Source organism: Bombus pyrosoma, linkage group LG13 (genome assembly GCF_014825855.1).
Source record: "Bombus pyrosoma isolate SC7728 linkage group LG13, ASM1482585v1, whole genome shotgun sequence".
In the NCBI taxonomy this organism is placed as follows: domain Eukaryota; kingdom Metazoa; phylum Arthropoda; class Insecta; order Hymenoptera; family Apidae; genus Bombus; species Bombus pyrosoma.
This window is the reverse complement of record NC_057782.1, coordinates 4088646-4218125: the sequence shown is the minus strand read 5'-3', so window position 1 is coordinate 4218125 and position 129480 is coordinate 4088646. Positions and strand designations below refer to the sequence as shown.

At 40.9% G+C, this 129480-nt stretch overlaps 2 protein-coding genes across 12 annotated transcripts; one reads left to right on the top strand and one right to left on the bottom strand.

The window, feature by feature from the left end:
• The first annotated feature begins 8251 nt into the window (after window positions 1–8251).
• On the top strand, window positions 8252–120617 carry LOC122574402 (homeotic protein distal-less). 7 transcript variants are annotated; one of them, XM_043741957.1, is made up of 5 exons: window positions 8252–10074; window positions 18550–18773; window positions 94361–94532; window positions 95774–96086; window positions 118296–120617. In XM_043741957.1, the coding sequence occupies exons 1-5, from the start codon at window positions 9591–9593 to the stop codon at window positions 118459–118461; spliced, it is 1359 nt and encodes a 452-aa protein (XP_043597892.1). In that variant the 5' UTR covers window positions 8252–9590; the 3' UTR covers window positions 118462–120617. The 7 variants fall into 7 exon arrangements, with proteins under 7 accessions (XP_043597892.1, XP_043597890.1, XP_043597889.1 ...); XM_043741955.1 differs by having other exon boundaries at window positions 18532–18773; XM_043741954.1 differs by having other exon boundaries at window positions 8252–10089; window positions 18532–18773.
• On the bottom strand, window positions 51071–113797 carry LOC122574403. Of its 5 annotated transcripts, none has more exons than XM_043741963.1 (3): window positions 107905–113797; window positions 89871–89964; window positions 51071–51634 (listed from the first exon to the last, which is right to left on the bottom strand). In XM_043741963.1, exons 1-3 carry the CDS (start codon window positions 107927–107929, stop codon window positions 51313–51315), a joined length of 441 nt encoding a protein of 146 aa, XP_043597898.1. In that variant the 5' UTR covers window positions 107930–113797; the 3' UTR covers window positions 51071–51312. The 5 variants fall into 5 exon arrangements, 2 of the variants coding, with proteins under 2 accessions (XP_043597898.1, XP_043597897.1); XM_043741962.1 differs by lacking the exon at window positions 107905–113797 and adding an exon at window positions 90493–93820; XR_006319025.1 differs by lacking the exons at window positions 51071–51634; window positions 89871–89964 and adding exons at window positions 94438–94563; window positions 101810–102171.
• Window positions 120618–129480: the final 8863 nt, after the last annotated feature.

Genomic DNA, 129480 nt, shown 5'->3' with positions numbered 1-129480 from the left:
TTAATATGTTTAATTAATTTATAGTTTCACTTGCCTTTTATGCTCATAAAACCACCCTTCCTTCGCTGAATATAAAGAAACTTATTGAAATTTTCTTACCAACTACTCGAGTGAGTAATCCCTCAAAATTCCATTATCTGGTTGTTTATTCAAAGTTATTATACCAAAGGACAATAAACGTTGCCAAACGTTACAAAGGACTCTGTACGTCTGTAACTGACGTCCGTAACTACAATAAATCATATTACAGAGAAGCACTATTATTTTCGGGTTAATTTTAGAATGTCACTTACTCTACGGAAGGGCCGCTAGATTGAGAAAGACGATCTCCACTGTCACTCATCCAGCTTATCCAAGATCATCCCTGTAATTATACTGGCCCGTTTCCTACTCTGTCTCCTACCCTTCCATTCCATTTGTCCTTTTTTTCTTGAGTCTTGCCTTCGATACCGCCGCGTTATTTTATTTTTCTCCTTTTTTCCTCTTCTTCTTCCAGATACGTGGAAAAAGGAGAGAATAAACGGCGATCCCCGAGGTGGTTGCCAGTTTAGGTGAATGGACGGTAGAAACAAAAGGATGCCGCGTTTCATCGGCTACGTCAGAGAAAGTGACGATCGCCTAGAATGGGGATGAAGGGACGCCACTGTAAAGGGTGTGGTTCTTGGCTCAGCCAAGAAACATCCTTTCAATGAGAGGTTACAGGTGCCGGCGGATGTTGCTTCTTTTTCCTTGATCGAATCTAACGTGGGAAATGTCGGTTAATCTCCAATCGAATCGATTTTCTAGGCTGATCATTAAAAACCTGTATAGCGAGGTGAACGAGAAACATTCGCTTTTCTGCGTCGGCCTGACGACGTTACTCATCAGATTCTACATTATTTTAATCCCAAGATGTTTATCGACATGTTGTAAATTACAAATTATTCCGCAAATTCGAGCTTGTTAAATAATTTTCTTGCAATAAATCCCTCGTATATATAAATAACATTCTTATATTTTCTATAAATAAAGTAGAACATATATATACATATATATTCATCCATCGATTGACGCGTTCTCTAGAGGTTCTACGAGCTCAATGAATCTTCATTCTCATCGACATTCTCGTCACAAGTGCGCCATTCATTTCTCCAAGACGGATCCACGTTTTCATCCCTTCCCTTGGCTAACATCCCTCCACGAGCTCGTTATTTCCTCCCCCTTTCCCTTCCTCTCAGTAGACTCGCCCAAACATCCCTTTGTTCCATCCCCTTTCTGATTCCGCAAATCTGCAAGCAGCCTTTTAACCCCGAGCCACCGTGGAAATGAATTTCAATCGGCGAGTTTTGAGTTCATTCGCGTGACGACGGTTCGGTTCATCGAATATCGTTCGACATCGACAGTGGAGTTCACCCCGCGGCGTGCGTGCTCCTTAAAAGCGCGGCTTTTTTTTTGTATTTCTCGCCCCGAGATCCACAAAGCTGCGTACACCTCGTCGACTTAAACGAAACTGAAATTCTAATGAGCCGGATGTTCCAGCGATCTGGTGCACCTGATCTATAATTTCATACCCGCATACGTCTGTACGCCTGCATGCACCAGGTAGCCGCGTTCGGGAAAAAATAATACACGCGCGCACGAACGTGTGTGTAAATATTTTTCTGTGCGATTCGAAGTAGGATAAACTTGTTTTAACGAGAGATTGTACCGCGAGATAGATTTGGTTTGTCGATGTTTGAGGTAGTTTTATAAGTGGCACCGTGGAAGTGAGAATTCTTCGGTCGTCTGACTGAGGATCGAGCGGTTTGGAGCACCGATTGCGAGCGAAGAGCGACTTACTTAGATGAATCATGAAATATAGATGAACATAAATGAATTAGAGACAGTGGATTTTGGAAAATTTTTAACATGCCTTAACTTTGAGGCAGAAAATTTGTTAAAGAGTAGACAGAAATAAGAATGACGTATAATATAAAAGACACTGCGTTCCAAAATAGAATGAATTTATTTCACAGCGATCTCATGAGATAGATTCGATAGCGTGTTATTTGAATGGAGAAAAGAGTTTTTCAATGGTTTAATAAATTTCAACGATAGTTTCATAAGCGTGGAACGGTGTTTGAAGTGTCTGGAAAGTGGGGGTGGGACATGGTCCGTGGCTAAATATAGGAAACGATTTTGGACGGGGTAATACCGCGTAGAATACGGTCAAACGCAATGTTTGCGGGCAACGCCCACCCATACTCGTCCGGGTTTTTACTGCCTGGCAGTAAAGAACGAAAATTATGATCGGAGCTTGTCACTGCTTCGGGCGTCGAGGAGTGCTCCGAGATCTGCCATCGGATGGAAGTTTGCTCGTACCCTTGTAATCGCGATTGCAGAAAGATCTTGTTCCGAGTCGAGACTAGAGAATTTGGAAATTTTTCATATTTATTTATGCATTCGAGTAAAAGATGTTAAAGATTCTTACATTATATCTATATTCATTTAATTTCTTATTCCTCCATTTTTATTTATCAATCTAATTTTTCTTCTTTCTTCGTTGTATTTTACGATTTAAAACCAGTCTGATTTATTTTTCGAAACGGCAGAACAATTTTTTCCCATTCCTTTAAGATAGTTCTTGTTCACTCGAGTCCTTAAACTCATTAAAACTTCATTTTCTTTAATATCCTATAATTAGTATCCTTCATACTTAATTTTATGCACGAATCTTTTGTGATGTTCTTTCAAAATCTGCTTTTCTAGCGAGAACGCCGGTGGAAAAATCGCAAAGTATAAAAAAATTGCTTCCCTGAAATTCTTCGGATTATTATTCCTGATCATCCTTTTAGGATTAATACATTATCCTCTACATCGTACTTCCTACTAACGTAGCAATAATAAGGGGATGATTTCACCTGGTTAGCTCGACGACGTCTAAAGACACGCTATAAAATTTGTTTTTGCACGATCGGGGGACAGGATCGTTGTATCATCGGCAGGAATGGAAATGAGAAGGAATGGAAAAGTGGCGATCGCGGAAACTGCGAAAGTAGAGGCAAGAGAAAGTTCTCGTTTTGCGAGATGCGAGCGCAATTACACCGGGGCGATAAAAGTGTTACTTCGCGCTGTAATTTAGAAATATTTTTACGTCGTTTTGATTTGGCCGGGGAAACGAGAACCGTGAGTAGAATAAAACCGCCACTTCGCCGTGTAATTTTCGTGCACGAGTTTCCACGCCGCCACTGTTTATATTCTACTTTCCACTCGGAGAACGGCTCCGTGCTTCTCTGTTTTCCCCTCTCGTAGCATAGAATCGCGAAATTGGTCCATAAAAAAAGGAAGGTGTGTTAAGAAATCGCTGAATGGAGCATCGTCTATCCAGCCGTCGATTTTTTTCGCTCCATCCCTCGGTCGTTCCATTTAAGCAAGTAGAAATTTTGAAACGTTTCACGCGGAAATTCGTCGAAGCATTCAGATACCTTTCTCTCCACTGAAACTTGGAATTGAAATTAAAAGCTTGGAAAATTCCTTGAACGAAAGATTTTAAAGATCTTCATGTTCGACTTTATTCATGTACCTCGATGTAGTTTCAAGTTCTGTCAACGTTCTCTTGCACGATAATTTACTAATTGTAATAGCATTAATCGATTCAGAGATGATAAATTCGAAGTCGTAGATTTGACTCGCACAAACGGTTCCTGTAATCTTGCAATTTTACGCCGAATATAACAATTAATTATCGCAGCTTGTAATTTGTAAAATTCGCCTGCAAACTTTATCCGCGTCGAACTTGCTACTGTTATACGAGAAAATCTACTGATACTGAAAGTTTCTAGAACTACGCTATTGCTTCAGTTTCGCAACGAGAACCAGACGTTTCAAAGACAAAATTTTCTAAATAAATCTGCCTGATTATTCACCATAATCAACATACCTTTCGTCATCACGAATCTTCGTCCCTCTTATCGATAATCATCGAAACGTCTCGCAGGAAAATTTATCGGAGCACTGAAAATCCTTTCCCTCTACTTAAACAAATAAGAATCTACCAATTCACCGAACGAAACTGCACCTGACCTACCATATTCGACTTTGCCCACATATTTCAACATTCTACGACAACCGACGATCCTAAGGTTCGCCGATATATTCGAAAGAGAAGCAACAAGACGTGCTGATTACGTCTGCCCAATTATCCGTCGATTCTTACTATCGCTGGATCCTTTTAAAGTAGAAAGTTTCGGTTGGAGAATCTATCGGCTTTAGGAAAGTTGCGCGGTGGCTCGTCACAGTCGCAGGCAGTCAACGCTGAAGCAGGAACGTCGACACGGGTCCTCTCGTCGCCTAATTGAATGGCATTTTATTTAGCACAGTTCCCCGCACTCTGGATAGCCGCCATTTACCTCAATTACGTAATTCACCGTACACAACCGACCGCGCAGCTACCCGCCATGGGTATTGCATGGTGATGGCCATGCCGAACCATGATAGTGTGTGGCGGTTCGTTGTGTTGTTGGCGTTGGTGTTGTTGGTGGTGGTGGTGGTCAACTGATGACACGTGTTTGCGCTACCGCCGCCGTGCAATTAGCCCCCCAATGTAATTTCGCGCTGTAAGAGCGTGCCACGCTCTTTTGGCCTAGTACCGTACCTGAGGGCGCATCGGTACCCCTGAATTACCAAGAGGGAAGTGATTTTCTTCGGGAGACGTAGAAAAATTCGATTTTAAGTACTTCACCGCCGGCACTTCGATGGTTATTTTTGCATCCGGTTATAACCATCGATGGGTGAAACGGATCCTTTAAACGAACACTGGTTATCCTCGAGCCTTTGACCTACTGTTTAAAAATCCTCCTCCAACGTCGTTTACTCTGTTTCGCTTGGATCGGAAAGAACGGCTGAGAGTTTCAGACTGGTCATTTTCGGCGATGCTCGGAATTGGAAAATGTTCTTAATCCGCTTGTAGTAATAAATATCAAGCTTCACGAATACCTGGAAAATTATTAAAATTATAATTACATGCTAGAACTGGAACTACGCATTTATCCTTTATGAACTGTTCTTTTATCTCCTTTTAATTGCTTATTAAAGGCAGTATGTGTATTATTAAAGTCAACGTGTGGTTGCCATTCTGATGTTGTACGATCTTGCGACAGTTGTTTTGCTTTTCTTCGATTCCGCAATTTGTCCACGCGCAGAGTTTCTTTGAATTATTTTGAGGACGGATCGCTATCTCGAGAACACGAATTTGCGGATTTCCATTGAATGAACATAACATATTTCTTGACTAAAAGCTTGATATTTTTACGTTCTCTATGAGTTTTCTAAGCGAGGCGAAAAACATCCAATTTCCACCGCTCCGCCAAGTATTCGTTCTTCTTACTGCATTATCGTCGTACAATTTACACGGCGCTGTTTACGCGGAAATTAGTTCTTCCATAGTTTTCTATCTCGATAGGTTATTGTGTAATTAATCTCACGTCGTCCAGGCAATCGCACGAAGAATAAATATTCGTGTAATTGAAGCATCGAGTAGGTGTGCGCCGCTGGAACGTGATGCAATGTTAATGAACGGGATATTATCCGGCAACTGGTATCATTGCAGACGATACACGCTGTATAGTCGGTAATTGTGCCCAGCGATGCTGATTAGGTGTAATTATCATTCGATCGAAGAAATGTCCTCGTGTTAGCTGTCATGGCGGCATTACCTATCGAATACTCTATTTTAGTTTAGCTCCCGATTCTAATTCTTCCTTTCTCCTTCTTTCGTCCTTATAATATCGCTGTAGCTGCACATGATGATGATATATACTTGTGCATAATTAAAATTATCACCAGTCGATTACGTGGTCGGGTAAATTTACCAGAGTCGTTCATAGTTGAAGCTTATGTAGGAAACAATGGTTTGCTGGAAACGTGAGGATGAAAAAGAAAAAAAAAAAATTGCCGTCGGGGGCGGATGAAAAAAATAACGTCAATTCTGGGAAGACGATTAGGAACGATCAGATAAGGGACTGGCTGGCGTGGAACGTGTCGTTTCCCAGCCGCTCGAAGACTTTCGACTTAATTAGACGTTTGCTGTCGTCCTGATTTTGTCAGCTTTAATCCTGTCCCGTAACGGGGGCCAATAACGCGCATCCCATTCGTAACACTGTGGTCGTCCACTAGATATTTCAAGACCACACGAACACGTTTGATAAGATATCGGGATTTCACTGATAAAACGTGACCTGATGATTTATGGTAGTATTTTTGATGCGTGAGAAGGTTGCGAAATACAGTAAAACCTTGATTGTTCAAACAGTAAAACATCGACTGAATGAGATGCATCAAATGGAATCGCTTTGTTTCCATACGAGAAACGATCATTCATTCTAGACTGTTTTAGAAATATTAATATCAAACAAGAACAAGAACAAAAATATGAGCTATTTTACGATAATTACATTTTCGAATAAGAATATGCAAAAAAAAAAAAAAAGAAAAAGAAGAAAAATATCAACCAAATCTCGTTACGTTTCTGTTCCTGTTTTCCAATCTTTCTTACGAGAAATCATTTCCAAATTTACCACTGTTGAACGTTGTAGTTCATCGATCATTCTCTTAATCGATGTTCCGATAGCCAAAGTTCTACCGTATCAACCCTTTGATCAATTTCGACAAGACTCGTGTCGATTCTCGAATATGGTGGCGAAATTGCAGGTGCGCGAAGATTATTCGCATACTAATTAATTGCATGGACAGAAGAAAGAGACAAAGGTTGTTCGTGGGCGAGCAACCACGCTTCGGATTATCCACGAATGGGATCTGATCCTTTTCCGCGCCTTCACCTGTCGACCGTGCTGCATTCGCGCAGATACGATCAGCAAAAAGACCAAGCGCGTTACGAAATTTGCTCACTGGCTGAATTTTTTTCTACACCGCGTCCGTGCTACCAACTCCTGTATAGCCGGCGAGAAATTGTTCCGATAAAAAATTCTATTACCTATAATGCGACCACCGCAGCCAGATTAGCATCTTTTGAGGAAAATTTAGGTCACACGGCTCGACGCGTTGTTCCCGTGCCTTTACGCGGCGCGCGGTCTTCGGCGTTCCAACGTTCCGACTGTAAAATTTTCTGAAATTTAAAAGACAAGCGAAAGAAGCGGGGAAAAATTATTTTGAGTAGATAGAAAAATTTCGTAGAATATCATCCTGGGCCTGCGACGTACTGGATGACGATCCGAGGAAACTTCGTACGAAACTGTGTACGACCTTAATGAAAAATTACAGTGTCGAATGTGTTCAGTGGAAGGCTTCACTGGAAAAATGGAACCGAGTAATTAGCGATCGAGTTGCGTGTACACGAGAACGGAAAAACGTGTCGTCCTAGGTATTCCACCTCCGTCAACGGTCCACTCTTTTCGTGGTGGGCTAATGGGCGGGGCCAAGGACGTCTGTTGCCAAACTGTCGCGTTGACGTGCGACTATTTTTTGTTGCATCTTCGGGAGTTTTTCGCCTCGATGTAATCTCAAAAGCCGTGAAATTATAAGAAAACAATCTGCATGATCCGAAATAGACGATATTGCAATTTTTATGGCGAATATCAATAACGAATAACCTGCTCGATTACTTGGAAAAGTCAAATCGTATGATTTTCGAATTATTCTAAGATGGATAGCGGAAAAGTGGCGAAAGAAGTTCACTAGATACTGCAATTGGAAGCAGCGAAACAGAAACTACGTCCGATCTTTCGGCAAGGGAAATTCACTCGCGTCCCAGATGTCAGCGTCACCCTCAACCCTCGATTCCCATCGAATTGGCGGTAGATAGGGGAACGGGGGAGTCTCTCGTCGTCGTCAGCGGCGGCGGCGGCGGCGGCCCGAAACTCGGCGCTCCATGCATACAAGCGTCGCTGGTCGAGCGTGGTCTCTGGCTTTCTTTACCGGAGCTATACCCCCGACAGAGTCTGTCAGGAGTAGTGGCAGCGTCGTACGCGCACTACGAACGAAAAGGGTCCCCGGACAGGTAGAGAAAACACCTCCACGAGCGAAGGTGCCCCGAGGGTGTCGGTAAACCGTGGGCATGAGCCGATTTCGTCAACACCCAGAAGGACACCATAATGGCCTCCGTACAGCCAATCGATCGTCTAGACGTCACAGACACAAAGTGGGGGAATGGTGGAACGTCCAATCGCGTGTCGTGCTAACGGCCAACGTGGGTGTGGCCTTGAGTGGCGCCACCGCGGCGACTTTCGGAAACTATGCACCGGGCTCCGGGGAGAGGCTTCGGCTTCATTATGTATCATTATACCGGTCCGCGCCGCGCGGTGTGCACTGCAGTTACTGGGCCAGGCGCGCGTGTGTGCTTTTCTCTCTTCTTCGTCGGTCGTCGTCGTCGTCTTCTTCTTCTTCTTCTTCTTCTTCTTCCCTACGGTGATCGGCGAATCGTCGTGACCGTTTTCTCTCGTCGACAACCACGTCGGCCGAGCCACGATGCTCATCGGCGTCGAATAATCACGGCATACGCGCGTGTGGAAAAAGCACTTGCTGGTTGCCGCTGAACGAGAGCGAGCGTGCGCGCGCGCGCACGCCTCTGTGTCATCGGCGACGTACAATTAAATCACGCAGTTCGCGCGAGTGTACTGTCGCACTAGGACCACAGTTTCGACCGACAGATTACCGGATCTCCGTCGGAGAAGCTAGACGAAATTTTCAAAGCGTCGATCGTGCGATATCCCAAGTGTGGCCCCCGAATACCCAGGACGATCGTATACCGCGGATTTCGCCCCGGTATCGTGACTATCCTCGCGGTGGTGCACGATCGTCGAACGTGATTAACAGTGACGATTGTTGGAACAGTGATCGACGGGACCAAGAACGTGAAGCGCCCGCTCCGTCGCAGTGCGAAGAACCATTACTCCGATGGGCAGTTTATTCGATCGCTGGGAACGTTGCCGTAGATCGAGCTGACCCGTGCAAAGCTACTTGTGCATGACTTTGGTGCATTTTCTCAAATACACGATCCATGAAATTGGATTCAGTTCCGTAAAGGCTACGCGGGTGAAGTGCTTAGTGATCTAACTGTAACCGAGCTAACTCAGACTACTTGGCGGAGAGTTACGAAACTAGTGCATTGGTGAACACGTGAGAGGAACGATCAACTAAATCCAGTGACAATTCGAACATCTACAGTTCGTTGTAAAGTGGCAGCGAAGAGATCAGCACAATCAACTGCTCTGAACAATCCTCATCGATCACCGCCTCATAAATCTATCGAATATAGCAACGCCATATAAAGCCATTAAAACGATCCTGAAACGAAGTAAATGAGGAATATCCAAATGTCGCCTGTTTATAGGGAATTAACATCGTTCCCATAAGCGATCCATTAATCGATAGTGACCAGTCGTGAAACGTGGAACAGAGGCCCCAAGATTCGGGCCCCGTACGGCGTTCGCGCGACGGCGGCGGCGACGACGTCGTCGGCGAGTTTGTCCGCGAGAACCGTAGGCTGTGGCGGCGGCATCGACGTCGCGACTAAGGTGGAGCGTCCGGGCAGCACGACGACGCTCAACTTCACGGACCTGGGGAGCCCATTCGGGGCGGGCGACCCCTGTCCGTCTAGTACCCCGACCCCGAATAGCATGTCGGGAGGCGGTGGACCGTCTGGAGGCGGCGGTGGTGGCGGTGGCGGTGGTGCAGGTGCCGGAGGCGGTGGTTCCGACATGGAACAGCATCTTCATCACACGGGATTGGGCTCGGTGACGCCTGGACCACCCGGTGGAAATGGTGGTGACAGCACAACGTCGAGCACGCCCGTCTCACAAAGTGGAAAATCGGCATTCATCGAATTGCAACATAATAATCTGTACAATCCCGCCAGTCTACGTGGTGGTTATCCCGGAGGACACAATGTGCCTGGTGCTCATCAATTCCCGCATCAAGTCGGCGCGCTAAGTCACCAAACGTCCGGACCAGGCAGCGGGAATCAACAACACGCGGATGCAGGATTCCCCAGTCCTAGGTCCGCGCTAGCCGGATATCCGTTCGCGCCCATGCACCAGCACAACGCCTACGGATATCACCTGGGATCGTACGCGCCCCAGTGCCCCTCACCGCCCAAGGACGGTGAGTACCCTAACTGTATGTATTGGCAGCCTCTTTTATTCCTACTATTAGAATAGAGATAGTTAACTTAATTCCGTGCTCCTCGTTCCTTGGAAATCGGCGCCGATCGATGACGAAGAAAGGCGATGATTGTACGTTGACGATTCAGCGAATCCTTTCTCTGATCTTGTTTGCAACTGATCTTAAAAGTTGCCAAACTAGCTGACTTAAAAGCTCAAAGTTTGCACAAGAGGGATTTTCTATGAGCAATTTCTTGGAACGGAGAGCTGTTGGAAGGTTTGCAGCGAAACTTGCTATACTATTTTCTAATAATCATACGGTCGAATAGTTTAAATTGATAGATTCGCTGCGAGTCTTTCAAAGTAAGTAGCAATTAGCATAGATTAGAATACGAAGTTTTTTTTAAATAATAATAATTCTCATAAACCATATCAACTAGAAATACCCCGAAGAATCGTTATCAGACGTCAAATTATAGCTATTACTATATTCGATTGTGATACTTTTTCTGATAACGATACTTTTAAATTTCCCCAGAGTCGGATGTCTGATCCCGGCGGTAGAATTCCACTTGAAACGCGTTACACTCCTAAGGTATTTCAACCGAATACTCGTTACAATTCCACGCATAATTCGTCGATAACTATATAGAAGCGATGTTGCGATATTTTTAACACAAATTGGTAGTTGCATTATCTAATCCTGAAACGTTTCACATGTGGGAGGTCAGATCGTTGGAAATACATTATGGTTGCGCGTTCGCGTGGCGATCGGACGCCAAGTCAAAATCGTAAACTTCTTTCGTTGATTTCGCATCTGGCGAGGTAGGCGCTCGACGAAAAAAGAAACGAAAACGGAAGAGAGAATCTAGAGTAGCAGGTAGTGGTTCGGTCGACGGCCTGGGCAGGCACAATAATGCCGAGAAACGGAATAAGATATACGACTAGGAAAGAGAATCCTCTTGGGATCCGAAAAAGTCCCGCAAAGCGGCTAACGAACGAAACAAAAAGCCCCTCGGCTGAATGAGAATAGTGTGTCCTCGAAAAGCGTCGCTAGATATCCAAGCAGTCAGATACGCAACTGTTCATCGTTTCTCTCCACATTTCCCTCGCCTTCTTCTTCGTGTGTTTTTTCCTCGCCAGCTTCTTTTAAGTTCGCGCGACTTTTTACTGTATATTTCAATACAGTTAACTAAATTTCGATATATGCAATTGTGCATCGTGCAATTGTGCAATTCGATATATGCAATTGTCCTCTTTTTCTAGTTTATATTCACATATTGGCTAACGCCAAGCAATTAGGTATACAAAGCTGGTTGTTATTTCGCTAAACATCTTTGTATTTCTCATCTTTGTCTTTTCTTCCTGATAAGGTTTTACTTCCGTGAAACTGCAATTTGTTTCTCTCATAAATCAACTTGACACTCTAAAAAATTCACAGAAATTTTTATTCAATATGTAAATGCAGGCAGTTGGAATAGAAACAGTTAGATGCACGTACGTATTTTCATCTTCGTCCAATGTATGAAATTATTCATACAGCAACGTGCTCAGAAAGAAGAAATATTCGCAGAATGTCGATCAATAATTACAAAGTCCTTTGTAATCAATTATTTTTAAATTCACACAATTGTAAAACTATTTAGCCACGTGCAAACAGTCTCCGAATTGTAAGATTAGCTTTAGGGTACTCGAAATATCCTCAATCAGCAATTGCAAAATTCCATCAGCCTCTTTCAAATCTTGCAAATTTCGTTATTTATAAAGGGAAACTTTCTATGAATTTCTCACTGTGCGCTGTGAAAGAAAAATCAGCATCGATTCCTCGCTAAGTAAGCTCGTCGTTGCAACGATTGAAAAGAAACGATCAACAAGATGCGTCAGTTTTAGAATTATCGCTCGAAATACCAGTGGTATATCGTATCGCTTTGTTGATGAAGCTGTCAGCCGCGAATCGACGAACACGAGCGACGATATCGTCGTTGCCGTCGATAGAAACGTGCAATATTTAGTTCTTTAGACGCGACGGTATTCCCGACACGGAAGACACTCGATAAAATCCTAAATTAATTGAAGAGGAATTTACACGAGTTTTTCCTTCTCTACGGGAACTCGCTATAGGCTTGTGTCTTTTCTGAAGGGGACAATCGGCAACCTCCCCTGCGAACCCTATCTATCGCGTAAATTAATAATGACCGATGGTTCTTCTTCCTTTCCACCTGTCTTTTACCGCCGCAAACGTTCACGTTCTAACGTTCCTGCATTATGAAAAGCACGAGAGGTTCTCGCCTGTTTGGAACCACCCCTTCCGTAATTCGAAGCACTGGGATATCGGTTATAGGTAATCTTGAATCGGTGAGTTTGTCGAAAATTGCTAGGAGAGTAGGGAAAAAATAGATAAATATGGATAGAAAGGAAACGGTGAATCCCTCCGATGGTGAAGCATATGAAAAAAGGGTTCGTCCCTTGAGATATTCGCACGTTACACGATACGTTTACCCATCGTTGCATAGAAGAATCCAGTAAAACGATCGAGGGCTCTGACTCTCGGCAATTTCTTCTCCCTTCCTTCCTTTCCTCTCGATTTGGAAAATTGCAAATACTTGACCATCGATGGGAACGAAGAAACGAACGTATTTTCCGAGGGTCCGTGATCGGTAATGGGCAAATGTTCTACGATGCGTTCTTTCGAATGGGTTCCACGATTCCACGGAATCGTTCAGATTATAGGTCATTTTCTCTCATTAGGATGACAATTTCTTCGTGCTCGGTTTTCATAAACCATTAGAACGGACCCCAGCAGGATAGAACTATGACGAGTTCGCGTAAGAACCGGATTAGCGTGGTAGAAAATTCTGCTCGAGGAGAGAGTTCGTCGTTGTGTTTCCGACGAATGGCGACAAATCGCGATTGCCCTGTCGTAACGTTATGTCTGCCTCCATTAACAGCGTTCTCAGAGAGCGGTTACGATAATGTAGAATTGATCTATCGAACGATAGCCACGTGTTGCTACGTCGATTATTGATTGCTCCGCCGATCCTCGTAGATCACTCGGTCATCGTAATGCTTTTTTTTTTCTTTCTTAAGCGTTTTCTATTTTCCTTTTTGCTTCTTATTGTTATCTTTTACGATTAAAGAAAGTTACACGCGTTCTTCCGCGTGGTAACGCGCGATTTGTCGTAATTGTACGGCGATAATTGGTTAATTCGAACATATCGTGTGCCGATCGTTTGCGATTAATCATTACGAGATGCTCGTTTACACGTGTGACAAATTGCGAGGAAAGAATTTGCCCGTTGCTCTTTGCTGCTCGTAATCCTCCGTGAATCAGGCACGGAGCCTGATGAAAGCGATTGAATTAATTAAATAATAAATATCGTTTTAGAATCGCGATCGCGAGTTAATTACAAAGGAGCACGCTATTGTTTGCACATCCTCCTCGGGCTCTGGCCACCTGCCGCGTGTCGTTCCTTTCAACTACCTTTCTGGCAAAATACTTGACACCTCCAATTTAATACCCTTGTTAGAGAAGAGGCAAATATATAAAATATTTGAATACCATTCCATCAACATCATGCTACGAGTCACGTGTAACGTTTCGTAATTCACATTTAATAAACTATTTTTAAAAGCTGTTCGTAATTTAGCTGCATTTATATATTTCCATATGGAATGGAAATATAAAATCTATCCATGTCTGTTCTAAAATTGATCTCAATCTTTAATTCAACTACCGACATTGTGGATTATTCTCTTTTGACTTCTGTCATTGCATAAACTACGTTCACTGGCGTTGCAGTTTTTCTTTTAATGTATTCAGCCTATACGTAGCAATATAAATTTTCAAGACGTACTTTTACAACATTAAGTTCGTAACTCCTTCCACCACTGTCTCCTTTCGTTGACCATAACTGTTAACTTTTCAATGTTATTTTATACTTCTTCCGATCTTCTTCTCCCAATTCCATTCCACTCCCACTTCCACATAAAACATATATGACCAAGGAAGATTAATGAAGTCGTCCGAAACTTTACTTGCGACGACTTCTCAGAATGAGGAGAGTACGAAAGAAGGGATGATCTCGTACCGTGTACACAATCGTGTACCGTACCGAGCTTACACTCGACAATGCGTAAACAGTTCACTGTTAGGTAGTAGCCGTATATCAACTAGCAATCTCATCGGTTGCGACAAATGAACCGTCCATTAACATCGTCCCTGGCCGAGCCTTTTTCTCCGTTTGACCGTTGCTTTGTTATCGACGTTGAGCCCATCCATGTCGAGTCGCAAAGAAGCAAACGATCCCAGGAACCAGAATCCAATTAGCGTGGCTACCTTTACCGAACTGCACATTAGTCACTGGGCCTGGTAACAACCAACCACCGGCAAAATTAATCCGGAACGGTTCAAAGACAATGCACCCTTCGGATAGAGAGTTCTGGGGTCTGTAGCCAGGGTGATGGATTAGGTATTAAACGGTTGTTTTCACAAGGATTAGGAACACCGGCCTGGAGCACTATTGGATCACCCGACAGGTCTTCGAAGATGGGAATTCCAAATTGCTTTATGGATGATGATGGCCGCGACGATGGATTTTCTTTTTCTTCCTTCTCTTCTTTTTCTCTTCTCGTAGGTTAGAAGATTTTGCACGGAAGTCGTGTTTTCTCTGGCTTAGATACATCCGTAGATATCGTGTGGCTGCCACTCAACCGGATCCTGGTTCGTCCCCCCAGCTGACAATGAGAAAAGTGGGGTTCGAATGGTCGTCACGCAAAGTGCACCGGTCGCGGCTAGCTGTTGCGATCGACGATAAACTATTCGTCTCTAACTCTGCTGTTTTTCCACTCGGACTTGACTTCGTATTCCATTGACAGGGCTAGAGCTGGACGCAGAGAGACGTTGCGATTTTTTAGTGGCGATGGTGTGAGATTTGACAGATTTATTCGTCGAATAGCTGGATTGCATGGTCATGTGCATTGTGTTATTAGAAATACGAGGCTCGATACGGAGGAGTGGTTTTTTTGCTCGTGAGAGTTTTTTTTTTTACCAGGCATGCAACGTTAGCGAACAGAAAACAATGCACATATAGCGATATAATAACGCTCATTGTCGGACATGTGATAATATGTATGAGGATTCTTATTTCTTTTTCATTTTTCAACGAATATTTTTATCTTCGCAGATAATTCTAAAATTGGGAATTTTTTTTTTCATATATGATTTTCCTTTTCTGACCGTTGTCTGTCAGTATTACTGATAATTATTTAAGGAACGCATTTGTTACATTTTATTTTATCCTTTCTATAGAAGTTAGGTAAAGGCTTTTTGTTACACTTACACAAATATTATTTTAAGTTTATCAGTGATTAGAAGTTATATATATTTTAGAATCAAAGTGTTCAGGCAATATCTATCAAATTTCGAAGTCACTGGAATTATTACAGACATCAATATACATAAACGCAAGTTCTTTCGTATTCAGCGAATTATACGTAAATCGCTAAAAATAGCAAAAATTCGCACGTTACAGTCGAATATATCTAGGCATATAGTAAATACAAATATGTTGAACTGCGCGCTCCTCGATTTTTATGCATCGCAAATTCGCGCGAAATTATTGCGAATTCGCTCACTCACATATATTTCCCTACGTAATTCAACACACTGCGTTCACGCGACGAAACTCGCTCGTCTGTATCAAATCTTAGAAGCACAAACCCATCGAATTACACATCGTCGCCTGAGCGAAATCGCAACTGCGCCGCTCATCTGCATCGAGGCTTAGCACAGTTCTTTTCGATCCGTGACCAAACGATTTTTCACAGAAACTCGCGTAGAATCGTTGATCACTCGCGAAACGTTAACCTCTTGGTTCTGATGAATGGTGTATTAATTATATTTTACGGTATCGTGGTTGCTTTTATATCTGCATCGAGGATATATAGGACGATAAATTGCCTCTTCGAGAACGGTTATTCCCGGTGAAATAACAGGCAACCGCGGATCGATCGATCGCGTACACGCGAAAATCGGGAAGGGAACGCGCGCGTAAAGGAAACGGGGAACGCACGACCGCTCGCAAATGAGCCGCGCGAATTATGCTAAAGTAGTAGTTTCACCGCGACCGGAGCGGTTTTCAGCGACCGCTTTGCATACACCGTCGCGCTAATGACTCCGCGAGCTCTTGCAACGCACAAGCACTCCCGAGAAAAATGTATCGTAAAACCGTGCCTCTCCTTCGTTTCCCGATTTTTCTTACAGTTTTCACTGAACTTTATGCTTTTATGCACTTCTGTGCCACGATGTTGCATCATAGGTTGTGATTATCGCGGTGATTCATTCATAATCAATGGAATGATTGGCAATGTGTTCGGTATATGCATTATAGCGTAATTCACGATGTTTGTGCTTAGACGGATACTTATGTAAATTTGTGTTTTTACGAAGATTCCATATAGAAATGTGTCCTAATTGGAGATTCTACACTGGACATTTTAAATATTTTTGCATATTTGATGCATTTTGAACTGTCTATAAATGTACAAAAATTGGAAATCCAATGGTAAAAATGGTAATTCGTATCGGTTTGGTGTGTCCTAGTTTTATGTTTCTTGGGATTTATGGATAATCGATGATGAAACAGAAATTCTTTCCAGCACCGTTCCTTTTATACATTTTCCCTGATTTTCAAACGAAAGAGGAAAGTATGAAAAAACTTTTGCAGATTTTTTTGAGTTCATATCAAGATTGTTAATAGGAAAGGAAAATAATTGCTTAGGTTCAAAAAATATACTCCTTTTCAGAAGCAGGTAATAAATCCATCGGAATAAAAGAAGCGCATATCTAATTCCGAAATCAGATAGAATGAAAGCTTGATTACTATCATTCAAACAAAATATGCTACATTATAAATGTACCATGAACTTGCTTACCAGTAGTGGTTAACACGTTGAATTTAAAAATTGAAAATTTTAATTAATCGCAGCAAAAAGACAGTTTTTTTTTTTTGGTATTTAATTAAGCTACGATATTTTCCACAGAAACATAGCGCGTCCTATCAATAGAGCGTCGCTACATGTCAAAGACATTGGCATAAAAATGCGTAAAGATAACGGGACGGCTATTATTCCTTTCGAAATGACACGTTATATTTGGCGACATCATGGCTCCACTGACCTGCCACGATAAAACACCGAATAAGCATTATCGCGTTCAACCTGACATAAAATCGTGTAGGTTAATGTATTCGACGATACCGGTCACGACAGCGCAAAAACGTCTCGTTAAACGAAGGACACCGCCTTCTGGAAGAATCCTTGCCGATGGAAAGACCCCGTAACTCCTCCTAACACGCGATTGCGTATCGTAAATATCCCGCCAAGTATGGTGTACGTACATATATAACCTGGCAAGAAAAGATCAGGTATAGCAGGGGTTGCTTGTTAATATCTGCCATTTTACGCGTAATCAAAATCTCCGTGTCGTTCCGCGATCGATCTTGAAACTCGTTGATCCACGGGTCAGTCTTCCACGCCCCCGTTACTGGTGACACGGCCAGCAATAAATCATAAAAATCATATCGTACGTATGTGTACACGCGTCGTATGCATATCCGACTGATCGCTATAGATTTCATAAAGGTAGAAGATCGCGCGCGAGTAGTTAGAAATTTCGAATTACTAATTCAAAAGTTGGTAATTACAAGTTTTGTTATCAACCATGCTACGTTCGAGAATTTTCTGTTACGCCTGTTTGATGGAGGCCATGTTGATGTATGTTACACTATGCCGATTTTCAAAGCATGCACACACAGATACGCGCGTATGCTGAATTTTCCAGGATGACATTTCCTTGAACGCGCCGCATTAGGTGGAAAATGACAAGGCTGGCCTGTTTGGATTTCTAAATGACTGTGTTACGTTCAAGGATTCACACCGCGCGCCGTATTACGCTACATTGTAATTAGGGTATAAACATAATGGCGTGATCGTACGTACGATAGCGTTCGCCGGGCTGGCACGATGCGTTTATTTAGTCGGTGCGTAATTATTCGATGATTAATTTATAACAATTTTTTTTAATTAATTACACTATGGTTAGCACTCCGATATTGTTCGCCACGATAGCGATCACACGTGGCAAATTACACGAGATTAATCATGATTTATCGCGGCTACCTACGCCCGAACCTTTGTCGCGATCTTCGACAAGCCTTTCATCCTTTTCTTTCGATGCTACAATGCGTTCAACTAATTTCTCTTTCCATTCCTTTCGTTCTTTTCTCTTCCCACAAACGTCAACGAATCGTTTCGAATTTGGATCAGTTAATTAAATCGTTCTATCGTTCTAAATGTGCCGTGAATCAAGTATCTGTCGAATAGTTTTGTTTAGGTTTTCGTTAAATTTCTCTTTAGTTCGTACACAATCGGTGATGAGGATTCTGAAAGTTGATGTTAGGGTGGTGCATGTTCGCAGACCTCTCGCCATTGGGTGACAAGGGTGGCAGTCTCGTCGACGAGCTCGGCGGTGGTGGCGGTGGTTCCTTGAGAAACGGTAAAGGCAAGAAGATGAGGAAACCACGAACAATCTATAGCAGCCTTCAGTTGCAACAGCTTAACAGGCGGTTCCAGAGAACGCAATATCTCGCGCTACCAGAAAGAGCGGAGCTCGCGGCGAGTCTTGGACTGACGCAAACCCAGGTAAGTGTTATATTTCTTTTTATTTTTCTGTCGTGCTTGTTTCTTTAATTCTTCTTTCTTTTCGCGATCAATTTTCTCTCACGGAAGTACTAATACGACGTACGTTGTTCTCACGTGCAACGAAATTCACGTGCACTACATCGTCGGTGGGATGATGAACGCTGCACTCGTCACGCGAATCAACACGGGGCTTACGTTGTTCCGTGACTCTTAGGCCTGGAATCCAGTGCGTTTTCACGTTATCTCCCGGCAATTAAGCGCGGTTTCCATGAAAATTTCATTCGGTACGCGTTCAGCTTCGTATGGCAAGAAAATTCCTCCAAGAACGCTCGTAATATCCTCGGATGTTGCATTAAGATAGAGGAAGGCGCGGAAAATTTCTGGTATAATCCCTGAGAATCACTGCAAATGTTGGTTTAGATTAATTTAATTTGTATAAGATATTCTTCTTCAGTGGATTTTTACCGCGTGTATTTACCGAACAGATAGATTGTCCTGGCTTGTCTTCTGCATTCTTCGAATTGTACAATTGTGCATTCTGAATCGCTGAAATAAATTGCATTCCACGAAGGAAACTGACCAGCTTTGAATTCTTAAAGTATGATTAGTTCACGAGTCGTGCAGATTTAATTTAATCCACGTGCTAAAGACACTTCTTTGGAATATTCGCGGAAGACGATCACGTTCCCGTATTCTCCCCCTGAATCTTCTCACACTGAAACTTTTCCACAGTCTTACAATTCTATATAATTCAACAATTTTTCTATCTGGAAAATATTTCGCTCCCAAATATTCGCGAGAGACGATCTTTCACGTTTCACATTTTCCGACCTGACTCTTCCGAAATTGCATTCGGTATCAGAAGCTACAATCTGATTAATTTATAATCTTCAAGCGCAGCTCAAATTTTTCCAATAATACTCCACTAATAGAATTCTTGTACTTTTTAATCAATCCATATACGCTGTCTTTTTTTTTAAATCTACCGTGCAATATTCACAAGTGATACCTTTTAATCTTCCAAAATTGCATTCTAAATTCGAAGCTATAGTTATCTTCGAACGCGGTACGATTTTTTCCGTGAAACTTTACTAGTAAAATTCTTCTATTTTTATAATTAACCCACGTGTGCAATTTTTCTTCAAATTTCCGCGCGGTATCCACGAAACATAGTCATGTTTCGCGTCCACCCCTCGAAACCACGAGAAGATCCTGTTGCACGGAGAGTCCAGGGTAACAGGACTCTCGATGGACGGCATCTGTCAGCATTATCGGCACAAATGACTTTACTAAATCACCGATCCGCCACGCCCTGGACACCGGGAGGATAGGGTTGCCGGTACTAGCGTGCAGCGTATCGGCAACGGGGAGAAAATCAGCCGCGAGACACTAACGAGAAGACCATAAATAATTCCAGTAGCCGGACGATCGTGAAGTTTTTTAGTTTTTCACGGTGGACATCGGTACTGGCTTTCCGCTAATTATCCGGTTTGGTTTCCAATTAACGATTTATTAGGCTGAACCTATGGTCAAAAGCTAATTGACGCTGGTATCCTCCAAGTCATGAATTTCTTGCGGATAATCCCACGACTCCCAATTAACGATTTATTAGACCGCGATCGCGCCTTCGAGCTAATTGAAACGAACCGTACCCGCTTGCGAAATCTTAATTTCGATATATCTCTGACCACGATTTATGCGCTATGTCGGCAATGTATTCGATTAAAGCCGCATTCGTGATTTTGCGAAATCCTTCAAGTTTTGTCAGTTTTACGACTCTTCGATTGAATCCGGTTACCCTAATTAAGTTTTGACTACTTTCGACTGGAAAAAGAAGCGAACCGAGGGAAAATTCCTTCAACCGCGTTTATCAATGCCATATAGATGGTGCGAGATTATAGTGATCAGCTGCGCAGTGATTGATTGTTACGATTAATTCACGTGGAAGGTTTGAGTTATCGTAAAAATCATGGAAGAATCTTTTTCTCGTTATTCAATTATTTATACGACTATTATTTCTCCCCTGTTTCAATTACCAGATTTTTTGTATTATTACGCATAATATTTTCTTAGAATTATTCTCAAAAATTTCTCTGTGAAATATGGATTAAATCGGATGTATCGGTATTGCTCGTTGATTTACACATTCCCTGCCAGTGACGTATACGTTGCGTCCTCTCAATTATCTAGAATTAATCTGCTAGATTCTAAAAAATAACCACTAATTCAATCATTGGATTTTTTGAGGCTGGATATTAATGAAGATTTTTAACACAAAAGTTAACAGAGAAAGAAGCAAAACACTAAACCGTGCAATTGAAGCAAATACAATTAATTACATCAAACATACCAGAGATAACTAAGGAAAGACGTTTGATAAAAAGCGTGTGTAGCTTCCGCAGAGAAATAGCAATATGTACGTTAGACACAGTCAGTGAGTTAAATCATGATTTATTGGTCGTAGATATTAAGTACGTCAAATAATAGCCCTGATTTCACAATGGAAATTGACCCCAAATTGATTTATTTGTATTTAGCCTCCCCCCTTCCTTCCCCGGGGGTTCAATAGATGTCAAAAGACTAGTGGTTTTCTCATAGGTACACACATAGTGATACGTAACTGCGTATCGCGTAATCACGGGATAACTGGCTGTCGTAGGTTGCTGATGTCGTTGCAGGGGGTCCCGGACCGGATAATTTCATTAGTCTGAGCTCCGCGGGAGTTATTCCCCTTTCTCCTTCTGCCAGAGAATCGAGCTCGACGCAGCCTGATGAGTAATCGCGGCACCGTGTCAGGTTGTTTGCAAAATAACACGGAACAGAGCATCCCGACTGGTTGACTTTCAACAGAAGACTCTAGAATCGGAATTTTCCATTCCTGAATTCAATTTGTTACTTTGAGGGAGAACTAGAAAGTCTTGAGTTATCCATAATTCGTTTGCACTGTTACAAAATTTGACGCGTAAAGAAAAATGTCAACATATTTTTCTCTTCTAAGAAATATTAAAAGTGTAATTCGAAGGAGGAAACCGCTGGCAAAAATGATTAATCGTCACCGTATCTAAATTCACGGAATTCTTAAGTTTCTTCAATATTATTCACGTTTCATTTCTTCTGTTTGTACGAGGGTAGCTTCTAATACAAAGCTTCCGCATCTTCAAGCGTAATTCGAGGTGCGAAATTTGTGAAGGAAATTAATACAGTGACTTCTTTATCGAATCGAAATTCATAGAATTATTCAATTTTACATAGCTTTCCCTAGCATTTCTTCGGTATTGCCCATATTTCGCCCCTTTCTTTTATCATAAGAGTACATTCCACTACAAAGCTCCTGATTCTTGAACTGTACTTTAAGGAGAGAAATTCCTGAAAAAAATGATCGATCGATAAAATTATTGTATTAAATAACGATCTATCCTCATGAATCTAAATTCTCAGAATTCTCAAGTTTAACGAAGTTACGTATCTATTTCTAAAGCTTCTTCAATATCTTTCTCTATTTTCTACTATTTCTTTTCCACACAAGGGTAGTTTCCATTGCGATGCTTCCAAATCTCCGTGAATCATACTCGATGCAACATCCTCGACCAAGTCTCCGCAGCACCGCGGTAGCTGATTCCGACGAAGCTTGCGGCCGATGCATCTCTTCAGGGTGTACCGTGTATAATCTGTAATCGGCCAATCAAGGCGTTCGAGCAAGCGCCTGTGCCTGCTCCGTTGGCCCTGCTACCGTCGCATCGGGTTTCTTGTCATCGCCAGCAACATGGCGCCTACAGAGCCTTCAGAGACTCTTCCATCTTCCCTTCGTTGCTGGTCTCCTCCTCCTCGCTTCGAAACCGCTTCGTCTCTTTGTATCTCTTTCGCTCTGTGTCGTCCCTTCTTCGACATCTTCTTATCCGCGCCTCTCCCTCCCTCTCCCTTCCTTCCTTCTTCTCGGTTGCCCTTTGGTTTGCTCGTGGTGTTCAACTTCGCCACGGAAAACGACGAAGACGATACGAAAAGAAGAAGAAGAAAGAACGGTGGAGGAGATCTGAACCAGAGAAGTGAGGCCACGCATCTCTTTTTCTTCGAGACTTCAATTTGAGGACGTGGTAGCGCGTTCGTGCCGCTGTGCTGCTACACCGACAGGAAGAAAGAGAAAGAAAGAAAGCGGGCAATAAGGATAGAGAGTACTTGTACACGCGAAGTACACATCGTCGCGAGCAGAAACGTGTACGTGCAAAGGGGATAGACACGTAGACGCGGCTACATAGGTACCAACACGACCGTCTGCGTTCCTGCCACGTACCTTGGGCGTGGTGGTTCCTTTTTCTTCGTCTTCGCCGACCAACGTGGTCGATCTCTCCTCATTGGCCCTGGGAATGCCAACGCGTCGAAACGAGATTCGAAAGTCGCGCACACCAAGGGAAGAACTGCACGCCGAGTGAATTCGAAATCTGAATGTTCCGAAGTACGTTTACCCCCGAAGATTCGAGGTATCCAGGGTACACCCAACCTTCGCTCGATATTCGTCCGAAATTCACTCAACAGTCATTCAAAGATTCGCTCAATGTGCTCATTTAATGTGTACGAATTTCACCTAAGAATTTCATCCACGGTTTGTCTAATGTTCACTTGTTTACAATACTTATCCAAGATTTACTTAAAATTCACTCAGAGGTTTATTCGATGATCTGAAACTAACGCTGCTGAAAAAGTTTTCGGCTTTCAAAACATTTCAAAATTCACTCCAAAATTCCGTCGAAACTCGTGCAAAGCTTTGTCCAATATTCATCAAAAATTCAGCCAAAGTTTTATTCAACGTTCATTTAAATGCATGTCATATGTTTAGCCGATATTCTGAAAATATTCTATCAAGGTTTACGTAAGGTTGCCTTAAGGGTGTCTAACACGCTTCGCAAGTTCCAGCACCTCTCTAAGTGGCCATCGAAAGCTACGCACCGGTGGATCATCCTCTATACTTCCTGTTATTTATTATTGAAAGGGGCATGAAAGACGTAGATAGTACTCGATATCGATATTACGGCGACCGGTGAACGATCGAGCCGAACTACCCCTCTATATCGATCACTTTGTACGCTCCGGGAATAAGATAATGCTGTCACTCAAAGGGCGATATATAAAACCAACGATCGATCGACAGTGTAACGCCTTTCGCTGCATTTATCCGCGCGCCATTGCGTGGAACTTCGAGAATTCAAACGAGATTTTTCCATTCTCTCCAACGAAACTTTCTATAACAGGAACGGTTTGCAATGCAAGATTTATTCTTCAATTCGTGTGCCAACATTCTTCGATAGGAATGAACCGGGATTAACTAGAGTTTCATGTAACGAATTCTTCTTGCCTTTACCCACATATCCTCAACACCTTTGGACGATGATTAATAAATAACTGACTGGTACCGTTCGTGCATCAGGATCAAGGTCGCAGAAAATTTTGATGCAACACGCGATGCATTTGCAGAAAATCCGAGAGCTGTGGGAATTAAGGTGAAAATTAACGTGCAAATAATTATTATCCATGCATGAGCGGGTATATATCCATACGTGAATCGTAAATGTGTATGTAGTTTGAGATGTTGGTATGTGCAGGAGATGGAACTAAGAGGATGAAAAATGAATGATCGCGTTACACGATCTTTTGCTCGTGGAAGAAAAAGTGATTCGGGCTTCTCGATTCGATTGATCGATCGACGTGATCTTCGAATGGAAAAAGAGAGAAAGATTTCGAAGTGAAGGAAAAGGGGCCTTTCAAATAGACAAGCGAAACCTCGTTTATCTTTCTTTTTTATAATTTTCATTCTACTAGCGAGATACTATAGAGAAGTGAAAGACAAGTTAAAGTTAAATTTCTTGGTTATTCAAGATGTTAGATTAATTTTCTCTCTTTAGAAATATTACTTTACTCTGGTTCGATATTGCAAGGTTTGATATACAACAATTATGGGATTGCTACTATCATATTATCGCAACGCCCAAGCAAATAAAAACAAAAAGGTCTCACAACTCGAGTGATTGACATGTTATTCACACAATATTGTAAGAAAAACTGATGTTAAAACGATCATTAAAATACAATGTACAGGCACACGCGTGATAGGTATGTAAATCAATGTAACGCGGAAAACCATGTTTTAAGTAGTGCGTTAATTATCTACGTCTTTTCCGTTACCACAGACTTATATAGTATTTCAGATTATTTAATAATTCTATTTACTGTAATAAATTGTGTACGACTATTTTTGATATTAAAATTAACACGGAATATGACAAATCTATTTGCTTATTTGTTCTTTTACTTATTGAATGCACTTATGCGCAGAAATTTCTAAAACTTCCTATGAGACCGAAGCAGTAAAACAAAATTAAGTATTCTTTAGAGACGATTGGTTTCTAATCAAAAGGTAAAGATACTAAAAAAAAGAAAATGTAAAAAAAAAAAAACACATTATCTTTTCCTAGCTACCGGAACACTACGTAACACCGGATCACTTTCGAAACGTGGTCGCAGCAGACGTCGATTCGCGAATAACCGCTCGTACATGTGTCTTTCCGCCCCGTATCTCCAACCTTTCCCTCGCTTTCCGCTCGTTTATCTGCGTCCATTTATCTGACTATCACTGGCGTCGTACACATGCCTCCGGTGCTACTTTGGCGAGCCTTTCGTCTGTACTTATCAATACCGATCGACTACAGATAACGAACTCAGTTTCTCGCCAAGGAACAATGAAACGATTAATTAATGACTCTTATTATATTTCGATCAGCCGTTATAAATCAAACGTAAAATTCAAATGAAGATTCTTATGAATCGATTCACAATCAGATAAATTTTGTCTGTGAGTTTTTTTTTTTTTTTTTTTTTTATTTGATTTAGAAACCTTATACAGCTACAGAATATTTCTCTTCCTTTCTGTTCAATGCTTATTACCATCAATTAATTAATAACTACCATCCCGATCGCCTGCTATAAATCAAACATGAAAATCAGATGAAAATTCTTATAAGTCGATTTGCAAGCAGTAGAACTTTGTCCCTGAATTTTTTACTTGATTTAGGAGTTTTATATAACCAGTTGTAGAATATTACCGTTTCTCTCTCTTTCTGTTCGACGTTTATTATCAGATTCAAAGGTGGACTCGTGGCAGAACTCGACTATGGCGGAGTATGGCTCGACGTAGCTACGAGTTTTGTAGGTTAGATGTATTAGATAATGGGGGCCCGGTCTCCAGTCGTGGAACAATGGCTCGAATATAATTGATGATTCTGCTGGACGGACTCGCGTATGAATCATTAGGCGAATACCGTTTGTTCAGCCCCGGTGTTTGGCGACGGCCGCGTGAAAGTGGTGCGCCAGCTTGGACGCGAATGTCAGCCGCATTGTCTTTCACGGCATTAGGCGGTTCGTATGGTAATAGTAATTAATATTTACTCGTTTGTCTCATGAAAGAAACTACCTGGTACAACTTTGGCGTTTTTTGACAATTCTTTTGAATCTCGTATTTACAATTTATTCTTCTATTTTCATAGTTTGGTATTTTAGTGCGTATTGCGATCGCAAGTATATCTTGACAAATTGTCAATATTTCGTTAACAAAAAGAGACAAAAATGCGTCTGATAAACGTGTGATAGTTTCATATGAAGGAAAGAATGAAGGGATTAAATTTAGAATTTATGCTGCATTCGCTATACTCGTTTGATCTGTTGTTGGCACTACGTGATTAAAATTGTTGCAAAATTATTTGAACAGGGAAAATTCAAATTCCACGAAGCAATCCAATAACGAAGTTTTTATAAAAGAGGTAATGCAAACTCGATGAAAAATGCGACAACATGGTAAAGACTAATAGACCTTATATTTCTCAGTAACTATTAACACATCAATTCTGTGAATATAATATAGTAGTATGTATCAGATTGTAACATAATTCGGTGTATATATAACCATACTAATTTCTTATATATTACTACCTTAATAATATGATAAAAAGAAGAATTAAGAATTAAGAATTTCTTGTTCAACATTCAACAAATTAAAATTTCAAATATGTAATATAATTTCTTTAAAGATAAGGCATCTCAGTATCCTGAAATCCTAATAAATCCGTACGACGAACAGAAATCGAAGTTTAGCTATTATACCCTTAAAAGGCAACCAATTCATCTGAAAACCGTATTGAATCGTACTGGACATAAAGCAGCTACCATCGTAGCTGCAAGGAAACCGATTAACCGATTCATTGCTTTTCTTTCCTTCGATCTAAGCAGCTTTCCTCCTCATCGCTCTAATCTTCCTCTCCATCCTCCCGGTCTCGTGCTTCTTCCTATTTTCTATCAAAGTAACTGATATCGACGCAGCTTATCGCGTTATTATCTGATCGACGTGGTAGTTACGTACGTGCGTGTCAAAATAAGGATATGTTCGACGGATAAAACTTCTTGTCTCCGCGTTACGTTCCGCCATCCCCGTTTGCCAGCCTCTCGGTGTAGCGTTATCGGTGTATTCTCGCAATAAAACTAATAGAGGCTGCAGACCGACGCGACGTGTCTCGCTATCGGCTTGTATCTGTCGACCACCGGCTACAAATGGGAAAGTTTCGCGGCGTGGCACGCGATCCGCGGCATGGCACGACTTATTATTCCGCGGAACGTTCGTGTGCGACTACACGCGCGCCCTTGTGTATTTTCGTACATCCACCCGTGATCCACGTGAATCGTGCACGACATTGTTTAATTCAATTTTATTCCAGCCTGGCCTTGTTATCTAACATGGCTCGTTAACCCGTTGCATTATCTATTTTTTGTTTTCCTCCTGCATTCGTTAAAGCATCACTGTTGAAAGAAGTATTTCCGAATTACATTTTCTGCTTGGAAACTAGAGAATTATAACGGAACTGGAGATTTTAACAGTGATGAAATTTCTAAAATTGCAAAAATAATAGCAGTGAAAATTGCGTATAATTCTGAAAAAACTGAAATGCAATCAATAAATTATGACTCATGTCTAATTCGTGTCAGTTATTAACAGTTAATTTTTCATTATTGAAAAAGGAAACAATCTTCGCTGGTTCATCTGAATATCCTAAATCAGAGAAATTAAAGGAAACGAAGATTCTTCGTGCGACGAATTCCTCTGGTATGAATCTCTTTTATAAGAGTCTTCAAGGTATTCTATGGTTAAGTAAAAACACTTGTTTTCCTTTGATTTGGCGTACAGAAGCCGAAATAACGCTCGCATTATCTTATAAAATATTAGTACAGAAATAATTAGTAGAATTTTCAGACACGGAAGAGATATTTTGAAAATACTTTTCAGCCTATAATTCTTCGATAACAATCCTTCGAATAGGACATCGATGAGAGGAAACGAGTAATTTGTTCCTCCAAACGAGGCTCGCAACGAATCACTATAGTCACTGTTGGTACGTTTGAATCGCTTTATGCGTGTGCGCATCCCTTTATTCGTGTCCAGGCTGTTTTATTGTACGATGTCCGGCGACAGCATCGTCGTCGGCAACGACACGGTTTAAACTTTCCCTCGGATTCGACGAAAGTTGTCGTACACGATGCAACGCGCTACAGGATTGATGTTTCCGTTGTCTAATGGCCTGCGTTGTCGCTATAATCATACGTCTTCGGGCTTGCTGTGTACTTTCCTTCACCCAGATATACCCGACAGTTTTTACTCGATCAACGTTCCACATAAATATTGCTTTAATAGTCGAGTTTTCTTTCGCATACGTTTCATACGTTTATAAATCGTGCATCTTGTCAACCTTGGTACGATATCACAGTGATACCAGCTAGAAATGAATTTATACTTGAAATAATACTTTACTCGATGAAATTTCTTGATTTTTTCCTTCGAAGCACCAGGAGTCTGTTCCTTTTTCACGAAAGACAAATTTCACGCTCGTTATCAGCCACTGCCGTTCGACGTTCTTGTTAATATTTGATGCCTTCAATCGCGCGTTACTTTTTGTCTTCGTCAGGGAAACACATTTAACCGTTCTCGGTTAATAAAAAAGCGAATCTAGTAATACTAGTTTTTCTGTCCAGGCTACGAAACTCGTGCACTGTTTCGCCTGGCGTTTCACGCGTGTCATACACGCTTGACGTAATCATGTCGCGCTACTCCGTTCCCCGTGATGGAAAATATCGAAGGTAATTAATAGTGTTCAATGGGCCGAAAAATAAAAATAAGATAAATCCGCCGCGGTGATTTGCGATTACGCCTGTAAAACCCGAGCAAATCTTTATCCTTGAAGTAATTGCCTACTTTTTTTCCACCTCCCGTTTAACCACCGGCTCTTGTTAATCTTTCTCTTTCGAACGTTTTACGGTTCTGTCGAATATCGCGACCACAACTCTTTTTTCCCGCGGCCGAGCAAATATTAACACGAACGGTGGAATTTCTGCTAACTGTCTCTCACTGATAAAGAAACTTCCACTAACTGTAAACGAATTATTCGATTCTGTGGCTCTGTGGATCACAATGGAGAGTTTAAGGTTCGTGACGACCGTCGTTTCGGTTGAATTGGATGGATACAACACGACATTTCAATCTTCTTGTTATTGCGGGGATAGAAAAGCCTTTTAGTAATTGGTGTTTTCAATCGTAAGAAAATCTATCCATTTGTAGTACTTACGCGATTATCCATCTACGATTACAAATCTACAATTATTGAACGGGATTTTATGAAAATATTAATATAAATTCCCCACAATATTCTCGCTCCGAATATTCCATATCCAAACGTGTAATTTTTGCATTCTGTGAATTCCTGTACCTTTCAATTTCTCATAAATGCATCAAATAAAAATCTAGCAAAATCATTTCCTATCATGTTCGAATTTTAAAGCGCCAAAAATAAAATACAAGCATAGTGCAGAAAAGAAACAAAAGGCGATCGCATTTTTCCAATCGGGAGAAAGGAAAAGGAAGGTAAAAGAGCAGCGGAAACTCGTCTTTCCTTTATCGATGGCTGCCAAGGTGTCCCCCTTCCCCTTGGCGTGGTTCTTTCTCTCTTCACCGATGGCAGGTCCGGACTCTTGAAGAACCGGAGAAGGCCGATAATTATTTTCACGCAGCGGCGTGTTCATGTACGTGGATCGAAAGAGCTGGCGTGCCTCGCGGGACCTCCCACAGTGCCTCAAATACCAATAATTACCGGCAGACGAGTTCGATGTTTGCAGAAACGCCAGTCCGCCACGATTTTTTTAGTGCACCACGCGAAAATTAGCGCCACCGTGTCGACGAGTTATGAGGGGCGCCACGAATAAGGGACGCCTTTTATTTCGCCCAATACTCTGGTCGCGTGTACACCGTGATTTCTTCAAGCTTTTCAAAGATTCTCTTTTTTTCCGCTATAATAACGATATCGAAGATCTCTTGTCTAAATATGTGTGATCAGACTTGCAACAGTTCGATAGAATTTAAATTATTATTTTTTTCCGTTAGAGTTCTAGGATTAGATCGTTGATAGGTTCGCTAGAAAAGTGGTGTGACTAAGAAACGCGAAGTCTTCAGGGAATTGAAGTTGGTTCGAAGCAAAGAATTATTGATTGCTCAACTATTCAGCAGTGAAAAAATATTTTACAATTCAGCCAACAGTCTTTGGATTTTGCAAGCTTCTAATAAAATATAAAATTAAATATTCATGCCTGTTGCTTAATATCAAAAGAAGAGTCAAATGTTCTTCTTATTAAACGATATAATTTTATCGAGTGATTGTGATATTTTAAAACAAACTCAGCTACAGGATTAATTTTTTTACATGCTGAAAATTGTTGATATTTCAGATATATTACTCTCATAGTGGAGAAGTCATGACTCAAGAAGACACACTGACATAATAAAATAATAGACATGATTTCTGACAAGTTACATTAGACAAATTCGAAACAGTTGCATAGAATTTTGATATTTTTCTATTCTTTCTTCAACACAGAAACTAATAGCAAGTTATAGAACAGACATTAACACGAGCACAATAGTATGGCCGGCTAGATAAAGCGTACGTTTAACCTACTTCTTTTATCACATTGACACTACCCCACTGGTTACGTAAGCAGCATTTCACCATACCAATTGAAGGTTAATGAGTGTAATCATAAAGAAGGTTCAATTCAGGGATGATGAATAAACACGCCTTCTACGTAATTAAGCAAGAATCACAGCGTCGCCTTTTATTAACCTCTGAAATTATGCTTCTGTATCTTCCACGCGATTCTATATTTCTTTTTTAACTTCATAATTCCTCAAATGGTAAACTTTTCACCCCGGGCTTGATAAAAAGCGTGAACGAGGGGGTGAAAGAAAGCGCGTTCGACTTTCTGAGAAATTATTACGATGCCGAAACTAAAAATATCTGGACGTAGGAGATGAGCAAACGCGGTCCCTTGGGTTGGAGAACCACGGCGGAGTCGAGAAGAATTCGCGCAAAACAGGCTCGAGGGGTTTCGACCGGCAGAAGCGCGCCCTCTTCCTTACTCCCTCGTGCGAGGAATCCCTGCACCAAGAAGGGAACGAAAGCCTCCTCCCGTTCCCCGCCTTCTTCGAAGATCTTTCAGGAAGATCACCGGCGGCGCAATGCGTTTCGTTTGTGGCGCGCGCTCTTACACCTGACCAACTTTATGGTAAAAAGGGCGCCCCAGCCTACGATATCCACCCGTGATCCTCTGTACGAAGATCGTCCGTGCGAAGATCCTCTGTGCCCCCTGTATACCCACGTATATATATGCACGTCAGACCATGAGATTCATAGAGAAACAGGAAGAAAGAGTAGGTGGCGATGTTAAAGCATAATGTTGATAGTGGTGGTGAAGATCGTGTGTAACAAAGAAACGACAAGGGAAGAATGGAAGTAGAAAAGATCGCGAGAGAGAAAGGGAGTATCTTTGGCGATGGTGTAGGAATGGGTCAGCCATGGCTGAGCCAGCTTGGGGTACACACACATTATTTCAATGTTGGCAGTAATGCCTGTTATTAAGCGATGATAATGATTGGTATTATCGCGGGTTGGGAGCAGCACTGGTAGCAGCGGATATAAATCATCCTTACTTCCTTCTTGCTGGCAGTGGTCGGGCTCTGCGAGAGCTCACCTCCATGCCAAGAAGCTGTAAATAACCTGGCGAGTTGCAGCGGCGTTGCTTGCCGCCAGGAGGTAAAGGAAAAGGCTTCCTCTAGTACCGCTTTTGTGTGTTGGTGAATCGGTCTTAGATAGGTCGTAGTTAGGTCTCGACATTCTCTTCCTACCGTGCTACCCTGCATGGACTTTCCCTTCCATATAACCACATACAGACCAGCCAGAACCATAGGCACCAGACTTCCGCTCTCGCCTCTTTCCCGACATTACGCATCTCGTTAACGCTTCGTGTTAACGACACGCAATCCACCATCGTCACTTGACTATTCCTTCGACCATCGCGGCGAATATTTTCAAAGAGAGAAAGAGGCTTCCACGCGTTTTCTTCGTCCAAGGGGGATGATTCACGATTCCCACGACTAGTATGGATCTCCATCGACGATAGTATAGTAACCCCAACGCGGGTTCGATTCCATATTGCTTTCCCTCGGTTCTTCGATCTTCTTCTTCTTCCTCCTCCGTTTTTCTTCCTCGTCCTCGTCGTTCGTTCTTACGAATTCACCCTCTTTCTCGCTCTACTCGTCCATAAATCATCGTTCGGCGCCGACGATCGAATTCACGATACCTACGTCCCTCTCTCCCTCTTTTTCTCTCGATTCCTAGAACGACGCGCAACAACAACGTCTCGAGGAAGGAGTTTCAAAGTTTCATCAAGCCACGTCTGCTGGCGATGATCCTCCTTCACTTTCTCGGCTCAACCTACGCGTGTGCGTGTTTCTTCTGCTCGTGGTGTGCTCTTCTCCGATGTGTCTAGGTTAGTTTGGCTTGTGCATCGCGAGCTTCGCAGAGTCTCTCGTGCACGTAGCTAACGGTAAGGCCAAAGGGGTGGGCAGGGGGGCACGTCCAGGCACGCCCACGCGTATCTCGATCTAATAAATCCAACATTTCGCCGGTAAATCCGAGCCCTCTCTCTTGGCATTCGCGCACGATCCGCAGGATCGAAAAAGGATCTAAGAATTCGGGCAACATCATGTATCGACAGGCTTTTTCTCATTAGTGCGCAAAATAGGGAATTTTTTAGCGTTTCAAAGTTGTCGTGGAAGAAGAAGAAGAAGAAGATGGTACATGATTGACCCTGAGGCGTCGTACTTAGGGTGAATCCTAAAACTATTTGTATACTTCTGCAAGGTATTTTTACATCTAATAATTTTGAAACGACTCATATTCTTTTTGGAATAATTAGTCTAATTACAATTGCATCTTCTAATGCTAATCTGCACTATGTATTTTTCCTTTTGCCAATAGGGACTTTAGTGGAAAATGGAAATCTTCTGAAATAAGGATAAATGCTTCGGTATACGTTGAATCATAAACTTTAAATTGGATTTCATTCCGTTCATGCGACATATTTCTCTCAAATTTTCCTATTGTAAGTATATAGTAAGCCAAACATTAATCATAGTTGAGTATTTCGATAAACTGATTTTTTTTGGGAAGGAGATTTGAAAATTTCTTCTCAGAGCCTTTTATGATCCTGATAATTGGCGAGATAACAATTCGAACTTTTCATACAAAGTTCTATCGCTTTATAAGAAAATTACAGTTCCATAGAGACTATAGTTAAGTCATCAATTCCATAAAGTTCAAGAAGAAAAGCGACGGAGAAGGCAAGATTTCGTGACGTGAAAACTATAATTTTCCTCTGAGATTTCTTTCCCCTTAGAAGCTTCACGACCCTCGTACTCGAAGCTTCCAACTATCTTGCGTTTTCTCACCGAGGGAATTCCACGAAATTCCATGCTATATTGGCTTCATACAGAAAGACAAACGGAAAAGAGAAGACTCGCGAGTTCTGCTTGCCGGTAACGAGTCGTCCCAGTTCGCGATTCGCACGCGAACGTACTAGTATCGGGTCAGTTGCGAGTATCACCTCGCCGTTCTACGACTTCTAGGAAGGATTTCAAACGAAGAAGAAGAAGAAGAAGAAGGAGAAGAAGAGGAGTTCGTGTCGAGGCCGGTGGGAATGTTCTGAGGAAGTTTTAATGGCATATTAACGATCGAATTATGCGTTTTGCGCGAAATCGTGGAAGGAGCATTTGTCTATCGATATCTTTCATGATTGATAGGATATATTTTATATTTATTCACTTTTTCGATGTCTATTGGCAATTAATACGCTACATTCTTTTTAAGGATGTTATATACGTGTGCGTTCCGATTTTTTATTCAATCTAATCATGATTCTAAAAGATGCAGATATAATGGCAATATGTGTGTGCTATTCTTCTGTGTTCAATACATATGTTTTAAATAAATACATATAAATGAACTGAGAAACAATGATCTGTTCCTGAGTTGAATAAATTCTTCCCTGAAGGGATTTAACGACCATGTGCAGCATACTTATTATATCGATCCTCTTATGTCAATATGCAGAATGATTCGACGTTATAGAGATTTACAATTGAATATAAGATAATCAGATAGTCCTTCAATACCAGAAACAGTCTTAATATTAAGATATAATTCTCATTGTTATATTACAGTTATTTACTGTGTTACATCAATTCTTCTAATGTATCAAACCAAACATCTACAAGAATCAACTAATTGATTAATTACAAACAAAGCTGACTACGCAAATTTTACATAATGAAAATGGAATGTATGGAGAATTAGATAAAAAAAGCCATCATTGGAAAATAGGGGGATGTCCAAATTTTAAATACACTCTATAGCCATTGTATTTCAAAGGATATCCTTTGAATCATTCAATAACAAAACACCAAACCCAGAAACTCTCTTTGAACGAGCCACAGATATGCTGTAAAGTGACATCGAAAACGCCGGGCCAAGAGCCACGAAACGGTTGGATCGCCTTGGGGTTACCGAACTCCCGGGCTAACCGGGCAAAAACTCGGGAATTTGCAAAAATGAACAATTATAGGAATCCAGAGTAGTCGTCCTGGCAGCCCCTTCCTTCACCATTACGTCCTTTTCCTTCTTCATCCGTCTCTCTTCCTCTTTCGTAATCCGTTCTACTCCCGCGGCAACCACCACGAAGCAGTGGAGGGAGGACGAATGCGCGGGTCGTTTGAAGTGGCAGCGTCCCCGCGCTTTTGCTTTCTCGGTTTCTTACTCCGAGTCGCCTTCCTCTTCTTCTTCTGCATCCACCTCCTTCACCCTTCTCTCTGCCGCGACAACCGAGCAACTCTCTTTCGCTATCGTTCCCAGTCACTCTTGCAGGTCAGCCCTTTCGGTATTCGTTTGTTTCATGGCGGTTCCCCTTCGTGTCTCTCCCCGTCCTTCTTCCTTCTGCTTCCCCTTTCCACTTATCCGTCGATTCGTTGCACACAAGCTTCTCGTCCCTTCCTTCTATTGCCGCCAAGGCGACCCTATGTACCGCATAGTTGCGGCATTGCTTCGGGCCGGGTCTCGTTTTACAACCCTGTCCCGGTCTCGGAAGGTGCCGACCTCCGTAGATGTTCACCTACTCTCTGCCATGCGAAGACACTCTTTGTTACCTCGTTGGTTGGCGTAGACAAATTTTTATTGTACTATTGAAGTCATAATCATTAAGGTAACGTTTATGAGAGCTTAGAAATCTTTCCTCTTGTGGTAATTTGAAATGTACACATCGTTAGATTAGGATTACCAACAGTGTATACATAACCCACAATACCATTCTTTATTACACCTTTTATTTATTAATCAGATATTTATTTATTATGTATGAATATTTGTATTTAAATAAAATGACCGATTACATGTTAATCGTAATATGAATATCGTCCTGCATATTTTACAATTCTTGCAGTATTGTTCACTCTATGAAATATCATTCGAACGAATAGCCTTTTTTAAAACTAGCCAACAACGATATAAACATTCGATTAATGCATTTCATTTAAACCTCAAGTAGAGCAAGAAATTGTATTGTTTAAAAAAATGTCATAAAAAGGTAGAGTTCAATGTAAGGTGACGAGTTGTAAAGTAAAGTGACGAGAACAAGTAAGAAGAATAAAGTCTATGAGACGTACTCGTTTAACGATGTACGCTTAATTAGATGGGTGGTTATCGATTAATTTATACGAATAGGGATGAAACGCGTATTTCGAGGGATATTTCGAAGATTGCAGCTCAGCTGTTTTTGTTGGATCATTGAGCAAGCAGGTGTACTATTACGTAATGATGAGTTACGTGACGTTTTATTTTTACTGTGAGAATTTCCGTGAGGCGAGGCACGACCTTGATTGACAAGCTATGTATATCGATTCAATTTATCGGTCTAAGCATGCGGCTTTTATTCGACGCAGCAAGAAACAAATTAGCCCGAATATAGATTTCGCGGTTCGTGTGAATACATTTCGTTTTTCAGTCGATTTATACTCAGCGATCAGTGGTGCAGGCAATGGCTTCCGGAAACAGCGTTAATTGAACGAAAAAACGCGGTATCTGTATGGTATCTCAAAGGGAAAATGAGCATCTGCAGTCAAACGCGACCAGTTCCTCTGCATGATGATCTCTTCATCCAACTTTTTTCTTGCCTTTCTTTCATTCTTTCTTATCATCTCTTTCCCTTTTTCTTAACTCGGTAGCGAGCACAGTCCATTTACTTTAAAATTTATACGCCACGTTAAATTTTATATTAAATATAAACCAGTTTATAACTTGCTTCGTGCAATTAACTAATTTTTGCCCGTCATTTGTCGGAAAATACAGAAAAACACAAGCTTCTGTAGAATCTTGTTTTGTGCCTTCGAATTTCGTGCGGTGCAAGAAATAATTCGTAGCTATTAATATAACAGGTTCGCTTCAAAACAACCCTAGTTTACCTCGTTCACCGTGTAGTTAATAGTTAATTAATTTCTTCGCCTAAATTCTTAGTGTCTTTTTTCTAACAAAAGAAACCAGGCTGCTCGGCCATTCAGGAACCTGATTCGTCTCTCGAAGAAAGTGTCGCTAGATTCCGAAGGCGATGACAAATGTGTCGACCGATGAATTCGCCATCGTCCGCCACGGCATCGATTATTCATTCGGTACATTATAAAAATCGAGCAGGCAAAGACACGTGGGCTTGGGGCGAGCTGGCGCAGAAGCCGATCGGACAACCAAACGTCCGCTTCATTTTGTATTCAGGGTGCGCATGCGCCAGTTGTCACCGCTGACACATCGTTCGTCAATCCGTTTCTGCACACAAAGCTCAGGAAGAATAAAAAGAACGAGGCGGCATCGCTGCACCCCGAGGAACGTCTCAATCGGCATCGATCGCCGATCGATCGATTCAACGACGTCTTCTTCTTACCAGAGACGTGCAGCACTTCGCCAGATCTTTTGCAACAACTCCGTCGAATCCTGTTTGCCATCACGATCCTGTTGATCGCGGTGATATGCCCGTCAATTTTCGTCAAGAACAAATATTCGATAAAGGAACGCGCGATGGTCGTTGAATTTAAATCGTCTAGACATCATCGGCAATCGTCAAGATTTTTTGTCGACCTGACATTGGATATGAACGCTGTTTGATATGTAATGCGTGTTGTCTAACGAGAATAGTCATGATATCGTCGACGAGATTAACCTTTAGAATATCTTAAGAAATATCTCGAGTATAATATCGATGCAGTGTTTACTCGAAATGTCGATATGAATGCTGTCGGATGATGCTGAGAACTGACGGATGATAGACTCGTGTCTGTCATCATGTGTGACATGTTACAGAAGGAATTTTGAATTTTCCAACTTGGATTCGAACCTTTGGATCTTTCCGCTTGTATCCGAACTATCGATTTCTTAGATTCGTATTTAAACCCTCGCATCTCTCAGCTTATATTTTCAAATCCTCGAGTTGTTGGATTTGAATCTTCGTACTTGGAATATTAAAATATCCTTTTAAATTTCCACGTCTCGAATCGTGAAATTCGCGATCAACACGCAATCTTATAAATTTCAACTATTCTCATAAGAAAAATTACTTTCAATTTTCCGTTAAATCGAATCTTTTTCTTTGCACAATGGCAAGACCAAGTATGTAATTCCACGTATTCTCCTAATAAAAATTCCCAATCTTATGAATTCTAACTATTCTTATAAAAAAATTACTTTGAATTTTCCGTTAAATCGAATCTTTTTGCCTTGCACAACGGCAAAACCTAGTATGTAATTCCACGTATTCTCCTAATAAAAACGGCTCGCCGTCACCGATCAATATTATGGACGTCAATACCGATCGTTCTTAAGAACGCCATCACGACAACAAATTTCTTATACCGAGCTTAACGAGTGTCGCTCGAGAAACCCTGTGGCCATAATTATTGTCTACTTGACTGGCGGGTTGGCGCCTGGCAATATCCGCGACTTATTTCGGGCGTTGGTTATTATAACTGGACGAAGTCCGAAAAAAAGAGTGATTTTAATGTGCTGTCAGAATCAAGCAGCTTCGCCGATCCTGATGGTATCTCAAGCAGCTGCCGTTTGTTGCGTTGTTCCCGTGAATCGTCCGACAGCACGCGGCCGTAAAAGCGTGCGCGTGCATACGCACACATCGTATCGCTTCGCTTTTTATACAATCTCTAACTCTCATTTGCTGTTTCATGAAAGATGTAACGCGTTGATGCGCGCCTACTATCTCTCTAAGTAAGAAGGTAGAGGTCGGAGTGGATCGCCTTGGAGCTCGAGAAGCGCCCCGCCCACCGTCTCGTCTTTGCTCCGAGCCCTTTGCGTTTTGTACTCTTCCTCCAAAACCGTAGGATCGGGCCCCACCGCGTTAAGCCCCCCTCACACCGCTGAAAATCATACTCCTCGATTTTCTTCCTCAATTTGTTCGATGTTATAACGATTTACTTAAAAGTAATCTTTTCTAGCTCCTCCTGAAACACCCTGTTAACGAGGTATTCTGAAATATTAATCTTCCAACGAGAATAGCCCCAACTTTCAATCGATTTATATCGAGAATATTATTCATAAAATTGCTATCTTCATCCTTAATTCATTCGCTCGTTACTTTGCGAGTACGAATATTTCGAGCATACTGCAAACATACTACGAATACGTGTAAAAGTATTTACGATTGAAAGTAAGAATCGAATGGGTTGTTTCTTGTACGAAAAACTTTATGCGATAAGAGTAATATTCTGTAAAGATTTATATAAATTGTCGAGTAATAATGAGGTGGAATAATTAAAATTTTCAAAAGTTCAGATTTGCACATTTTCATTAGTATTCGTGACCAAGAGTGGAAGTTTCTTCGTTACTATTCGGCGATCGTATTGGATTGTTCTAAATTGGCACGTGTAAGTCAGGCTTAAAGATTCACAGCCTTACACCCCGGTATCATACCACTCGCGTTTGGAAGCGCGTAAACCACACCACGAACCGACCGCGATCCATTCAATGCAAGATCCCGGTATAGCCTCTATCAGATGCCCTTTGTCGATCGATCCTCTTTGTAAATCGGGCCGCGATGGTGCTATCGTGTTACCTCTCAAGAGGTATACGTATTAACCAGGCCGTAATCCTGGAACACGTAGTCCTAATTTGTACGCGAACCTCGGCAATCTAAATACTGCAAATTACACATTAGGAATCATCACCATCGTGAGTCTTCTCTTTTTTCTTTTTCTAACTCGAAAATGTATTGAATTATCTCTTACGATAACACTAGAGAAATAACATTACAAAATTAGTACCTTTTCTCATGAAATTTCTAATATCGTGCACGCAAATTTAATGACGATTCCGTGGTAGATATTATCGTGACTCAGAATGACTATCGTTTCGTTACAAAGTTACCAGAACGCGACCGACGCAATGTAAAAATTCTAACGCTAAGCATACGGATAAGCTTGATCCAGATTGTGGCCAAAGTCGCATCGGTTTTACGGATCGTTAATTTTGTCGTTACAACACGAACTTGGTAATGGTCGCGTGCAAAGAGCATCTCAGCTCTGGCTACGTTTAATTTCGAATAATTCTCCGGTGTCAGGAAAAAATACGAGTCTCAAGATGGAAACACTTGAAGTTCATGGTATTTTTCCGGTTAATATGCGTTCAGATTAATCAAGCTACTTGTATTCGGATCCAATATTTACTGGAAAAATCACAATGAAGATAATAGTGGCAGAAATAAGATTCGAAGAATTTGAATTCAAACGCATAAATCCCTTACGATATATTTTTACCGCTTGAAAAAATATAGTCAATTTCATGTGATAATAAACACGAAACACTATTTTACTAAAACTAGCTGCCCATTTGACTAATGAGAAGAAAGATAAAAGCTTGAAAGCATATATCAAGTGTAGCAAATAGTACATTCGCACTGATAAAAGTTCGAATTCAAGTAATTCGTCCATCCGTTCTAAGGCTTCAATTTCTTGAACTCATTCTACACGAATACATCTGCTTAACAAATGTTGATGGACGCGTTGTAAAAGACTCGTTGATATAGTATAATCCTATCGTCGTCAACGTCACAAAAACGTCGGTTGAACTTCATCGAACGGTGACGCTATAGTTTGCAGTTCTAGCGTCGAAAAAGTTGGCACGAAATCACTACGTGTCTTTCGTAGAATACTATATACCCGCAGAATAGACGATGTCAACGATTGGGAATGACATCGACGATTCTAGTCCTCCTTTGGTTCGATTCGGTTTACGTACAACAATCAAAGGCTAGCCTGTATACGGTCGTACAAGTTATACGCGGCAAGTTATCCGGCAATTTAAATGGCAAACTTTTCCTTGCACGACCATCACCACCAATACACCGGTAGCAACAAGGAACGATGATGAGGATCGATAGGCACGCCTGCTAACGATTAGAACTTTGTTTCATTACGAACCCCTTCTGCGGCGACGTGAGCAACGACAGCGAAATGAGAGCCCAGATTCTTTGTTATTATTAACTCATGCTTCTACTAGGTCGATACACCAACCCACACTAAGGAGTTAAACGTCGACCTGGTGGCTGCTGGTAGAAACTTACACGCGAGTGACACCGATCTGACGAACCCTTTCGAGGAATGGGATCGAACATTCCTAAATAATCCCGGATAACCGCCCCTATGTGTGTTTGACCAACTTTTCACTCGACAACTTTTCACCACCAAGCTTATACGAGCTGGATTTATTTCACCATACCTCCGTACTTCTATTTATTTCCTTCTTTTTTCGTATGATATAAGCGTGCATCGATCTTCCCCTATCGAACGCCGTTCATAGGAAACGTCGACACACTTATGCCTGACTTTGGAGTTTCCTTCAACAGTGCCTTCGGTTTTTCTATAAATGGACAATCGAGTTCGGGTTTTCATGCAATTATCGTCGAATGTACTATTTTTAACGCTACCAAAGGCAAGTTGTATGCTATTCCGGGACAAATGTTTCGTTACCACAGTAAGTAGAAAATGAAATAACTATGATGGAGCAGAAAGAGCGAGAGAGAGGAAGAGACGTAGAAAAACGTTCACAAAGGCAGGATGCCGCTGCACCACGGTATGCCGTCCACGAACCTACGAACCCCGGCGACCTAGCTTTCATATCTGGCTTCACCTGCATAATTCACATCAAGTCCTCATGAGCGTACGTAAGAGTCTAGCTGGCAAAATGGTCGTACAACGGCGAAAAATCAAACGATAATTCCTATACCGTAAACAATGGAATACTTCTACTTAGGTGTGTAACTTCATGTTGAATGATTTAGATGAATCTACAGTCGAGCTGCAATGTTCGCGTACTCGAGGAACAATGAGCGATCTAATTGCCGCAAGGTTGAATTTCCTAAGTTGTAATTTGTGTTTCAATCATTTTTCTGCTATCGAACGGGATTGGAAGGTTTAAAAAATGTTTTGCGAATTGCTGTTTGAGGAATTTTAATTTGTTAATTATCCTGGTTTTGATCGAAAGGCGAGGTTGTAAAACAGATCCATTTCTAACGCAATTCGATACGGTATCGTAACTCGATAATGCAGAAGGATTAAATAATAGAATATAATTCAAGAACGAAAAGATCTCACTTTCGGTTTTATCAAATGATTATCCTACGCACGCATGTGCTACAGAATTGGTATATTAAACTTCTTTTTCCTACTTTTCTGGTAAATTACAAAAATATCTCCAAGACACATTTCGTCGCGTTTATCCAATATCTTGGTTGGTCGGTCTTTAACACCCTAATTTCTTATGAAAATCGACTCCGAATTCCCGCCTTGACAGTATATTTCGTTTGCGCAAGATCCAGTTTGAGAAATTTATTTTCAAGAATAGCGACAGAAGACAAATCTTGTCCCAAAGATTTATTTTGAAATTAAATCCTCATTATACAAGTTGGCCTTTTTGTATCTAAGGAATTTATCTATTATTATTTATCCTATGATAAATTGAATTGAACTTCATTGAATAATATAAAACATACCAAGTTCTGCATATTTTTACCCGGTATAATTCTATACAATTTCCAGCTCCCAATTTCAGACCTCGTTGAAGAAATTCGAAATCCTACCCCAACACCGGACTGTACCGAGATTCACAATCTGACTCCAAGCAGAAACTGTCTGTCCGTGAGAAAGGTCTATCACCGCTTTCATAAAACTGCTGCTTTCCGGCCGGCAATTTCTTTCTCCATTTGATAAAGAAGAATTTGCTCTTCTTGACCGTGGTTGCCGCCGCCGTTATCCCCCAAGGCAATTTTGCTGTTTTGTCAAGGCGGACACGACAGGTTGTACGCGGGGCCCCTCGAGGAATCCTTCCTTCCTCTCACAGTGGCTTCTCTTTTCTCCCTCTTTCGCTCGCTTCCCCGTGTTCCCTCTATCGTTCCTCTCGCCGTGTCTTGGGATTAGCCTAGCGGAACCGTAGAAACATACGGCGGCTGTGGGAAATAATGACAGGGGTCCCTCGCGTCGGTGCTCGTGCTCGCTCATTCGCTCGTTCTAAAGTCTGGACAGGCGCTCGACAAGCAGATCCGGAAACGGCCACGAAAACTTTTCTTCACCACAAAATTTCACCTTTACGCGCGTTCGATAGCGTTCTCGACTTCCGGTCCTTGGTTCAGGGTCCGCCAGGAAATAGTTCCAAGATCGCGAGCGAAGGGGGCTTCTGAACCGTGAAGTCCCGAACGATTCCAGGCGAACCAGCGGCAACTAATGGGACCGGAAGAGACGCGTACTTCTTTTACGTATAGCGTCGTGGACATTGTCGAAGCACGTGCAAGTGGATCGTAAACACTTGTTTTTTGAGAGGGGCTCGATGGACAGTTATGAGCTGATCGTTGTCCAAAGAGTCATTCAAAACATTTTTTAATTACTGCGCTAATTATAACAAGTTCACGAGGGGAAAGGATAAGTAGGATTTATCGAGTTTGGCCTGGAATATTTTTAGTATTCTCGTAACACGGATTGTGATTTTCGTATGATGGAAACAGGTTTTACGCTTGGGACAAAATTTAGTTTCAAATTTACTTTAAAGTTAGTTGCTAGTTTTCGGCGAGGACTACTGAATACAAATATTATAAATAATGTTTCAATATTAGACGTATACATTGGTATTACAGTCGTGGATAGTTTACGCGTGTTTAAAGAAAAATTGCAAGCCAATAGGTTGATCAGTATACGAAATAAAATCTAAAGAGTAATTGGTACGGAAGAACACCATAATTTTACAAAAATCATAATTGACCAAGGCAATTATATAATCTGCATTATAGAAGTTGTTGATATACTCATATATACAAGTATTAATTTTAAACTTTCTATTAATTTTTTTCCTGAGTGCACATTAATTTTAATATTAGCAAAATTCCTTGCGAAGCAAAACTAGGTTCCTTAAATTTCTCATATCATCGACGAGCTTCCAAAACCTCACGAGCCGACCAATACACTTGGTACCCACTCCTCTTCGCGTCGTTTCAATGACGCAATCGCGTGATGCATCGCATCGAATGCAGAGCGAGCAGATACTCGACGCGAAAGGGGGTGGTTCTATCCACCCCTGTGTTCGCCAACTTTCGACAATACTCGTTGCAGTAGTTGTGCCCCTAAACTCTACACCACCGGCATAAATATTCATAGATATCCCGTACGAAGGCGTAGGTGGCTAGGTAAGAGGTGAGGTTAGAAAAGAAACTCGTTGGAAGAGGGACGAAATCGTGGAAGAAAGGAGAGGAATCGGATGGACGAATACGATAAGCGTATAAGGACGAACCACGCGGGTAAAAGGAAACGGTCAACGGAGAAAGGAACGGCGTATGTATATATGTGAAAGTCAGAGTGAAAACAAGAGAGATAAAGAGAGAGAAAGAGAGAGAGAGAGAGAGAACGAGCGAGCAATATTAACGGGAAGTTTAATCGTCGGCTGGTCCGGGCTGTCAGCTCGGACGCACGCCGGGTCAGTCGGGCCCCTGAGGTCAATTAGTGCTGCTCAACACTCTCCTCTCGTTCTGACCTCCAAAAACAAAAGCAACTCCGTCGCGTCTCGTTTAGTTGCATCCTCATATTAAAAAATGTTCAACTTGTTGTGCCTCTTCCTCTTCACGGCCTCTTGCCTTTGTTTTGGCTAATCGCGTGGGTATTTGACCATTTTTTTAAAATATATTTAGAATCTTCATGGCGCGAGTTTCACGCACAAATATCCTTCACGGTAATTAACGATTATTACATTTCTTTTCGCTCGGAGTATCGATCCAATCGAAGTATTGATGATCAAAATATTCATCTATAATTCTTGGATTGAAAGACTTCATCGGTAAAGTGCCATACCAATGCATCTTCGTATTTGATGATTTTTTTTAAAGCATTTAAAGATTTTATTTAGCATTTTAACTATACAAATTTTACGTATATTCGATTCCTAGATGAGTTGATTATTAATTTGTACGTTTGTCTTGTTCAAATTAATAATCCAGGATACTGATGATGGAAATACTGATCTACAATCTTCGAACTGATATAATTCATTAGAAGAGCCATCATAGACATTTACATTTTGTTTGAACGCTTAAGAGTCTGATAATTCAAGTTTCATATATTTGAATTGCATAATCTATAATTTTTGTTGACCTATGACATTTGGGTCAAGATAACTCGGTAAATACCCATGCATCTTTCTCTTTCAATTACCTCCGGCGACCGTTTCTGTCCATATTTTCCCCTTTAAATAGTGCATTCTCGCGACGCGAATAGATTGAAAGCTGAACGTAAAAGCTATCCCGGTCTGGTCTGATGGAAAACCGAACGCAAGACGTGCAGCAATTACCTCTTGGCTCTGAACAGAAGAAACTATCGCGTTAATTGCGTTCACGCCTCACGAGCATCGTTTCTTTGCTTTTCTCATTGCGGCCGGTATAACACACTCTTCCCGCTTGGATCCAGATCGCCCGCGCGACAGACGTTTCATCGCATGATATACTCCCCTCCTACATTATTAAGCTGCTTCAATCATATTTTTTATTCCTTTCTACACTAAAAACGAATATATATATATAAAAAAAAAAAAAAAATACGAGAAGATTCGCTGGACGACGATGATGACAGAAAAAGGGACATCGCGAATCGAATGATGGAAGATAGGATTTTTCGAAAAAGTTACAGGGCCCTGCGTGTATCACACGCGCGTTTCAAACCAACGAGCTCTCCACGCCGCGTTCACGGGGGAAGGAAGCGAAGATAATGGTTGTGTCTACCTGATTAAGAAAAAAGGAGACGCGGAATGGGGAACCAGAGGGAAGAAAGAGAGATTGCCTATTAGCGTGGAGTCAACGCGCGGCTCTCTGAACCTGCAGAGAGAGAGATGGATTTTTTTTCTCTCGGTACCTTTCCCAGTCTTCCGGTTACAAACGAGGGATCGCCTTGGCGGAATCGATCGTCTGGTCGTGGCAAGGATCGCCAGCCAACGAAGGAATAATGGGAAATCTCGCGGGTAAAAAAAGGAAAGGTGGGAGTGGTATCTAACCCAATTACACGTGGAAAGTAGCTACGGCCTGGTATCGTTCTTCTCTTCGACACGAGCCACGTTAGCTTCCTTTACCGTGTCTTGCAGACAATTTTTTACCAAAACGCTCATCCGTTTATACACTTCTTTATTATATAAGAAATGATTCTTTCACGCCAGAACTGAATGCACTCTACGTTGCTAATTATGATTTAAGTGTTATTATGAAAATAAATGGGTACATATGTGCGTAAGCATGTTCCTATCCTGATAAAAATCAACGTTAATATTTATGGAAAACATCTGCGTATTATTAGTAAGTAAAATTTTATTTATAATGCATGAACCAGCCGGGGGACAAGCAATTCATGTGATACAAGTCTATTCATTCTCCTTTATTGTATATCATTTTCTTTTTCACAGAATAAGAATCGACGTTCGGATAAATAAATCCAACGGACAGGAGTTTGTTTAGTCAAGTACCAACTGAAATTTCGTACAACTAAATGGAATTCAAGAATGTAATGACAAATAATAAAATCCCAATGAACCACCGTATTTAAAAAGATAAATTCACTTTGCCCTTTCACTCCACAAAGAAACGAAAATGGGAAAACGATTTTTCTTCTGATAGTTCTTTTCCATAAAATAAAAAGCTCGGTATATCTTCATTCATTCGGTCGTTTCTTAGAAACGAGCAAGTGAAAGAGGCAGAAAATTACTGTTTCTTGATGGATTTCTCGCGAATCCGCGTGTCACCCAAACGCACGGGCCGCGAAACGATTCCTTTTTCTCCTTGGCCTCCATGGCGAATCGATGCGGCGTCTTTCCGCGGGACGGGAGGCGTTTTTCGCGTAGAACTGAACGTCTAACTGGCACTTACGTACTACGTCGTGTGTGCTTCTTGCGTTCGTGTGCACGTAACCACTGCAACTGCACACATGTTGCAGCACCTTCGTGGCCTTCGGGCGTCATTCACTCGCACAGAGCGGCCGGTTGCCATCCACTTTCATTATACGTATGTACGTTTGTATGTGTGTGCGTGTGTGTGTGTGAACGCGCGAGAGCCGCGCGAGCGCACGCCTTTAATTACATTTTTGCATCGGGAACTGGCGGGAAAGAGAAGAATGAAAGAAGAGAAAGAGGAGGAGGTTGGTCGAGGGCATAGGAAAGACTGGAGATCCTGAGAATCGTTGGATAAGCCGACGTCTCAACGTGAGAAAGAACGATAATGGCGTTATCATTGGAGAAAGAACACGCTATGTTATTCGTTTTATCATTACATCTCTATGTTTATCGCTCTTGCCTGAGTAGAAAAATCGAACGATCCTAAGGAAAATGGTCTCATGTGTAGAAGATTTTGTATCAAGTGATTAATGAAATTTTAATTCGATGTACCTTGAATGACACTATCATCGAAATAATAGAGAACGACGAAAAGAAGGGGAAATGGAGGTGAAAACAAGAAGAAGTATCTCTACAAGCTTACACGATGCAAATAGATTTCCCGAGACGTTCATATAGTACTTAATACATTCGCCGTCATTAATAATCGTTCACATGGGCCGCGTTGTGTTAAACGCTCGTTAAGAGCGACTGGTAGTCTTCAAAGAAACGGTCGAATTAATTCGTGTAATTTACAAACGCGCCGTGCCACCATGGGGAGCCATGTTGCGGAGGCTTGTAATCATCGGGAAGATTTTGTATCCCTGCCACCGTTTCTATCTTATCGATCGTGTATCGTATTACACTCGATTAACGAACTTCAAGTTCTGTAGTGTCATTAATCAATTACTGTGCCAGTAGTCAGTGGGTCAGAAGATTTACACATAATTGAAGGCCTTAAGAGAGAGGTCTATAATTTGAATTGAAGTCAATGAGAATTAATAATGTAATATAAGAAAACTAAATCAATAATTTATATTAAAGACATATCCTGATACGAAGATCTATATGCTTCCAAACATTAAAATTCCCTACCATACATAACATCGAAGATTCATTACAAAATTTCCCTAGATAGATGAGAGCGTTACCTGGTCATCCCACTAATTTTTGAGAAAATATTTTACCGTTTAATTATCTTTGTAAATTAATATTTCAAGCCTACGAATATATACAGAGGGAAGAATAAACAAGAGAAAGAATCGAGACTGAAATAAAATATCGATCAACGTCTTCAAATCTCACGTTTCACAGCAAATGATTAGCAAAAACGCCAAAGACACGATAAAGGTAATTGTTTAATTACTTCTTCGAAGGGTAAAAGTGGAGCGGCAAGAAGGCGCGATGCTGTACAAAAATGGACGATCGATCGCGTGTCGATGAAAGTGACAGCCAATCGTCATAAATAATTAATAAACCCATCGATCCGGATCCCATATTGTGACACTCCGTTTCCATCGTGTTACACTCGATTTTCCATTATACTCTACGTCAATACACCTACCATAATTCGCGATCTTGTATCGAACCTACGATCTTCTGGACGAAACGCGCGGGCGATTGTGGCTGGCTTCATTGATTGCTGTTTACGTGCGGCCGTAAACAAGCCATTATGTAATCCCCCATGAGTACACTCTCATACATAATTTACAAGCGCGGTTCTCTGTCCTCACCTTCCTTCCTGCTGCAGCTTCAACGTTCTCGCTGTTCTCAACGATCGACTACGACACGGCGCTCGTCAAAGACCCCAGAGATCGTTCGTCTCACCCTCGAGACTACTTTTACGCTGCCATCGTTCCATCCTTCCGCCTGACTCTCGATTTTCCTTATTTTCTAACCGGGAAAGCTGCTATCCGCTTCATGCTTTCTACGATCGCGCCGGGTCATTATATGAGTCTCTTACTTTCCATTTAGGATCCTATATTTTTGTGAAACAGTAACTCGAAGAGAGATTCATTTAATTTGGTTTCTTTGTCATGGTATAATGGAAAAATATAAGGTAAAGTGTTTTGTAGTTTGGATCAGATTATGGTGGTTCAGGATTGCTTCTTCTATTGTTGGAAAATTTTTATGGAATACAAAAAAGAAAGAAGAAGAATTCTTAATTTATGACCACTCGCTATACAAGGAAATTTACTATTTTGGTACCACAATTTAATCAATGTTAAAAGACTTTGCTGTCTGAACATGCGTTTAGTTGTACAAACCTATAATTATGTTAGATTAATTTTTATCGCGCAGTAATCTAACGAATACACTACAAAGTAGTTTAAAAAACTAGACATATAGAACTATTACACTGCCAAAAATGACCAATTTTTCAATTTTTATAGAAATTCTGTACATTCAAGTCGGTGCGATTCTCAGAATCTCCGGCGTTCTTTGTCATTATCTATTTTCCAAAGTGTTCAAAATATATCCTGTTCCTAATTTTTCATAGAAATCTTATCGATTTGAATCGCTGCACTCTCAGGAATTCTCTGTGACTTTTTGTTACCATATATTTTTCCACATACCTTTCATCGCTTTGATACTAATTTTATACTTTAATGATCATTAATTCTACAGTTTAAGATCAATCTACATGTAAAGGGATTGTGGAATGTCGAGCAGAAGGTAGATTCAAAAGATGTAGCGACAGGCGTGATCAGTTCTATTCGCGGATTATTCAGCATATGGAATGAACGCGTGTGTGGAAGTGCGCGCGGTTGTGAGCGGCGCCGTTTGACCAGCGATCTGTTTCAGTGAAAAGTAGTAAGGGGCCTCACTCGCGCGGCCCTGAGGTGCTGCCCACCTGACGTCACGCACCTGTTCTCTCTTTCTCTCTTTCTCCCTGGCCGCGTCTTGAGAACTCGACCAGCTTTGCGGCCTATTATAAGGCCCCGTAGGTTTTCTCCCGTCGCGGCGATTTCATGCCGCGAGATTCGCGCCTCGTAGAGGCCGCGGCGCCTCCTCTCGTTCCACTTTTTACCCTCGTCCTGGCTGTCGATCGATAACACTCGCCGTTTCAATCGACTCTTCAGGGACACGACACTATATCCGTATCTTCGTTCAAGTAACCGCGCGACGATGCATAAAATATAAACATTGGAAAATAGACATTTTTAATACGAAGATATTTTTAATACGCTCTCCGTTGATTTGTAATAAGACGGCTCGAAAAAATCATTATTTTGTCGTTGGTTATCTTCTGATTATAATAATTGTGCGACATTGTTCTCCGGAGTAAGACATGGCCATTGAAAAAGTTGAAATTTTAATGTTCAAATAATGGAAAAATTCGTACGAGGATTTTTAATGCGTTATCCATCAATTTCCATAAGTCTGTCCAAGAAAATTCCCTCCTCCTCCGTTTATCAGAATCAACTTGTCATTTCAGGGACACGATATTATAAGCGTCTGTTTGAAGTAACCATTCACTACAGTGCGTCTTATATATACATGATATGAATATCGAAATATAGCAAAGAGTAAATACTATTATGTACTCGCGATGAAGATTTTTATTCGACGATTTTTCCACAAGTTCGTGCAGGAAAATCCACTCTTCGTCGTTCGCCAGAATTATTCTCTTGCCTCAGAGACATGACACCGTAAGTGTTTACCGATTGAAGTAATCGTATAAAAATATTCTCTCGTATGAAGTTTAGAATGGGGAAAAGTTAGGCTTTTCAATATTAATGTTAGCAATGTAATGTAATGTCAACAATGACAATTATGAAGAGTTCTATGCAATTTTTTTTTATTATTAGTTTCCTACAAGATCGTGCAATAAAATTCGCCGTTCGACTATAGAATCATCTTTTTGCCTCAGGCATATGACACTATAAATTTCTGCCGATTGAAGCAACCATATAAAGATATTCTCTTGTCTAATGTTTGAATGTGGTAAACTCAGTTCGATGGACAACGAGATTTAACGGTGAAGATTCCAATGTATTTTCTACTAATTTTCCACAAGTTCGTCCAAGAAAATCCCCTCTCCCTGGTTTGGCAGAATCAATTTCGCGTCTCTGGTGCAACCATCGACCCCCCTGTCTCCTTCTTAGCTTCTCGCCAGCTGAATCGCCGGTGGAATGACGACATCGGCATTTCGAGCAAACGACAGAAACGAAGGCAACGGCAACAATAACGTGGAACGGGAGGTGGCGCGGGTTATGTAAGAATTCCGTCGCTGCGGATGCGACGCGTCAGAGGATCCCTCGAGCGTGGCAGTCCATCTTGCCTCGAGGATAGAAACTGGCAGCGTCCGCTTGACGATGAAGGAACACGAAGAGGAGAAAGGAAAAGAAGAAGAGGAAGAAGGAAAAGAGGAAGATGGAAAAGAAAAAGAAGAAGAGGAAAAAGGTTTTCTAATCACGATAAAATGCCACCTACGAGTCAGAATTTTCCTTTTGCTTCCCTAGTAATCGACTACGATAGTCACGGTTGTCTTCCTTCTTCGACCTTCGATCTCTGTCCTTCTCTCTTCCATCTTCTTGCGTTTCGTTGTCGTCCTCCTTTTCTCCTGCCGTTCTTCTCATTCTCTCTCACTCTCTCTCTCTCTCTCTTTCTTCTTTCTTGCCTCTTCCTTTCTGCTTTTACCAGGCACCAGGGCACTCTAGAGAGAAAAGGGCGCCCGCGGTCGCGTAGTCTTTCCAGTTACGCGAAAAATGCGGCTTCGCGATGCTACCATGGTATTCGAGCGATCCATCGGCCGCTCGCCGAGCTGCAGTCATTACGACGCACCTATGCGAACCAGCCTGCTGCTGCTGCTGCTGCTTCCTTCTTCGCCTCTTCTTCTTCTTCGTCGTCGTTCTTCGTCGTGGATGCAAAGCCGCACGTCGGCATCTGGCCTTACAATCGTCCAGGTTTCCAGGTCTGACGCGTTCCTGCATGCATACGCATCGCGGGCAGATTCGACTACAACATGAGAAATATAGTCATTTAATGCAGACGTATAAAGAGCATCTACTCTGGGGATCTTGTCGATCTTAATTATTGAGACAACGACGGAGGTCCGAGTTTGTTCAGTTAGGCAACAATCGATTCGATTCGATCATTTTAATCAGCCTCCTGTCGCGTTTCCATGAACTTTTGATGGTATTCGATTCATGATCTTTTCTTGAGAAATAGAAGACTATACCGAGCCCATAGATCGTTTATTATAAATCGTTGATCTTGACAAATGGAAAGTTTAAGAATTTCCAGGGATTAATTATTTCTACCTTGTGAGAAGATATTTTTATAATAGAAACAAATGTAATGGCGAATATAAATTGTAGAAATTCTTCGGAATCTATTGTTTCCCTCCCCCTTTCCAAGAGATATTTTTATAGTAAAAGTAAGTGATTTAGAAAATCCAAGGTAGGTATGAAACTTTTGGAAGTAGTAAGTCTATAGCTGTCTTTTGTTCTTTTCCTAGTCTTCTTCTGTTATGCAGTAACTTCCTGTCGCCGTAAATAGTACGAGTAGCCTCAATTGTCTCGGTTAGGCAACATTGTTAATAAGTTTCCTGATAAGAAGCCCAACATTCCTGAGTGTCGCTTCAGCGTGACTCAAGCGTAGTTTGATGAATAGCGCAACTTACTAAAGTTTCAAGTACATTTCTCAGTCGCAACATAGGATTATGGTAATGCCCCGGAACCTGTACGAATAAAATAGTACACTACACACGTATAGCATGTTTTTACACTTCGTGATTTCAAAAATGATTAACTTATTTTAAATCGTGTGCAGCTCGATAACAGTTGAATAATTGATACGCTGTCAAGAAAATTTATCTCTTCATTCAATGTTCCACATTACTATATCTGTATTTGAAATTTACTTCGATACGCGAATGTTCTTCTAAGATATCACAACTGAGCTGTCTCATAAACTATTCATTCGTATTATTTATAATTCTAATATTTGGCGCATTAAATATTTTATCAAGTTCCAATGTATGTTCAATCTCAATTTGTTATGTTAAACTGCTTATAAACGTCACAACGGTACTACCACTTCATTATTTACGTTCACCATTTTTCCACCTAACTATCCACCCTATTATCGTTACATTATCATATCATCACATTCAGGGCACGTGCCAACGGTTTTGCGAAATCAAACGATTCCATGATGAAACTCGCCAACCTGTCCCTGCTGTGTAATAAACAGCGCCGGTTCAATATTCCATAAAGCATCCGGACTGGCTTTTTATAGGCGAAATATTTTATCACGCTGACCGTGCCCCGCTGCAATTCCAAGCAATTACGACGCAGGAGCGAGCGGCGCTTTCATTTGATCGCGGCGCGTATTAAACCGCGCGCAAGGGAAACGGGAGCCGCGACAAAAGGGGAGAAAAGAGGCAAAAGGGAACGAAACAAGTAACAGCGATCGGTAACAGGCTAGGAGAACGATGTTACAGAACCACCTGTAGCTGGCGAGCTGCCTGGTACCCTTCCAGTTCTCCAGGAAATGCGTCGTCGTTAATAACAACGCGATCTTCGCGTTCACCATCCTTAACAGCCGTGTTTGCGAGATAATGAAATGGTAACATTTCGATCAGCGTATTAAACCATAGGATAGAGCTTTTCTTCTTTCATCAAGCGTTTCGCTTCCTGCTGGTTGTATGTAGATGGTTGATCGAAATTAAAAGACGATTCTATAGGTGACAATAATTTGAATTCGATCTAAATTAGGTTTCGTAATTTTTATTTACGTTATATGTCCTATGAAATAATATCGTAAACCATGATATCTAATATCCCTTTCGTGTTTCACGGATCGCTTCGTTTTTTTATTGTGAATCATGGTCATCTATGGATGACAGAAATTAACAATAAAATACCAAGCCGGACAAAGTGTAACGAGATTTGTTATTTTTGTAATTACTAAAAAAACATGAAGAATATTGTTTTATTGGGATTAAAATATAGGTGCATATACTCACTTGTTTTTATCATGTTGTTCTAATTGCAACTGACAATCTATAATATAGTTAGGGATACGTATTAAAGGTCGGTAATGCTAGTGCTAAAAACTGGTTCTATAGGTGAAGCAATAATTTCGGCTCATTTAAAATTAAGTTCCGCAATTTTAGAGCAATTAATTTTAATTTGCGAGATAAATACCGTTGATGATCTTTATCGCCTAAAACACAAGGTATGCATAAAAATGAAGTATTTTATAATTAAGTAATTTGATCCAAATGGTTGAATCAACAACGATCCAAAGATAGGAAATCGAAGGGTAAGCAGGTGCGAGTGCATGATGCCATTTTAATTGTTATGCTGTGTAATTAATTTGTCCAGCTATTTTTGAAAAGTGTCAACTTTTTGAAGTTAGTAATTAAGTATAATTCTTTAATTTTCAGCCATTTTTCACATTTTTTCTGTTATTTACAATACAGTGCTATTTGAAAGTTTTCAAACTTTCCACTTCCTAACATAATGGTGTAATCTACAAAATAGGCTATAAATTAGTTCTCATTCTAACGAACTGCCAACATTATTTTATAATTAGAAATTTCGTTCCTTCCATCGTAAACGGTATGTAGCATTTCCGAGACTCGCAGTAAAGAAAACTGGATTTTAACAGCACACGAATGAAACTTCAAACCTTCAATAAAGTGACATGTAGCGATATCTGATCACAGATAAACCTCACCGCATAGAAATTTAAATATTAGCAAAAAATATAAAAAATTCTCCATATGTAATCTATATATCTGTGCAATCGAACTCGAAATCGAGTCAAGACTAGAGGTCGAATCTCTCGGCGAGTACCAGCTGCAACTCTCCCAGATAAACTCGAATTCAGCGAACAGTCGAACTAGCTATCGAAAGAAAGATGAGGAAAAATCGGCCGGTTTTTCTTTCTTGTGGACTCGGGTGGCTTTAGAATAATTGACAGCGGGAGCGGGATCGAGGAACGTGGAACAATGCGGTAGAGCATTGTGTGCGGTATGAATTCCCGACATCAGGAATCCGGGAACGAGGGGAATTCATCGAACGGATAGAAAGCTAGAAGAACGAGCTCTCGTTCGCGCGGGACATATAGAACACTAGTCATAGGTACATACTTGACGTGACGGCGAGCGTCAATGACTTATTAGCCGAGGAATGTGGTGCACAAAGCGGCGAAAAATAATTCCACGCTGCCACCAGCGCCACGCAAGGATGTCCAGTAATCCTCGCGCAATAGATCGTATCTAATGCGTCGTTTCTCTCTTTGTCCATGTTGAATTTTCATTTCTCGCAAATCGATCGCATAAATGTGTTTTTCCCGCGACGGAAGAATGTTGGCAAAAAAAAGGCATCGGTCGAGTATCGCGGTAATGCCGACAGCTGAAGAAAAAAGAGGCTTAACGATCAGGCTGGTAACAAGAGGAATCGGCTAACCGTAGATTATCTGTGCAACGACGTTCCGCAACCAGGATGGAACGAGGATGAAACGAGGATGGAACGAGGATGGAACGAGGATGGAAGGATGAGATCGATTTTACGAAGTAAACGCATATACAAGTACGATCGAATACTCCTCCGGTATATCGCGTTTCTGTGCCACTAACGTCGATGAATCAACAAATTCTTCCGTCGAATCGTGCTTTAGTTAATGATCCGTGCTTCACCGTGTTCTCCGTGTCCCGTGGAATCTGCTAGCAATCGATGATTCTTACTGTGATTCTCCTGAGAATTCTCTTGAGAATACAAAGGATAACAAAGAAAAAAAAAAGGACAAAAGGGAGAGAGAAATATTCCATTGTCGTTGAAAAGAAGGAATAACAAAAAGCCACCGCTGGCCGCGTTGATGAACCGTTGACGAATTGTCAGATTTCTACGAAACGATGGATATACGCAACGACGGTCACGCGGCTTCTTCCTCTTTCGACGTATTTGCGCGTATAGAGATGCATAGTAGTGGTTTCCCTGAGTGTGTTCGTCGCGAGTTGCTCCAAGAAGAAGAAATTACGTAAGCGATTCCCCACTTCCAATCGAGAGACGTCGCGACGTCTATCCTCTTGTCCTCCGTCCGTTCTTGTCTTTCTTTCCCGCGCGCGTATGTTCCTCTATCGCTGACATGCCGACGATGACGACGGCCACGGTGACACGTAGTAATACGCGATTGCGTAAGAGATCGCGACCGACTAGTACACTTCGACGCATCCGGCCCTTTCAGACGCCACATAGGAAGGACCGGAAGTCCTTTGACTAGTCGATGGTTCCAGCAAGTCGCTTGCTCATCGCGAATCGCTGCCACTCTAATCGTTTATTTCTGCATGATGCTGATTGTTTTCAATGGCGGGATTTAAACGCTGAAACGAAAAATAGTACAAATAGAAAATACAGGAGGAAATATTGATCTGTTCTGTAATATTTGAAAACTTACCTTTCAGCTATAGACAGATTATTTTAGTTTAGTTATTATAGTTATCAGTTTAGTTTAGTCCGAATATTTGCTGAGCAATCTTTGATAGTTGAAATATCGATCTGATGCACAATCTGTAAAAAGTCATTTTAGTATTAAAAACAGTCTTCTTAATATTTGGAGATACGATCTTGCACAACATCCTGTCAGGAAAAATCGAATCGATCGTTTCGTATAAAAATATATTGCCAAGAGAAACATTCGATGGAAGATCCATTAAGTATACAGCGTGAAACTCGACAGGTGTAAAAAGTCGAGTCTTTTACCATAGATAGATAGAAATCGTTGTTTTGAAGGATGTAACATGTGTAACTAGTCGGAGTTGTTTAATGGTACCTAACGAATGGTAATTGATTCTCATTCGAATCGTATCTATAAAATGCGTATCATTGATTGCGCAATTAACATGAGATTTTTATTAATCATGGTATTATAATGAACAGCAATTAATATTCTGACTTTTTTCCTCTTTCCACAAGTCTGCCCTACTTTTTCCAAGTCTTGTAACTGTACGATTTAATCATGCATGGAAACGATCTAATTATTATACGTTGTAAATAATTAATCAATGATTCAATGTCTGGAAGGATGTCACAAGTGCGTCAACATTCGCTTTCAACGATTAGTAAAAACGATATCTTGGAAACGAGATTTTTGGAACAATCGTCGAAAGCAAGGATATTAACTGTAGCTAAGAAGCTTGGTATTTGTTTTAAATTAAGCTCGTTTCTTATCCTTATAAACGTGTATCTTGCGGTCTCATCGACACCTTTTAACGATAATCGTGCGTAGATCGCGAGTCCTTCCACTAGAAAGCCGATCATATAATGACTTCGTTAACTGTAAAATGATTTCTCTTTTAGCCAGCACACGGTTACAGAGTTTCATTTACTGGAACGAAATTTTAGCTGCTAAATGAATTTTTGTTAATGAACTTCTATCAACTGACGTACTTAGTTATCTGAACGTAAAATTCTATGAAACAAAAGAAAAAAAGAAACATTCGAGAAATCGATTTTGTCATCCTTAGTTAAAATGTCCCATCTAGTGTTATCTCATTTTTCAAATGCACGCAGAAAAATACAGTTCTATTGCACCTACAAAGATCAGCCTAAATGAACAATCTTGTCAGGAGAAGACGAAGAATGACGTCTCATGCACGAATAGAACCACTTCATGAGTTATGGATTATTTCGTGGAATCAATCGTAAATCCTTTTCAGTCGACTGATTAGCGCGGATGAAATGGAAATTTCATATCGTGACAGATCGACATAAATTGTTTTCATCAACTAATTGAACGTTGGCTATCACTACAATTAATCGGTTGCCGTTTTCTCATGGATAATGGCGAAACTCCGGTACCTGTTTTACGTCTGTCGTTTTTTTCGAGTCGTGCGACATTTTGTGTCTATCGTAATCTAATATATCGGTGTCCCACTTGATAAAGAAATCTAGTTCTTTCCCCTTTCTGTCGACAATGCGCTGCATGTTTCTAGTAGGTACGGTGTCGTTTGATAAGAGGTGCCTTCATCAGGAAGATTACGTTCCTTCGTAACATGTCTTTAATTGCAACAGAACTTTTTCACAAATACGAATAAGTTTATCTACTAGACAGTAAGAATGTTTGTTACGTAATGATAAAATTTAACGCGAGACTCGACACGTTTATTCGATGACATAAGGTATCCACGACCTTTCGTAGAACGAGTCCTTCGTTTCGATATAAATATGCGAACGTATGACACGTGTTGCTTATTAAAAACTCAGTATGAATTACATTCATCGCTCTACGAATAAATTCAAATGTGTTTAATAAACCCGTAAAAAGACTTCTACTATACTTATTTCAACTCTAGCCAAACTCTCTATTATAATTCGATGATCGATAACCTACTTTTACCGAAACAAAAACTTGCTACCTTCTTCCAACCAAACCAAACATGTTACTATATTTACTATAATTATCTAACATTTTATATTGGCCATAGACGCGATTGGTTACGGGAAATATGATAATATTGTCATTAGCAATATTACAAGATCAGTCATTCGTAACATTGTAACATTGTAAGAAACGAATGAATATTAAATCGTACATTTTATTTCTAACAAACAGATACAAGAAATATACAAAATGCGTATAAGCGCGTTCACAATTAATTCGTACACATGGCCCTAGCATATAGAACAGATGCAGAAGAGACCAAGAGGAAGAAACGATGCGATCTTCGGGTTTAGCGCGGTTTGTAGCTTCCGCGCGTGTACACGTGTAGCAACCTTGTCGATGCTGAATATTTATGCGCAACCTATTCGTGCATCGCACCGCGGCCGACCGAGAAATCCGCGGCATTCTGGAAAAAGAGATACCGACCAGATCTGATTTATACGAGTCGGATCGGTTAGATCAGCGCCGCTCAATCGGCCTGCGTGTACCAATCGGTTGCCCGTCGAAACAGATCGATATCACATGGCCACGGTGTCGTGATTTATGCGTTTCACCTTTTGCCACCCTTATCTGTGATCTCTGCTCGCCTTCCACGCGTGTAATGCCCGATTTTTTTCCCGTAGCGTAGCGGCCTACGCGACGTCGATCGCAAATTACCAATGCGCTCGAAGCACAATCAAATCTACGCACGCTCCTGGTACCAGTGGGATGGAAAAGTTGGGCCGCGTTATTTGAGAAAGTTTGCACAGTATACGCAGACTGACACAAGCATTTGAACATTTGCAGACTTAATATAACAATAATCTTATAATAATCTTAATATAATGTAATAATAATCTTTTATGAATATATTATATGTGTTGTATGAAACAGTTTGGAATTCGATTGTGATCGCAATGGTAAAGAAAGAAATATGAAGATACGTATAGGAATTAGAAAGTATTTAGTATACGCATATATGTACATATTTCATAGGAGCGACAAAAGTAATTTAAACAGCAAACTATTATTCAATAGGTTAATTAGCTTCGCTATTCAGGGGCCATACTCAACGCTTACATTGTTATATGCTTAAGATGTTTGCGATAGTCGATCAAAAAGATGGAAATTATAGAAACCAACGGGTCGATATTTCATTGAAAATACAATAAAAAGGATTATTGATACTATTTGCCATTTACCATCTAATTTAATCATTTATTATCGTTTAATATCTTAATATCTAAAATCTCGGAGAAAAATGTTGCCTGCCTCCTACTACTGTTCTCGACTGACGATTAAAATTTCAGTGAATTCGATTCGATCGAGGTAGATTCTTAAGCATCTGGATAAAGATAAGGAAGGAAAAGGATCTTCGATTTTTCTCGACGCATCCGCGTTACGTAAGACAGTTGAAGCAAGTCGGAAGTTTGCCACGTACCAGATCATTCGACCAACCGAAGTTCTGATTTATATCCGTGAATCGAATCGATCGGTGCTGCTCAATCGGCTTTAGTTAGCGTTCTAATCAGCGCTATCCAGGACCACGTTAGATCGATATCGCGTGGCCAGCGTGCAATTTACACGTTTACCCGGCTGCCATTCTCTTTCTCTCTCCGTTCTCCCCACTCGTTTATTCCGCGATTCTTGTCTTTTATGTAATTTGTTACAAGCTGGTTTTCTCGTGCGCCTCTGGCGTACCGACATGCAGTCACAAAACTTTTTTCTATCTATGCGCTTCTTCCTTGAGGAAGCCTAAAGTATTCTATTTTTACGAAATTCTTTTCACGAAGACACGCGACATTCTTCAAACTTCGCCCAGACATTTTAAACGGAAGAGCAACGTGCCCGGCACGCGGCTCGATAGAATGTCACAAACGGAATCGATACGCTTCCGCTGTTACCTATAGTTGGACGTTTTTTAGACTTCAACGGGAAGCATGATAAATAAAAATAGCTAAGCCGCGCAAGCTCGATTTAGCGAGTCGCTATCGCCGCCAAAACTCGCGCAATTGATCCTTGGATGGAGGAAATGGGAGGGGAAAAACGTGGTTCCATAACGAATAAGATAAATTTTGTAGAAAATATTTACAATCGTTCAGAAATTATGGGGATACCTATTAACGTACAAGATGTAATAATTGACATGGATACTAAGAAAACGATTGGTACAAAAAAGTGGTGGATTAAGAATACATAACGATGATTGAAATCTCGTTGAAAAATATTCGAAGTGAATAAATTGGAAAATTCCAACCACAGATTGAGTCTGATTTATAGAATCATTTACAATGAAAATTAATGACACACATGGTGACTAATTAACACAGCTATCGAGAAATACACAAACAAAAGGGGAATTTAACTCGACTATAATCGATGAAGCGCTCGTGATACTGAACATATAAATTCGCCACGGTATAAGATCTTCAATCATTTTACAGGATTTTAATTATTTAGATTTAGTCGATTTTTTTTATAAGTATCCTGATACTTATAAATAAGAGCGACGAGGAATGATAATCGTAATCAACAGTCAACATCCGCAGAGCGTGATCTTTCATCGATTCATCGAAGGAGAACATTTTTCGAATCGTAACTTTTTACCACGATTTTTCTATATTTCTGAGAAAATTGCGCGGGAACCTCTTAGACTTTAGACCATTGTGATCCTCTTCCGCTGGTGAAAGCCACTTTGGACCTGTGCACTCGAATAGAGGCGAAAGCCTTCGAGACCCGCCTACGTTCTTGGCTACACGCGAATTCCTTCTCTACTTCGTTCTAACTGGTTCTTTACTTTGCTACTTTGGCTCACGATCTAATACGTCTTCCTTATCTTCGTTGATTTTGCACGAACTACAAGTTTCGAGGCCGCTATCTTTTCTCCGCAGAAATAGGATATTCATATCGAATCGCTCATGGTGATTAATTCTTATCAGTCATGTCATGTTGATGTATTTGGATTGATAATTGTAATATTTGTATTAATCGAAGTTTCAAATCATCAATCTATGATCGATAATAATCACTTTTTGCCGTTGACAAAGGATAGAATAAAGGATAGCTACTGTTGGAAATTTCGAAATTCTTCGTAAATTTTGATCTTTATATTTGATTGGTCGATTGCTACAGTTTGATTAGATGCAATTTTTGTTCGAAAAGTTTTCTTGGTGAATGTCGAGTGATTATCCTATGCCGGTTTTTCGATTGAAACGTTTCTAGTTAAAATCGATCATTAATCATTTCGATCATGAATCGTGGTTAAATCTCATTCTCGAGATCCCATAAGAAAATCATATTTCCCGCGTTTTCATTTAATTATCTCCTAAGGATTCAATTATCAAACTTTTTATCTCTCAAGATATCCTATTTTCTCAACTACTAATCTAGAACCAACGCACTCGAAGCTTCCATAATTTATACAAATTTCCTTTAAAACATATAGAGAAATCTTTAATAAGCAGACGATGTTTTATAGAACGCATATTCCACGAATGGAACGCGTGATAGAAAAAACTCTTAGCTAACTGTCGGCGAGTCACAGTATTTCAGTATTGCGCTCTTAAATGAAAAATGAAATATTGATGCATTAATCCTCACGCATTCAACTATATTCAGCATTAAAAATTTTACTCGGATCACTTAGAACGAGAAATGAAATACTGATGCATTATTCCTCGCATATTCAACTATGATCAGTGCCAAAAATTGCACTTACGACGAGTGCTTACGCAAAATATTTCAAATCAACTTCCGTCCAATTTTTCGGTGCAAATGTTTCATTATGCAACGTTTGAGCTCTGCAAAAATATCAAGAATAAACAGAAGTTAACTATGATCGATCTGACAAAATGTGACTACGCGACTGGACCAATACAAGAAAATACTGCCGGTCCATTGAGCTGTTAATCTAAAATATAACTAGTTACGTTATTGGCAGCGCGTAATTAACCGAGCACCCCGTTAACTGCTCGTTAAACGAGCAGCCACGATACGTCGGATCACCATAATACTCGGCTCCGTTACCTTCCTGCCTTGTCCCGAACCCGCGTTCACCTGGGTAATTTGCACAGCTTTATTTCCTGTTAAACGGTGCTCGACGATTCGCCGATCGAACGGTTTTATAACTCAATCGCATGTGGAGCGTCGGAACTGCTACCGACTGCTTTGCCTTTTACTTTCCGAGCGACCGGTATCACCGCTGTTCTAGAAAATGGAAGTACGTATGAGAACGTCGCAAAAAATTATCGGCTCAACCGTAGCCCGCTTCGTGGCGTAATTATTGCACGCCAAGTTATGTTACAGCGATAACAATTTGCGAGAATTAATAAAAACGATCTTATTATGCTGTACAAAAGACCTGTTTAGTATATTTGAGTGAAGCTTCTTCAACATCTTAAAATTCCATCTTGAATTCTGCATAGAATAATCGAACTTGTTATATCATGAAATATGTCGAGGCCCGTAGAACGAGACGAAAAATTAAAAGAGTTGTTGATGGATTTTGTTTGAGTTTGAGGGTTTTGAGGGAAGGTTAGGAAGACTATGAAGGGAGTTCCCCTGAAAATGGCCGGTTTCGGCGGCCTTGGTACAGTTGATAATTGTTAGATAACTACCAGGTTCCTGGTAGTTGTGTGGCATTGGTTAGGTAATGTAACGATGGTGTGCAGAATAGAGTCTGTACCGATCTCTGAATTAATGCAATTGTAATTCGAATCCTTTTTCCAGTTTATAACGTTACTTCTAAAGTAGAATTTTATGTATTTATACATCGAACTAACACTGTCAAATATTGCGATTAACGACGCAGGAACCTGCTTCGGATCACTATTTCCCAATAATAAAATAAGTTATGACCTCGTCCAGTAAAATAGCTAGAAGTTGCCCATACGAGCACATGGGACGTAAAGGACACGTGAGGTCAGGTGAAGTGAACGTCTTGTTTTTGTAACAAGGGAAACGGAAACGTGCTATCCTGTTGAGAGAGGGTGCGGACAGGGATCGATTTTCGTCACCTAATAACGGCGGTTTTTGCACATTTGCACCCTAATAGAAAATTAGTATCATCTTACGGCGGTAGTTTTTGGAAGCGACCAGGCCGCAGTACTGCGCCTAAACACGAAAAGCGAATAGCAGTATATAACCTGTATAGGTATATGGGATGTGCTGAGGTACGCCCACGATGGTCCTGCCAGTGTTTCTCAATACAATACTATACTAACACACAAACGTCCCTGGTTCCATACAATCTCTAGATATAAAAGCTAATTTCCTTGTAAAATTCCACGCGACAAATAAAATTCATTTTTTTTTAAAAAGCCTTGAAATCGTAATATCTTTAACTTTTCGTCTCCTAATAACAAGATGTCAAGTTCATCTTACGTATCTTAATAGTAAATGATGCATAAATTTTTTGAAGGAAATTTTATTCATTTGCACGATCGATGAGCCGACAAATCATAATTTTTGATAGAAGGAAAATAAGCGGTCGAATGAAAAAAGTTGACGACTCGTTAGTCGGTCATTGCGAGTAAAGCAAGTGACGAGTGTTAAGTACCACTGTGCTGCCGTGAATTTCTGGGGGGAACCTTGATGCACAGCCTGATTTTTGGCAAGGAGGAACCTCCTTCTTCGTCATCGGTACGAGTTTTAATGCGTTTTACGGCCTCGGCTAAAAACCCATTAAGAGTTGGTCGGCGGATGGGAGGACAAATACCCCCTTCTCCAAGGACGTGCTGAAAATTATTTCCTCTCCCTGTTGCAACAATGAAACTTGGTACCTTGACATGTGAACGATCTTAACTACTTATCTGCTCTATCTATCAAATTCTCCGCGAAAGAAAATCTAATTGCGTAACTTACACGAAGAAATTAGATTTGTATAAATACGCGTACATTTATATTCTGTCCGCTAAGTATCACAATAAGCGTGTTTGCATCTTTAAATTTCACATAATCGCGTCAACATCGTTGACACATAATTATCAATCCACCTCAATTTATCCAGTTGACCATTTTGCCTTATGAACCCTTTATTCATAAAGCTCTTCAATTTCAGCAATAACTCTTCCGCGCGCTATATCAACCATTTTTAACTGTATGCAACATATCCAACTATTATACAATTATCGAATCACTAACAATAGAAGTGGTGCAACGACGTAACGAATATTCGGCAACAGTTGGCAACTGACGAGCACAAACAACTGGCTATGCCGGCTGGTGGCCGCGCTTTTCGACTTTCTGAATTGCCATGGAAGCATCGTTTGCGTGTCCGTGGGCACCCAAGGTACCACACGCCACCATCTATCTCTTCTCTTTTCGAATCAATCGAACGTGTCTCCTCATTTTCGATCCTCGCGTGTCTTATACTCCAAACGTTCCATTATATTCGTCCCTTCGCCGTATATATAGCGAAGTCTGACTATTACACGATTTACGATGTAGATATCCAATTGCGAAGGAATTAAGCCGTAGCCTGAGTGACGCAGTTGGAGATACAGTTTATTATTCCGATTAGGAAAATTGATTTTGCAGATCGATTGGTCACGCTTGAGATGCAAAACGTCTCGTCGTATCCCGCATCGTGATGCGTGACATTAAACAGAGAATTTTATCCTTCGTGACACGTACTTACGTCGATCCAGATACGTGGGAAGCTGTGCACGACACGCGTAGGAAGTGCGTGTTACCCACGCGCATGACGCGTATGATATATCGTTGTGTAGTGGTTTGATGGCCACATACTGGAAAATACAGAGAAAATGGAAATATAACGTTATAATTGATTCTATCTTCGACCTTCGTTTTTTGAGAACGAACGAGCAACTTGCATCGTATAGGTAATTGCTAACATGTTTGTAGACACCTTACATGAACACAGTGTGTGTGCAGAAAAAATTTTGAGAATTAGCGCTCTAACGAGATACGACTATCATGATTATTAATTGACAAAGTTCGATACAAATCTGAAAATTTCTCATATAGAATGCGTGGGATATTTAGTACAAGTATACCTATATTTCTCAGAAATCAGAAAAGTGTTTGAACAATTAATTATTGTATATTATTCATTACATTAAGTGGAACCAATTTGACACTTAAAATATTGAATATTCAATAACGCTTAATACTCGGTGTTCAGTGGGACCATATTTAATCTTTATTATATGCTTCAGATGGCTGCCCATGGTGAATACTAATTTTATATTAAATATATGTTTGTAGTAAATATCTTGCAATTTTTCTATATATTTTCAGATCGATTTCAAATTTGATCGATCATGACAGCTTCGCCTTATTACAGTGCTATAAAAAAATGTTAGTCAATTTATTTATTTTTGTTCAATATTTACTATTTGTTTTATTTATTAGTAGTGGAATATTTTATGCTTGCAAGTAATTATTAAAATATTTAACTCCCTATTATCGTTTCACCACGTTATCATTTTTCACCTCCTCGTTTATCGACAGCCATGAAATCGCAAAACATCAATAAAATGGCATAAACGAAATGTTTGTTGCCGGTAAACCAACGATAAATTAAATTTAAACGCTCATAACTATAATTATGTTATACTTCAACATTTCACGACCGTGTATCGTATACGAGACAAAGTTGGATAATCGTAAAGTGTAAGTACGAGACGAAACCTCTATCCCATAGATCTATCAGCGGATCCACGCGCTTTAGTCACGACTAATTATTAATTAGAGACACGATAGAGACGCACGGTGAGCTCATGCAAATCGCGACGATTATGTATACCAACTCCATCCTTGCTAGTGCAAGCTGATAATCAATCTTCCAGAGGCCAGCATTTCCGTATCAACCTGAGATCAATCATTCTGGCAGTACCGAACACAAACATAAACTTGTTATTCCTCGAGTATCCGCGATGATTTTCATTTTCCTACGTACAAATGGTTTTCTTCGTCGTTTCATCATCCGAATTGAATCATTCTCTCGACTTCGCGACTACTTCGAAGTTACGTACCATTACGTAGGATAAACTAGGGTTACTTGAATCAAACTAAGTAATTTGCCTTGTAATTCGCTAAATTCGGTTATAAACGATTTTTTGACTTGTCATTAGCGGCGCGATAAAAACATCGAATTAAATACAACAAATTTTCATCTTCATCGAACATCAAGTCTCACAATTATACAGCAAATTTGCTTAAGTATTCTGTGCAAAATTGAAGATTAAATTTTAGGATGTTGAATCGTAAGCGACTCGAACAACTCTATCGTATTATACGATAGAACTTCATTTATCTGAACACCATTTATCGAAACGAAATTCAGTTAACACTCGATTAACTGAACTTGTACTGTTTGAATTCGCTTTTCTGCACGCGAGTACCTATTATATGACGAAACGAGAGATAACATGTGGTGAGAAAAATTTGGCGAGGAATTACCTGTATCAACTACAATTACATAAATTGCTTGTCAGCCGGCAACTTTGGATAAATAGAGTTCTACTGCAATAAAGTAAGGATATTCTAGTTTGCTCTAAATGCATAGAACCACATGCTTCCCCTCGTTTCGTTTCTTTTCTCTTTGCCTTTCGGAAAAAAAAACGAGAACTCGCGCGTCAGCCAGGTCGGATGCTGTCGTCATTCATTACGAGCAAATCCGCGCTTTCTGGCCAAGCGTACACACTTTTCTACACGCGTGCACGCCGCTCCAGTGTCCGTGTACCGTAAACAAGTTTTATCCATCCGCCGGGGTAAAATAAATAAATGGCGCTCGTGATGCAGTCCGGGGCCCGGTTGCCTTCCTCTCTCGAACGGCGCATACCGGGTGTTCACATCCGTGAAAACAGGCTCCGTAAATATGCACGTTTTATGCATCAATACCGAGCGCTCGCCCATGCTCCTTCTCTCCTCTCTCATTCTTTCCCTGTCTTTTTCCCGCTTTCCTGTTTACCCCCACCGTCCCTTGTCGCGATATGAGTAAGAGGGAACGAGAGGAATGTTGGAGTAAGTAACGGAGAAGGTGAGCTTTGACGGAAAGAGAGATGTACACGGCGTATTGGGGTGGGAAGGGATCGGGTGAAGGGTCATGTTTAATTCACGAGCCGCATGCACCGCTCAAGATATAGAATCGATAGAGAGATGGTAGCGGTTGATTTTCTTCTTAGTAATTGCTCCAACCAGTGCTTGTCTTCTTGGTGACGGTGATTCCATCGTTTGACGATTAAGTCGGATGGAACGATTAAAAGAAGTAACAGGGCGATCGAATGGCCGATTTGTAACTTTTTATGAAAATTCCGAAGAATCCAATTGTATTGGATATTGGACGTTGTGTATTCTTTGACATTTTGTGCGATTTTTTGTAAACGATGTATGGATGGACTTTCTTGTAAAGTATATGCGGGTAAAGCATTATTTGTTCACTTGAATTCCATTGCTTTGGCACAAATTTTTGATCTACGTCTATTGGTGTGACTCTCTGGTATTACCTTTGGGTCGACCGTTTCGGGACTTGCGAAATTAATTTGGGAAGTTTAGCACGCTGGATGTTTGGCCAAGGTTCCCTGAGTTTTTGTATATTTCATTTTGAATCGTCGTCCCATTGATGTTATCTTCTGATTGATGGAATAGCAGAGTCAAACACGATCAAGATAAGAGAGAAATATTTAACTTCTTTAAGGATGGAATTATCGAAGCTAGCGAAAGATAATTACTTTTTACTCCTTGCAACGGAAAATCAAGTAATTCAGGAATATCAAAGAAGATGAAAGATTTTCATTTAGGAGTCACTTCTGAAACATGATCCAAGAATTCTTAGAAAATGCCGGAAAAATGTGGCGCTACGCAGGCGCAACATCGTAAATTAAAATAATTGCGAAATAGATTTATTCGCGTGAAACTTGTACTATCGCAACCCTTGTCCCGTTTCTCCCTTCTCTCCTCTCCACTCCTCTTCCTTATTTTTACTTCGTTGGGTGACGGACTCCCGCGCGATAAGTATTCATAAAGCAAAATTACGCTGGACGACGTTATATCAGTTTCGTGGTAACCGTGTTTCTGTCAAAGTGTCGACAAGCCACTTAAAACGGTCTGCCGGTGTTTCTCCCAGACGAGGACGGCGTGCAAAATGTGAGAGTAAACTAGATATTAATGCGGAGTCGTTGCACGTCGAGGGGGAGTGGACCATTATGAATTACTCGGCCATGTATATGTATGAGTAACACGTATGCATATTCATAAAATAATCTCTTGACCTCGCGAAGATCGAAGCCAGATTGCAAGGCAGCGTGCGAAGAAGAATCGCGCGATGAAAAACCGCGTAACTCTGTTCTACATTCTTCGGTGCAGCCCGTAAAGAAAAATTAAGAACTCGATGATATTGTTTCTATAATGTTTCTATAATATTTCCTGCAAGTAATCGCTATTGACAAACGTCGTGCGCCATTACAGTCTAGAGAATCACGTAATTCCTTGAAAAACCGCGACTTCGTCGTAAATCATCGCTCGTGGCGGTTAAAGAACCGAGAAGTTTCCTCGATTATGCCACCGTTTGGTAATATTTGTCATAAATAAATGTTGATGACAGTGGGCACACGACACAAGGTGGAAGAATTGGCTGGCCAACCGTTAGAAGTAGAATCAACCGTGCAAGCCAAGACTTTTCCAGTTTGCTCCCGGTGTAAATCGCTTTTCTTAACTCAATTACAATGCCGGTGCCTTTAATGACGCCCGTAATTATAGCGGCAATGTCAAAGTTAATTAAAGTTGTCGGATCGCTATCTTACTTTCATGCCGAGTCCGTTCAACGTGATTCTTTTAACCGAGACGAGACTTCGCGCCAACTCCCAACCCCGCGAGAAAAAAAAAAGGGAGCGAACTTTTCGGCCACCGGGAATGCCGATTCCATGACGATTGCCTTTTAAGGGACAAGAACTTTACATCCATCGCGAGTAAGATTTATGGTTACGTTGCATCCAGGAGAAAATTACGAGCTACGGTGTCAGAAGCTGAAAGGAAGATTGACATTTTCATCGAAGAGCCCCAAACTTTAGGGTAAAATCGTTCGATGAAGATTATCAAATTATTTGGAAAATTTTGGATCAAGAGTTACCTTGAAGGCTATAAAACGATGACCCAAGAAAATGTTTGACTAAAGTTGTAACACATTGAAAGAAATTGTGATTTCTTAAAATGAGTACAAAGTAAGGAAAGAAAAATAAAACTTCGTTGTGACACTTGCTCTCTCAACGATAGACAAAACGATGAGAGACATAATTTCTAAAAGAAAATAGATGTATCGCATTGAAAGTGCTTGAATATGTCTACAACGACAATGTTTGGTGTAGGAATTTCATATAAAAGATAATTGTCACACACCGACCTAATACGCGCGCAAGGATTTTAAAAGCAGTTAATCTGTGCAGATACTCAAAGAACAGAAAATCCTCGACAATGGAAAAATCTCTGGCAGATAAATCGAAATGAAAACCAAAAGATCGACGTAACAGATAAGAAAACATAACAACGATCGATTTGGCAATTCGAGATATTCTTTCTAGGCGAGACACAGCTGATCCGATGAGATATACTCCGTAGGCAGTTGGACTCGAGTAATTATCAAAGTTGTAACCAACAGAGTGAGTTAATGAGGCCGCCTGGTTACAACCTGTCGATTAAAATCGTGCCGACCGCCGCTCGCGCCTCCGTACACTCTCACTCGCGATTCGTGCTCATTGATATCGCCGTTTCAACCGATGGAAAACGAGACGCGTTGGAATTTCTGTCGATCGAATTCCGCCGATTTTCATTCACGATTTAACCGATACGCTAACGGCAAGTTCGTCGTACTTCGATGAACCGTGAAACAGGACCGTTTAATAACGTGGAGGATTTACAGGTACCGGAATGTTTATTTTTCTTGGCGAGATTGCACGATGGAAACTTTAATTAACGAGCTCTCGAACCGGCCATCCCGATTTAATCGAAAACTCGTTTCCTTATGATTCTATTAGCCGCACGTATCAGGACTGTTTCGTTACTTAAATCCTTTCGGTTTGGAGATCGGTTAAGAGTCTCTAATGGGGTGTTACGTAGCATATCTCGAGCTCCTACAGGAAAGTGATCGTAAATTGTTACGTTATATAGTTGCACTACTTTGTTTTTAGATCGACGCAAAGAAAACGCGAGGAAGAAACGTTAAGTGAAACGTTATAATCATTCATCTAAAAACATCATTTACTTATACAAGATCTTTACGTGAACGATAACATCGGTGCATAAAGTTTCTAAACAATTAACTCCGAGACGATAAAACGCTGATGTAAGAAGAACGCGCCAAAAAGAATTATAAACTCCATACGCAAGTTCAACTCCTCTTGTTTATACCGTTTGTAACGCAAAAAACTTCTATGCTAGCTTCAGCCGAGATCCCCTGTATCTCATTTCCCTTTCTAAGTGTCTAGGGTTCGGTACAAAAGCCGAGAAAAAGCGAATTAGCGAGGCGGCAGCGGAACAGCTAGGTGAGAAACCGGCGGAAAGAAGCAGAAAAACGTCGGTCCAGGATGAGGACGAGTTTTACAATCGGTGCAGAGGCGAAAGGGTCGGAAAGCCGCGATTTTACGTTCCCCTGGCCGCATAAGCCCGCTCGTTTTCAGTCCGCTGCATGGAAATCCAGGCTGCTTTTACTACCAGTGCTGCCGGTCGCTAACTTAAGGGGGAAACTTTATGGTTTCTCTCCTTCGTCGTGAGTCGTCGAGGCACTGGCTCTCCAAGGGACTCCATACACGCCCATTCCGCTCCTCCAGCCACGATACCACCGGTGTCGGTGTTTCGAGTTCGACGAGGAAGACACCTGATCGCCGTTAGAACAGAGGCTTTACTCGTGTAAGGGTACGGAGCTTGTGAAAAGTGGCCTGGAAACGAGCGACTCGTGCATCCGCTCCTCCACACGCTGAAATTAACGAGCCACGGACGTGGCCTGCACGCTTCGGGAATTACATCTTCGGGGTGCGCTTTTTTCCATAAGGATACTTAACCGTTCCGGAGTTACGTGGCGCGAGCAACGGATCTCTGCTTTGTCTTGATCCTTGCTGCGATTCTGCGCTGTAGGTCTTGTTTATTATTAGATTCAGGATAATGGAAGTATCTTAGAAATTTGTTAGATACCACCTCCTTGTGAGTGTCTTTCGATTATGGTACATTTTAGTAGGATTTCCTTTGACACTTGTTTTGGGAGATCGGAGTTTGGTGAAGACTTAGTCGCATACGATGTTTTTCAATTATTTTAATAGCATCTTCTTCATTGTTGGTTTCTTATTTTACTTTCTCTTTTTTTTTTTTTTTTTTTTGCAAAATAGAATTTGTTGAAAGATTCGTTTGTATAGAGTGTTTTCGTGATGTCGATCCAATTATGATGCATCGTGATGGATATCTAACTTAATTAAACTATTTTGAAATTACGCGGTATGAAGGATGTTCGCTCTTCTGTCTTACCGTTAGCTTTTATTGTGATCCTATACCGTGGATTCTCCTCGCTGCTAGGTTCAACAGAATGGGAATAAAATGCTAATTTTTGAAAAGAGTAGTGCGACCTAGTGAATTTATTTCAATTGTGGTGCAGTGTGACGGATACTTAACGATCTTCCAGTTACTTAGTCTGAAGAACAGTTCTTTGCTTTGCCTTCGTTCTTATTATAATGAATTCTCTCCATTATTCGTACGATCCTACACTTTTGTGATTTTCTATTTTTGTATACTTTTTGTGTTCAGTCCAATCCTACCAACTTTTTCCAATCTTTTTCAATATGCTTGTTTGTCTTACGAATGTCCGTTATTTTGTATAAATTTTTACAAACAATTACATATTCCTTTCATTTAATATCTCGAGTGGATATCTTAGGCAATCGAAATGAATATCGCGAGTCGTTTAAGTGGAATAGAGAATGTTGAAGGCAGGAGACACCATGATGGAATCGATGGACGCGGTCGTGTGCTCGCCACCGTGAAGGTTTCGATCCATCGATGCCTCGTGAAAGACCGTACGGCTCCAGTCATCGCATTCTCCTTTTTCGACCGCGATCGTTCCATGCTCCGATTGGCCGGAACGCGATACCTCCGTGTCACGGTGAAATTAAGCGTGCTTTTAACGCAGCCCCGTATTTGAGGAACCCCCTCGACAGGCGCCCTACCGACAATCGATCCTCGTCCAATACCGGAGCGACGTAGTTCCCGATGACGATGAAGTATGGCGTATTCTCCAGCTACATTTCTCCATCGCGTTCGATACTCCTCCATTTCAAATTTATCTTCGCCAATTTTATTTTCACAAATATTTCTCGAATAGTTGTACAAAGACGAAATTTAGACTACGAGATACAAAATGAATATTACTGGGTTACAGAAAAAACCAAATCCAAGTTTGACCCTTGTTGCTTTAAATCCATACGTTAACGTAATACGCGTGGTAACGTAAACGTAAAAAAGGCAATAAATCCTGCTCGTTAAAAATCCTACAAACAGTCATGCGGAATGATGACCTAATGTTTGAGTGTACACATATTTCGTTACTATAACTCCGATAAAATAACTTGCAGAGTTATATATAAAACTATTTATCCCTTCATTGAGTTGATTGTTTATCATCATATCAATTCGACAGGGAAGAAGGAAGAAAATTTAGAAAACGATACTAAAAACTACGTGCTCCATTCGATAATCTCCCGTATCACAACGACTGTTGAAAAAATTTGCCCATCGATCTTGCCACCATTCTCACACACCCATAAACGTACACCCATAAACTCCCATGAAAACCGAACGATATAACGATTATCACCGTATCTTTATATATATAACCAGAAAACAAACGCGTCACGTGTTACGCGCGCCCGGTTACAGCTCAATAATCCAATTACAAAAGACAATAAATTCCGAGCGGGCAGCGTGCGACCGTGAGCGGATATACGCGCGGTTCAGCTCGCACACGCAGTCGGCAGCGCGGCAGACGAATGGCCAGGGTGGCAGAACGAATTTAATGCCACGTCGTCGGACACGCTGGCCGCTCTCCCCCGGGAGGAGAGGAGACACTGGCATCGGGAACGGAGTTTCGTGGTAGGCAGGACCTACCCTTCCGGACGACAGACGACCAACGGAACCCGACCTACGGGGCATTGATGCGTACGAAAAAGCGCGCGCATGTCCGCCACAACCGTGGCCGGTCGGGCATTAGGGAAATATTCAAATGGACCTGCGAGACCCATTGTTATTCTACCGTGAAAACGGCCGACGTTGTTACCTTTTATTAGTATAATTTGTCCTATTAACCGTTTCCCAGCCACCACCTTATAACGGCTCCTCTGTCTGCGTTCAGTTTTTTCTTTTTTCTTTATGGTGTCTCATGACGAGAATTGGGGTATGTACGTATACGACCGATCAAAAGTTCGGTACCACCATGTATTCTATGAAAGTTGGGAATTTAACAGGAAATAGAATAGATTAGTATCTTTTTAGTTTAACAAACTTTTTAGTCAGAAATCTATCAAGGAAATTACTATCGATATATGTAACATTGGTTTTGAATAATTAACAAGATCAGTAGGAATATGTGCGTAATCGAAAATGTTTAACTAATATACGTTGAAACTTTTTAACTCGCAGTTCGATCATTAATGGAATATTTGATATAAAATTATAGTTAAAGGGATGTTCTGTTGATTTAGTTTGGATATTTCATCCTTTCTTCGGTTCCTTGTATTATTTTTCTTAAAGCATTGAAAGTCTTTTAAGAAACTTGAGGACCACGACGGAGTTACGAAGAAGTTTTAAATACCAAAAGTTGAACGATTCTATAATAGACTTTCATTTATCTAGGTCCTCACAATAGAACAATAAACAACCTGGAAGATGGAGCCCCGCTGGGGGTAACCATCCACATGCTATATTTCATCAAAACCCAAACTATAATATTTTACCAAATGTCCTAATGGACAAATTGTAAAATGATCTATTTAAAAATAAAAAAAAAAAAAAAAAAAAAAAAAAAAAATTTATCTAGGTAACTGGAATTCATTAACGATTTTCCTCGTTACTTATAATTTCTCAAATAATGGAAATTTACGTTCAGATAAGTAGATCGAACAGATAGTCAGAAGTTCGATCAATATTTATGATATGCAATTAATTTTGCCAATTATATTTTCATGAGGTTTCAATTCCAAAGTGAAAACAAATTCTTTCATTTTTTCACTCACTAATTTTTACGTATATGAATCCTTATAGATCATTACAATAAGAAGGAATAAATTTCTACGATACATGGATCAAAATCTTGCAATAGAAACGTGTTCTAAATTACGTCCGATTCTGTCGACGTCTAAAAATTTAAACGCGAATCAACTAAAATTTCGCTGGTGTAAATGGATCTTAGTATATCCTGTCTCTATCAAGTTTTTGTACCATTTCAAATGGAATGTAGGATAGATAGAGGCGAATGTATGCTAGTTTATGGTAGTCGGTTTTCTGTCGGATTTCTCGGATGGTAGAGAGTTAAGAAGCAGGGGCCCACGCCTCGATGAAAGTTCTTCACGGTGAGTGACTCACCGATCGAGATTAATGAACGTGCGCCTTATAGGCGCCGGGAAAACAGCGAAGCTTCTTAAGGTCGTTGCGCATTGTCTTCGCGCGAAAATCGTGCCTTTAAATGGAGGGCTTAACGAGCAGGATATCCTCGAGATTCTTCGACGAAGAAGAAACAGAAGGTTGTGCCACGACGTTGAGGATTGTTCGAGATCGCAAGTCCCGATCGATCGATCCGAGTATTATTAATTGCGTGTTGGTGTTCTTGTAACTTTGGTCTCACAAAAATACGACCCACTTCTCTTTAACCTTGCGTCACGCTTTCCATCTGCCTGCAGTCGCCATTCGAAGAAATGCACACGAAATCTTTCTCCCTCCCTCCCTCTCTCCCTCTTCCTTCCCTTTTGCGCTCCATTGAGTTGTACTCTCTGTTCTTCAATGATAATTTGACCTACTTCGAATATGGTCATTCGTGAAATGTTAATTCTGTCGCAGTTGGAACATTTACGATAAATCGTCGGAATTTTCAAGTTCGTACACCATCCAAAATAGTAATTTTCGCTCTGCAATTTCGACAAGTAAAAGATGTAGAGTTTCTTTTCTGTCAATTGTTCTCTGAATTCCAAATTTATCGCAGCGGAAAAATTTTCAAGAGATCATCCGAATTACCTTGAAATTTATATTTCATCCAAAATATTATGTTTGCTTGCGAAACGTCGATAACAATCAGAATATTCGTAAAAAAAAAAAAAAAATACAATCCTTTTTCGCAAAAATCTCAGCTCCCGTTTTATGCTATCCACTCCTAAATGCTTGGGGAAAGGTCGAGGGAGTCTTGAAGCATCGAGGTAAAGGCGGGTGCACGTAAATACACATACACGGCGCATCATAGTTAACCACGGTGATCGTACGCTGCGATATCATCTCCTGCCTCCTTCCTCTGCTTCGCTTCTTCTTCTTCTTCTTCCTCCTCCTCTTCCTCTTTTCGCCTTCGTCCTCGTCCTCTTCGTCTTCTCTCGCGCCTCCACGGCTAGAGGGATTGCATAACCTCACCTTGCCGTTAAACGTGAAACAATGCTCTCGCGTGAGACAGTGCGAGGTGGCGGAGATACGCGATCTTTTGCCGGTGCCTAACTCCCGGAGCGGACTTCTCCGCTATCGTCGAATACGTTCTATCCGCGGGTTCTTTCGACCGCCGCCTCCTCTAATGATTCACAGCGGCATAGAACGCGAATGGATCGACGATGAACGCTCGTTTTCGCGCTGTGACATTTCCAACCAGCCGATCCGTGACAAACGAGCCGAGAGACTGACGAGTGTCGCGGCTCGTTGCGGCGGCCACGACCGCTGATTTCTTGTTTCGGTACCATCTATCCGCTTAATTCGCACAGATTAATTAAGACAGATTCTCAGCGTTGTTGTTCGTTGGGGATCGTAGCTTCTGAGGAGAGTAGAAAGGGATTTTGTCACACTTGTCTTCTGTGTAAAACAGAAGAGAACTGTGTCATAGTTGTCTTCTTGTGTGAAACAGGAAAAGACCGTGTCATACTTGTCTTCTGTATAAAGTGGAAAAGAATTGTTTTGATATGGATATTCTGAGGATTTCATAGAATTGGTTCATCACTGGACTGGATATTATTTAATAGATTTAGACGTTTTTAGACATTTTTTTTAATAGTATATTACGCAATTACAAGCTGGTTTGATAAAACTGATTGGTTTAATGGAACAGGTAATTATGATTTTGTTTGAAAATTTGGCAAATCTTTAACGTTGCAGGATAAATACATTGCTACAGGGCGTAGTTCGTTAGAATCATCCTATATTGCGTTGCGTGGAGATTGAGATTTATAATTCTCATTCGGTGCTCATATTATTGCTACGAGTTTCTCATTACGAGCATGGATTGTTTATATCTTAGCCATTGATCTTTATGGATTTCAACTACCATATCTTATACTGAAATATCTGTACAACTCGTAAAAGGTGTATTATACAGTCATTCTGTTATCTCTTTACTTTAGTCATTTGTGTTTTATGGGGTTAAGAGAAATAAAATTCTCTAATTAAGACATCATGAATTGAACATGATTTCAACGTAATATCAAAGCATCGTGAATTATCTGCACAGTGTCCTATACAACTACACGTTTATGTGGATATCCAACATTTTATATACTTTTATATATTTAAGTATGTATTTGGAAAAACAATAATAGGATAAAATTGTTCGCAATATTTTATACCACTGTTCAAAGAATTGTCGCGTGTGTGACGGTGGAAAAATTCGGATTAGAAATCGAATGTGTTTCGTCAGCGACATCCGCGATCGCGGCAATATTTCATTTTCTTTGGTATCTCTCGTTCGCCCCTTGTCCCTCATTTGCCCCATTGTTTTCATCGTGTAGGCTCAATAGAATCAGCAAACAATTTATTACGCCTACACCTGGGGCGCATCTATACCCTTATCAACGATCGCTCGTTGCTCCTTGCAAACGATTGCTCCTTCAAGTTGAGCCTCCGACGAGCCAACAGCCGACGCTGACTTCGGGCAACAACAGACCTTCCTCTCTCGCCTGAGTTCCCGGACGAGTGCTTCGTAGTCGAGTGCGTGAGTAAAACGTGCAGGTCACCCTCGTGGATCTGCCCGTTATGCGACCGGCACGAATGTAACATAAAGAAAAGGCGGAGGAAGAAAATATTATACAAAGCCTGCCATAATTCCTCGAAACAACTGATTACAAATGCGTCTGCTATTATAAAATGTAAACAGGAGCGATATATTTTAAAAAAAGGGAAGAATATCCAGTCAACGCATAAAATACGTAGTTCTATAAAAAGTCTCGATCCAAGCGAAATTATTTTCCGACATGAGAAAAGAGAGAAACAAAAATAATAATTCGAATAAGTCGAATAATTCTATGAAAAGCTTTTTTCTGTCATTAGAGATATCTATAAGTGATAAAAAAATTTGGAATAAGAATTACTCGATCGTATCAATCGATCATTGAATACATATAGTTTAACTTGCCTCTTTCGTGTGACAGGAAAGTTGATGAAAGTGTTTGTAGAATGACAGGGTGCATCGGATGATTAAAGTGAGATTGTGACGCCTCTCCTTGAAGGAACACATTGTCCATTGCGAATACCGTTGATATCAAAGACACACAGTGTCACATCGTGTACTCGCAATTAATAGGTACGACCTTTTATAATTACAAATGCGTTCCTGACTAAATCGATAACCTTTCATTAATCGGCAGCGATATTCACTGCTCGAAACAATATCATCATTTTTCTACAGGTTCGTAATTGTATACTTACATTTATGCTTCATTATAGAGAATAATGTTTGACTATTCTTTCTACCAACATTATGTGTTTAATATATATGAATAATTTTTCAATAAATAATTTTTCAAATAGTTTTTCCCGCAATTTTCTGCAAAACTTGTTTGAATTGTATCATGCTTTTGCAATACGTATACAAACTGAAAAAACAAACTTTCCCACAGCACAAGAACGACCCTGTTCATGAAGAATTAATCTCCTTCTTAGATCTTTAACTTCTGTAGCTAGTTCAAATACGACATGGAATTCTATAAACTTCGTATTATAGCTCTCAAACAATCGACGATTCTGTGCCATCGACGATTTCCCCCGGAAGTTCGCGTGTCCTCGGTTCGCGACAAGCCATAAGCGGCAAGTGAACAGTCGCAAATCTTCGACGGCGGCAAGTTCGGGACGCGAAACGGCTTACGATGGTGTACCATCGTGCATGCATGCACGGCTACATAAGTGTTCATGCACACGGCAGCAGATTTCTGGGGCGATAAAATCCCGCGAGCGAGGAAGTCATGTCCCGTAACTATCTGGATGTACGGTCTCGCGGTTTTCGTGTGTGCACCCACTCGAAGGCCTGATGTACGGGCGAGTACGCGAGGAGGACGACATTTTCCACGAGAACGAGCCGCGCCTTGCTAACCTTCCCGAGTAAAAGCGTGAAATTACCGGCAACCCGGCTAAAATTACCCTCCTCTCGCCCCTCTCGACCTACAGCTCTCCTCCCTTCTTCTTTCTTCGATATCCAGCTCGCGGAAACTGCTCGAAAATTGCACGTGCCCCACTATACGCCCAAGAGTACTTTGGATAATTCTCAACCGCCTTACGGATCCTGTACACGATCAGCCTGTGCCGAGAATTTATAGGGCAAGTATTTACTCCGTTCGTTATGAAAATTCTTTTCTTTTTTTTTTCTTTTTCTCAAGAACATCAGATAATCTTGGATACTGGTAGAGTGATTTCTCTGTTGGATTTGAACACAGAATTATTGAGGACTTTTTATATTATTTTATCTACCAAAGTGTATTAGAATATTTTATCTACCAAATTGTGGAAACTATCGTTGCTTTCATATATGAAATTGAAGATCAATTTTATTCGTCGTTGTTATTATTATTTCTGATTAGTATTATTATTAATTCTATGAAATAACGTAATTTCCACGTGGCTCGTGATCGGTGTGTTAAAATATTTAATCTTGCAATGTTGGAAGATTATAGAAATGTAGCAAGTTGCACGCTACGAATTTATCAAATAATCCAAAAATTCTGGCCCTAAACGCTAATGCTCTTACTCTGTCTCTATTCGAATTAAATTCAATATCTATGCAACTCCCCTATTATTAAATGCAAAACAAAAAAATGTCGATTCCATGAAGAACGCACAATATCCCCATCGCAATCAAGCTACTCTACCAAGACGTCTGTATATCTACACGACCATAAAGCGTTTTTACCACCATTTAGCCTATCCAGCGACTGAATCTAGCAACTCAAAACGATGTTCATATAAATAATTTCATAGGCGAATGCACGTGGATACTTCGAAAGTCGAAGCTCGTCGACTTTTTCCACACGCGTACCCGACGTTGTTCGTGTAGTACCACAACGTCAAGTGTTCGGTTCGTTCCCCACGGTGCAAAAAACTTTTATATCGACCATACAAGCTATGGTGTACACCATCGAGGCTCCTGTGCGTTTCTGGATGCAGGATACGCGCGCATGGATAAACGGATACCGAGAAAAGAGAGAAGGAACGAAAGCTACGACGCCGGCGGAAAGTGCATGCGCGAGCCTCCGCATATAATTTACCGTTTCACGATGGCACGTCCGTCCATAGAATCCGCGGCACGAAACTGGAATAGGTCGGTTATAAATTTCCCTTTAACGAGCCGGATTTTTGCTCGCGAGTCATCGATCAGATATCATCAAAATTCATATGGCAAACGCGCCGATCTGCTATCTCTCTCCTTGTTGCTCATACGGGACGATAATCACGCCGCTGTCTGATAAGGATCGAAAGGTAGCTCGCGCGTTTTCAGGCCAGGGGATCTCGATTATACGAAACCGGCGCGTCGGTATTTAATTCGACGCGATTTTATCGACGATTCCGCGCGAGAGAGGAAGAGATGAAACCGCGAGAGAGGAAGAGATGAAAACGCGACAGAATCCAGTTAGGCGACGAGAAGGGGAAGTTTCAAAGAGGAAACGATACGTACACAAGGATATGGAAGGAATTTCTTGATCCCCGACATGAATCAGGTTAGTGTACCGTCGCGATCATCGGCGCGATCAAATGGAAATTTTCTTCTTTTACGCGCGGAACGCTCTATGCTAATGAAGATCGGGGATTTCCCCGGCTTTAGATCGCGGATATACTCGATGCTTCGGTATACCAGCGGATTCGCGATAAGCCTTTATCTCTCTCCCGTTTCTGCGTCACACTTCGAGGTTAGAATAATGCATACGTGCATACGATGCGCATGAGATTATAAAAGGCCGTGTATACACAACGGAGAAGCAGTCGTGTGTATAGGCAGCAACGATGTAATGCGTATCCTGGCTGGAAGAAAGAGAGTCCACTTCATCATCCTGCGACACGTACCGAGAGTGCGGAGGTGCACGGCGCGGAGTACGCGAGAGTGACATTGCCAGGGCTGTCTCCTTGTAATTTATTACTGTAAACACGACCGACGAAGTCTAGTTTTTGCTGCGAGACACGTCGCCGCCGATTTACATACGCGCAACGCTTTCCGTTGCAGTCGCTCTTTTAATCGCAGCCCTAGATTAATCTTTCTTGGGCTTACCGGATGAGAACCTGTTAAGGAGACTTCCGAAATTACGGTACTTTGATAATGTTCGATAAAGCTCCAGGCTTCCTGTGTTACGTTGTCCCATACATGTCTCTCAACTATTTTGTTCCGCCTCATTGTGAAAATGAATGCGGATCATCGAAGTTTAGGTCTTCTTAGAGATTCTTAGGGACGATTTGTTCTGGAGTTTTTCATATTTGCGACCGATGATCTGTCAAGTATTTTATACAACGCTACTGTAGGGGATATATCCTAGACAACCTTGGATTATGACACAAAGTTCTATTAATATCGATCATTAAAATGCAAATTTTTCTTCGAGATTCTTAGAAACAGTTGTTTTCTAGTTCTCCATATTTGGAATTGGATATCTATAAAGTCTTTTGGTTTCACCACATTGAAAACAGGAAATTTCAAGAAATATTCGTTTTATCGATATTGACTATTAAAGATTCATTTCTAAAACTCCGTGAAACAATTCACTCTTGGATCCTCCGTCTTTGCGATTTGTCAAAGCCTCAATTATATTAATATATACTGAATAAACATTGGCTGTTTAAGTTCAAATCAATTCCAAGGTTCCTAGAAACTTTCCGTTCTTAAATCTTCCTTTCTGAAACTAGACGTCTTTAAAGTACTTCCTTTCACCAAATAAAAAAAAAAAACAAATTTCGATCAACTCCCCATTATCATACTATGTTACATCAACATAGACTTGTCGAAGTTTATCTGCAACTCTTCAAAAGACAATTAATTCCCCATCTAACATAAGCAAAATCGAACAAAAAGCATCGAACGTGTTCAAAGGGAGGCTATCTCAACGATATTCGCTCGACCATGTTTCTGATAAAAGAAAACAGGTTTCCGATCGGCTGGTTTATCGGCTCATTCCCCGATATCTCAATCCTTCTTTTCCATCTCTCTCTTCCAGCTGGCAGAAACAATCTTTATCTTTGTCATCCGCGGAACACAGAGCTCGCGATTAAAACGCGTGAAAGCAGGGTGCTTTCGAGGCGAGGTATACGCTTATGGATCAGGCTAGGTCATTCGCCACCATAGGCCGAGCACTGTACATGGCGCACGGTGCTCCCAGGTTCCCGATTTCCGTAAAAGTCCAGAAACGCTCTCGCAGCCCATCGGAGCGCGAACTGAGCGCGCTTCAAATGGACTTTACGGTTTCCACGAACGAGAAATAAAGAGGGACCCCAGGCCGACCGGTCGACCTATCGCTGCCTAGCCGCCGCGTTACAACGTGTCGTTTACATCTTAATCCGTGCACTCAGCGTCCCCTCGAAGATACCACGACTGGTGCACGCTCTTGGTCGTATCGTGGTATCCGCTTCCACTTTGCCGCTGGATAAGAGAACGGTACCAACAGGTGCGATTCCAGGCGCGAAACGATCGTCCAAGCGAAACTTCGACACGCTCGATCTTATCGGATGATGCGGCCGCACAGCATTTAGGGATATTAATATTTGCGCGGGGAAAATTGATTGGGCAGATTATCCTGAGATTGCGCTATCTAATTCTTACACGAAAGACACGTTGTTCCCGTTAGGAATGAATGTTACAGTATAATCAGTTTCTTTTTAATTGATAATGTGGAACAAATGCAATTGCATGTGTCTTATTGTTTAATATTAGTCGAGAAGTAGATGAGAAATTATTGTTTGTAGTGGTATAGCCTTCAAGAGATGATGGATGTGACCAGTGTGATATCGTTACGCTGTTATAATAATGATTAGACGTCGTATGCATACAGACGTTGAAATGTATAATGAATTCCTGTAGAAAAGTATATACTTTAAATACATAGCTATCGTTTCGTTTGCTTATCTCGTGTCTCAGAAAAATGCACTCAGAAGAGATATTTCTCATTTATTCCACAAAGTAGTGGAATTGCAACACTATCTTGAAGCAAAAAGCACTAACCCAGAAAACATTGCATATCTACCGATGTTAATGCAGCTATATATTCATGCGCACTGAATTAGAAACAGTAAAACATGTATTACAAAGAGATATCTATCAAATACGTTGAGTATCATCGTCGCGGAATTCCACCGACTGTATCTAATATTTGTATCATGCGGTCCTTTACGATTCTGCAAGTCTTCTTCTCGAAATACTCAAAAACAAGGAACTATGTAAACTATCGGATCAACATAAGGAGAAGGAAGTTCTAAACAAGAAGAATTACTCAGAAAAGCGTGCTCCTGTTGTTTTCACAGAAGAATGGAGTGAAAAGGGGCTAAACAACGAAGACAAAACAGCGGAGGCTCATTTTTCTATGTACGACTGCAATTTAAACGCAGTCAGAACGCGAATGTAAACGCGACCGTGGCTTAGTGGGACGCTGACCACGGCGTAGGAACGACCCAGGGGACGAGGATCTACACCTCGATGAGCACAGCACGACATTCTCCTTGCCCCTTGCCTCTCTGTTCCCGGTGGTCCCTCGTTTTCTTCCTCCGCGGCCGCTACCAAGAAGAAGGTTCCTTCTCTCTCTCTCTCTTTCTCTCTCTCTTTTCCTCTCGCTTCTTCTCCTCTCCTCCGCCTTCAACTTCTTCCTCGCGTCTTTTTTTCCACTCTTCCTTCCCCGCCTGTCTCTTTCTCTCTCTTGTCCTGTCTCCGCTCATCGTCCTCGAGCGCGTCCACCACGATTGTCCGGTAAACCATGGTGCGAACCGCTCACCGTGACGAAGGTATCCACCTACAAACGAGGACTTATTCCGAGAGCAGCTCGTGGAAACTCGCGAATACCGACATGGGAATCGGCCGAGCCGAGTTCGCCCCGTCTCGTTAATTATGCCAATGACAATCGGTTGAAACGCAGGATTGAGCTGTTGAACGCGATGGCTCCCGGTTTCGAACCCCTCCCCCTCTTCTACGTGTCGAAGGGTGTGGAGTAAATTGAGCGGATGTAAACTTTCGGAGAGATGATTAGTTTTTGGATAGGTGGAATATTAGATTTTGGATTTTCTTTGTTTACAAAAGATTGTTTTTTTTTTTTTTTTTTTTGGAGGAAAGAAGGAAATTTTTTAAATCGACGGAGTAGAAGCTTTGGGTCACTGATTTAGTTGGGAACTTTGAGCATTGGGAGATTTCGTCATTCTATTTAGAAATCTATCCCGCTATGAACTAGCAAATTCATATTATTCGCTATTACCAAATAACATTAAGAAATATCAAATAATCTGAATTTTTCGCTTAGACCGAGATACACTTTCAAATAGAATAATTAATATCTCTTTTGATCCTATACTAACGTACACACTTACATGGACACGTTGAACGAGCATCGATAAGGAGCAAAGATAACGTGTTATACAATTTACGCTGAAAGTGAAAATTCGATTCGAAATGAAAAAAAGAGATTAAACATATAGCCACATCCAAATTACCCTTAGCATGTGTAAAAGGCTGCTCATTGAAACACCAGAGATCGTTACAAAGATAGGGAGTTGCTGCGAATAAAAATATTGAAACAGAAAGTGAAGGAGAGAAAGTGATCCACGAATCACTAGGCTAAACTAAAACCTGATGATCCATCGCCCTATATGGTAGATACCGATGGAACAGCAGAGATAAATGTTAGTGAATGTTTTCGGTGAAAGCCACGGAAGCATAATATAATCGGGATATCATTTAGTGGAACATCGGGGTCTAACGCCGGATATTATTCTTTTACCACGATCTAACGAGGTTGAGCGAGCAAGGAGGTACTCGTTTGCCGAAGAGGATGGCGCGAAGCGATGCGAGGCATGCTGGAAGTCAGGATCAGTTCCTATGCATGCGATTGCATGCGGATGAATAGGGCCTTTGTGTCTTGCGAACGACAGCCAGTACGATATACAATAACGGTTCCCTAAGATTTCTCACGTAAGGCAGGATCTGCATGTAGCCAGGAGAGAGATGTGGTTCAACGTTTGCACCGGCGCATCTGCATTTTATCATAAAACCACGTAAACGCATAACGGGACTCGGGTTCGTCCTCGTGTACTTTCAAACTTTGTCCATGCTCCTTCCTCTATTAGGACTTCTTATGAGATATTAATTATTCACTGTGTTCAGTTAACAGCGCATTCTGATACATACATAAATATTTACGACATCCCCCAAGCCTTTCCCGAGCTTTCGTTCCATCAGCATTTCCTATGATACACGTAATACACTTGTTTTCTCTGTTTAAGTGGTAGCTCAATTTAAGTGATAGTTCAGCTAGGCATACTTCTGACATTCTTCGAACTTTTCACTTCTCATGATATACGAAATATTACTCGTTCTTTGTATTCCATAAATCAATAGCTTTTGATACATGTTCTTGACGTTCTTAAAAAGTTCACAGATTTTTGAGATATTAGGATTTTCTATGATTCGTGGAAATATACCCATTTGCCACAGTTACGTAACAGTGGACTTAGACACATATTCTAATATCTGTTCTTTTGATCAGCCTACTCGTAGTTGATGACAGGCCAGATGTATTATTTTATGGCTTATTTTATTCTTCGATATAAACGGCAGAAAACTGACTCCTGAGAATCGTCTTGTAATAAGTTAAATCGTTCGAACTGAACGTTACATTTCGCTTCCTCGTAACTGCAAAACGATCTATATCTTAATCTATTTTTCTCATAAACATTTTGGAAATGAAAAATATAAAAATCCTATTTACTGTGTTATTAATTCTCAAGTATCTGCTAAATCTCCGACTGAGTCAATAATTCTGTCTCTCACTGTAACAATAAGAGTGTCTGACCTACAAATTCTTCGATCATCTGTAATTTTATTATCTCTCGCCTCAAGTAAAAATTATTCTTTCTGCAATTGGACAATCTTCCATCGTTTTAACTCCCTCGAATTGCCAATTATTGTTTGAACCAAACAACGGAGAGTTCGAATTTTCCAAAGGTTTCTCAATTTCGCTGCGGTCTGTGTATTAAATCCCTCTTGTGAATTCAGGCTGAGCGCAGGTATCGATGAACAGTAACCGGCACGAAGTGTGCGTGTCCGCGCAGGTGGAAAGAGAGACGGGAAAAAGAGAGAAGGAAAAGGCCGGGTAGAGAATGCATCGGTACGCGATGATGTAACGGCGTTATGAATATGTACAAAATAACAAATGGTCCCGGGACAAAGGAACGGTGACAGGGTACGCGCGTGTACCGCTCGTATTCCGGCTGTCGCAGCCTCACTCGTTCCACACGGTACGTGATCGCGGTGTAAAACGGTGTTTCGATTTCAGCCATAACCATTTTTCGCCTGTTCGATACACAGAGAGAAACGAAACACGGGAATAGAGAGAAAGCAACAGAGAACCTTGGTCGTTGGGAATAGGTATAATAACACTCGTGATAATCGCGTTTCCGATTAAGATTCCTCTGGTCGGCAAACAAACGTGCGGCGCACGTGCTCCATTGTACTCGCTGGGAGCAACAAAATGTTTCTCGCGATCATGATTAAAAAAGAAGAATAAAAAAAACAGACAAGATAAAAAAATGGGAAAAACAGGTAGGCGAGAACATCGCACGAACGTTTGATTGATATCTAACTAACGCGTCCAACCACGGAACGTGGCTCGTCCGTAAACGGAAACTCCATTAAATTTGTTTTTTCGATGCTGACCAAACGGTAGATACTATCGGAGGAAATGTGTAACGGTATCTTTTCAATTCCTCGAGGGTTTCTTACATCGTAGATTTACTCGTAACGTCCTAGAACGGCCGAACCACTAGCCTGACTTTAGAAACAAACGAAATAAAAAGTAGAAATAGAAAAAAATGAAAGAAGTAGAAAATAACATAGAAACGCAACGATGAAGAACGCAAAACGCAAGGGGGCCGTTGCACCACTGGGGAATTTCGTTGTTGTTAAGGTGGCACTGCGCATCACCGATGCCAGGCAGGAAGTGGGAATCGCCGAAGCAGCGAGGGGGGCAAGGAGCGGGGGAGTAGCGGAGCTGAGGGAACAGGGGAACCCGACGCTGCATTGTGGGAGTGAGCGGGCGAGCGAAATAAAAAAAAGGCATTATAGCATTATGCGAACGAACGGGGCCCTAGTGACGCATTTACACGGCTGTTATTATCCCCCTCCCTGTCCCCCACCCCCTTCTGCCACCCTCAACTAGGTAGGAAACGTAGGTACCTACGATACCTGCTTACATGCTCTGACAGACGAGACAGTTCGGAAAACCCGACATATGTCGTCCGTACGTGTATATACTTGTTTGAATACATTAATAAAAATCGTAGTCGAATTCGAATCCCTCGATTCGGTGATTCTATCGTTCCCACGAACCATTGGTTGCAACTCGGTGGCAGTTCGAACGTTTTGATTTGATTGCGAGCAATGGTGCTTTAATTTGTCGATGCCTCGTGTGATATTCAAGATTAGGAAGATTCGATTAACCCTTTGGCATATGTGGATGACATATTTTACGCTATAACATCGATCACTAACGTTATAAGTGAGATATGATGTACGTCTTTACGATAATGAATATTCTGTAGATTTGAATCAAAATTAATTTGCAAGATATCTCGTCCACGTTTCAAATATATTATTCCCCGTGAACACGAAGGGGTTGACGATGTTAAACATAGCAACGTTGCAACGCAAAAGTTTCTGTCAGTTTTCTTTTACCTGTACAAAGTGATATTCCATTGCAAAAATGATAAAACAGATATATGAAGTATTTCGCCTACAGTATTGGATAAATGCGTCGCGAGATATCTCGTCTACAAATGCAAAGGGGTTAAATCTTTGATACACCGTTTAAGATAGATTCTCGTATTAGCAATAATTTTTCAGAATTGTAGAATTGCAGAGAAATAAATATTCTACTTTAAAAAGACTCGGGAGAATTCTCGCAGTGACAAGTTGCTCGTTAACAGCCCTTATCGATCGAAATATCCTCATTTCGCCGCCACTCGTTATCAGAATTCGAGGCTCTTCGCTTCAACGTCCCCGTTTCCATCTCCATCGATTCGTAGCTGATTGCCAGCCCGTTGAAAAACCCTTCAGCGACGTGCAGTGTGTGGCCGTCGTCCGGTACCGATGACGGATTAGTTTGTTACGGCTTTCGGCTTAACGGAGGGCGCAGGTAGGCCGTGCCGATACGCGTGATTATTTATTGTGCGGACAGATTGGATCATTCAGAACACGCCGATGGGGGTCCCTGTCTATATGGACAAGGATCGACCCGCCACAGGAATATAACTCGATCCAATCGGCGATACACCGCTGCGATATAACCTCCAATTTTGTGTCAGCGGAGATCTGCACGTGGTCAACGGGGAGGTGAACGAAACGTGATGATTGCTGAAATAATTCGCAGCTATATTTCCTACGGTAATTTAACTTCTCTTACGTAGCGCTTTAGACACGTGTTTGTAGAGAAAAATGAGATTTAAACGTAGCTTGTGGGATTAAATCCTGCGATACTACATTTCTATAAATAAAATATTTTCATTCATATATATCATATATGAATATATATATATATATATATATATCTTCATATATATCATATATGAATATATATATATATGTATCACATATTGAAGAATAATTGCATTAACGTAATAACCATATTAACGCTTTAACGACGGAGTATGGTAACTGAGATCTTATGTAGAATATACTCAGATTGTAGTGTGCAAATATCAGATATAAATATATCAATGGTACGTAATTTAAGTAGTGTTAGATACATAATACAAAAGTGATGATTCATGTCTCTCAGTTTTCTCTGCTTGAAAATTTTCATATCGATACCTTGATTAATTTATAAGGTGCAATTTGAACTAAGCCGTTGCTCATAGTAAAGGCGCCTTGTCGAACTGTGACCTGTGCTGATGTTAACTTATTCATATATTCGCAGAGTTTCGCATAAATATCGAAAAAAAACAAATGAAGATAGATACGATGAATTTCGTGTGTTGACCTTGAATAATTTGATAAAAAGATATTGTAAGTTTAGATATTAAAGATATTAAAGATATATGCTACGAAGAATTAAAAAACATATATAATGTGTGATTCAAGTAGCAGACCAGTAGAAGAAATATGGTAACAAAAATGTTTCATGAAATGTATTTAATCTTGTGTACCGAGAACATAATTAGTAATCAGTTGTACGACAGACATATTGTTAGCGTTCGCGTTTACGATCGTTGCATACTCGTATACGCTTAAACTGGTTTGCCGTTGTGTTTTATTTGAAAAACAAAGTAATTATACGTAGATAAACATCGTAGCCATTGGTCAAACAGAATGCGTTAAAAACGTGGAACAATGTCAGCCGCGCGCGGTCTTATCAATGCCCAGAGAAATTATGACTAGCAGCCATCACTCTATTGGTTTTATATCGTGTTATTGCTCACGCAGCTACCGCCATTAGACTAATTGCGTTTAATTGTCCAGCCCCCGTTTCGATTATTCGGGGAATGATACAGCATAGTCTGTTAATGGAATAGATAACTTTTGTGTGACGCGAATTTTGTCGAAGATAGCCGCTTTTAGATATTTATCTGTTCAATATTTTACCGTAACAATCGATTTTTCATACGTAGTTTCTACAAAATGAAAGTTAGATTCCTTTTACGCTAAAAAGAAGAGAAAAGAAAAGATGGAAGAAAAAATAGTTCGTATGAAATAAAAGTTGCCAATGAAATGAATTTTGATGTTTCTTATTTTGCTCGTATTTTTTAAATTGAAGAAAAAGTAGACGTATCATGATTGATTGTTAAAAAAAAAAAGAAGAAGTTAACGGAGTTTCATGGAGGAAATACAGAAATAAATTTGGTATCTAGTTTAGCCCGGCATAACGATCCGATGTTTCCCAAGGAAGCGCGTGAGTCAGATGCAACGGAACTTCACCGTTTTTACGTTCGCATTACCATAACCTTTCGAAACCTTCCGAAAGTTTTATCGCCCATGCCTCCCGCCATTGTATAACTAGGTTGTAACTACAGTTAGCAGAACTGCGCTGAAACGGCGCGCCGCTATCGACTGCTATTATCAAGTCAAGGACTACATTTTTGCAAGCACCAATTACGGTATCCATGTCTGTCATACGTCACTAAGTGACGAATATTGAGAGATACATACGTGTATATATAGGAACATGTAGATCGTAGACCAAAGTTCAAAACTTTGTGACATACTTCGTACGGTCCGAGGTTCCCAGTAGAATTAGGACCACCTGTGATCAGACATAATCACCAACGTAAATCGTTGTAATCTCCTTTTGTTAATGAAATAATCTTTCGTCTTTTTTTTGAGTTTCATTTTTGCAAATATGATTTCATTGTAAGTAATTGTGATATTAATACAAATATAAAAAATAATAATAGTCGTTATAATATGTTGTACTTTAAAATGTAAAACATAAGAAAAATCGGTATAATCTTTCCCAATCCTAACATTTGTATAGCAACACGGAGGCTAGTAAATTCCTTTCAATTAATTTTTTACCATTCAACGTAATGTCAAAAGAATTTCCGTTATACATCGTTGCACGTAACATTTATTATTATTCGAACAAACGTTCGAAGATAATCGTTTTGATCATAAAATGAAGTAGAATAAGGACCGCCGTTTTATCGGCGTATCATGAAAAGAATAAAATCGTAGTACGTTTCGGCATCATACTACACAAACGAACTTTGATAAAAATTATGTTTAAAATTAGTAAATGCCTATTGGCTTATGCGCGTGACTTTACACAAACCTACGAACATTCCCTCTACCCCGTACGATTTCATCGCGATTCCAATCGTGCCAGGACAATCCATCAGTAACATAGTGGCGAACAGCTGGCCCGGGGATCCGGGGAGAGGGAGAGAGAGCGTTCTTGGAGATCGCGGCTCGAATCGGTGGGAGCGTTTTCATTTAGACGTAGATTATTCCTAGATGCCTCTCTCATAAATATTAAACAGGCGGCGCGCGCGCTCTCGGATTCACGCAGGCGAAACGTTGCCGTACTTTTTACTCTGGAACCTTGTCCCGGCTGCTGCCGGGCTGCTGTGCCCGCCGCTGTACCCCTGTTCCTTCTTCCCTCTATATACCTCACGCCCCCTTCACCCTACGGCGACGATCTGTCGCTCATTGAGTATGCATCGGCGATATCGACAGGCGGGGGCTGTTACCACAGTGCCTCGCTGTTTCGCCTTGGGCGATGTCGGAAGCCGTTGCTGGTCCCAGCAATATCAACGACGCCAGCAACGAGGTCATCCTAACTTGTTCCCTCTTTGTTTATCCCTTGGCGAAGGTTCGCGCGCGACCACCGGCTGACAGGAGTAATTTTTGCACTCGCGCGGGGCGGCCATTCGACGTGGCTGCGTAGAACCACTCACACATAGAAGACCAGGAGTGCGCGCGTGTTTATACATTCTCCAGGATGCTGGAGGAAAAGAGATAACAGCAGGTTGCCACCGTGCCGTTCTAGTGGCCATCGGCGTTGTACCCGCTTCGCACACGCTGCCTCTACTTCTTCGTATTTTTCGTACTCTTCTCCTTGTTCGTATATTCTTCTCCTGCTTGTTCCTCCTCCTCTTCTTCTTCTTCTTCTTCTTCTCCCTCTTGCGTCCTTTCGTTCTTCCTCTACCCCTTATGTATTCCGTCGCGAGGCGGTGCTGACTCGTCACGCGAATTTGCATACATTTCGAGCCGCGGTCAGTGCATTTTTTGCGAGAATTCCTGCTGCCGTCTGGTTACGGATGTCCCGCCGCGACAACGCGGCTAGGCTGATTACGACAATCGATGTCTAAATGGAAAATTTCTTTTCGAGAACCGATACTTTATTTACGATAGGAGAGATAGTCTCTAGACGGTTTGGTTACGCGACAAGCCGCGAGACTGTTCCCACTGTTTTCCATCTATAAAACAACTGTTCTAAATAGCCAACAAGTTTTCTGCCGTGCGAGCCAACGTACCATCCCTTCGCGCCGAAGAATCTACACCTGCGTCATGCTATGACAACAGCATACCGTGGTCTTCGAACAAAAAAGGCGGACGTAACTCGCGAGCGAATATCTCATGGACAAAAGCGAGCAACCCCGACGTTGTCAGCCCTTAGGGGCCTCCAATGTTCTTCTTCGTATGCCGCGTGTGTCACGCTGGCTGTAAATATCAATAAACAAAGCCAGTGGCAGTGGGCAAATGCCCGGAGCCCAGCCCCGACAATGAAATAAACCACGCCGCGATGAGGTTTTAGCTCTGGCCCCTTTGTCGGGCGCCATCTCCTGCGCGCAAGCACGCTCCGCTTTTTCACCGAGCAATTAGAAAGAGATTTATTTGCGCCGGCACGCCAGCCACACGCTTGCCAATAAGACAGACTGCGAGAAGGAGGCAAGCTCGCGAGTGTTCGACTAGCAACATATTTTTCGGCCGATACGCGTATCGTACCGCCCAGCTACCATTTTATACAATGCACACGTAGTGACACGTGCATTCTCAACACGCGTATTCTATGACTCGTACGCGCACTTGTAACACATGTACTCAAGTAAAGAACCGCGAGTTTCAACGGACCGATGCGCCTCACAAAACGTGAAACAATGTCGGCCACGAGTATTTCTTTCGAGGTTAGACAAACCCGCTGTTGCGGTTTTAATGAACTCGTTTTGACGTGACGATGCCTCCCCGTACCTCCTCCCCCTTTTCTCTTTGCTTTCTCCGTTTTGCTCGTCGTTCTAACCACATCGCCCCTTGCCCCTTGTTCACCGCTGGCCTCCGGCTCCGTGCTTCACGAAGCCGACTTAGTTAATTAAAGTAACCGTACGGTTTTTGATTGACGCCCAAGGCGTAAAAAGTCGTGGACTCCGTGTACGTACCCGACACCCAACGCTCGCTCGTCGGTTACGCAATGGCGGATCACCGAGGGTTGACACGGAGAACCGACAAGAAGCGTCTTCTCCGGTGATTGATAAGAGTTCCAGTTTCTTTGATTAATATTCGAGAGTTGTGTGTACGGTTTATAGTAGGTTTTACGAGGAAAATATCCTCGGTATCCGAGTCTCCTAAGCTTTACGTTACGAAGGTTTCAGAACCTGAAATTCTTACAATTGGGAATTAATGAAAATAAAATATTTTATAAATGTCAGAAATAATTCAAGCTCTTTCGTAAAGCCTCAGAAAGAGGCGCGAATTTAAAAAATATATGGCGATTTCGAAACATAAAGCATTTACGAGGATTTGAATATTTGGTAATGTTTGAAAAGGATCTAAATTTCTTATAACGTTTTAGAATGAAACATACGTTTCGAAACTTCTATGTTGACTTCACATTACAAAAATAGGATAATTTATAACCATTGTAAATGATCTCGATTTGTCGTGGCTCTTTAGAATCAAGCGTAAGAAGTTAAAGATTTCAGAGCTCAAAAAGGGAATGAAATATAAATTATTTTATATATTCCAAAAACGATCCAGATTCCTCGTTACGCTTTTGAATTAATCTACAGGACAGGAACACAAGAATTCCAGCAATTATTCATGTTACATGTAATCAGTGTTTTTCTTATCCCAGTGTTTTGTCGTAGAAAATTTACATACAAAGTTGCAACTCTCGATTTCCCAGAAAAGGAAGCACCGTATAAAACGCAACGTAGATGTGGTAAAAAAGCCGGCCCTCCGCTTCCGGAATTTTTTCCACTCGCAGGGTTAACGCGCACCGTTTACCTGGTACTCGCAAAACATACGAAACGTAGAGCTTCAGCTCGGTATCTGTTCCTCTCTCGCTCTTTGCGCTCGCCTAGCCGAGCCATGCTTACGTAAGATTGAGCAGCGCGTCACGTGCACGCGGCGCATGTATAGATCGCGCTAAGACACAAAAAAATACCGCATGTGCAATCCTAACAGCGGCACAAGCGCATTAGTATCCGCCGCACAGGCCGAACTCGACGTTCCGCGCGCGGCGTGTAGGCAGAGAAACAGGCAAAAGAAACGATAGTTACGAAACGAGCAGTTCCTCTCTTCTTTTTCTCTTATTTTTTCATCTTTTTTCCTTCGTTCGTTCTTCTTCGTCGACGTCAGTTTGCAACCCAGTAGCGCGACGACGGTACGACGGTATTATGTAGATTCTTCATAACGTGGCTGAATACGATCGAAAGCTGCACAATCCTTCCTTCATCATCGATATATCCGTCCAGTCGCTGTACCAACGTCGATAAAAACCCCTCCTCCTCTCTCCTTCGACTCACTGTGCACGCTTGTCCCTCTTGCAAAATATATATGTATGCCACGCCGAACAAGCGTGTATCATTACGCTCGGTGCGTACTGGCAGAAATTCATATCGGCCTCTGTAATTATCGGATGTTTGACGGACGGAAGGACAGCGGCAACAGAGACAGTGAAAATTGCTGGTCTCTGGCGACCGCAGCCGTATACACCGTCTCGGTCCACGTTAAATAGTACATCAACCTCGTGCTGCGACTCGCAGGTTCTCTTCGTTTTTCTTTCTTTTTTCGTCCGCGGCCGCGTTTTCTTCATTCGTTTTTCTCCTCATCGTTTCGGTCTCTTTCGCCAATAGCTACTGACAACTCGCGAAACGAGTTCCACCTGACCTGATCGTTCCCTCGTCGGATTTTTGTTGCAGGTGAAAATCTGGTTCCAGAATAGAAGAAGTAAATACAAGAAGATGATGAAGGCGGCGCAGCAGGGCGGCGGTGGCGGCGGAGGGCAACACAGCAGCCTTCTAGCCGGTGGAACCGCTCTACCCGGAGGACCATCCCCTCAACCGGGTCAACCAGGAAGTCTCATGCAAGGAGGTGTGTTCGCATATAATGGTTACGCGGTAATCTGGAGAAAAAAAAATCGGTTTATCACTATTTTGATCGGCTATATTAATATACCCGTGGAAATAATAGTATCACACGTTAAACGGTGTTTCCAATTAATTACTATTCCGTATTATAGACATCGATTATATCAAAATGGAAGCAATTTCTATACACTTTTAATTAGATCAAAAATATTTAGTATGTCTATTTAACAGGATTAGTTTATTTAGAAATACGCCTTAACGAGATGATTTTAATGCATGATACGTGATCACGCTAATCGAGATAAGAAAGAAAGGCATAAAAACTTCCATGCCGCAATTTTCTTCACGATGCAAGTGCTACTCACGAATACCAACTCAGAAGATATAAATCAATTAGAGAGATCGAATCGTAACGCCAGTGGCATAAAACCGTTCGATAACCTTGTCGATCCACATACATATCTCGGCTTCGATTTCGAGATTACAACTGGTTCAATGAATTATCAGCGCGCTGTATTTTCTCACATCTTCCTCGATGAAATCATCTCTATGAACCGACGTAAATCCTAAGTTATATTTTAATTTCAATTAACATTGATTCGCGAACAACTCATATTTCTAAGTACTTATAAATCAATTTCTTCCTGTTGTCAATCTGGATATTCTGGTTCGATCAATTACCAAACCGCGCTCTTTCCACGATTTCTTCTCTCAGTTTCCACATAACTCAATAAACCAGTCCTGAATCTCCATCGACATACCAATCCCCTTCTTCCACCAACTCTGGTATTCTCAATTCAAAGCAATTTCTCAAATCTCAAATTCTCGCAAAGTCTCAAATCTTCTCACTATCGATTATATAATATTTCCTCCCAGTCTAATAAATCGATCCAATCTTTACCTAACCTAATGCAATAAATTAATCCCCATTGCCCAGCCCTGAATTTTCATCCATCAAATCATCTAAAACCAACCCGTTTCTTCCAGCAATCTCGATATTTTCAACTCGATCCCATTTCTAAAGATGCAAAACCCTGACTCTCTTTCCTCATCGACTCCCGCAATATTCCCTCGCAGCTCGATAAATCAATTCACCCGGCATTCCCGAACGACTTTGGATCATCCCCGTAACGCGTCAATGGAACGCTGCAGCGAATCGAAATGCTCCACCCCCTCGTTCTGTTCCGTTCAAGATAAGTCTATATCTGGAGGATCGATCTCGAACGTTCTCCGTTACTGTTTCAGGAGGCGGAAGTTCCGTGTCGGGCAGTCCGACGACGGGCTATCTCGGTGGCATGGGAGGCGGCGCAGGGGGTCACACCCCCGGCAGTTCGAGCCCCGGAAGCGAGATGTCGCCTCAGCACAACGAGAGCCCACCCGCACCTTCTTGGCCGGGCGAGATGAAGCACCATCCGCATCCGCACGCGCCACCGCATACCCACCATCACCCCCATACGCCTGGCCACCATCCACCGCCGCCACCGCCGCCGCCGCACCACGCGGGTTACATGCCACAGTACTCCTGGTACCAAGCGGATCCTAATCCCGGACTACTCACGTAAGTGGTACTTTTAGTATTCATTGGACGACTCTGTTCGACTAACCGATCACGATACACCGTGTCCACAGGACGATATTTCACGATTGACGAGTGTTATAATATACACAGGCTCACGAAAGTATTTCAACATTTGTAGAGATCTTTTATGGATGTGTACCGTGTGCCGTAGGAAACATTTTGAAATTGCATCGGTACTGTTGTGAGACTCGACTACTGTGATTATGTTGGTAAAGTTTTAAACTAATACGAAAATATGTATATGCAACAATTATATGATATTGGCTTGTCCCAAAAGCTTCTTTCCTTTCACAAGGAAATAGTAGATGCGCATTTTTTGTTTTATTATTTTTCTTATATTATTTTATTGAACCATATATGATCCAATAATACTGTTCCAATAGAACAAAATGGATCATATATAATTCAGTAAAATAATATAAAACCAAAACTGTTGCGCATCTATTATTTCCTTATGAAACGGAAAGAAACGTTTGGGACAATCTAATATCCAGTACAACTATGATATTCCACAGAAATCGCGAGAGTATTTTAACAGCAAATTGTTCATTATAATAAATAAATTTCAATATTCAGTGAGACTGTGTTTAATACTTATTCGAAGCTTAAGATGTCTATTTATGCTGTATTTTCAATTTGTATACTAGTGTATCATGTTTCAGATTGGTCTAAAATTTGATCAATTTAATCATGACAGTAGTGTTTCATTACAATCCTAATGAAATTTCATTTTGATCGGTTGCTTTAATGGGGACGCTGAATTTAGGGTATGAAAGATACTAATGCACGGTATAATAGACGAAGTTGAATAGCTTGAAATTCTAGTGGATCGAGTTATGAGGACTTAGGACTTTCTTTCTTGTAGATATTTTTTAATTTATGGATTAATTTATGGATTAATATATATATAGAAGATTTATAGTAAGGAGATTTAAGTGAATATTACCGTTGTTTCTAACGGAAACGCGTTCCATTATTCCTTGATAATTCATTGTGACATTTCATACGAGTAAAGATTTTCGAAAATAAAATCCATTGCAACTTGAATCCTGCAATACTGTATTCTTCGCTAATTATTGTTTCAACTGTTTCTAAATTCTCGACTATTTTAAATATTGACGAAATAACTCGTTATTTATGTTTTCTAATAACTTTTCCGAAATAATCTAACCCGACTGAACTTGTTCCATGTAATTGTTATTATTTGAACTAACTTTCATTGTTCGATATATAGTTACAGCGTTACGAAGTTAAAAGGAACGTAACATTTACCGACGTAAATATATATACACGTACAAACTTTAAATATCAACGACACATCGGTTCCTTGCATTGCATTATACAAATTAAAATAAAGGACATTCTTATCAAGAGAATTTATCTATAATTCCAACATGTACGCCCGGATGAAGAGAATTTAGCAATAATTCCAACATCTACTCTCAGATAGAAGATACAACGATTAAATCGTGTTCCCTGATCTATCGATATTCCCGATCGAATGACCCAAAGAAATCGTGTACGGGAAACATTCTTCCCCCTCTATTTCCACGTAGGGTGGCACGAAGGGCTGGGTTCTAATGGCTCGTTCGTCTGTCGTATTTTTTCAGGGTGTGGCCGGCGGTTTAACGAAGATGTCCTTCGAGCTGTGTTCAGGAGGAACCGCTTCTTCGTAGCACCGCGGACGTGCCAGCGCCCCTGCCCCAAAGTGTGAATACGTATAGCACCTGTCGCGATGGACTTCGCGTTCGATGTTAATAAATTGTTTCTATCTCTTAACGAGAGCCGCGTGTTCACCGACCGGGTTTCCGGTCTACGACAAATTGGTCGTCCATCGTTACGACGAAAAATCAAAGCGTCGCGATCGTACGATCTATAGGGAACCAATCGCGATGATAGTAAGTTGGAAGAACGCAGAGTTGTTCTGCATCGACGAGAATGAACGAATTTTTCGCGAAACGAAAACGTTCGGTAGAGAATCGAATTCACGTACGATTATGCATCGCGAATGGCGATTCGCAAATGATGCACGACTCGATGTTCACGTCGATGGAATTTATATGAAACGTCTATCGACGACGATGAACGATCATGCATTACCTGTAAATGAAATCATCGAAGAGAGGGGAAAAAGGACGGCCGAAAAATCGCACGACAGATAACGACGACGTACGAATCATCGAATAGATGTAATAGAATCTCCTCGATCGGAGATCGACGGCAGATCGTGCGCGTTCGCCTCGCGAGCTTACCGATCGCTCTTCGTCGTCGAACGCACAGAACCAGGCAGAACCAGCTGACGATCGATCGATCTAACCGTGACTGAATTATCGATAGAATTTCAATGATCGTGAATCGATTAACAAAGTGATCAGGAACAGTTTCCGCCGCTTCGTTAAATGTCAAGATAGCGGTCGTCTCTTCGTCGAGCTGTTGGCAAATTATCCATCGGATGGTTCTCGCGGACCAAGGATGTTTTCGCCACCTGAAGGAGGGGACACGATGTTTCGCGTTCTAAACGATTCACAACGATTCCTCGGTTTCCTTCGTAAATGTCAATCTGTTTGTTAGATGACGTTAGATCGGTCGATCCTTTGTGACAGTTGCCCAACCGAGGCGGCTGACCCACTTCGTGCTCTGGAAGCTGGATCTCGTCGGATCAAACGGCAACAGAGCGAGAAGAAAACAGAAAGGCGGAGAAGCAGAAAGGGTAACCGCGAAAGGGGACAGAAAGAAGGACGGACAGAGACGAGACGGGCGAAAGATGGAGGAAGACGGTTTACGGAGATAGAGAGAGAAAGAAAGAAATATTGCACAAACTCGTCGTCGAGAAACAGTCGTTCCTCAAGGCGGTTGGAAGTAATGAAATCCTAATGACATTTTCGTGAGTCAAACGATCTCGGCAATCACGGTGGCGCGCTGTAATCACCGGTCCCTCCTTTCCGGATGAAGCAACCGAACGCGGTGGACCCTCCTCCGAAAAGGAGCGGAGGACACGAAGAGATACGCGCGATTTACCACGAAACCCGAGGCCGTGCACAGTCAGTGGAAAAAATCATTATCTCGGTCGACGACGCGACGGACAGTTCTGACAAGTGCGCGTTCATTAAATTCGTGAAAAAAAGAGAGAAAAAGAAAAAACGAAACATTCGTGAAAGCACGGTCTCGGGTCCATCGTGGCTCGATGGAACATCAAGCGGAAACATCTGTCGCCGAGACAGTCTCCGCGATCTCGTGAAATCTTTCTCTCCTCTGACCCGCATATAGTTCGTTCGAAAGATTCGATTTCTTTCGATAATAAATCCTACCGCCCTCTCTGTTCGTAATTCTTCATCGAACAACCTTCAATCTCGTACCTAAAGGATGCATCGAGAAAACGAAAAGGGTTTTACGCTGTTTTTACCGTTTCCCGTCGGCCATGCCGAAGATCTCCACCCTTTTGCCATCTTTGCCATCACCGGCCAACGATATAGCTAGCTTTCAAAGAGACGCCACGAAACCGCAGGAAAAGAGAACGAACGTTTGCGGTTTGCGACTAGGGGAAACTGGGAGGGTCGGTGAGCCCCACCGCTGACCCAAATCCTCCGGCGTGTCGGTGTAACAATGGTCGTCTCATGAGAACGCGGTCTCGCACGGTCCCTTTACTTCCTCATTCTGCCTTCTTTTTCGCCTCCGGAGATGCCACCGTTCTGGCCGAGAACGAACTCGAGGAATCGCGAAACCTTAATAAAACTACGTCGAAAAAATCTCCTTGACTTTCTCGGATGTTCAATCTCGACTATTCTATCATCTATTTTGGCCATGAAATTATATTATTACATTTCCTTTTACATTTTAATTGAATGGTTTTACACTTCAAATCGATAGATCTCTTTTTATCGTCGATATTCCAAATCCTATTCAATTGTTCGCTTCTTGTGATGGATATTACTTAAACCTTAACAAATGTTACTTAAACAACCTATTTTTAGCTTTCAATATATCCAAACTCTGTGTCAATGATGTCCTTTTGGTAATCGATACATGCAAATTCAATTTGAACGACTCACTCTCTGTGATCGACGAATTCAAATTCTATTGCAAAGGTTTCCTTTTTCTGATCGATATGCACAGATCCTATTTCGGTTTAAAGAAAACTTCATCTTTCGGTCGACAAAGGTAAACGACAAACAGGTCTCGAGCTTGTTCCGACGGAGTTACGTTTCGTGTTTCCCCGGCGATCTCCGTTAGAATATTTCCTCGAGCGCGCTCGAGCTTTCCCATCGTGAAACTCTCGACATGGGAACAGAGTACAAAGCCAGTTTCACGCCGCTGGACATCTGGAGCCATCGCGTGTTACCTCGAAATCCGCGAGAAAGAAGTAGCCTGAAGCTAGCGAACGAGCAGAGAAGGGAAACGACCGGCGACGAGCAAGATCTGCGTCGACGTGTTTTCTCTCCCCTTGTATCTTCTATCCTGGTCGAAATTTTTCCCATCGTCGCGGCTTTACTCGTCGTGTTCGTCGTTGTCGTTCGACAATCTGGACGCGATATCACGGCTCCGGATTCAGCGCGATGATGACGAGAGATGACGAACAACGATTCCCTCCGTGTATATGTACTAATAAGTGCCGTTAGATTTCGACCGCAGAGGCTGCGAGGCGCGGAACGGCGACGGAACAGCGGTTCTTGCGTTTAGATTCGGTGCAATAAGGAGGCGTATGCATGTATAATTTAAGACGAAGCTCCCTCAGTTCCTAAATTGCGTGTAGAGCGAGTGAATTGCGAAAAAACAGCGTAAAACGATTCGATTCGCGCGGCGAACTGGACGAAAGTGTTTTGCCCGGCGATTCTCGCAAACGCGTTAAAAGACACATCCTGTAACCCGTTATTCCAATTTTTTTTCCACGCGTATTTTTCGTCCCAAGATCCCAGCAAGAAAAAGAAAGAGAAGGTAAAAGGAAGAAGAAAATAAAAGAAAAAAAGAAAAAAAGGAAGAGAAAAAGAACGTTGAAGAGGGAAGCGCCCTGTGACAGTGTGTCGGTCACTTGCAAGAGCGTAACGTGTTGCAGTTTAGCTTTGTCACGCTTTCGTCGAGTTCGCGGGATAATAGAACGTTGGCCGAGGACGAGCGAAACGGACTTTAACGCGATGGAAAACGAAGAGAGGCGCGCGAGATGAGAAGAAATATAATGGAATGACGAACATCATACGGAATAACGGAGAAGAAAATGATAAATATATATTGGAGACGAAGAAAACGAGAAGAGAGGAGTCCGTAGAATTTACTAGCGTTACTAGTCCCGGTGCAAGTAAGCGGGGATCGAATCGAGCGGCGTGAAACAGATTTATAAATGATCGATCCCTTCTGGTGCGTGTAAATATTGCACCGGGGCCCACCCCTGTTAGCACGTAAGTCGTAAAACAAGTGAAAAAAATCTGTGTATAATACGATATTGTGATAAGATGTGTAAAGATATGAGAGAACGCGAGAGAGTGAGTGTGTGTGCGTGAGAGAGAGAAAGAGATAGAAAGCCAGGAATCGTCTATATACATATAGGTTAATAAAAACACGGCAGACCCCAGTTTATCAATTTTATCAAATACCCTTGTACGAATATAGATACTACGAGGACTAAAATACCTTAATTATGATTACTATTGTATAAAATATGAATAATAACTAATTAATTCAATTTAAATCGCATCGACTTGTATACGTACTTACTCTGCTACCCTTGTTCGTGATTTCGCGAGTTTTCGAGAATACGATGAAGATGCAATGAAATGGAGGTCGTTCAAAGATGTTGCACAAATTGTCGTGTTAGATATTAAATGGAGCGATTATTCGATGGTTTCTGAGGAACTGCAACTGCAGAACGGAGGATTCCAATGTCCTGACGGTAGGTTCGAGTTCCTGTTTCTTTCCCTTTTCTCTTTGTTCACCGGTAGCGGACACCACCTGCCGTTTTAAAGGCGGCGTACGCATGCTCTACTTTTATGGATAACTGTACTCCTATCTTGCTTAAAGCGAAGCCACCGACTATTCCGTGTCTTCGATGCGTCTACACGGTGTCTTCGAAGAGCTGGAAAATTCACAGAATAACAAGTTTCATGATAAAAAAAAAAACTCTCTCTCTCTAATAATAGCCTGACAATATTCTTGATGGAATTATCCGAGAAACGTGTAAGTATTATTCTGTTTCATGGAATGTATTATATACCTTAACGCTACTGCAGGTCTCGGATTTTTTGAAAAACTTTATCAACAACTGTTATATCATATAGCGAGCTGATAATCGTAATCAATAACTCGTGTGTCATGCTACTACTTTTCTAGAAAAATATTTTACTTTCATTATTTTAAAAGGCCTGGATACATATTCTTTAAAATTAGAAGAAATATGTCGCAATACAAAATTAAATTACAATTTGGTACTATCAAATTGAACCAATAATTCTTTCGACGATTGTAATTACGCGTAATTTACTTATAACTTCTAACATACTTACTTATACGTCACTGTAATTGTCAGCTATATTTACACCGAACGTAAAAATTTAAAGAGAAAATAATCGTAAATAACCCAAGAAACGTATCAAAATTAACAATAAAAACAAAATTAACAATAAGCGCACAATGATTAAATTCGCGACGCTGTTTAAATCGCTGCCCAGCGAGCGGTCGCGAGCCAAAACTCGTCCACCATCCGCAGAAAGAGCTAATCGATCTGACGTCTGTTATAATCCGTTCGACTGATCGTAATAATCGTGACGAAGCTTAATAAGCCAATTAGCTATTCGATGATTAAATCGTTCGCTTATCTGGATATTGATTTTCCGCGAGACAAAGGCCATTCTTCCCGACAAAAGCGGCCATGTTCCGCAGGCACTCAGTCGTTTGCTACGCGCGACTACGCTTGCTCGTCCGTGCGGGACCACCGGCAGAAAAAGGTGTACCGATGTCTCGATGAATGCGGTGTGCGCGCCTCTGCCGCGGTTTCCAAACGTAAACTTATACTCGGTGAAAAGGTAGACAGAGAGCGAAAAAAAGGGAAGCAAAGGGAGGAGAGAAGGAGGAAAAGAAGAGAGGAGAAAGCGCGAGGAAAAGGGAGAAGGAGAGAGATAGGCCACCGTGGCACGACAATGCAGCGGCATAAAGTCTCAGAAGACGCACAGGGAAACCTCGCAAACGGGGGACAAAAACCTATAATGGACACAATGGTCGATGGATCTCGACTGTGGGCCTTCGACTGGAAGGCGCCGGTATTCATTGTGGTGTACCTTCGAAAAGATTATGTCGAGTGGATGTTTGCCTCTTTTCGTTTTTCCAGTTACCACTACGTGCTGTTTTATTCAGCATGATCGTTGGAATTTCAGAATTCATCGGCTCTCATTCTTTCCTCGAAAATTGTGCACTTACGCTAAAGATAATAGTCCTCTTGAGAAAATCTGTTTATTCTTGTCGCATTTACAGTAGATTGGTTTCGATCGGCTGGGTTCATTTTCGAGAGATTCAATCGGTGCACACCGTAGATTCTGAACTAACCTGTACCTATATCAGGTCTAACGAGTTCATTGCATGTATGCCACGTTATCACATTATGTTAACCACTTTGCCAGCCTTTCGATTCTGTCCTAGTATCTTGCTTTATCATCTACACGATAAAATGAATTTATAGCGACACATTTCACGGATCGGATTTACATTCGACAAATAGCACCGCACAATTAACTACAACTAACCGACCCTACGAGATTAGACCTTTCTACGGATATATAGAGCGATAACGCGGTAAAAGTAATACGATTAATTACGGTTTTATTCGCCGTCGAAGTTCGTTAAACTAACGAAGAGGAGAACGAGAGGGGGACGAGATGATACACGTCAATCGTTAACAACTGCTTCCGTCTAATCAAATTCGTGTTGAAGATCGTGTTCTAGACAAACACGGTCGAAGCAAGCTTTTGTATAAACCAGCTCGTTTAATTCAACTTCCCTCAACATCCCCTTATTCTATTACTCAAGGCCTACCAGCCGCCTCCCTTCTCTTCTTCCACCTCTTTAATTGCATTCTCGAAGATGAGATCCGAATCTAGAATGGAGAACAAACAGGAGGCGAGCAGAAAATTAAACTATTAAAGTGCTCGAGAACTTAAGTATCGCGCATCACGATCATCTTGGTTTCTACGGAACGTAGGTGAGCGAGAGGAACGCGCGGACTTCGTGTAGTTTCCCTCTTATCGTGGCCACAGATCGCGCCACCCTAGCTAACTAGATTGCTCGATTTCGGATAATTAGCATTTTAATCGTGTCGAATTTCTTTGGTCGGGCGAAGTATAAATGGAATTCATATCAGAAATAATTCAGTCATTTGTAAAAAAAAAGAAATGAAAGTAAAAGAGAAGAATAGAGTCATCTCGTAGTAATCCAAAATTTAATGATAAATTCAACAACTCCAGAGGATGGATCGAAATTCAGAAAGACAATAATTTATTAATCCATAGTACCTTAAAATTGGACGTTCCAAAGTTTATTTCCGCAATATTTTTAAAGTAATCGTAATATTTATTGCGACAAATATAAACTATTCCACGTGTCGCTATTAATAATAATTAGAAAAATATTTCTCAAATTTATTTTTAATATCCTAAAGTTTATTAGTATACAAATCCTGACTTTTTTCAGCCAGTTAAATGACTAAACTTATCTCTATGTGCTTCTCAGATAGATAAACTATTCGGCCTCGTATAGTTGTTATCGTTTAAGTTTGTAATTCAGTCGATCAAGTAACATCGAAGGTAAAGGGAAGAGATAATAACATCGATGATAAACGTGATACAAGCATAGACACGTGTAATACTCGTTGATAGAGGATATAACGGAGTAGGAAAAGGAATTAGTATCGTGCAGAGGTCAGGAAGAACAAGCCACGGCTTGCTAAGACGGCGGACGATATCGAATAAACAAACGAACGAGTGGGAGGCGGAGGAAGTGGCGGATATTAAGGTCTTCGTGACGGAACTTGCCTCGTATTATAGCGAGCTAAGTGAGGAGGTCTCCTCGTCTGGTCGAACTAATTCTATTACTTCGTCCCTTCCTTCCACCACCATACGTCGCTTCTATCTAACCGTGGATCATCGCTGTTAGACTATTCTCTTTCGCTAGATTGTCTTTGGGACAATGTAGCATCGTAACAACCTCGGTGACAAGCTACTGATAAATGTGTCCTTCGTTTCAATCTCTGTTCTCGGCGATTCCATTAGGAAAGGGTTGCGGTTGAACTATGAACTTTGACAAATTCCCCCTAATTAGTGCGATATAAAGATTTAGAAAAGTTTCTAGCAATTTGTGATACGAAATTGAGATATTCAGAAATCTAAACCCGCTTCAATCTTTGTCCTGTGGATTTTATCACGAAAGGGATGTGGCTGAACTATGAACTTTATGTAACTTCTGCCACTTCAACTTGCTTATCACGATACAGATATTCAACAATATAGTCGAGAAATTTCGAAATTTAACGCGATATGAAATTAAGAAATTAACAAATCTAAATATCGAATATGATCTGTATAAAATTTAGAAACTTGGAAATTTAAATATGCTGATATTATAATGATATAATGCTGATGATATAATGCTGATCCATAAAAAGATCGAAATATCGCGTATGAGATAAAATTTTCGACCGAAGACACACGAACAGCACCAATGTGTGAAATTAATCGTGATCAAAGTTCGAATTCGATGACCGAAAGTCTACAAGGGAGAACCAGAAAGGGTGACGACGGGCAGAAAAAGAGGAAAAGTTAGGGGAGGAAAGTTAGAGGTGGTCGAAGCAAGAGGTGGTCAGGTTGGGGTGCCAATTTGCGATTCCACGCAGCAAGAAGGGCGTGGCGGGCTCGCGCATAGGGTGGCTCGCTCGTTTGCGCGACATTGTCGGGCAACCCTAACCTTCTGGCTGCCCCTGCCATCTTTCTCTCGACGAACCTCGTTCGCGTTAATCTCATAATTCTCTTATGTGGATGAAAACCAATGAGTTCGGTCTTGAAGGCCGCAGCTCGAGAAAACAATGTTTATGAACCAAATGAAAGCGACAGCGTTGCTTTTGCGATGATACAGAACCTTCGAGAGATTATGAGAACACGCATAATTGATTATTGAAATCTCATTAGAATATATTAATGGATATGAATTGGTTGAGAATTATCTATTTTATTAGATGATTCTATTGTGCGATCGTTAGATTTCGCTCATAAAAGAACCGCTAATTGCTTCGCTCTATTTTTATTTGTACAAGAAAAGAATTTATAGTCGAGTGTTGATATTTCTTCGTTAACGTATAACATTAATTTGTAATGAGATGTTCGTCTTCAAATATCTCATACATCTTTCTTCTACGTGTTAAACGCTCTATGCTCGCGTATTAATTTACAAATGAGGATATTGCACAAGCTTCTTTCTTAAACGATTAACTGCTACATATTCTGCAACACCTTGTATAAATATTACTTCCAATGCATTAATAATAATTCATAAGGAAGAAATTATAATGTCTATTTCTTGAATTTGACGTACATTGATTCATCAAGGACCGACGTTACGTTAATGTGATATTTCTTTCGCAATTTTTTTATTAGATAATTGACATTAATCTGTATATTAATACCGTAGGTATGAAAAAAGAATCGCGATTCCTTATATTATTTCTTTTCTTACTTAGATCCTACAATTTCCTGAATAACAAATTTAACTACCTTTTTTTTAAACTGTACAAATATTTTTTACATTGCGAATACAAATACATTTTTACATATATTAAATCGATAATAACTACTATCGATAGTTAAATCGACATAACTACTTTTTTCTTAAACTGTACAAATATTTTTTACATTATGAATACAAATACATTTTTACATATATTAAATCGACAATATAGATAATATCAAATCGATAATACGTATTTCAATAACATTGCGCCTCTGTCATTTCTTTCTTAATAATTTCCATTAAATTCAGTCCGATCTATTCCATAACGCTTGAAACAAACGATCGATCGGGATTATCAAATATCAAGCATTGTCAAATCGTTTACAAAGAGAGCATAACGCCGCCGTTAGTGTATTATAACATAACGGCTTTAAACGTCGAACTGTTGCATCGCCTTCTGGACATCCAGCTGGCGAAGTTGCATAGCGCAGAGGCACAAAGGTCGAAAGGAAATGAACGCAGAACTCCGCCCAACGGATCGTTTGTCTCGCAAGGGGTTGAAGCCACGTGGCGGAAAGACGCACGCGTCCTTGGTAAATCAAATAAACGCGACAAAACGAGAACTTGACATAATCTAACAATCGGCCGGGGACGCTCGTTGCATCATGTTTTCGCTTTCGAGATGACACAATAACCGAGACGAATTTACATGGAAATGGTAGAGCTTATTACATACCTGGAAACGGTGTGACCGTGCCCATATGAATATTCAATACGAAATTAAACGGGTAGACGACGTTTCGCACATATTAAATAACATGAAGCAAGACAAATGAAAAAAGAAAAAGATGGATGCCGGATGCATGGAGCAATTAAATGCTTCAACGCAAAACGAGCAGTTTCTTTTAAATTGGAAAAAAGTGAGACCGAGAGCTCAAAGTGCACACAGTTTTCAAACAATCTTGGTCACTCGAGATACATATGTATGTAAATAAAACACGGGAAGAATATCAAAGATAGTCAATATCTACGAAATAGTAAATAATTTGCTAAAGATAGAGATAAAACTATATTGTGTTTAATAATATTACATTTCGCTTACCAGTATGACGAACGTAGGAAGTCATCGTATGTAATTGCCTCAAAATCGACGTGAAAATAATAGTTCAAGGCAATTTGGTCCATCTTGGATAGATCATGATTTCTAATCGGTCCTCCACCATTCGCAATCAACAGAATCACTACCGATACACACGCGATTTAAACGAAACAACGAATGAAATAGGCGAAATAATGTAACGAGATAAAGTTATGTACCACGCGATTAAGATTCCCGAAATTTCGACGCGCAACAACGCGATGTTATCGTTCAGACGGTCGGCACGAAAATGCGCACGAAATAGTGGTCGTTTGTTTGGATTTTACGTTGTTCCTTGCCGGAGTCGTGTCAAACTCGATGTTATGATTCTTCGATTACCTCCGCGTGTGTGTACATAGTTCGACTTGAATACAACGTCGTTAATTATAATGGTAATAATCACGACGCGACCTAATGCAATAGATTGTTTATTCTAAATTTTCTAACGAGACATTTCGCATGTTAATAATAATGATATTAAAAATATTAATAATATTAAATAATATAAAGAGAATATTAAAAATAATAGCCTTGCACAAACGACATTACGATAACGGAGATATCTCAGCTATCGAAAATCGCGAGAGAGTTCACATAAAAATTATTACAAATGGGGAATCTCATTTTCAATATGAACAGATCAGAGATACGAATATATTGCTTATCTTGATGTACAAGAAAAGTTATCGTGTTGTAAAAATGTACATAGTAATAATTACTCGTGAAAAAAGAAATGGTTGCTGTGTCACGGAAGGTAAAAGGCGAAAAATAAAATAATGTCAAATGAATCGGTACAACGCGCTGAGTATATCGGATAAATTGGTTTTTATTGATCCCCACTGTTCACGGCGACGAGTTATGCGCATGGTGATCGTTAAGGTGATTAAGAAATCACGTGCCATTAACGCTCATTAAGGAGCCAGAGCTAATCCCGGTGTATCAAGCCACAGTCTGCTCCTTGTTTCCTGTACTCCTTCGTCGCGTGCATTTTTGCTTTCCCATTCTCGTAGAGCCTATAGTTCCCGCATTATAAAACAACACGATACATTCAATCGTAATTTCCTTTGCTTCTTTATCGAATCTACTGTTGGTAGCAATTCTACAATTTATGAGAACTTGCTCCTCTTCTAGGTATATCTATGTGCTTATAGTCCGAAGAAATCAATCGAAGAGCTGAACGAAGATACAGTACAAATACACATTTTTGGAAAAATTAGATTAAATTATTATTAAATTATTGGATTAAATTAGATTAAATATTGGGAAAAATGTACTAAACATCCAACAATTCCATAGATTGAAAAGTAGTTGAAAATCTTTTATCTTTAAATTTATAATTAGGTATATTATGCCACCTACTTTTATGGTTGAAAGGTAGAAAGAGATATATGGATATAAGAAATTCAATTATTTGGTCTTTGAAAAGTTGAACACTAATTACGTACGTAGATAATAAAATGGAAACATTTACGGAGAGTGAAGTTGAGCAGCTTGTTTTCTGATTGTGGGAAACCCATATGGAATCTGTATTTATCTAGAAGAAAAAATCGCAAAAATACTTTTTCATAGTAGTATCGACATGTGATTTTTCAATATCTACGAGCATACATTGCAGATTATAATACTTTGATTCTGGTATCCTTCTAACTATCTACTATTTCTGAGATGAAAAGCAATTTAGAGGCACGATTAAAAAAAATCTCAGATTGCTGTAATTAAAAAATCTTCGAGTCTCGTTAAAAAACTAAATTCTTCAAACAAAAAGTCCACCATAAAAATTCGCATGTAAGTCAGATGGAAGCGCAGAAACACGTTCACAGGTTCCTTCCAAAAAAAAGTCAAGTATGCCGAACCGATCTGTCTACGTCTTCCTTTATTCCGGGACGTTAAGAAGGGTTAAGGGGATTAGGATGAGGAGATCAAGAGGATGGCTTCCCGAATCCTCTTTTAAAGGCATGCTGCTTCGGGAAAAGATAGGCTCGGAGGAGCTACCTGTCGAGTAAAGCCACGCAAAAATAAACAGATTTGAAGGAACGTTTATCCAGCGGGACGGTAGTCGTATAGCCGAGTGAATTTAAAAGCCATTGGACAGCGCGCGCGCGTCCGACCCTCTGACCCACTCTCGTCGAGTGGGGTCACTTTAGAAAAGGGCTGGTGACACTAATCTGACGTTAACAGGACCGCGGTAATCTTAGATCCTTATCTCGTCGGCGAACAGGGGCAGAATTATCGGCTGCTCGATGAGCTGAGAGCCAAAATTTCCTTCATTTCCTCTCATCGTTCCACTCGCTCTCCTGCTCCAATTTAACCCTTTTATAGGATCGTAGGGAATCGAGCGATATATAAATTAGCAGTGTCAGATTGATGGATGCATCTGTTTGTTTTTCATGCATGTTTCAAGAGGCTTGAACGTACGAGTCTATATACCGAGGGCCACTCTTTTGTCGATACTTCTTTTGTCGCACGACCGCGAACGACGTTAAGAAAGGCAACATTTCATGTATTATTCAACCGTGAGGAGAACGTGCCGTACGTTCTCGAGGTGGTCTTGAAATTTCCTTCTTCTTGGACATTTGCGCCATCCGTATAATTTCTTATTCATATTTTCTTGAGATCTATTTTTTTGGTAACGGTGTATAAAAGAATTGTTAGAATTTTTCTAAAATGACAATTAACTTGTTTTTATATTACAATTTATTGGTTGCTTCGCCCTTGATGAAGCGTCTAGATATAAACGAGAAGATAAATAATATCCCTATTAATGAACGTTACGAGTACATATGGTGGTCGCAGATTGCCGATTCCACGAACAAATTCGAAAGGTTTGAAGTCGTGAAGTGCACACATTGGCTTGAGTTGTTCTATAGACTTCAAAGAAGCACCCTAAGAGTCTCGCTTGCTCCTTCTAGAGCTATCGAAGGTTGGACGATTGCAAAATCGTACGTGGGTTCAAAGGAAAAAGGAAAGGAAAGCGAACGCACGATTATGCAGTGAATAATTGATCGAGAAAGTTAGGCAAGTCGCCGCACTTTTTTTTTTTGTGAATCAAATCAAAGGAAGGAAACATCGGATAAGACAATTATGTGTAATTCTGTCTCCTTTGTTATTTTTTAGCGAGCAATTGCTGTCGCACAATCGAAAAAAATCATCGGCAAGGTCTGTTATTTCGTGCGGAGAATCATCTAGTCCAAAATAATATTTCATTGAAGCTATTATCTCAATCAATATGTTCTAACGGATAGAATGAGCAAAATAAAGCAGAACCTCGCAAGTAAAGATATCACGTGTCTAATTTTGAACTTTAATCTGTAAAAGAAGCTTCGTCATTCCTTATAAAATGTTATAGGTATTAATAGTAGATTATAAAACAGTAATTAAATGCAATTAAAAACAAACAGCTGTATAAAGTTGAGATAACAGAAACAAAAAACCGGTGTTGAAAAACAACAGTAAAAAAAATTAAATTAAACCGCAGGTTTGATAAACGGAAATAATAAATAGGTTTGATAAGCGGAATTATAAGCAGCGATAAGAAATAGGAGTGAAAGATGTATTTAAGAAATAGAACTGAAAAGCGTATGTAATAAATGGCGTTGAGCAACGTAATTAAAGTATCATGTATGATTATACTTCTTTTTCATTCTTAATCTTTTTTGCCTTTCCTTATTCTTATATATATAAAGAAAATGAGAAATAGAAGATACAAAAACCCGTCGGAATATTTAATGTCGCTTTCCTTTTTATGTGCGCATCCTCACAGAAATTGTCAGCTACCTTTACGAGCAAAACTCATGTTCTTCCATTAAGTACGAAATATTCAACCGTATCCGCGCGTAAAACGCACGTACACAGCCTGTTGAAACGCAAACTCACAAATCTCCTTGGGCGAGTCGCCAGCTGGACTATTCGCGAGCACCAACGGTTCTTCGGGGCGCTTGTAAATGCGAAAAACGCCTCGAGGCCAGTGCCGGCATCGGCGAGTTCACGCCCCCGGTGTCTCGGACACAATCGCGATCGAGAGGAGGGTTAAAAAAGAGAAAAAAAAAAGCGTGCGCGATGAAAAAGCCGACCGGTGTTAGAGCGCAGGGGTACTTTACAATGTGGGAGGACTTGGTGCTCACTTCCCCCTCCTCCACCCCCCACAGTAAGTTTTTTTCACCCTGACGTTCCTCCCCCCTTTCTCTTTCTGTCCTTTCTCTTTCTTTCGGTTTCGCCTGCAACCCCCGACTATAAGTCGGCCTCTTGTACCGGGTGCTTCCGGTGTAATTGGATATCGTCGTTCGCATTGACATTAATTTCTAAAATATTCCTGGCGACACCCTCTCCCGCGCCACGCCTATCAGAAATGTTTTCAACTTCTTTCCTCCAACGTCTATGAACGTTTTTCTTTAACTCGACTCTTAGTCCAAATGATTCATTCGTATCTTTCAATAGAAATTTTATAGATCTACCACGGTGTGTTTTGGAGATTCGAATAATTTTTATTAAAATTTAGGAACAAATTCGTTGCGTTGAACGATTCTTCGACTATCCTTCATTTTCATTTCTACGAGCGATACAAGTTTTATACGTATACAGGTATCTTATAGCCGTCGATAGTTCTAGTGTTAAAATAATTCTATCGTCTTTTATTTTCCAACTTATCTGATTTCGCTGAAGACACCTGGCTATCGTACGCGTCAAATTGATGGATATCGGATTTCGAATGTAAACAATGTATTTTCATTAAAACAAACGTTCAGTTTATATTGAGACACAATTATAGTCGATCGTGCCTACTATATTTATTCTAGAAAATATATTATACATTACTAGTTTTAAAAATACAGAAAGCTAACAGGATCGAATACCATCATCTTCCCTCCGAAATACCTGTTCAAAAGGTGTCAATATCTTTACAAATAAGATTTATTGTCAGAATCAATAAAAACACGTCTGCGACATACCGTCACCAACATCTGGTATCCAAGAGTTTTATAACGAGTATACGTTACACGTGTTGCCTCGTACCCCTATCTCGCGACATCCTTTGAAACTTCGTACAAATGGTTTACATTCGATACACCCGGTCAAGCCTATAAGACCATGCAAGATAACGTCGTCAGGCTGCCTGGACGTAAAACGTGTTGTATAAACACCGATACTATCGGTGAATCGGGCATTAACGTTCGTATGTCCACAGACCGTACGAGCATCTCTCTTGTACCACCATGATAACAAAACTGTCGGAAGTATACGGCGGCGGATCACCGTTTTAACCTATCATCGACTCCGATTTCAGGGTTCGGGTGGCACGCGTCGACCCTCTTCTACGCCGCGCCCTTCGACCTTTGTGTTACGGCACACGCATCGCGCGTTTTATTTCACAAGCTGTTATTTTCGAATTTAGAGGGCAAGGAGATTATCGCGGCTTCGAGCTTATTAATGTGCTATGACAAAAGAATTTCACGAAATTCATCCTCCTTCGTGGCTCCTATTTGGGGATGTTTTCCAGATTGCGTATTTATCGTAAAATCTTCTATAGGTTATAGGGATAGTTATACTGTTGTTTTTCTTTTTTATTTGTCGTGCCCTTATATCCAATGCTGGTTAAGGTTTGTTTCTATATCGTTTTTGGAGTATGAAGCGAAAAATCCAAGTGGTTGAAAACTTTTGCATTATGCGTTATTTATTAGATGTTTGGAATCTAATAACATAGAGAAGTAGATGAGTTCAGAATTTCATTATCCGGGAAAATTATGGCATTAAAAATCTATCGAAGTAAACAAAATTAATGCGTAATATCGAATGAATGAAGCATTAATTAAAGAAAATTAAAGAAAAAAGATTACATTCGATATAATTAAAAATAGAAGAATGTACCCAATTTCTTTTTCTGCAATTAGTATCTAGCGTACAAAGATACTTGTATACATATATTGGAAGTGTATCAAATACTGGTCACGCTCGTAATTAAAATTCCCGTCACACACGAGCGCCATTACGCGTGTTTTGTCGAGCTCATTTCGACATGCTCGACCAAACAAGGGAACGAAGCTCGCGGTTATTACCTTATCAAAATAAAAAACGATCCCACGGATGATTCCTCTTATTTCATTATCCCAATAAATACCGGGAACGTGGCAGCGTGCTTCTCGAAATACAATGAACGCGACCGAAGACGGGACAATGTTTAATATTCAGTTGTCGGAAATTCATTAAAGTGGTAGGAACACGCGGAGGCATTAAATTCGGCATATCTCGAAAGGGTTAATTGCTACAAAACAGCGTGCAAGCTTCTTTTCACAGGGTCCAAACTAATGGGGAAGGACAAACGTAAAACGGCACACAGCGAAAACGAGAGTAGCGCACGCGACTCGAATGTAATTGATGCGTGGTTCCGTTTGCAGAAAGCAAACTCGATGACTCTGCTAGTAACGACGATCCGTTCATACCATAATACGCTTAATGAGGACCCGTTAATTACGCTAATGAATCCCAGAATCCCATCAGCTTATACCAGCGCAAGCTGGAGTCGCGCCTGCTGCACCATCCATCCACGTTATCTTATTGGTCATTCTCATTATAAATATTCCAGACTTGGACGTTATTCGAGTAAAATGTTTGAAAAATGAACGATTAAATTTTCCATTAAAAACAAAAATAACTTTGTTTGGAATTTTCTTTCGAAGTGTAATGCGTTTCTTGAAGCGATAATTCAAATAGTTTCTGATTCTGTTGTTTCAATGTTATCAACTGTGCTAGATGTACACAAATTTAGATAAATATTACTCAAAGATGATGGAAATAAAAATAGTTTTAACAACAAATACTATGGCGGCTATATTGCTTATGGCGTAAATGTTTACGCAATACGCTATTTAACATTCAAATTAATATTAAATTTGAAAAAAGTTGACTAAAATAGAAAATTATTTGAAGACGTTTTACTTTCATCAATTCTATTTTAGACGATTTTGGAACGATTCATTAATATCAAACAGCTATCTCTTTGCTCTTGTTTCAAATAAAATTTTCCCCAACCTGTTATGTTACAATTCTTGCCTTTGCTCGCTCTAAATGCGAACGAGAATCGTGAAACTCGTCCGGTTTCAACTATTCCTCTTCGACTATTTTATATCCCTCTCTTCATTTCCAGCGATTGCATCTTTGCTTTCTCTATGGTTTTCTTGTTGCAAAACGTACACAGTCGAGAAGTTCAAGAGGGTGATTGTCTCGTCAGTTTGCTTTCCGTTATTTCGTATCGCGATCTAACGAGGACGACCGCAAGTCGAGCGTAATTAGATGATCGACCAGTTTAATAACACAGCGAATCTTCTTCTCTACTTCCCTTCCTCGTCGCTTGACATCGCGCCACGCATTTTGCTCTTGCCAGGTTGGTTATCAGTTAGCCGAGATTCCACGGAATCACCTTCGTGACCGTGCAGCTAAATGCTCGTCGTTAGGGCGATCGTTGATTGCCGTTATTGCAAAGCATTTTCGATAGAAAGATTCTAGAAAGAGTATTCGAATAAACCACTATATCGATGGGTATCGAATGGAACACTTTCGGTTTCCCCGATTTCCTTCTTCCATCATTTTCTCAATGAACGCTTTTGTGCTGTCTTTTATGATTTCATCGGAATTACAAGTGTAAAGTGAAGTTCGAGATTGTGGCAGAGGGAACGTAATGGAATTGGAAATTCATAGAAAATAATCCATTAAAGAGAATCGTATGTATTCTGTGAATGAAATTGACTTTGAAAATAAGGAAAATGATTTTCTGTCTCCTTGACAAAAGTAACAGTGTTACTTAACATACCAAGAATTGACATTCTTTACTAGCAATGACAGAACGGCACTAAAGAAAAAGAGAATTCGTATTATCGTACTTCTCTCGTAACAGTGTTTTCATTGAACTTAATACTGTTATTTGTTTATGAAAATAAATGTCATTTTTCTGATCCCTGAGCAAGCCCAAATAACCTATGATGTGTGAAAGATTATTAATTATTAAATTAAATTATTATAAATTATTCCAAGCTCCGCGCTAAGTTTCTTTTCTAACAAGAATACGATGGCGATAGAAAATTTGTTCTGTTCTATTCGTAGATAAGACACGATACACCGAAATTCAGACTAGTTTTGTAGAACAGAAGATTTAACTTGTTCAAATACTGAAATGAAAGTCGATCGCGGTAGGGTTAAATTTACGTCGTTGGCGGACGTACAAGAATATCGACAACAGTCGAACCACATTCCTAAAAGTCAGAATCCACTGGCCGTGCTGAAGAAAAGAAGGAAACGCGGTGATACAGACGCACGAGATGCCATGTACGAGCGTATCGTGCAGAAATGACAATGGCCGAAAGGCAAATTGCGTCTGCGTGGCTGGCACGAAAAGCCAAGCAGCAACCTTGAAAGACCTCGCGAGTTCCTTCGGTAACGTGGGATAGAGGTGAGAGTAAAAGAAGACGAACGAATACGTACGATGTGTGCAGCAGAATGCACGCTAGAATTTTTCCCTTCGCATTCCTTCTCATACTCGTGCCTGCCATTCGTTTCTTTGCCTGTCCCTACCCTCTCCCCTGTCTGACCAAATGAAAAATGGTCACGAAATTTCCTGCACTCGTCCGTCTTATTCGACCACGTGTAGAACTAGCATGGAAAAGTCGATCGATGAGGCGTTAAGTAACCGTGTCCTTGTTAGATTCTTGAGAAAAATCCGCTCGTTCTCGGGAAAACCGTCTCCCGTGATTTCATCTCTTACGCAACTACCATCCTTTTTTCTCTTTTCCATAGACTGCGCGTTGTTACTCCCAACATTAACTATACATATACACATGAGTCTGTGTGTTGATGTGTTTACCCGTGGGCTCTTTTATTATAATCGATTTTCTTAGTGTATCGAGCATGGTCTAAGAGGACAAACTGGCTGACAATGATGGATTAGAATTCCAGAACCCGATGAAGTAATTACAAAGACTCGGTGTGCTTTACCAGAGACGTAAATTATAGTTGATTGATATTTTCGACGTGTTTACGAACGATATTCCTTCTTTTACACGTTTCGTTGTCCGATAGAGAATTATGGTACGGGACCACGTTCAAGGATGAAAATAACACTTACGTGTCGCCGACACAGTCGGATCACTTTTAAATACGAACTCGTTTTACATACCTAGTAATCAAGACGCGACTCACGGTAACTCGTTACTATTCGATCACCCAGTATTATCGCGTGGTGTGACCATCAATTGCGTGGGTTTGCGTCTTTACAGGCCGCTTCCGACCTTCGTAACAATTAGCCGCAATTAAAGTCGCCGCGGCAAAGGCCGTACGCTGCTTGTCTTAATTTCTGAATGAACTTCCTGACATCCAGTACGAGCTGGGTCGATATTCTCTCGAACTCGAACGACGAAAGAGTGGTTAGGGAATCGGTTAATCGTCCAACATTATCGACAGTATAAAATATCACGGGATTCTATACGAATTTAGACAACTTCTATTCTTTCTCACCTAAGTAATATTTCTTGTTGTTTCAAAGAACTGCTCGGGATGCTAATCGGGAATTCGCTCATCGAGTTTTACCTTTCCTTCAACTATGACATAAAACGAAGCGGAATTTTTTAATTTAAGTAACTGTAGCATAGTTCTTATATTTATATTTGCTTCACAAAAATAATACATGTCGCGATTATAATCTTGTTTTGTACTGCTGCTTGAAGATTCTAATATTACGGAATGAGTGAATTTCTTCCATTACTAGAAGGAAGATCTCAAAATATCGTCAAGTATCTGTATATTAAATATCAAATAACTTCTTAAGATCGCGAAAATCGTGGTTAATTTGACAGATAGACGTAAAATTCTTTTCATAAGCATTTTCAAAAGTAACCCAAAAATAACTTTCATATAATTCATTACACAGATATAGATGTAATGCAATATATACTTCGAAATTTACGATGAATATTGCAAACCACGCATCTAATGAAGGAGTTGCATTAGTTTACTCAACTGATCGTTGTTTATTTAGCTATTGTATTAATTCATATAATTGTTCGTTTCTTACGCTCCATTCGAAATGAACGGTATGACAATCAAACCATAACGAATAAATATTTGTATTTTATTTGACAATTATAAATTCCATCTACATTAACAAAAGTAAACATTCTCCGCTCTATTTCTGTAAGTTTAATTCAAAAATTGAGCCCAGAGTATAAATGAAAATCGCTATATATCGTTCAATATATTCCGCAACGATGACAGAATTCTTAAAACCTCCACCGCGACAGGATTATTTTAGAAGAAAAATTCATGTGACATAATCAGTGGTTGCTCTAATTTTATTATGTATGTTAAAATTGCAGCTCGATGGAGAAGGTATCGCAAGAACTGCACAAGATCACGCCTCATGCACCCTGCAGCGCGGACTTTCGAGCATCCCCTCTTTGGCGCCGCGGGAGTTCGTCGGAGCATACTCTTTCCCGTGCAGTGGATATGCACGGTGTAATCCCTTTCCATTGGGACCGGTAAACATCGGCTATTGAGAAGGGCATCCGCCCTCCGTAAATCCCGGGGCACGTTTAACGGGATCATTTCGAAAATCGGATTTAGCCCCATTGTCCCCATTTAAGGGGATGACACCGATCTTAGCCGCCGCGGGACTCTACTTTCGTTTGTCGATGCATACCGCAACACGCCGTGACAAGGGCCCATTCGGGACATTCTTCTGGACCGTCGACCAACATATGTCCCCATTTTGATGGAGCCGTCGCTCCTTTGAAACGTGATTTTGCGAGAGCAACGAAGCGAAGACGCGATGGAAAAGAGCTACCAACAAAAGAGCTCGCGTTTAAACATTTGTGTTTTAATTTCAAATATTTATCATTTGTGTGTAATTTCATAAGAATTGATTTGAAATCTGACGTTTCCTGTTTCCATGGACTAAATCAGCTTCGTTTCAGATGTAAGAATTAATTTACGTACCTAATATTTTATGGAAATGTGTATACTTTTTAGGATATTTTCATGTATCTGCTTCGCTTAAAAGCTAATTTTGCAAAAATGAATGTAAGAATAAAAGAAAGATAGGGAAGCGACTACTAGCATCTATTTTGCGGTCAATCATATGAATCAATAAAATTGAGGTAAAGTTCCAGGAAATCCACTAGAAAAGACACTATGTTATTCCACGAGTCTTGTACGCGACTGTAAACTTTGTAAATGGTTTCAACAACCAGATTAGAAGAACCAACGTAAGAAGCTTTTCTTTTCTAATTTCATTACCGGATTTCCTTCGACACTTGGCAATCTTTGAATCGCACAAAACTGATAAAAACATTGCACACGGCTCTCGACTTTGCCCGAGTAATATCACGTTATTGAACATTATTGCAGTAGATAATCGGTCGAGATAATCTCAGGAAAAAAAGCAACCCCTCTCCGGGTAATTTAATCATCCATCTCCCGCTACTATTCCATTCACATCGGTAAAATGCAAATAATGCGCCTTTCGATAGATCTTACGACGATATCGAGATGTAAAATGCAACAGAAGAGAAATACCACACGTTGATGGAGCGTGCAGTACGCTTTCCACAGACGCGACTGCATACAAAGATAGGAAAAGAGGCGAGAGAGCACTTTCGAAAATCTCGTGACTCGCCTCTTCCTTGTCGTGGTAATGCCTTGTAGGTAAAAAGGAGAAACTCGTAGGAAGGGAGGAAGGATGAAAAGAGACGGCCACTGTGGCTCGTAAAAGGAAAACGGAATCGAGGGTGAGCCGTAGTGTGGCCATTTTGTCTGTTTAGTTCCACACGGAGACACCCGATGTATGGACTCCGCGGTGCGTATAATCGCTAATGCTCAACCCCCCTTATCCATCCATGGGGAGGGTTAAAGCCGAACCCCCGCTAATTTCATAGATAGCCCTCGCTCTTTCCACGACGCCGTGAATGAACCCCGTGAGATTTTGGAGACACCGTTGGTCCCCGATTGTCTGCTCTTGTAACACGTCGTTATCAATGCATGATAATTAATTTGCGTCTCGCTACGAGTGTCAACCCATGTTTCGACGGGTTAGGTAATATCGTCGCGAGATTTTATAGACTGGACTATGCCAGTTCGAGGATTGTGAAAGTTTTAACTAGAGACGAAGAAGTTCAAGCAGTTGTAAGAAACCTGAAACTATCTAATAGATATATCGGATTAACTCTCATGACATATGATTTAGTAAATAAAATGTTAGATTATCTAAAGATACGGAGATGTATAGTTAAGGGTTGAAAATAAGAATGAAATTTGAATAATGATAAATAATTGTGAAATATTAAACTACAAATGTAATATAAAATATAATTAGAAGCTTAAGTCCCTTTAGAAGATAAAATATGCAAGCTTCTATGTATATAAATAAGAGTCTCTTCTGTTTCTAATGGTATAAGTAAAAAATACATAATAAATGTTACCCCTCTAACACACTTCCTGTTACTGAGACACGATCACCTGTCCCTACAATTACATTCTTCGCTCTATCAGAAACATCTTTATTTTAAGCGATAATTTGCCTGTATTTAAACAATCGAATCGGTACACCATACGCACTAGTAGCAGTGAATGTGTTAAGAAGCCTATGTACTATTTGTAACTGAAAATATAATGAATTCTGCAAATAAAGAAACTGCAGCTTACCTTCAATTGTTATTAATATTGATAAAACTGTAAGAAACTGTACGAAATTGTAAATCATCTGTCGCTTTGTTTACCACTTTCCTACCCTGTCAAAATCGATGTTCCCGATCAGCGATCACGAATCAGCATCATTGAATGCTTCAAGTTCCGTCGTTGAGCCATTCTGTTCCCTTTCCTTTCTCACAGCGGATCGTTGCAGCCTTTTTGCGGGCTTTTTGCGGCCTTTTGTAAGAAACACACTGACCGAAAATTCCACTTGGTCCATGTCACAGACTTCACGGTCCATTGGATCGTGAACTAGATGCTCCTTGTCGTTCGCGGAGCGGCGAACCCGAAGAAAGAACTGAATTGGCCTTTTCCATTTTCGCCAACTCCCTAAGCCTGTAATACCCATTTGCCAATCGAAAACTCCTCTGGCGAACTATTCTAGTTGTATAAAAGGAAAACGTAGCCTGGATATCGACAACAGATGGATCTGTGATATTAAACGGTAAACAAACTGTTGATCAGTCGTGTATCGTTATTTGAAGAAATATATTATGCTACTGTTCGAATCAATAAATTAATCGAATAACATTAAGTTAGTGGATACGTTCTTTTTGTATATTTAATCAAATGCATATACGACGGACTAGTTTCATTATTTCGGGTTTATAAAAATTACTTAATTAAATTCGACGATCCTTGAAATAGATCTGTTACGATTTCTTTTATAGAATAATTTATTATCAATTAAAAAATTGTCTCACTGGAACACAGAATATCTTTAACTTTCTCCATTTGTTTCAAACGCTTTCAGGGTACCTTTTCCAAAATGAAACTCACGTAAGGAAATCATACGAATATTTTAGTTACCCCTGACAACCAATAATGAGGTATCAATTTTTTTTTATGACATAGTACCTACCACTTAGGATTAAATAATATAATTTATAGCAAATTGCTGCTTCTTCATTATATTCGATAATTAACGATAAAATAAAACACTGATAACAGTACCACATCGGAAAAGAGATATTTCATATGCACGAACCTAACAGAAAGGATGTCTGCGGTAAGACGTTGTTAGGTACGATGTCTGAACACGTCGACGAGTTTTCCATCTTCCGAGCCGAAAAGACCTGAAGGCGAAGTCCCTCGGTCGATCCGTTTAGCCATCAGAGGAGTAGTAGGTATTCGTCTCTGGTCGCCGTCGGCCTCTGATTGTCCTTTATTGGGTTAAATTGAACTTCCTTCTCGTGATACGCGGCTCGCATCAACTCACTCGCTCTGAGTAGTTGCTTAGCTCTTAAACATCTGTGTAGGTACGGGGTGTTCTTGAAGTATCTCGATTTATCTTCGGCCTGCCGGAACGACGCCATTCATCCTAAAGTAGAAAGGAAAATAAAAATCTTGTCACAACTGGACATCAATTTTCAGCGATCATAATGAACATCCGACCAAATAAAAGATACAAACACGCAGCTATAAAATGTCATTTCATTAATTTTCTACGTTACAAAGACGCGCTTAGAAGAATCATTGGATCATTTTAAAGACACCTATTATTTCATACTTTCGTCAGGAATGTATATATTTTTATACAACAATTTCCTAATTTCTCCTTAAGCTATAATACGTCGAGGATCTTTGAATTTTGGCAAGATAGAGATTAAAGGACACCCTGTAGATTGGCGGGCGGGCGAGTCATGCGAGCTTAAGAGTTAAGAGTTTGGGTTTGCGCTGCGCAACAATTCGCGAGGGGGCGAACCGCGACTCAGGAATTCAGAGCGGGTAAATACGGTGGGCGTCTTATTCTTACGTGCGGAGAACGCGAATCCCGCGACCTGTGAACCACTCTTAATATATCGTGCTATCGCGTCAAAGGCGTCGCTTTGACCAGCTTGCCTGTCCACCAAGACTCAGCCGAGTTTAACGATGTTAACAACGCCGGCATTCTACCGAAAGAGGCCTCGCTAAACTGGAACGTTCGTCTCTTATTCCGGTCCGCGCTTATTACTTTAGAATCGAACAGGATCAGCGAACACTGTTTCCTGCTACACATAGATATCGATTTTAGGTTCAACAGATCGAATCCTTAGTTTTGTCAGCAAATAAAATTCAATGAAATTTCCTGTTTAGCTTCTCCGCGTAGTAAATGAATATGAAAGTTTGGTTAATTTTTCAATGGAAATTGTTGGTCGATGGTTGAGAATCCCTGCTTGAGGGAATCGTACTGATAAGAATGAATTATGCAGATGAATGTTGCGGCGATGTCGCCGATGTATCAAACCGCCTCAACTAGCTCATTCTCCTTCGTTATCTATTCGTTGACGAGCCCGACGTGCGCGACGTGATCGTGGACCAGAAATCCGGACTGTTCCCATGTTCCACTTATAGCATTTGGTCCAATCGCACGCGTCTGACTTTAGACGATGTCTGATAGCCCTAAAATCAACACCAGGCTCGATCCTACTGACGCAAACATCCCTATCAGCCCTGCAATTCGTCACGAATGAAAATCGCGAGGCTACATATCTAAATGAAACATGATCTATGCGCTTACGACTTTAGGTTCCACGTTTAAATTGGTACTTATGGGATGTCCAGTAGATGCGGATTCGACGAATAGATAGCAAAATCCCATTCATTGACAAATTCAAAATGATCCAGATGATACCTAGGTCTCGCGGGCATATGCAAATATATATTTGCGCTGATTATCTACTTTCAGCACTTTAAACGAAAGAAATAAATTGAACAAACTACGTGATATTTATTTAAGCAGATATTACCTGCACAAGGCTAGGAACTCGAGGAACAAATAACAAACTTCCAAGCATTAACAAATGGACAGAATGACTCCTAAATGTCGTAATATATTTGGGTTGATTACTGTCAGCGATACAGATGAAAGGACTAAATAGAATAAATTACGCAATGTGCTGTCAATAATTAACGAAAAATTAAAGGAAAAATTCTTCATTTCCATTTGTTTGTGAAAGAAATAAATAACATAAATTAGAACAAGAAACAGTAACACAAATGTTGCATCTAGATAGCACAGAATACCAACGCAAGATTAAACATGGCAATAGATTGCGTACTAGGTATTTAACGTATACGAGGAAATTTCGAGGACGAAGAGACGGCTCATGACGGTTCGTCAAGCCCTGGCCAAAATGCGTGGCGCTCCGTACAGTGCCCGAAAAGGCGGTCGCCTCGAGTCCAGCAAGGTAACCGTTAATGATCTTCAAACAAGTCTCGCGTCAATTTCGAGCGGGCAATTCGGTGAGACTGGACTAACAGGTGGAATAAAGGCAACGTAACGAGCCCGAGGTGTAGCCTGAAACGAGCTCGTGGTTGTTAGACTTCTAGAAGCACGAGGCCCGAGAGAAAAAGGTAAAAAGGTAAGAGGGAAAGAGAAGATCCAGGCGAAGGTGACGATAGATCATTAGGTAGTTGACTTGGTTTAAGTAACGGTGGCTAATTATCCCGGCGAGAGTTAATAACCTAGCGAAAGGAAGAAGCCGAGGGAGGTCACGAGACTGGCATGTCGATATTCGATTCTACTCGGCCGGGGATCTCTCCGGGCCGGCATCGAAGCACGTTACAAAAGTCCGAGTGGCGGAACAGAACGAAGAGAAGAAGGAAAAGGGGGCGCGAGTGGGAAAGGTAAGGAGGGAGGTGACTTAATGATGCCGCATCCGGGAGTCGCCAGGACATTGTACCGCGCAAAAAAGGATCTTATAACGCGTTCACAGCTGGACCCGCATTCTACGTTCCCCGTGTTCGAATGGGAGACCCCGATCCATTAACGACCCGACGCAAACATTAATAATCCGCAGCTTCGCCTCGATTGCCGTGCGGACGCGAGCTGCAAGGTGGCAACCTTGGCCAGGTGACGTAATAGTGGCCCGATCTTTTCGACCCAGCTTCCTGGACTCCATGACTACTGTTGCTGCTGGACCCTTAATACAAGGAAACTATCAGTCAATGATCAGTTGGTATTTTTCAAGTTTTACAGGATACACGAGGAAGTAGTAGATATCGTTTCGCTGTAATAATCAAGTTTCTATCGATCAATATATTGGTGTAAAAAGTTTTAAATTGTCATTATATAAATTTTGATATTGTTTCAATTATGAGACTTTTGTCTCCTTGTTCCAAGATTTATGTAAGGAATATTGGATTGAATAGGTGCATTAGTACTGCTCATAGTCAATTCCATGTGATATTTTCTACTACATATAATATATTGCTGGAAGTTGCTGCTTCTTTGTCATCCATTATTCTCTATTCACAATTATATTCTTCATATTTCATGATTCTTTATACTATACAATAGTTATATGAATAGTAATTGGTTAATTATTTCTATACGACTGCTCTGCTATAAGTTTAAGAAGTAGTCTCACTATTTACATTAAGAAATCCATCGATGTTCCAAATGTCTCTGAACATCAAACATCTTCTTATTTCACAGTGATACACGTAGTCTTCGACATTCTACACAGTAGTCGCTGAGTATTCATAACGATGTAACATCCACCCATAACGCATAATCTTTCGAACAAAACGAATGTTTTGTCAGGGCAATAAACACTAAATAAATTAGTTTGACGAGGAAAGGGGAACTACCCGATCGACTGATTTCCCTGAAAAACAGCAAAATCGGCGAAATAGAGTCGCGTAGCCGTGGACCGTGAGGTAAGGTGATTCGGTTCGATTTCAAAAAAGCATCGGCCTCCCGCGGCGAGGATTCTCGTTCATCCATTCATCCAGCCGCGTGTTACGTTGGTCTTCCACTGCGTGTTGAAAGAAGAGGGCGACGCAGAAGAAGAAGGAACAGAGGTGGAGGAGAATAGAGCGTACAATCACGATGAGTAGCGGCCCTGAGGTGCGAGCCGCGAGTGGAAAGGCTCCCGGGCTGCCAACCTAATAAAGCAATTTGTCACGGTTGTCGTCCGAATGCCAGCCATACATTAACACACAATCTCGCCTCCGAGATAGTCGGCCTCCGTCCTCTTCGTCTTCCTTCCCTCCGACATTGGACCATCCTCACCTTTCCTGTTTTCCTCTTTTTCCATTTGCCACATCGAGGCTTTCTCTGTCCACGACTTCGATCCTTTCGTCACGGTGAAAAAATCTCTCCTATTCCGGTGACCAGGTTAATCCTTCCGACAATAAGGCGCAGTTATCTGCAGCATGAACCCTCATTTATCAATTGAAAAGAATACGCTATTAAAAGACCCTCTGGTCTCTTATTCTTGTGCCAAGAATTACGACGACGCTTATTTTTTTCGACCGATTTTACGTTAGAAACGTGTTTGGACTAGTTTTCTCATTTAAGATGGCGGTGGTGTAAGAGAAACTTTATGTGAAATTCATCTAGAAGGTTTTACGTGATTTGTCATCGTGGTCGTATATTCGTTACATTTATTCAATATTTTATGTCACAAAATGAATGCTATGAAATTATGAAAAAATGATTACTGCAAAACATTGCAATATACTACAAATTATTGCTAGATTAATCGAACTCTTGCTTATTGAACTAACCGATCCTACTACACGACCGAAACAAGATGAATAGCGAGTAGAACTAACGAAATCCTATTACGTAAACTGTTTGCTCGCTGACGAATTCAGATAAGTAGAACTCTACTGGAATCTTATTTCCCCTGAGATACAAAATATCAAACAGCTCGAAGTTGCAGCGTGGATCATCGCTAACCTACGCGACAGAGAAAAACCGTGTCGAAACTTTCTCCTTCTTTTTAGATATCCCAGTTTCGCGTGATTCCGACCAAGTTCTGTTATATAGCTCGAAAACAGAAACAATATTATCTGCTGGTCGATTCGAAGCACACAACGACCAGCCGGATTATTACGCGGTTTTTGCACCGTGACCCTGGAACAACCGGGCTCTCGACGATGGATTCTGACTTCCTCCGCGACGTCGTTGTAAAAGCTACGAGATTCTGCAGCTTCTTGCTACCGGCGAGAAGCAGCACTCTCGAGGTGCGGGACATTCGTGATTGATGGATCCTCTCTCCGAGTGGTCTCTCCGGCGAATCAGACTCGGCCACACTCTCTCTTCTCCTAACGTTCGTTCACAGTTCTTCTTCTGTGGTTGCTTCGCAGTTTCTTCTCACCACTAGAACGTACGCCTTCGCATCCGATGAGAGTCGGCTTTCTAATCAAGAATTATTGGTCACACTCGACTGCTTGGTTCACCTGGTTCTCCAGGAGGTGGTAGCCAGTATTCTCTTGCGATACAACGTAACGCAGCCATGTCACATGAAGACGGTGTCGATTCGGCAGATGATTGAGGTTCAAAGCATGCAGATTCGAGGAATCAATGTCAGATACCATGTAATACAATGTATAGCAACATGTAATTTCCTCCCCGGACATTGTATCCACGGTTACGATCAAGCCGCTATACACTCTTTTTTTCCATCGATTCGGAATTCCGCCGCATGAAGATATTAAACATGTTACGCGCCACGCCTCGGTAATTCAATTCCCGGAATTGAGCGCGGTGCTCTTTATCGGCTTGCCTCACGGATGATCGCCGCCCCTAAAATCACGGTTCTCGCGGTTGCTCCACGGACTACGACTCGCTTTCTTGTAAAACGTTTAAGATACCGTATACCGTACAAAACGCGATTGTCGTATGGTATGTATATATATTTTGTATATACAATATATATATATATATATATATATATATATATATATTATATATACAAAATGGTCGTCCACGTGATCCTCCTCCTCGAGCGTGATCGACCTCGGTGTCGTTCAGTTTTAACGTCGTTCCGTCGGCTTCGTTTATTTTTGTCTGGCTACAGGATAAAAAGTCTGATCGCGATTTAACGTTCTCTCGAGGAACGAGCAGCTAACATGTTGCTAACTGTTCAGGAAGATGTGCCTCTTTTCAGCAAATTATTTATAAGAAATCGTTCGGTCCCATATGTATTATTTTATTCTTTATAACGGTTGTGCAGTCTTTCGTTTAGAGCTCGCAAACGATGGTCGGTTTCATTACAAATCATCCGATATTCTCAGAAACACCTAAAGGCAGAAATAACCGGTGTTATTCTGATATCGCCTACTGATAAGAAGCACCAACATGTGCATAAATGTTTAAGACCGTAAGATCAGTACTCAGTTGCAGTATAAGAATTGTCAATCTTTAAGGTCGACGTTCGAGATAATAAAAATCAATATCAACTTCCCCAAAAGCGCCTGTATATTTTTATCAATTAAACAAACAAAGAATCTGAAGTCCGTTAGTTTGAGAAGGTTAGTGCTCCTGATGTTCATGATCATCATGAAAAGGAAGCAGCTTCGCTCTTATTTCAAATATCCCAAATCAATTTGCCAACTACTTATTGTTAAAAGGATCAGAGAAATTTATTCTCAAAAAATTCCACAAACTCTAAGAATCCAATAAAAGAATTCCTATTGCTACCAGACTTTCTCAAAGGTAGATCGGAATCGATCCAAGCACACGGAGGATTCGAAATAGCACCTGAGGGGGTGGGTTTCGTGCCGGACGAGCTGGCATGGATCCACCGTGTCGTCGACGGTGTTTCCAGTTCAAGGTCAGCGGGAATCTAGGATGGGTCGCATGTCGAAGGAACCGGAGCTACGACGATGTATCGGCGTTCGGTGGTCAGCCACATGGCGAATTAAGGGTCAGCCCATTACCGATTTGACCTCGGATGACCCGGCAGTGTATACAGAGCTGGTTGCGTGCTGCTTGATTCAATTAACCCCACGACACACAAACACGCGCGCACACACGCGTATTGCGTTCTATGCTTACGCGGACGCGTTTGCACGTGTGGGACCGTCGGTCGAGTGGTCGAAGTGCTTCGGTCGTGGAACGAAGCACGACCGATGCCACGACAAATTGGCGAACCTCGTTGTACTCGTGAGGGAATCGTAGAGAAACGGGGCTGGTGGGGCGAATTGAATCTCAGATACGACAATTAGATCGTAGAAACGGGTTTGAGGAAGAAATCGTCGAAGAGAATATAGTTTTCTGGGAATTACGGGAGTATTGTATTATAAATGGTTTAAATGCCCGATTTACGTTTTAACTTTTTGAAGTTTATGGGTTTGATGATTAAGGTGTGATTTATATTTATGAAATATACAAAATAAAATACTCGTCATAATATTTAGTAGATAATATAAATATCTAGATCCTAATTCATTGTCATGTTCACAAAAATACGGATTTCATGAATTATCGATGATACCACTATGTTAGTTTCTTGACTTCAAGTTTTCATTTCCTACAATTATCGTATTCCTTGCTCTATAATGTCTAATACAATATTTTTAATTTCGCAAAAGTTAAATACATCTCATTTTAAACATCACTGCAAATATATATAACCACATATCTCCAAATTCAGACCGTTGTTTGACAAGATAATTGTATCTTTGACATTGCAAAAATTTCAAACAATTAACTAAGTTCAATGTCCTTTACGTTACCGAGACATCGGAGAGGAAACGAACGAAGCATCGCGCTGTTAGCGAACAGAAGAAACACACGTGCCTGTCAAGTATCGAAAAGTGTAGAAACCCGACGATTTTCGCAGTCCAACAACGGAACACCACGGTGGCAAATTACAGGCTAGTTTAATTTATATATATATATATGTAATATATATATATAAATGTATACACATATATAAATTGTTTCAAATTAGCGGTTTAACAGGCGTGTCCAGTATCATTATCTAGAACGTTAGCGGCAGGACGTGGGTGTTAAAACAGATCAGAAAGTCGTTCGTGGATCGATAAGGTTAAATCGCTCTCTCGTGTTCCGTCTGCAATTTGCGAAAGGACCTCTTA

What these genes read in the sequence shown, in the direction of transcription:
- LOC122574403 (XM_043741962.1), bottom strand. Translation starts at nt 90,565, where the DNA reads ATGTTACTGATGGATTGTCCTGGCACGATTGGAATCGCGATGAAATCG. An exon ending in GGTAGAGGGAATGTTCGTAG is followed by an intron (nt 89,965 to 90,492) that starts GTTTGTGTAAAG and finishes GTCTGATCACAG; the next exon opens with GTGGTCCTAATTCTACTGGG. An exon ending in ACATGTTCCTATATATACAC is followed by an intron (nt 51,635 to 89,870) that starts GTATGTATCTCT and finishes CTCATGTTGTAG; the next exon opens with TCGAATCTGCCCGCGATGCG.
- LOC122574402 (XM_043741954.1), top strand. Translation starts at nt 9,591, where the DNA reads ATGTCGGGAGGCGGTGGACCGTCTGGAGGCGGCGGTGGTGGCGGTGGC. An exon ending in TTGGACTGACGCAAACCCAG is followed by an intron (nt 18,774 to 94,360) that starts GTAAGTGTTATA and finishes TTTTTGTTGCAG; the next exon opens with GTGAAAATCTGGTTCCAGAA. An exon ending in CCTAATCCCGGACTACTCAC is followed by an intron (nt 96,087 to 118,295) that starts GTAAGTGGTACT and finishes TTAAAATTGCAG; the next exon opens with CTCGATGGAGAAGGTATCGC.